Below are 144,179 nucleotides of genomic sequence, written 5' to 3' on the forward strand. Positions count from 1 at the left end.
ATTTCCAGACACACAACAGACAACAAAATCATCAGGAGTACTCAGAAGAGATTTCTCCTTCCACAAGGAGAAGTCATGTTTGACCAACTTGATTGATAAACTTCAACAATGAAAAGACTGGCCTTGTAGACAAGGGGAGAGCAGTGGATATTGTCTACCTGGGACTCCAGTAAGGCCTTTGACACTGTCACCAATAAGATCCTCATAGACAAGGTGTTCATGCGTACACAGGCTGGATGAGCAGACAGCATGGTGGACTGACAACTGTCTGAACAGCCAGGCCCAGAGGGTGGTGATCAGCAGTGCAACATCTAGTTGGAGGCCAGTGATTAGCAGTGTACCCCAGCGGTCAATACTGGATCCGATCCTGTTTAACACTTTCATTAATGATCTGGATGATGGGGCAGAGTGTACCAACAGCAAGTTTGCCGATGACACAAAACTGGGAGGAGTGTCTGATATGCCAGAGGGTTGTGCCGCCATCCAGAGGGACCTTGACAGGCTGGAGAAATGGGCTGATGGGAACCTCAGGCAGTTCAACAAGGGACAGTGCAGTGTCTTGCACCTGAGAAGGAACAATCCCAGGCACCAGTACCTGCTGGGGACCACCCACCTGGAAAGCAGCTTTGCAGAAAAGGGCCTAGGGGTCCTGGTGGACACCAACTTGACCATGAGCCAAAAATGCATCCTTACAGCAAAGAAGGTATATGGTATCCTAGACCGCCTCAGACAAAGTATTGCCAGCAAGTCAAGGGAGGTGATACTTCCACTCTACTCAGCATTGGTGAGGGGAGTTTTGTGTCCAGTTCTGGTCTCCTTAGTACAAGACAGACATGTACATACTGGAGACAGTCCAACAAAGGACCACTAAGTTGATTAAGGGACTGAAGCATCTCACATGAGGAAAGGCTGAGAGAGCTGGGACTGTTCAGCCTGGAGAAGAGAAAGATCAGGGGGGATCTCATCAATGTATATAAATACCTGAAGGGAAGGTCCTTTCAGTAGTGTGCAGTGACAGGACAAGAGGTGATGGGCACAAACTGAAACATAGGAGGTTCCTCTGAACATCAGGAAACATATTTTTACTGTGAGGGTAGCAGAGCACTCGCACAGGTTGCCCAGGAAGGTTGTGGAGTCTTCCTCTCTGGAGATATTCAAAAGCCGGCTGGACACAGCCCTGGACGACTGGCTCTAGGTGACCCTGCTCGAGCAGAGGACTTGGATCAGAGGACCTTAGCCACTCTGTGATTCTGTGCAGGGGGTGAGCAGCAGCCACCAGCACAGTGAGATGGAGCCCTTGATTTTCACCACAAGGCAGGAAGTTCAGGCTGCCTTTTTGTTGGAGGAAAGCACATCGTCCTGGAGCTCCAGCATGGCAGGCTTGCAGCGATCAGTGGCCATCTATTGAGAGCTCCCGCAGCCCCTGACCGCCTGAGCTGGGCTCAGACCCCGCCTCGGGCCTCATTTCAGGGATGCACGTCCTGAGGCACCCTGACCATGCGCTGAGGGAAACAAACAGGAGCGGGTGAGGCAAGAGCTGCTCCAGCATCTGGCGCTGCCTTCGGCCAGGCGGGATCAGCCCGAGCCCCTGCCCCGGGGCACCCTGTCGCGGGGGCTGAGCCCGCTCTCCCCAGAGCCCCTGGGAGCCCCCACAGGCCCTCTGCCGCGCTCCTGGCCGCCCTGCCGGGCCGCCCCACACCCGCCCACCAGCCCTCTGCAGGCAGGCACACGCCCCCGCATGGCCCGCACGGCGGCGTCACCCCACCCTCTGTGATGCCCCCTTGTGACGCCCCCGAGCGTGCGCGCCGCCGTTGTTGCGCAGGCACGGTGTGGCGCGCTCTCTGCTGGCGCAGGGAGCAGGCGCTCAGTGCTGTCGCCGCCGCTGGGGGAGCGGCAGCGCGTCCCTGTCCCCACCTCGGGGGCTCCAGGCCGCCGCCACTGCTTGGAGCGAGTTCGTCTCCCTTGTGCCTCTCCTCGTCCTCGCCCTTGACCTTGGCCTCGTCCTTGGCCTCGTCCTTGGCCTTGGTCTTATCCTTGCCCTCGTCCTTGGCCTCGTCCTTGGCCTTGGTCTTATCCTTGCCCTCGTCCTCATCCTTGCCCTTGCCCGGGGCCTGGCAGAGTCCGCTGGGTCCTTCCTGCTGCTGGTCACTCCCAGCAGGGCCGTGCCTGTGCCGCAGCATGCGCCGCAGCATGCAGAGGGTTGTGGGGCTCTTCAGCAAGAAGCGGCAGCAGTCACCCTCCGGCAGCACTTCTCAGCAGCCCTGCACTGCTGCCACTGCCACCGGTGCCTACGAGCTCCAAGAGAAGGACCTGGGCAGGCTGCACCGTGCAGCTGCCCACAGCAACCTGGCCTGGCTGAGGCGGTGGCGCTGGTGGCTGAAGAGAGTCGGCGTTGACAGGCTAGACAAGGAGAAGCGGTGAGGGGTTGTGGGCCACTGATGGAAACCTTGGTTGCTTCTGTCGGGTGTTGCTGCAGGAGGTTCTGAGCCAAGCTCCGCTAGTCCTCGGCAGCCCTCCCTCAAGCACAAGGAGCGTGTCATGATGTAGAGCCTACTGATCCAGCAGGAGCATCAGCATGGTGCAGCCAACCTGCCAGCAGCTTTTGGGTGCCATGCGGAAGCATCTGCTGTTAAGGCTTTGCGTGCGATCACATTCAAGCTAATTGTTTGAAAAGCAAGATTTGCCCTGTCAGCTGGGAGAGTGAACTCTAGAGCTTTTCATTGCTTGTAGCTGCGAGATCAGCTCAAGTGCTGTTGGAAGTGTGTGCTGCCAACCTGCCACTTTGCCGTGGTCTCCCTGCAGGGTTGTTTTGCAGCTTCTCAGGCAGCACCAGTTCTCTTCTGCCCTGTGGGTGATCAGTGGAGGATTGCAGCAGCAGCAAGCAGGAGGAGCAGAGTCTGGGCAGGGTCCCTAGGGCTGGGTGGTGACACAGCTTTTGATCTTTTGTGGTCTATGTTAAGCTCGTATGCTTAATTTTTAGGACACCTCTGCATCTCGCTTGTGCGAATGGCCACGCGGATGTTGTTAGATTTCTAGTACAAGAGAACTGCCAGCTGAACCTTGCCGACAATTTCAAGAGATCGCCACTGATGAAGGTATGTGGAACATGGTATGCTCTTGTAAGTGGGGCTTGTGTATTAAATGAGCGTCTGGCAGGATTCTTTATACAAACCTGTGTAGAAACATGCATGTTGTAATCAGTGTGGAATAGGCATATGTTAGCTAATCTTTGAAGACGCTCTTCTTTCCCAGCATTCAGAAGCTGGGCGAGTTGTGACAGAGCGAAACGTAAATGTTGGAAGTCTTTCCTTTTTTGTGTGTTGTTCCCAGGCAGTACAGTGCCAGCAAGAAGAATGTGTGGCTATTCTGCTAGAGCATGGTGCTGACCCGAATTTGGCAGACTCTGATGGCAACACTGCCCTTCACCTGGCTGTCCTATCTCCTAATACAACTGTAGTCGGGCTGTTACTTGAGCATAATGCCAATATTGATGCTCAGAACCAGGTAACCTTGGCATTTGGGTAAAGCTGCTCTTTCGAAAAGGTGCAGAACTTGTCTGTGTTGTTCTAACTGGGATTATTTATCCTTTCAGGAGGGATATACCCCCTTTAATCTTGCTGTCTCCAGACATCATGAGGAGATGGTAGAGTTTCTTCAAAAAAAAGGAGCTGACGGGCATGCTCAAGATCAGTGTGAAAGGTGAGGGGTTTGTCAAAACGGCACGTAGGTCTCCTTAGTCATCTGCAAGTGTGATTGATGAGAGGCATGGGAATGAGCTTTGAAAAAGAAGAAGGACCCACAGAGAAGGAGTTCTCTGTGTGAATTGTAAAAGCAGGTCTGCACTTGGCTGCTCTCACACCTCAACTGCTCTTATACTTTCCACACTGAGGACTGCAAGAAAGCATTGTCTGTGGTGCCCCCTCCCCACACAGACACAGACCCAGACCCAGACACAAACCCAGACCCGGCCCAAAACTTGCCATTAGCTCAGCAGCACTGCTGCTCTGCAGGAGAGGGTTTTTTAAGTGGAGGCATAGTTGGTGCATAAGCATTGTTGAGGGAAGCGTTGAGAGAAAGAGAGGCAATGTTGTCCGAGGAACAAGGGGCATAAAGTGAAACACGAGGGGTTCCAACTGCACATAAGGAGAAAACTTCTTAGCATGAAGACGGTCAAGCAGTCGAACAGCTTGCCCCGGGAGTTTGTGCATGGAGGCTTTGAAGAGCAGAGTGGAAGGGAGCCCTGAGCAGCGTGGTCTGACCTCATAGCTGAGTCTGCTTTGGGGAGGCAGTTGTCCTGGAGACCTCCCGAGGTCCTTTCCAACACAAATTCTCTAATGCTTCCATGTATTTGTCTTTGCTTTCACTGTGCTTCTAGGAAAGGGGTAAAGAATTGTTTGGGGAGCATTGGGAAAGAATTGTCAGGGATTAAAATGATGACAATGCAGTGCCTGCAGAAACGGATATATTTCATATCACCTTTTAGATGCTTTAGGACTGCTCTTATGGTTGCCACGTTTGCAGGGGATATGAATGCAGTCCAACTTCTCGGGCATGGTGCTGATATTCTTATAAAGATAACTCTGGCTTCATGGCTGTGGATTATGCTCGCATGTCTAGACATGTTGGGTAAATGGTTTACGTTGTCATGAGAGGGGCTGAGTTTCAGAGTGTCTGTGCTGGTTTATCAACCTTTTTTGGTAACGGCACCAAGGTTTAATGATGTGTTGAGACCTTTGTTGAAGCTGGGCTCAGCGATGTCTTCTGATGCTTCTCCTTCCCATGTCAAGAGTGGATGTGGAAATTGAGACCTTCCACCCACAACGCTCTCTTAAAATTCCCGCATGTGTTGCTAAGCTCTATGCAACCCTACTGCCCAGGAACTACCCACCTTTTGTTTCAGTGGGGATCTGACTGGTATCCCTTTAGTTAAACCCTTAAGCAGTTTTCTTCTGCTTGTGCGTAGCTTTGCACCCATGGGCATTCCTTCTTGAAGGCGGTTATGTATGCTTAAAAGCTAGGCTAAAGAAAATAGCTCTTTTTCCTCATGGTAGTAGCCAGCTGAAAGCACTACATTATCCCTAGGAGCACGACTTGTCTTGCCCATAAACATCTCCCCAAAACCACTTGTCACTGAACGCTGACTTCATTTCTTCTCCCCCTGCCCCATTCTGTTAGCCTGTATCGATGGGAAGCTGAAGAGAACAGCACTTGGGTAAACTGGCATCTAAACAGCTTAAGGAAAAAAGCATGTTTGATGGGCATTACTCTGGGGAAAAAAAGATCTTCACTCCTTACTCCAGTGTTCTGGCACAGCATAAATGTTGTGCTAGTGCATTGGTTTTCAAAGAAGCCTTGGTCTGAGCAAGTGCTTTTTTGTTGTTGCGGGGGGTGGGGGTGTTAAGCTGCAGTTAAAAAGCAAACCTGAAAGAGTCTCTCAGGAGCCGCAATTTACTCTCTCCCAAGGTTGTTAGAAGAGAACACCTGTTCAATGTAGTTAAGACATGCAGAGCTCAGAATGCAACCCCAGTCTTTTTTGGCCTCTTGAGCACACGTAGGACCTGTCTAAACTCTCAAGTCCTCAGACTAACCATAAAGATTTCTGAAGTCCTTCAAGTCAGGACTGTGTTTGAGGAGACCTGCCTTGACATGAACAGTTGCAGCATTAATGTAGCATCCTGCAGACATAGCACCCTTGCAGTTAGATGTGAATCTGCCAGAGGGCTTGTTAATTTTTGTAGTGCTCCCTGTGGAGAGATTGTTTATCACTTTAGATTGTAGCCAGCAGGGCTGAAGTGTTTCACAGATACCAGTTTGCATCTAGAGAATGAACATGCCTGCAGCAAATATTTAATCATGTAATAGTAGTGCAAGAGTAAGGTGTGTGCGGGGGGTGTGTTACTGTTTCTCAGTTGGCAAGGAAAATGGAGAGGCTGGGTAAGGAATGGCTGTTGCTGTCCTAGTCAAGTGTGTATGCAAAGATGTGGTTGTTTTTACCAATTCTATTTCCTCTCTTTCTGTATATATCCTTAGTAAGCTATTGGCGGAAAATGTGGATGGTGAAAACATGGAAGAATCTTCCGCGGGTGGTGCAGAAGACAAGGCAGTTCTCAGCAGCTCCTGCCCTGTGAGGACTGCTGACTTTACATGGGCTGCACTTGCTCAGGACAGAGGAGGTAGGATCCTTAATTGTGGAAGAGCTGATTAGGAAAACCGCTGTGGCCTGTAGTAGAACCATTCCTTGTCTTTTGGATGCTGAGCTTGGATGATGGGAAAAAGCAAAGTGAGATAAACACTCACAGTGTGTCACTTCTTACCTCCTTTGTAGGTGCCCTGCCAGCAGGAGGAGCACAGCAAGAGGAAGATGCTGAATCTCCCAGGGATTTTGAGGTGCTTTCTGTGAGGGATGCAGTGGGGTCCCCCTTTTGGGCTTATTTACTTCTGGGCTGATTGACCTTTTCTGCTGCTCCCACCACACATTTGTAACTGGAGGCCCTTGAAACACTTGTGCTCTAGGCCAGCTGTTCATTTAGGACTGGGACGAAGGCAGGTCAAGCTAATGACCTGGGTCTCATAGCAACTGGCCTTTGAGTTTCATTTCTAGTATAGTATAGAAGCAGTGAAGTTTCCTCCTGCTTCCCCTGGTAGCTTGGAGGTGCTCAGCTGAGAAAGGTGGAGAGAGGTCATCAGTTTTGCAGGTGCCTGCTGGTGGCGAGCAACATTTCTTATCTTTGAATTCACTCTGAAGACTGACCTAATTATGTAACCTAAGAAGTAAAAGCACACCTCATATTCTCCTGTTCTTATCAAATTCTTTGTGCTCATGTAACATTTCTTTAGGACTGGGTCACACAGCTGCAGCAGAAGCTTGCTGATGCTCTTAAGAAACAATCTATGTCAGAAGCTTCACTGGAAGTTACTATGTGCTACCACCGTGACCTGGAAGAAGACAAGCTGTGCTTGCAAAAGGAGTTGGACAGGGTTGAAGCTGAGGTATGGAAAGCCTGGCACTATAGGAATAAACCTGTGGGTGGCTATTTCTTCCTGTACATCATGAAAAAGGACAAAACAGTATTCTGGGAGCCAGTAGGAGAGAGACCTAAGGAAGTTAACAGTGGTCCCCAGTCATAATTCATGAAGCCAGTGAAACCTTCAGCCAGGTGGCCTCCTCTTCCTCTTCCAGAGTGCAAGACAGTGTTACTTGAATCATCAAAAAGCCAGCTGGTTTTTGTTGCAAGTAAGAGGCAATCTTGCTCCTCGACCCCACAGCAGAAGCTCTTGCTCTGGGGTAGTATTGCAGTATCCTTTCTCTTCCCTTCTTCCTCCCCTCCCTTGGTGATAAACACACTTGGCCCTTTAGAGAGCTCCTCACAAGCTGGAGGGGCAAGGCAGTGCATTAGGAGCAGCCTTCTGGTGGCTGGGTATGAACAGAGCAGTTTGTTCTCTCTCAAAACTCGCCTCTGCTCTGAGGCACTATTTCCCTGTTCAGGATATTGCACTCTTTCTTTATATTCTTCTGTTTGTGCACAACAGATGTTCCTTATTTGTAGCTTGCTAAATATGTGTGAAGGTCGTTGTCTTTGTTTTGGGTGCACGGTGTGTAAAACAATGTGAACCTTCTTCATGGTTGAAGGAACATTCTAAAAGTTGTTAGAGTTTGGGCTTTTTTTAATAGTACAGGTGTCAGAACCATGTGGATTGAACTCAGGAATAAGCAGAGCTTGTTTTTAGGTGGGGTGTTTGCACTGTATATGCAAAGCAGCATCTCAGCATCTTTTTTCCCCCCCTTCTTTGGCCCTGCTGTAACTTTCCACCCTTAAGCAGCCTTCTTGCAAGTGAATAGTAAGCTACTTTCTGAGGTGGGGACCACCTTTTGCAGTGTTCTTATGAAAACTGAAGTATAGAGGCCTTGGAAAAAAAATCATCTGAAATCTCCTTATGAGGGAGTTGTGAATTCATTTTAGGAGAAGGATGAACTTTTTAATTCATATTTTCAATGGAGGAGCAAACAAGTGGGGAACAAAGAGTGTCATGAGTCACTGAAAGGGTAGGAGGGGCAGTGTCGGTGCTTAGAACCGTGCTAAAGGAAATCAATGTAGGGATGGGAGAGGCCAGTAAAAGAGATGATGAAGTGACACAGTTTGTGTTCATTTGCTAGTAGAAGTGAAGGTTTGAATGTACTTGAAATGATTGCAGTTCTTTGAGTAGAGGATATGTGCAGATATATGCAGTACTTGAATTCTTCAGCAGCCGTTGCCTCCTCTGTATAAAGGCTCACCTGACTACTGTGGATTCTTACTGTGATTTTGCAGCTGCGGGAGTTGGAAGAACAGCATCTTCATTCTGAGCATTGTGTTCAGGACTTGAAGACTGCCTTGGATAATAAGGAAAGAGAAGTAATAGCTTCTTCCCAGAAACTGCAGGACCTCCTGTTGGCATCTTCTGGGACTAATACTACTATAAAACAACTGGAAGAACACGTGCAACGGTAAGAGAATAACACAGTGAAGCAAGGTGTCTGTCGCTTTGAGGGATTGCGTGGAAACAACGGGATAGCCTTGTTGCATCCCAGCAAGTTAATACACGATTTTGAAGGATGCTTTTGTTTTAGATTATGTTATTTCATGCTGTTCTTTCAGAACTGGTGCTCTGGTGGATTTCTGTAATAAGACCTGTATTTCTTTTTAAGCCTTGAAATTGAAAATGCCAGATTGGAAGCCACAGTCCAGCAACAAAGCAATAGGATTGAAGCCCTTCAGAGAGACCTGCAAGCCTCTGCCTCCGTAAGCTGGTCATAAACTTCCCTTTTTGTGAGCTCCCGAGCCTAGTTACCTATTTCTGTGGGAAAATGTTAACATGAGGTTTTCCTGGAGAGCCTAGGAGAACTGAGTTCCTGCATTCTGCTGAATAAAGGCTGCTCAGAAAGCAGTCTGGTCCATTCCCCAGTTTTCTGGTTTTGAGAGTTTTCCCATGCTACTATGGCAAGTCCTACTTAATGTTCTAAAAGGTAACAATTTGACACTAGTTCATTTTCTTCATAGTAGCTTGTCTGGTGCTGTTTTGAATTAGTGGTGAAAACAGTGTTAACAACACAGGGATGATTTAGTTATTGCTGAACAGTGCTTGCACAGTGTCAAAGCCTCTTCTGTTTCTCATACTGCGCCACCAGCAAGCAGGCTGGGAGTGCACAGGAAGCTGGGGCAGGCAGGCACAGCCAGGACAAGTGACTCCAAATGACCATCCTGTATGACATCATGCTCAGCAATAAAAGCTGCAGGGGAGAAGGAGGAAGGGAGGGATGTTTGGAGATATGGCATTTGTCTTTCCAAGTAACCATTACGCATGATGAAGCCCTGCTTTCCTGGAAGTGGCTGAAAAATTGCCTGCCGATGGGAAGTAGTGAATGAATTCCTTATTTTGCTTTGGTTGCACATGCAGGTTTAGCTTTACCTCTGAAACTGTCTTTATCTCAACCCACAAGTTTTCTCACTCTTACTCTGCCAATGCTATCCCCCATCCCACTGGGGGGGAGTGAGTGAGTGGCTGTGTCGTGCTTAGCTGCCTACTAGGGTTAAACCACGACAGATTGTGGCTAAGATGGATGTTGTGGGCAGGAGGGAGATCTGTGATTGAAAGCTGAGAGAGAAGACTGGACTTGGGAGATTCGTGTTACCTTTGCAGCTTTGTCACAGCTTGCCCTTGAGACCATGTTAGCTTCCTTTCCCACCTGTGAATAGGTGCTGGTTCTGTCCTGCCATGCAGGGGGCTGAGGTAAAGAATAATTAGGTGAGGTGATTCCGTAGAGTAGCAGGCAGAGCATTTTCTTGCTCTCAGATGTATGGTTTTTACAGAAGCAGTGAGGGTAAGGTATTTTCTGTGGTGGGCACTAGAGGAATTATTATATTACAAAGTATGTGTCATTATGAACTCCGGAGGACCTTTAGAAGAAAGTTGTAGGGTGATTTTTGTGCATGCCTCTGTGTGTGTCGTCTTATGCCCCAAAGCTGCAGCCTCATCTTGTCACTTCTAGAGTGTTCATTCTTTCCACCAGCTTCAATTGCTGTTCTTGGTTATGTTTCCTGAGGTGTGTTTTACACGCCGCATTAACCTTAACCGTAGATCTTGGATGGGGAGAGGAGAGCTTAGGCCTGTTTCCATTTAAGTTACTGCTTTCTATTGCAGTGTTGTCTTTCCGGTCACCTTAATTTTTAATTTTGCCACTTTTCACAGATGCAAAACCAGAATGTGCTGGCTCTGACATCAAAGGACTTGCACAGCATGTGGAAGGAGGAGCTGAAGTCAAGATCCCACCTTGAAGAGCATGCTCGTCAGAGTGACAGGAAAAAGGCTGAACTCTTGGAACAGGTGAGTCCAGAAAATTCTCCAGACACCTAGCCAATACCCAGGAGAACCATGTTCACCTTTTTGTCGAGTTTTTACATACTCTGCTTTTTCTGTTATCCCTGCCATTCAGGCACTGAGTATCTTGTCATTTGGGGGTCATGCAGGAAGCAATAGATAGAGATGTACTGCAGCTTCTCTGTGGAGAACGCTAGATGCACATACTGCACGTAGACATCGTTCCTATGCTGTGTGTGTCATGTATCTTTTCTGTTTTGAAAGCGTGACAATAAAGGACAGCAAGTGAAGAAGCTGGTAGAGGGAATATGCAGAGACGAAGTGCATCTGTGCGAAGAACTGAGAATAAACTTTGAACTGCAGAAAGACTGTGAGAGGTATGGCTTTTTAATATGGTGAAGAGGTATTCCTCAGTAGAAGTCAAGCTTTATTGAACTTTAACGTAAAAATAGGTGTACGTAACTGTTTGTGAGCAAATTCAAGCCTCGTGTTAGTTCTTGCAAGGCGCTTCTGTGCATGAGCCTATGGTTTTCAATAGCTGCCAAAAGAAGTGCAAATATGCAGGTTGCCCTGCAGTTCTCCTGGGGGAAGGAAGTCCTTTATTCCTCTTCTCAGGTGAAATTCGGACCCTCCAAGTGAGTTGTGGCACTGGAATGCTGGTTTTTTTCTCAGTAATTCTTGGTGTGTCAAGTACATTAAAAATGAAGCAAGCCATGTCTGCACTGTTTACGTGAGAGTATGTGAAAAAGGCTGGTTGTTCCTTTGCTTCATTGTTTTCTTGACTAATTTTGCTGTGCAGGTTGAAGAGGCTTCTGAGCAGAGCTATGAAGAAACTAAGGGTGTATGAGGAGAGAGAGAGAGAGTCCCAGCATAATTTGCAGGGAGAAATGAAGAACAGGTATTCGGAAATGGACAATGAACTTGGTAGATTAAGAACAAAGGTGAGCACTGGTTTGTTTGGGGTTTTCTTGGTGATTTTCTTTTGGGTTTGTTTTTTATTTTTCTTTTGAGACCTGTATTACCCTTTCCCTATACTTTTTTGGTATAGTCAATTATCTGTTTTCTTCTCGGTGCTCCTTCTGTTGTAGTAGTAGTAGATGATGATAAACACTGCTGTAGTTATCATCATGGGTAAAAATGAATGTGCAGAGCAGTATCTGCAAAGGCACACCAAGGGCGAGCTGAGAGTCACAGCAAGGCTGGCAGGGTCCATGGCCTCATAGGACAGCAAACAGTCCCACAGGCCCTCACGAAGAAGAGTGAAACAGGTCCGGTGACAGTAAGTGGGGTCAGCCAAGAATGTAGATCACCAGGCCAGTCCATAGGGACAGGCACGTCTGCAGTCCTACCAGGACGTCGCGTCCTACCAGACGTTGCGTCTATCTACTTCTCTGCTCGTGACTCAGATTTGTTGCTAAAGCAGCCATATTTCAGAGCTATGTTCATGTTTAGAAGGTATTATTGTAGAATGAGTCAACTGCCTTTACCTGTTTTCACAGCTGAAGAGACAACGTCGTTACCGATCAGAAGACACTGGAGTAGCGAAGTCCCAATTCCAGAAAACAAGGAGTGATTATACTGGAATGAAGCATTTGCCTTCCACCTACTAATTCAGGGACTGGAGTTGCCAGGCAGTGAGGAAGGGCAGCCATGGCCACCATGTTGGCAGGAAGATAACAGTTTTGTGCTGCTAACACCGTGCACTTAATTCCAAGTATTTTGTTCCTACTTGGTATTTAATGAACTGTGTGATCTAGTATGTGTCTTTGTTTTTTTCTGTTCCCCCTGCTGCCTTTGCTTCTCCCCTCCCCTGTTCACATGGCTGTACCCTCTTATTCCTTCTGCTTGCCTATGGTACAGACAAGGACCTGTCCAATTGATACAAAATGGTGATGGCTGCTAGAACTTGTGTGACATTTTAAGAGAACTGCTGCATTTTGTCACAGAATTTGAGTTCTTTGGACCTAGCTGCTATGGATGAGGAGAGTCATATTTTTGAAGGCTTACTCAGGCTTTCTTCCTAGCCAGGCAGTTACAACTTCTCTCTCTGCCGTCGGTCTGAGTGAAAATCAGCCATGCAGACATCTCCAAGGGTGAGAGAGAAGCAAGGCCGTAAGTCCGAGCGAGAGCTCTCCTCTGCTCACTTCAGCTCTGTTCACAGCTGCATCTTCAGCTTGTCCTGGAGGCCAGGCAAAAGGCCAGCATGTGTCTGTGTCCTTTTCCTCCAGGGAGGCCTGAAGCACAATTGTGTCAAGATCGTGGACCAGAGTTGAGGTGTTGCTAATAATAAGTTCCCAGACTCTTCCTGTATTTTAGCACAATCCTTCTTTTGGTCTGGGCAGAAGGTAGTGGGTGAGCTTCTGGTAGCCATAAGATGCTGGCAAATCCCACAGGTTTTAATCCCATGGGGAGCTGACCAATTTGTAGCCCACAAAGGGAGAAGGTGTTAAGAAATGTCTCCTGCCTGCACCAGAGTGGTCAAAGAGAAGTTCAGCTTTTGGTATTTTGTAGCGTCTCTCCACAGAGAAAGCTGGTGCAGAAAACCTTGGCCTTCACTTTGTGTTGTCATTGTGACAAACTCGGACATGACCTGTTTTCAAGTTTGTTCCTAACCTGCTCTGTGCTGCCGGTTGTCAGTGAGAGGGGAAAGTGAGAGGCTGATGGAGCAGCAGAACGTAAATTCAGTGTTGGCATCTGGCATAGCAGGAATTGATAGCAGTTACAATGCGGTGGGGGACGAGGGCGTAAAGAGAAGTCCAGTCAATCCCTTCACTTGCAAGTCCATCTCCAGTGTCACTGGGGGGCCACTCTTGGTGATCCTGGAGAGGCCATGGCAGCTGCAGGAGGCTCCTGAAGCCTGGAAGGCAGGAAAGAAAAATAAGTGAGACAGAGGCAATTAAACCATTCTTCTGTTGCTTCTTGGTATGAGAACAGGAGAGGCCGCATGGTAGTAAAGAGCTTTTTGTAATGAATTTAATTTAGGAAGGCTCAGGCAGGAATCTTATCAGTCAGAGGGGGGGAGGGGCAGTGAAGAAGAGTAGCAGCCTTTCGGCGTCCAGTGACAAGCTGAGAGGCAATGGCCACAAACTGAAATCTGAAATACAGGAAATTCCATTTAAACATAAGAAAAAACCATTTTTACTACCAGGTATACACTCGGGGCATGATTTTTAAAAAATCTTGAGAATAACCACATTAGTAGGAATGCTACTCTCTATTCCTTTGGGAATTGAAATCAATTCTCAATGCATTACAGTCCTACTTTTAGCAGACATTTCTCACTTTCTTATGGTTTTGTGAGAGACTGAAAGAGTTAATGTCTCAAACATTGTGGCGAGGCGAGGCGCTATTTGCATGGCGACGGCAGCTTGGCGAGCACAGGGTGGGAGAGAATGGGAGCGGGATGTGCAGGACATGGAAAGTGCACCGGGTTCTGCCGGACCTTACCATGTACGGCCAGAGATCACACAGAGTTGATGTGAGGAAGGGGCTTGCAACCGCCCGAGAGACCCCTCCCGACCACCTCCCTCCCCCAGACCCTGCGCAGAAGATTGAGAACTTTCTAGAACAAGAACCATGTAAGTCCTGAAGGGGCGTACCTGGAGGCAGGGATTAGCTTATAAAAGACACGCCCTCCAGGGAACCACACGCGCGCCCACCACTAGGGGATTGCCATGTCTGTCATTGTCATCGCGAGATCCAAATGTGGTGATACTTTTTCTTTCTCTTACCTCCTCTCTTCTCCTTTCCTTTTCTCGCTTCTCTCTTGCTCTACTCTTCCAATATATGCAAGTTTGGGATAAATTGTGACGGGTTGCCCAGAATGGAGATATTTCTCCATTGCCAAATTGCCTTTGTTCGTTCATTAAGCTCGCCAGTTTGTTAAGTTTGTCCGTTTGTGGAATTCGCCAGTTAATAAAGTTGCTGGCCAGCCTGTTCTTCTGAGTCATTGTCATGACTCTGCCGACCACGTGGTTCTGTCAAGCAGAGATCAGCTTTTGTCAGTACACAAACCGTTAGGGAATCGAAAAGATTCACCCATCTCGCAACCCACCGAGTGGGACGAGACAGGTTTATAATTTGTAAGTAGTTTAATTAAAAGAAGGAAGACAAAAGTTTTATTTTGCTTTGTTCTCAACTAAAATGTAACTAAACCTAGTAAATCCAATTATGATCTACCTGACTCCACAATAACACACCCAGAGTCCCTTTCAATGATAACTGTATATAGGTGCAGTATGCATGTGCTTGTCCAAAAAGTGTTAGGCAGTGAATCTATGTGGTTCTGAATATGCTAGTAAGTCTCTTCTGTTACCCAGTAACTCTTTTACTGTATTAAAAAGAAAATAACATTTCTTGTTTATCACTTAGAGGAAGCCAAAATAAATCTATTCCACATTATTAATAGAAAGCTAGCTGTTAATCCTACTGCATGCACATGTGTGCATGGGATATGGTGTGAGTGTCAGACTGGACTGGGAACAAGTAAAACTGCCACCAGTTGACGCAGCATACCCACTGGCTGTATAGGGCTCCAGAGGTGGCACACCAGGAGCACCACGACAGCTCCAGCTCTCCACCTAGACAGAGCAAAAGCTGTTAGAGTCACTGCCTACAGGATGCATGTAACAACCCAGTTCTCTTCAAACCCTCAGAGCAAGCAATGCGAAGAAATGCAGTCTTCCCAGGCAGCTTTTCTGAGTTGTACCAGCCCTCCTATAAATACAGCAATTGCAAAGCAGATGTACTAAACCAGATGATTAGCACATACGGTTAGCAGCCCAACAAGTCTTTACTGAAATTTTTTCTTCTTGGTAAACAAAATACACAGGGTGGTTTAATAGGGAGAAAATACAGATTGGAAAAAGGGCATTTTAGACTGCCATTTTGTACCTCAGCAGTACAAAGATTGTGATTATCCAGCTACAGTGAATCATGTTGAAGGAAAGGTGTACCTTTAGCAGACTAACTCAAACCAAGGCTTATGCAAGACTTAAGCCCCACTCAAGCCCTATTTGGAAATCTTCCTGTGGTACGCGGGTGTTGTGCAGGGTATCAGAACAGAATGAAACATTTCATGCAGACAGGAATACAAACAGCAGTTACTAGATGGTACTGAGAGAAAGCTGCAGATAAGCTACATAGAACACATTGAAAGGACAAAGCAACACATTAGGAAATACCAACATCTTAAAAAAAAAACAACAACAAACAAAAAAAAAACAAATAAAAAAGGAACTATCAAAAAAATTTAAAATAGGAATGGATTCAAACTAAAAACAAAAATTTGGGTATGTTCAACAGCCCCACGACCCAAAAATATTAAAGAAATAGTATGATCAAAGATCAAAAAGCTGGCAAAAATCAATAGAAACAGCTGATAATTGGTTTAGTAATAGTTTCTAGCTATTCATTTTGCATCTTTTTTGGCTAATAATGAAGGAACAGTTCCTGTTGTGCCCATATGACTATGTCCACAGGCCCCATCAGCACCCCCTTATCTTCAAAGCATGAAACTAAATTTCAGCCCAACCAGCTACCAATGTCCCTACCAACTAAAGCTGACTCCCTAATCACAGGGTTTTTTATTGATGCCATTCTGAAATGTTTGACATTTGACAGGGACTGCAGGGTCTCCTGGTCTTCGTTGGGGAGTTGGACCTGTAAAAACCAAAAGTTTTTGTGGCTGAACATCTGTCCACTTGAAGGACTTGAGAAGAAATAGTTCCTCCTGGAAAGAGTGTAGAGATGGATTGTGTTTACTCTACATTGCCATCTTGTAAATAAAATCCTACCTTTCTTCTAAGATGTCTGGAAAAAAACCAAATATACCCAATTAAGAAGTGCATTTTGCTCTCCACTTCTCCATTAAATGGTCAGACTGATTACAAAGATACTCTCAAAATGGCTACTCATAGCCATTTCCCAATACTCAGAGAATTTAGGTTTTGCAAACTGAATTTACTTAACTGTGGTTTCAGGAAAAGATTTTTTTCCGTCTTTTTCTAAATTATTATTTTAGCTCTTCCTTCTAGAGATGAGGTCTGAAACAACAGAACACTTCTAAGACACTGAGAATCAGCTAATGAAAGTGACTGTACATCAGCCACTTTGGTACAAGTGAACACTGCCAGAAGCAAACAGGCTTGATAAAGCTGTGAAGGCTCATTCTAGAAAGGAAAAGGAAGGTTTTAATAGCTGTACCATTATTAGTGATGAAGGAGAAGAAAATATTTCAAAAGGCTGAATCTCCTCCCTAAAAAGTGGCACTATATTCCTATTCTGTTGCAATAAATATTTTCACTGCTCATCATAACGAAATGCGTCCCTCTGCTTTAATTATGTTTTGTTTGCCATTTTTCAAAATTCATATGCAAGAAGTTCCTAAAGATAGGAAGAAGTGTTCTGGCAGGTGTTCCATTAGCCAAATAATCCAGGGTATACTGTAACTATGACACTACCCCAAAATCATATGGTATCTTATAGTAAGGTTTCACCGCTCTGAACTACCTAGTAGCATCACTGTAACAGGACAATATTGAGAATGACTCCCAACTTATCCATACCAAAGGCGTGACCTGTCTTTTGATTTCTCTGTACCATGTTTTCGTACAATCAGTGTGTGTGCATGTTTCTATTCTTTGGTGGTGGTGCCAAGTCAGCCACATTTACTGGAAAGTAACTTTCTGATTCTGTCATCGGTAAGGCATGTAACTACATGATGTCCAAAGTCCCCCTCCATCACATTTCCTATTATGCTAATCCTTGCTCTTTGTTCCTTCGGCATCCATTCACCCAAGCCTGATAACAGCACTCGAGCAGTACTGCTAAATAAACCGTGACATGAATTTCGTCGGAGAATTATTTTGTCCGTAACTCCTTTATGGGATTTTCTTCTTCTGCACTAAATGCGCTTTCTCAGTTTGTGCAATTTGCTTTTAAAGCAAACTAGGCCAAGCCACCCCGTGCGCTCACAGCACAGACCCCACCGTGGGACCGCTGGGAATTGGTACTGCCAGGTACATCAACGCCCCCGTGGACTTCACAGCAGCGATCCCCGAGTACTCCGTGGGGTGCACCATCGCCCCACTCACCCACCGGGGCACGCCAGGCCTGTCACTGCCCCCACCGCGCTCGACAGAGCTGTATCCAGACGCCTCCCTCTCCGGACCCAGCCTGATACCTGAGGGGGAGAAAACGACATCACTCACCGTTTGACACCCCTGATAAACAACTCACATGGGCAGAGCAGGAATTGACCTTAAAGACACGTATGCCGCTATCCCGTTTGATATCTAAGCGCCCCGCCAACGCCCCCAATCCTCCCGAGGCCGCGCATGCGCGGACCCGCCCGCGCTCCCCGCGCGGCGGGCGGAGCGGGCCTTTACCCTCCCGTCGCCGTCCAACTGCGCCTGCGCGGAGCTCGCCGTCGTGTGGGAGGGAGGCGGTGGCCCTGGGGGCTGCCGCTGTCAGCGGGCGGGTACGCCCCTGCCCTCGGGCCTCCGGCCCGCTGCCGGTTCGCTCTGCAGCAGCCGCACCGGGCCGAGGCTGCTGCTGGGGGCTCCACTCCTCTGCCCCTGTCCCTGCCCGGGGCCCGATACAGCCCGCCGGGTGCCTCCCGCCGTCGCTCCCCTGAGGCGGGACCGTGCCCGCGTCCCCGCCGCAGAATGAAGAAGCTCTTCGGGTTCGGGAGGAAGAGGAAGGGGCAGCCGCCGTCCGGCAGCGCCTCTCTGCCCTGCTCCGCCGGTGCCTACGAGCTCCGGCAGAAGGACCTGGGCAAGCTGCACCGCGCGGCCGCCAGCGGCGACCTGGTCCAGGTGCGGCAGGGACTGAAGAAGTACGGCGTCGACGGGCGGGACAAGGCGGAGCGGTAAGCCAAGGCGGGCAGCAGCGCCGGGCGGGCGCTGGGGCGCGGTGGGCAGTCCCGGCAGCGCCAGGAGCCTCGGGCCGCAGCTGCAGCCCCCGGCAGCTCAGGGGCGCTGGGGGCGAACGGCCGCGTCTCCGCGAGGAGCGGGAGAGCTGGCACGGCAGCCGAGCTCAGCCCTCGGCTGGGTGTGGGAATCAGGCTTGTGCTGCCAGAAACCCTTGAATTCGGCCTAGTACCCAGCTGTCGCCTTACCCTTTTTGCCCCGGCTTCCTCAGTGCCCACATTCCCGGAGTCGTATTTCCTTGCCTGGGGGCGGAGGAGTGGAGGGGAGCTGGCAGCAGCCTGACAAAGGTGGGTTGCAGAAGGAGCCTCACGGCCATTCTCCAGCTACGCTTTGAAGTCAAAGTGCAATCGCATTCATCTCTGTGCATCTTTGAGGGCTCAGCGTGCAGGTTTAGTAGTTAAGCCGAGAAAGCTGCGCTGCCTTAACAGGGAGTAACTTAAGGAGAGCTAGGCACTGCAGTTAGGAAAGAGTTATAGTGCAGAATAAACGTGTGGTATATTGATGCTACGCGCACAGTTGCCTGATGTGCCTTTTGTGACTGTGATGTGGCAGCCAAAGCAACAGCCTGATTTTAGGTGGCTGTTACTTAGTTGTTTGCTCTGAGGCTTTGGCACAGCTAATCAGTACCTTGGATTGGAAGATCTGGGTAGTGACTTGCAGGAGAAGCTGCTGCTTCTGGCAGGTGTTATTGTGTGGGGCTTTGAGTCAGGCAAAGCAAGTACTTGGCAATTATATCTTAAGGAGAAGCCCTGGCCTGCAGCATAGCTCCTAGTGATCCATCATAAGCGTAAGGGAATCAGCTGTAGTTTTTGGGTCTTGTATGTGTCAACGCTTTAATGCCTTTTCTGAAAAGACTCAGACTCAAAACCTTCATGATATCCTGAAGACACGCTGGTTTTATCAGAGTAGCTCAGCTTCCTAGGCTGTCTGTCCTGAAGACTGGACACTTGCTAGCTAGCTACCTTATTGCCCTGAAAATACCTAAAAACACCTAGGTTTGTAGGAGAATCAAGGAAGATCACGGTGAGTGTGCACTTCAGTAATGTGGGTTGTGTGCCTGAGTGTTGCCAGTCAGTATTTGTTTATGCAGCTGGAGATGGGGGATGCAGTTTAAGGTGGATTGAGTGCGTTTTGTGCATATTCCAGCTACCTGAGTCAAGGTGCCCAATGACATTTATGGAAATACCTGCTGAATATTTCTCTGTTTTCTTCTTACTACCTTCTCTTTCACTGTGGCTGATTCAGTCAGTCATCAGGTCTTAGCAGACCCTGGTATGAAATTTGGCTAGATTTTGCATTTTAAGTTCATCTTGTCTGGAAAGCTTTGTTTCCTCTGGAAAGGTTTCCTTCTGTGTGTCATGCTATTATCAGTGTTATAACTGGGCAAATAAAGTAACACACTGTAAAAAAAAAAAACAAAAACAAAACAACGAGAGATAAGGCAGTGTACATACGATAGAGCACTGCGATGGTTTTGGCATGACAATGCCCAGTGCTGAAAAGCTGCTGGAAAGCTTACCTGAGAGGAATTCAGTGGACAGAGTCTGCCTGCTTGCTGCAGCCCCTGTACACTATACCAGCCATGGGGTTGCAGGCCCACCTATGCCCTCATAGTGCTTGTGGGTGTGATATGTGTCATGAGTGACCACCACATGCAATTGTGTTTCAGAGCTTCATTGTGTCCTCCAGGGACTGGAAGAGTTGACATAATTGGAAGTAGATGTAAAGAATAGGAATTGTGGGTAGTAATGGCTAAAATGTATGCATTGTTCATATGAATATCTCAGTTCTGCTCCTCAGGATTTCCAAAAGCAAAATCCTACACCAGGGGCATGGCAAGTATCACACCTACAGGCTCCTTCCATAAAGTGGTCCTGTAGCCCACAGGACCTCCCAAAAAATGTGCTTGGAACAGCATCAGTGAGGAGCAGGCAGCTTTTCAGAGGTGGTCTAGCAAAGCCTTCAGCCTTGCTGAAAGAGATGGGCAAAACTCACCACAGAGTTGGAAGCACTGTAGGCACGATGCCAGCTAGTCATGAATCCTGGTCAAAGCTAATCGCTAAGAGAGATTTACTCTGTCAGCTGCCTGTCAGAGTGAACTCCCGAGCTTTTCATTGCTTAGCTTGTAGCTGCTGGGTTGTGCAGCTCAAATGCTGTTGGAAGTGTGTGCCGCCAACCTGCTGTTTCCCTGTGGTCTCCCACTGGGGTTGTTTTGCAGCTGCTCAGGCATCAGGATTTCTCTTCTACCCCGTGGGTGATCAGTGTAGGACTGCAGCAGCAGGAGAAGCAGAGTCTGGGCAGGGTCCCCAGGGATAGGTTGCAGAACAGCTTTGGTGTTACTGGAGGCCTCTTGCGGATACAGGCAGGTGTGAACACTCTGATGTTCTCTGCCAGCCTGTGCCCTGAAGTGGATCTTCTGTGGAGCTCAGCGGGCCTTGCTCCAAGCAGAGCCATCGCCTTTCCTGTTGGCAGACTGAGAGGCTTGGTTGAGGAGGGCAGTGAGTCCGCAGGTTTTCTGAAGGCTTTTCTGTTTGCAAAGCTGATAGTGACTTTTTCAGGTTTGTCATGTTTCCTAGTGCTTGGTAGTAGCAGCTTTTAGATGATCATGGACTCCTTCATAACCAGTTTTGGTTAGCTTTCAAATAATCTCAGTCAGTGATTTCTTCAGAGATGAAGCATCCTGCATACTTACATGGGAGTGTCTCAAAAAGTGGTGATAGCCGCTCTTGAGGGACTCTTGCGTTGATGCTTCAGTCTGTTCCCTGTCTGTAGCAAGACATTACAAGTTCTTTGAAGTTTTGTGTGTTTTTCTTGTCCTTAATCCTTGTTGCCATGGAGGAGGCTCATCAGCTGCCCTGTAACATGAAGTATCTGCATTTATGTACCACTGCATTTATGTACCTCTCCCTTTCCATTCCCACCTAGCCAGTGAGCCATTGCTCTCCTGTCTCTCAGCAAGGTACCAAAACAATTGCAAGGTTAGTTGAGCTTTCCTAAATACAGTGAAGGACCTACCCATAGCGATGCAGTTCAAAACTAGTGCTGGCATCCCGCTCAGTTCTTGAGGAACTGCAGGATTTTTATTGCATCACCTCCAAGGGAGGAAGGTGTTTTCTAGCTTGTCTCCTGCTCTCTTGGGAGAGGTGTCTTGCAGAGCAGCAGGCACGTTGTCTTCTGCACAGAGCAAATCTTGTGCTGCTTTGTGCCTGTGATTTAGGGGGAAACACATGCAGGGACTTTCTGGGTGATTGTATCTTTGGGTACAAGTAGGGTGATTAATTGACATCAGACCTAAGATGTTCCATGGTTCGAAGGAGACCTTTTCTTTCTGGCAAGGCTTTAACTTGAAGAAAAAAGTTTCTTATGCTTGTCATGTGTTGTGGAAACACAGTATTCCCTCCTTGGAGAGGACTTCCTCTGTAGTAGGCTTTTTATGACTATGATAGTTATACATGTCAGGAAGGTCAAATATTACTTTCCCGTAGTCAGGATTACAGTGTTATGCTGTCTGGTTTGCTACATGTTGTCAGAGGTGCTTTGGTACAAGTGTGTTCTTGTGTTTGCTGCAGTAGTAACCAAGCTAGAGAAAAAGCAGAAATTCTCAAAGTGCAGGGAAGCACTAATATTCTTGCTATAAAACCCATCTCCTACATCTCTGATACACTTCTGGCACGTGTATGATCATAGAAGAACTTAGAGGTTTACTTGCCATAGTCCTCAGATTCCCAAGCTTTGGTCTCTGTTGCTGTGGCATGTGTGTAGTCCGGCTGGAGGCCAATGCCTGGGCCCAGGAATCTTTTTGTGCAGATTCAGTTCTACAGTGAAGGAGATGTCACCTTACTAAGCAGACGCTGTGGAGGGTTTTTGCTACCCAGCCTCAAGCATTTGGTGTGCAACTGCTGTTACTGGTAATGGAATGAGAAATCTTTCCTTAAGCTTGCTTTTTGCAAAGTGAAACTTATGGCCATATCCATTTATCTCAGCCTGAAATGATTTCTTTAGTTGTCTGTCTGTGCTAATTTAATATATTTAATTTTTAGGACACCTCTGCATCTTGCTTGTGCAAATGGCCATGTGGATGTCGTTACATATCTAGTAGAAAACAAGTGTAAGCTAAATCTTTTTGACAATGATAACAGATCGCCACTGATGAAGGTATGTGGAACATGGTATGCTCTTGTAAGTGAGGCTTATTGATTATGCACTAAATGGCATGTATCGTGCAGGATTCTTTACAAAGACCTGTGTAGAAACATGCATATTGTAATCAGCATGGACTAGGTGTATGTTAGCTAATCTTTGAAGGTGCTCTTATTTTCCAGCATTGGGAAGTTGGGGGAATTGTAACGGAGTGAAATGTAAATGTTGGAAATTTTTCCTTTTTTTTGTGTTGTTCCCAGGCAGTACAGTGCCAGCAAGAAAAATGTGTGGCTATTCTGCTAGAGCATGGTGCTGATCCAAATCTGGCAGATGCTGACGGCAACACTGCCCTTCACTTTGCTGTCCTATCTCCTAATACATCTGTAGCAGGGCTGTTACTTGAGCATAATGCCAATATTGATGCCCAGAATAAGGTACATTTTTATATTTGTTGAGGAAGTTCTTTCCAAGAGTTGCATTAATATTTCTCTTGAAGGGTTTTTTTACTTTGATTTTTAACTTGATTTATTTATCTGTCCTTTCAGGAGGGATATACCCCACTTATTCTTGCTGTCTCCGAACATCATGAAGAGATGGTAGAGTTTCTCCTTAAAAAAGGAGCTGACGTGCATGCTCGAGATCAGTGTGAAAGGTGAGAGGTTTGTCAAAACTCTGCATGGGTGTCTCTAGTATTCTTTAGGTTGGATTGATGAGGAGCATGGGAATGAGCTCTGAAAGAAAACAGGGAGCCACACAGAAGGAGCTATTTCTGTGTGACTTGTGAAAGCAGGTCTGCGTTTGGCTGCTGTCTTACCTCAGTGGATGCTTTTCGCATTGAGGATTGCAAGAAGGTATTGTCTGTGGTGGCCCTTCTGGTAGGAAACGTGCCTTTAGCTAGGCAGCATTGCCTCAATTCGGAAAACTCCCTCCTGCATAGCAGCAGTTTGTATGTAAGTATTGTCTACGTGAAAGCTTTGTCTGAAGAGTGAACATTTAATTGTTTTGACTCCCTGTCCCGTTTTATTGCTGCTCTTAATACTTAATGAAAACTGCTTTTTCTTTTGTTCATTTTAAAGTAATGGGGGAAAATACCTTTTTGGAGAGCAAATAGGAATAAAAATAATTACAATGTGTGTGTAAAATGATCTATTTAATATCATATTTTGGATGTTTCAGAACCCCACTTATGACTGCTGCTTCTGGTGGGGAGCTTAATTTGATAAAAGTTCTTCTTCGGTATGGTGCTGATGTTTCCCATAAAGACACTAATGGATGGACAGCTGAGGATTATGCTGTTATTCATGGATATTCTAGGTACATTTTTAAGTTTATCATTAGAATAAGTTGTCAGTTATCAGTGTGGCTTTTGAACATTTTTGGCAACAGCACCAAGGTTTAATGGTGTGTTGAGGCCTGTCTTGAAGCTGTGCTTAGTGATGTCTTCTGATATGTATCATTCCTGTTTCTAGTGTTAATTTGGAAGTTGAGGAAAATTTCCACCCAGAATTCTCTGTTAGATTTCAAGTTTTGTTGCTAAGCTCCTACCTGCCCAATATAAACTCTAAAAAGTGTCTGTAGCCTACAGATATCCAGAGGTGGAACTTGGCAAACTGAAATGCATGTAAACCCTCTCCCCAGACCAGCACCATTGTCCTTAATGGCTTCCACTACAACAACCAGGAACTACCAGGCTCTTTTTTTCAGAGGGGATCTAACAGATACCCCTTTGGTTAAAATCTTAAGCAGTTTTACTCCTCTTATGCATAGCTTTGTACCTGTGGGTGTTCCTTCTCTAAGGTGGTTATGTGTGCTTAAAAGCTAGGCTGAAAAAAATGTACCAAGCAGGAGTTAATAACTTCATAGGTATGCATCTATAGAATGAACATGACTGTAGTGAATATTGAAGTATGTAATAGTCATGCAATAAGTGCTGTGTATATTACCCTTAGAGAATATATATGAGTATATGAATTCATACGGCTATGAATATGTGTAGGATGGATAATAAGTGGCTGTTAACTATTCCATGAAATGGTATATGCAAGTAAGTGGTTATTTTTACCAAACATATTTCTTCTCTTTCTCTATATAGTCTTAGTAAACAACTGGCAGAATACACAGACTGGGAAAACACAGGAGAAGCTTCTGCAGGTGGTGCACAAGGCATCATGGTACTTAGCACGCCTCACCGGACAGGAGCTGCTGGCTTTACGTTGGGTGCACCTGCTGTGGACAGAGGAGGTAGGTTCCTTAACCATGGAGGGGCTCATGAGGAAAATCACTATGGCCTTTTCTTTAGGTGGTTTGTATTGTTAAAGCTTATTGTGTTCACCATTGACTTTAGCGGAGGCATCAGATGGAGTAGCACAAGCAGTTTTGTGAATGTGCTTATTTGTTGCTAGTTGGAGGCGCTTCTTGTCAGGCTGCGAAGACGGTTGTGATTTGTGTGCTACATGTCCCCTTATAGGTTTGTTGCCTTCTGCCTGTCAGATTGCCCATCTATATAGGTTTTCCTATAGAGAGAGAGAGAGAAGGGGGACAGGGAAGGAACTAGACCAGAGTGTTTTTGTTTTTCAGATGTGTACTTTTACCTATAGATGGCCATTGAGATAGTGAAAATCAAATTGCAAAAGCAGTAGGTTCAGCCTGAGTAGTTGTTCATCTTTCTATAGCTGGGAAGCAACAGATGAGTTAGCAGGAACATACACGTCTTGTTGATTTCCGCTGAGTTTGTGTGTCTTTGTTTTAATATTAATAGTTTCACCTGCACCAAGCTCCTTTTAGTGAGTCATCTTATTTCTCAGCATCAGTTGCAATTGTTTCTGTGTAGGTGTTGCAGAGGTGTATTTAGGAAAAATTGTCTTGGAAGAGTAACTTTGTTAGCAACAACAATGCAGTGTCTGTCTATACTGTATCTTCTTGGACATGGTTTCATTTACAATAAAAATAATGCTTTTCTTCCACTTTCAGTAATTTTATGAAATAAACTTAAAAAATCCGTATTACCTTGTGATCCGGAGAAACAATTAAATTGCCTTGTGATCAAACAATAACTCCTTCAGTGAGTTTGTAAAATCCAGTCTATGCTTATGAGCTCACATAGCCATAGAGGAATCTTAGAAAATTAGTATTTTAAGATAAATGAAATTTTGTCTTGTACTTTACATCTTGGGCCCTACACTGCAAGGTTTTATTCTTTCTGGTTTTTTAAGGGTGTTGTATCAGAGCTATGTGGCAAAAGGGCAGCAGACAATGTTCAAACACAGTTCATTACTCCTTTCTTAAATATGTCAAGAAATATGAGCAAAACATGGGATATTTTTCCTCATTGGGTTTTCCCAGATATGAGAATTTAATTTAGAGCCAAACTTTGTTCCTTTGACTTGGGAACAGTTGCTTTGATCTAGTTGGAGATTTGTAAAGTTTATTGATAGATTGAAGGAAGGGGGGTTTTTTGTTTGGTGGGTTGTTTGTGTGGGGTTTTTTGTTTTTTTTTTTTTTTTTTTGGAAAGGGCTGGGCACAGGTAGTTTAATCAGCAAAATGTTGCTTTCACCCAAACAGCACTCTCTGTTACTGCCTCCTGTGCATGTAGATAACTTCTGTTGTACCACATGGTAATGGCTGACAGGCCTGGGTTATTTTAAAATATGTGGCTTGAAGAATAATACTGTTGTGTGATTCCAAAACTGACATACCCTCAGGGAAATATAGGTTCTTGAACCAAATAATTTTTGCACGTTCCTTGAAAATTATAATACTAGTAATATAAGTCCCCAATATTATGGGAAATCTTTACTTCTTATCCTCATTTGAAGAGGCATAGTAAGTGTGAAGAGAATGTTATGTGGGTTAAGGACTTGGGAGGAGAAAGAGTATGCTGTGTTCTCAGTCTGGTTTTAGTTGGGCTTGTTTTTCTTCTGAGTAGTGTGAATCCTTTTCTCCTTGTGCCCGAATTCTTAAAAAGTTGACCCCAGCATGTTGAGCAAGAGAGATTAGTAGCATGTAGGGAATATTTATTGGCATTAATTTGGCAGTCACTGGCTTGCACCCACAAAGCACAGGTCCTGCATCATGAGAGTCCCTTTGATATGCTGCAGTAACAGGCTTTGAAGCCTCAGTTAGAGGAGAAGCTGGGATGATTTTGAGAGACCAGAGAAGCACCCACTTCGGAATTCTTTTCTTTTGCTCTTCTGTATTATTTTTCTGGGATCTTCAGTGTTGTCCTTATTCCTTTGCTGCTTTTGCACTTGTTGAACATTCTTCAAAATATTCTCCTCTAATGAGCAAGTGAGCATATTTAAGAAGTTGGCTCATGCTTATTTTAATGTTTACTTTTTGTCAGAACATGAACCTTTTTATTAATCACAGACGAGTTTGCAAAAACCTCCAAAGGAATGGCTTCCAGCTCTAGCATATTGAGTGACAAACTTTTTAGATTTGAAGTTGGAATTTCTTTGGCAAAAAATAGTAATTATGCAATTTTTCTAGAAGCAGAGATTCAGATTTGTAGTATGTCTGCAGTGGCAGCTTTTTTTTAGCTGCTGCACTGCATATTAGTGTATAGTTCCTTGAGTGTTTCCCTGAGTCCCTACAGAAACTGTTGGTTTTTCATCATGGAGCTCTTGGAAAAGAAATGAGTGCTTCACTGTGATTTACATCTCCTGAGGTCAGGAAGAGTTGTCCTGTATCACCTTTTAAGAAAACTGAGAAATGGAGAAGGGATGAGAAACCATCTTGAGGTCCTTTCTTAACTCTTTAAGTGTATATTTTTGATAGGAGTCCTTTTGCCACATCCATTCCATGTATTTGTGGTAAAATCAATATAAGCAGGACTCCCTTCTGCTCTGAGACAAATGTTATGGCCTTGTCACGAAGAAATTTGGTGTCAGGTAGCTGCAGTAACAGAACCACACCATTCATTGACTTAAAATATAAAATTCTACTAAGTAGGATGAGTAGAGCAGGTGGATAGTGATTTATGTTCTAAAACTTCTGTTCCACAACACACAGACATGCATACGCACGCAAAACACACATGCATGACACTCACACCAGTCAGTGCACCCATTTTGGTCCAGTTGTGGCCTGCCCGATAGCACTGGGGGAACAGGGTATGCATTCTGACTGCTTGTCATGTCTGCATTCTGGCTGGTGGCATAGCTTCTGTACGTGAACAGTTCAGCATGGTCAAATCAATATAAGCAGGACTCTCATCTTCAAACTGAGGTGGGAGGGGCCTATGTTTGCATCAGGCACCAACTGACACAACTTTTAAGGTTAGCTGGTTTAAGACAAAAAGTTTCTGGGTTGCTCTTTTAGTGAGGGGTAACAAACATGCTAAAACTGTAACTTAAGTGAGTGTAAATAACATACTGTCTAGAAGTTGCGTGGTGGTGGAGCCAAGATTTTCAAAATTTCTGGATAGTGTATCTCCAAAGTTTAGTTGTTGGCACCTAAGGATTTTTGGGGTGCTTAGAGGGAGGGAAGTTAAGTGTGCTGTATGTATAAAGCACTCTACAAATATGAAGGAATTGCATTTGTAGTCTGTGCTAGATAAGCACTAGTCAAGTTGGCAATATAAAATTGGCAGTAGAGTAAATTTCTGATAATCTGTTGCAGTATTTCAAAATATTGGAATATGGGTATTTTACATGGAGCAAGTAAATTAAGTTACACTGTTTGACGCTCTCCCTTGAGAGTAGAGTTCTGTAGATTGTGATTGTTTTTGTTTCTAGCACTTACAACTGTAGAGTAGGCTGATAATCACAGTACAATTCTCCCATTGCTATAGCTTTGTTGATGTGCTGCTTATGTTTTCCAAACTTCTGGGAATTCCAGTTTATTCTGATGTCATTGTTTCGTCTGTCCTTTCCATGCCTTTTCCTAAATGGATATAGGAATGCAACAATCTCCTAACCAGACATCAAGAACAGGAAAATCAAGGAAAGGTATTCTGTACAGTAGCATTTCAAATATGAAAGATGTTGTATGATGTACAAATACTAACACACCTATGATGTTTTTTTTATCCTGGGGGACCCTATTTTGATGGGTTTGGTTTTATAAATTAGATTTGAGAGCAGGCTTTGGGCACTTTTTATTTGTTTGCATGTTTTGCATGAGTCCTTTATTATTGAATTGAGTGTTTGCTTTGTATTGCTGTGTGATAGTAAATAATTTTTTTAAAAAATGTTCTTCTGTTGCTCCAAAATGGAAATGGACTTCAATTAAAGTGGAAACAAGCAGTCTCCAGAGACTGCTTCTCTAGATCCCATTTCTATGGTAGGGCATCAAGGTCTGTCTGAAGGCCAGCTCATGAACTTCCTCTGTTGCCTTCTAAAGGACAATGATCATTGCTTAAAGTTACTATACATTGAAAGCAAAAGTTCAGATAACTTACTCAGCTGGTTTGATTAATTATAACTGTAGTAATTGAAAATATAACTGAAGTCACCTGTCAAGAGTTTATAACTGACTGCTCCACCCTATCCACCCAGTTCTAAGAGACAGGTTTTCATTTAGCTTGGGAGGTTAGCAGGTAGATTAGACTGTAGTATGTAAAACTAATTAATATTTTAAAATATTATGTGTTTGTAATAGGAAACATTAAAAATCAGAGACTGTTGGTATTTTAACAGTTTTAGTTTGTCCTCACACTGGAAGTTTCAGCCTCTAGGTTTTGTCTGCATGACGTGTCTACACTGAACATGTATACTGTATTTCATTGTCTGAAAGCCCTGTTCAGGTCAGGAGATGTACTCATTGAAGTTCCCACATAAACCCTGTATTTAGGACAGACAAGATTTCCATGCTTGTTTGTGGTTTACTGGTAGTAGAAGAGAAATGTCTTCAGGCATGGTATGCCATTGTTTTCTTTTTCCTTTAAGGATTTTGTCCAAGACCTCGGTTTCATTGTCATCATGTGACTTTATGGAAGGTCACCTATGTCCTGTTTATAAGCAGCTTAATTTTGTTATGATAGTTAACAAGACTTAGTTGTTGAGAACTTGAAGAATGCTGAAATAGCTACTACATGGAAGTTGTATTTGTTTGTTTTTTCCCTGCTGTCTTGGAAATTGAAGAGCACTTTTATTTAATCTTCGTTGTTGATAGCTGAGAGGTTTTAACACTCTTCAGGCTGGATTCCTAGAGTTCAGATTTGATTAGTACATGAGTGATGTGCTAGAGTGCACTCTCATCGAGTTTGCAAATGGCCCCAAACTAAGGGGATCAGTAGATATGCTTCAGGGCAGCACTGCTGTTCAGAGGAACCTTGACAAGCTGGGGAAATGGACTGTCAGGCCTGTTGTACAAAATTCAGGAAAGTCAAATGCCAAGTCCTGCATGTGGAAAGGAACAACTCCTTGATACAAAACATGCTGGGACTGCCTGTCTGGAGACCTGCTTTGCTGAGAAGGCCCAGAGGGTCTTGGCAGAGTGAGCTGAGCATGAGCCAGCAGAGTGCCCTGGTAACTGAGAAGATCAACAGTGTCCTGGGCTGTATGTATTAAGAGCAGTATAGCGAAGAGATTGAGGAAAGTGATTGTCCACCCCTACTTGGCACTCACTGGATTGTGTCCAGCTGCCTGGGTATAATTTTGAGCCCCCAGTGCAAGAGAGATTGGTCTTTCAACAGTGAGCAAGTTCAGTGGGGGGGCCGTCAAACTCATCAGGGAGTACTTGCCCTTTGAGGTGAGGCTGAGGAAACTGGGTTTGTTCAGCCTAGAGAAGAGGCTTCTTTGAAGGGGACCTAGCAACAGCTTGCAGTACATATGAGGAGAAGACAAAGCCAGGTGCTTCCCAGTGGTGCATGATAGGAGGCGGAGATACAAGAGGCATAAATGCAAACAAGAGAGTTTCTAACTGGATGTGAGAAGCTTCAGCACGATAAGGACAGTAAAACAGAGAGGTTGTACAGTCTTCCTCCTTGGAGGTGTTCAAGACCGGACTGGATAAAGCCCTAAGCAACCTTATCTGACCTCATAGCTGAGCCTGCTTTGAGGAGGCGGTTGGGTAAGAGACTTCCTGAGGTCCCTTCTGACGTGATTTATCCTATGATCCTACGTGCAAGTTGCCTTCATAACACTGATGAAAGCTTGGAGTATAGTATAGAATGCCCTGGTTATGCCCCTTTTGTCTGTTGAATACCATTTTTGGTGCAGTGTAGAGAACTGCTGGTGATTCTTCTATCTGAGGATAAGCCTTAGATCTTGATTATGTTTTTTTATTTTCTTTATATTTTCAAAATAATCTGTTACTGAGTAGAGCAGCAGATAGTGTAGTATATAGCATAATGTTATATGTAATGCTACATAAAATAGTCAAATCTTTGCATGTCGTGTACTCGTGTGTGTAATATGAGTACTTCAGAGGTTCATTTACTTACTGTATTGCTAAACCACCACCATTTTGTTAACTGTTTACTAACATAGCATATTAATGCTATGCTATTTTTTAATTTTTTTTTTAGTTTAGAGATGTTTCCTAAACGTCTAGGTATAAGAGTCCAAAGGAGATATAACTCTGGTCTTTTTTGTTTTATTTTTTTTTAATTCAGTTTGGCTTGAAAAAGCAGTTGTTTTGGAAACGCATTCATTCATGCTGTCTTGTGTTGAATTGACTACCCAAAGTTTCATTCTGTTATGACCTGTAGAGTTGTCCATGTTAAATGTTTATATGTACTGGTTAATTTTTAGCACGCTAAATCTAATTTCAACATGTCAATTAATGTTTGAACAGCAATAGATGACTTCTCCCAAGGAGACTCAATAAGGTGAGACTTTAAAAATACCTAACACTTACCTGAGGAATGATTTGAGAGACACAGTACTCATTTTGCTTTGCTTTTTAAGAAGCTCTGAGAAGGAGGGGAGTGATGACAGTTGGCATACTTCTGAGGAAGAAGAACTTGATTTTACCCCCAAGGTATGGTGCCTTTACAGGAGAAATGTCCTGTGAAAATAAGTGATTTGAAGGCAAGTTTTCTCTGGGATTGAAAGAAACTGCAGTTCCAGGCAATATTGTTTTCTCCTTAGAAGCAGTTTTTGGCCTGCCAGCCTTTCTTCTGCTGTGAGTTTTTCCTAAAAGACCTGTAGTTGCGGCAGAGCTTGCAGTAGTTTTGTGGTTTGGGGCAAAAGAGCAATAGGTGACGAGATAAACCACCACATTGTTTTCTTTGTTCTTGTTTATTTGAGTCAGATTTACAGACCCTAAAAGTTTATAAGTTACTATTATAACCTATTCTGTTCCTGTCCAAACATTGTTATTGTTTTCTGTAAATTTGGTGATAGAATCCTAACTGATAAAGAACAAGGGCACTTATTTATCAAGATCTACTGAAATCCTTCATCACCTAGTTATCCTTTCCTCTCTGTCAGGTTCCTCAAGAGCACTCAATGGATGAGTTACTCAAATGGGTCATCTTTTTTCTTCTATGAGATGGCATTCCATGCTTGCATGTAATCTCACACTGCATGTTTTCCCTCTTTTTTGAATGCTCGGGTAGTATTCTTTTTGTCAGCTACAAGCTCCCACGCCTACAGTGTTTACTAATATTCTGAAGGGTTATCAACTTCTGCAGTGATATCTGGAGCATCTATTCTGTTGCACTGGGATTCTGCAGTGATGAGGAATCTGAGTGTGGTAGTTAAACCCACTCTAATACTAGAGATACAAGCATGTTTAATTTTAACGTGATTTCATTTTATTGTACTGATTTAAATATGATGCATTTTTCTGGCATGATTTTTAAATTTAGGGATATTTTAGTAAGTGTACTAGCAGGGACTAATTTATGCATTAAGTCTAGGGATCTTAACAGTTACTTGCATTGTGCACATTTGCAAGTAAGCATCCTGAAACTGCAATCTTAAATATAGCTGAATTTTACTTAAGTATTACAAATATTAAAAACAGATTTTTAGAACTGTTACACATGTAAACATAGTTTTGGAAACAATTTGCAGAAGGGTGCCTGCACAGTGTTTTGGGGTGAAATACTCACTGAATTGCATATGTGAAGAGTGTTTGTGTAGTTAGAACTATAGGATGGAGCCAGCACCTGAGCACTATCAAAAGGACAGCCTGATGATATTTACTGTTCAAGATTTGATGTGAACAAAAGATTTGCTGTTGTTACTGTTTAAAAAGAAAATGTTCTTGCTTAAATAAATCTTTATTTGCAGAAGCTGCAGAAGCCAAACTTGACACTGTTAATGAATGCTTCCCAGCAGTTCAGGAAAAACAGTAAGCTATTTGAAAAAGATTGCACGATATACTGGTGTATAAAGGTAGACTTGCTAAGTAGTTTTTTCATAAATTTTTCTTTGCTACAGTAAATGAGAAAAGTAGCATTTTGAAAACACAGCACTTACTCATTTCGGAAAAAAATAAGTCATATTGTTAAAATGAAGATATTAATCCCCTTCTAAGCCTTTGTCCCTGGTCAAGTCCTTCCTCCATCCTGCCCATTCCTCACCTGGCTCCTTTTCCAGACATTCCCAGATGACTCCTCTCCTGTGCATTGATCTGGTAACATGCCTATTGCTATTTACATAACTCCTTTTGTTCACATGCATTTTTCCTTTTCTTGTGCTTTAAGATGATGGTGATGGTTCTAGAATTGGAAGTCCTAAGTCACCAAAGAAAAGCCTCAAACAAAGAACCCTGTCAGATGCAAACCTGAACAAAGGAGAATGTGGAGAATTGTTGAATCAAGATGTCTCGGATGCAAGCAACCTGGAGGAAGAAGAATTGGAGGAGGAGGATGATGATGAAAATAACAATGGAGATGATGATGAAGATTATGAGGAGGAAGAGGAAGAAGAAGAGGAGGACGAAGATCTTACTCAAGATGAAAAGGAGGAGGAAGATCTGGAAGATGAAGAAACTCAATCTAATGATATACTGGAGGAGGAACAGGGGGAGAAAACAGAATCTAAAGGGGAAATTAATCAGAAATTAGAGTATTTTAGTAACGCTAAGTATGAAGGGGAAGCTCAGTGTGGAACTGGAGATGTCTGTGGTGATGATCATAAAATAAGTAAAGAATTTCATGAAAAGGTGGAGGAATCTGTTGATACTCCCGTGTCTTTTATAGCTGGGTGTTATGAAAGATTGCAAGAAAATATAACTGCCATGTCTCCAAAGGTAATGAATAATGAAGTATCTTGCAAGTCGGTACCAAAACAAGCTGTCTTTCAAAATCTAAATAACTTGCAAGATACACAAGAAAGCTGGAACAGGAAAAGCATGATTCAGGAGAAGTTTCACAGAAATGCTGACTCCTGTTTTGCAGACTCTGAAAGAAAAAGAGAGATAACTCAGCCTCTGTCAGATAGTTGTCTTAAGGAGAAAAAGTCAAGCTTTGGTGATGGCTTTGAAAGTGGTAAAAATTCTTGGTCAGCAGCAAAAAACCTAAAGCTTGAAGGCCAAAGACTGAACTCTGTCATTCTTGAACGTGTGGATGATGAAGACACTGAAGAAGAGCAATATGAAGAAATAGGTGATAAAGTCTGCGAAGCGCTGAAACAAGAAAGTGAAAACTTGCGCTTAAATAGGTGCGAAGAAAATTTTAGAGCAGCATTTCACTCAAGCACCAAAGTAAGTATATGGGGATGCTTCAAATCACAAGGGTATTTTCTAAGGGTAATATAGGTAAGAAACAAATGGTAAACTGGATTTCTGTTAATACTTATTCTTCACATATACCCATCTTTTGATCATCCATTTTTTATATTAGAAAATGTCTTACTCCTAGCCAAAGCAGTTTCTTAGGTATAAGAATAATATCAGGCAGTATTTTCAATTTTTTTTTTTTTTTATTGGATACAGTGGTTTTGCAGGAAAAAGAGTAGGCAGTAGACCTTTTCTGGAATCAATTTTTTCTCATTTGTATGTACAGGTTTTATCTGTGAAGATTTACTGCCATTTAGTAAAATTCATAGTGTGATGGCTGAAAGTGAGGAAACAAAAAGAAGTTTGAATAAGATTGAGAACAGGAAGCTAGTGATTTTTCCTTGGAGCAAAGTAGGGGAAAAGAAGGAATGTGTTCCAGAATGATGTAACTTAAATGAAGCTAGAGTAAGACTGACATGAGGAAGTGCTTCTCATGGGCTTTGCAGAACCAGGGGTGAGACTTAAAATATTAGGTATTGCTGTCTACTCATATAGATTCCCATGGAAAAACTGAAGGTCTTGTAAAACAAAGCTCAACAAAGTTTCCCTTTTGTCTTACACAAGAAAAGTGTTTTTCCAATTGCCGATGGATGGTGAAGATGCTTGTTTCTGTTCTTTCCAGCTGTTTTGGTTGATCTCTTTTAGGAAGAATCACCTGAACAGGAAGAAGAGGAGGAGGAGCAGGAGAAGGAAGACACTGGTGAAGAGCTACAAACTGCAGTTGTTGAGGGTGTGAAAAATTCTATTTGTAATGATAGCCATCAAGTCCACAATGCTTCAAAAGACAATGCTGGTGAGAGAAATGAGTTAGTAAATACTGATCCCAATTCTTCCTCTATACATATTAGCGCACAGTAAATGAACTAGAATGGTGATTGACTTCTGAGATAGCAAATTTTTCCCTTGCCTGTGAATCTAGTGACCATTGGCAGAGAAGGAAAGCAGCTTTTGTTCCTTTTCATTCGTTCTTGAAGAACTGAAATTGTGGCATTGGATTCCAAACGATGCTATATGAAGCAAGTGCCATTGTTGCTTTTGTTGCTGTGTTCTCCCTGATGCGGTCTGATCAAAATGTGCAGATGAAAAAGAGAAGGAGGACTAGAGTGTCTTGGGTGTGACAGTAGTATTCCCCTTTCTGGTCCGTACTGTCGGATTGAAAAGCTGTGATTGCTCTTGGCTGAAGCCTGGGAAAGATTTGAGTCAAGCTGAGACAAAGCTGTTCTGTTCCAGTGCCTCACCTTGTCCAGTTTTAAAATGTAGAAGGTCTCTCCAGTGCCACACTTGTGTGTGCTTGAAAGCATTACCAGCTCGGTCAGAGTTGAGCACTTTGGTACTCACCTCAGATCTCAGAGCAGGAGGAGAAGGCACCGTTTCCATTGTCCGTCTCCAGAGAGTAGCTTGGTGTGGTAGATGTTACCAGAGCATGCGTAGCTGCTGATCAAATGCTACACAGGGGGCCTGGCAGAACCTGCTGTATTCAAGTGTTGTGCCTGTACATGCTCTTCTGTCTCTATGCATTTTACTGTAAGCATGAGTTTGGCATAGTGTAAGTAGTCAGAGTCCAGGCTGGAACCAGCAGTTACCCTCTTCTGGGGTGGGTGCCCTCACTGCTCTCTAGCTCCTTCCCCCTTCTTTGTGTTCATGTCTCCACATGAGTGAATCCTGAATCAGTTTTACGTAATGGAGTAGCTCCATTAGGTAAGCTCCATAAACAGATAAATGACAATAGTCTAATCTGGCCAGGAACCCGCTGAGACTGAGCCTTACGTTCATCTGGTAGAGAAGAGATTTGGATGTTAACCCCCTGAGATAGAAATGGTTTTTGCGGGTTTGGGGTGAGTGTTTGAGCTGTGACCCTCTACTCTGTTTTTTAAATGGCAATGCTTAGGTGTCTAGCTTCTGGGAAGGTGCAGGGTAACAGCTCTCTGTCAAGGAAGATCTTTCCTGGTAGCACTACAAAAGGAGCATTGTTTCTTGGTTATTTTAGTGATGTTAGTGTGAGGATGTTTTGCATAGTGTTTCTACGGTACTTCCTGTACAGTGGGAAGTGGTAGTAAATGCCAAATTCTGGAGCTGTAGGCTGGAGAGCAGGTGACCTAAATTCTGTATACCACAGGACTGGAACGTGCTGGAGTTTCTTCCTGAATGTTACCCAAACGTGCGTTGGGTGTTGCTTGTAGCTGTGTCTGCTGTTGTACATAGCCGTCTTCTGCTGGAAAGGAGGCATGAGGAGGTGGTGATGTAAAGGAAATACCATGATGTGGCTGGGCGTGAAGAAACCCTTGAATAACACTCACTTCTTCATTTGTCCTCAGCAATAGAATCACTGCACATCTTTTGGATGCAGGGCTTGACTGATGGGGAAAAGCAGAGTGAAATATAAACACAGTGTCTCACTTCTTACCTTGTTTGTAGGTGCCCTTCCAGCAGTGGGAGCAGAGGAAGAGGAAGATGCTGAATCTCCCTGGGATTCTGAGGTACTTTCTGTGAATGACACGGGGGTTCCCACTGGGGGGGGGGTTGGGGGAGGGAAGGAGTGAGATCCAGAACCACTTGAGAGCTTGCTTTTGACTTGGGCCCTACTGTTGATGAGGCTTATTTCCTCTTTTTCTGCTTCTGTGATATGTTTGTAACTGGGGGCCCTTGAAATACTTCTGCTTGAGGCCAGCTGTTCAGTTAGGATTGGAATGGAGTTAGGTCAAGCTAACAACTTGGGTCACATAGCAGCTGGCCTTTGAGTTTGGTTTCTAGTATAGTATTGAAGCAGTGAAGTTTCTTGCTGCTTAAAATACTCTGAGCTTTTCACAGGGGCTGGCAGGACTGTTGCTTTTTCACCATACAGCTCTATTCTGCTGACCTGGTCAGTGGTTGCCCTTAGGGTCTACAACCTAGATGATTAGCTGCTTCTGAATAGATCCTCTCTACCTTTTGTAGGTGTACTTCAGCCCTTTTTGAAAGTCATGTTCAACAGAGATACCACACATGCTGGCTGTGTTTGCACTTTTAGTTCTTTCTGTCTGTGGTAATGGGCTAGAAGAAAATGAGCAAGGTCTGTAGCTAACCCGCTCTAGCTTTTCTTGTGAGGAAAAACGAACTCTTCCCCACCCCCTTCTTAAAAATACCAGACTACTTTTTTTTTTTTTTTTAGGTAGCCTTAGTTTCTGTAAGCTTTGCCTTGCTAATCTTTGTTCAGCCTGAATCGCCCTTGCAACTGGGAATAGCGATGTGTTCGCTCATCACTGCAGGATACATGCCTAGGGAACATAAGCACAAACTTGAATGTCAGGTACAAGTTCAGTACAAACGTTGGATCACCACAGACCTGCAGTTGCTGGTTCACAACCCACATCTTGAGTTACCATGTTAATTCTCTTTTGTGGCTGTCCAGTTTGTCAAGGTTTATCAACATGACAGAATAGTTTAGATGAGCTGTGAGGTTATTGCCTAAGATCTGAAAACACATACAACTACTGTGATTTTCCAGTATACTATGTCTTGATGTGCCCTTTCCAAGGGTCTTATCAAAGGTTTTTGTATCTCTAATATACTTGATACCGTGCTACGCAAGCTGGCTTAGCAGGAGCTTTGTGCATAGAAATGACTTGAAAATGCATTTGTACCAATTCTCATGCATGCGTTTTAGATTATACAGACGGATTCTGAAAGTCTGAGAAAAGTATCCTCCGGTGTGTTGCTCCCAGCTGCAGACAGACACGGAGCATGCTCACAGCTTGTTTCAGGGGAACACGACAATGGTAACTTCATGGTGGACTAAATGTTTGTCTGTTAGCATTTATAGGCTAAAGTGAACTTTTATCAGTGTCTGTCTTAGGAATGCTGTTATGATGTGGGTGTGCGCTATAGCAATGAAGTGTTTAGTATTTGTTAATTAACACCAGTTATCTCAGCGCTTGCTGGCCAGTTTGTAAAGGAAGTTGTCTTGTTTGCATTATGTGTGTTCTTTGGACGTGTTTGTATTTTTTTGGATTCAGGTTCTTGCTGCATAGTGATGAAAATGTATGTGGTTTAGGACTGACGTGTCTGAACGTTTAAACATTCTTGGATGATAATGCAGCAGAAGAATGCTATGATCTAGCTAAGCAATTTTTTTCCCTAGTTTCATTTTTGATAGCTTTCTATTGTGCTTTGCCTAGGAGCTAAAATGTGACTAAAAGTTCAGGTTTTGTTGCTAAGAGTTTCTGCCTGTAGTTTATAACACTGTCTCTCAAGCACCTTGAGCGTAGGATGGCAGGGAAGTTTTGCTATTGGGGTAGAACTCTTTTCTGAAGGATTTCTCCTTTAAGAAATGGTTTGTCAATCCTGCTTGTAGTATAGGTACATTAGCTGAAGAAGCTAATCCAGTTTTAGTTTAGTAAGCTGGAAGCAAAACTTTACAAGCTCCTGGGAGCTTGTAAATCTGCTTGTTGAGTAGTTGTCATGGAAGTCTGCTTTGTATGATTCTACTAAGATAAGTTTAAAATCAGTGTGAAAACGGGGTAGAAGGTGATTATGGTAATCTTTCTAAGGTATGTCCATACTGCTAGACCACCAAGCTTACTGAAATTAAATACTGTTTGTTTTTTAATAATTATTTTTTTTTATATAGAAATTTTGCTGTGGAGCCATTCTTAGTAACATTTCATATACTTCTTTCATGAGAGGACTCAAATTATAAGATGACTAAAGCAGAGGAATTGAGAAATATAGGTGGGACAGTAGATTGTGTGGGTTTGGAAATGATTTAATGTTGGACAAAAATAAAAAAAAAAAAAAATTTGGAACTATGCTATAAATGGAAATTACAACCAAACAACATTTGTTTCTTTTGTTTCCTTGCAAGCTAACCCAGAACAATCTGTTGAGAATTAGCTTGATTTTACCTCACTGAAGGACACGTGTATGAGGTTTCTGTGTCTGCACCATGCTTTCTCTGTCCTATCAATGGAAAGGAAAATACTCCTCAACATGTAACACTTGTAGGATAATCACAGTCATAGTGCTGTTGGACTGTTTTACGATCATTCATTACAGCAGACCAGCTTTGACTTTTGAAATAATCCTTTTAGAAAGCAGGATTCAACTTCTCCAAAGGACTAAATATTTTGATCTCGTTCTGTTAATGAGCATGACCTTATTGCTTCACATGAATTGCCCTAGTTTTGTGATTATTATTTTTTTAAATCCAAGGTGCATGAATGGAAGTGTGCATTGGCCATTTCTTGTATACTAATACAAATGCTGTATGGTGAGGTAAATTGAATGTTAGGTATCGTGCTCTTGATGAAATAGTGCTTGCAACTAATACTTAGTTGTAGAAACTACTGATGTTGAATGGAGTAAAAGATACCTTCAATTAAATAAAATAACACTTCCCAAAACATTTTTCACCTCTAGGCTTTTCAGAGAAACCCAGCAATTCCCAGGTAAGTATTTGTTCATGTCAGACTGACTACCTGTCCTGCTTATTAAATAGTATGTAGTTACTTTTAATTTGTTTTTTTATCATTGGATTGTGTCTTTCATAGCTGAAGATTCCTGAATCTGTGTTGGAAATGAATGAAACCTCTCCTAAAAGAAGGCAGCAGAAATCAGGTAATGTTCACTTCATGTGGTTCTGGGTTTAGCTTCATAATCTTTCTGGATAGAAGTATTTAATAAAGCAGATGACTTATTTGTTTTGCAGATCTATTGGAGGAATTTGGTTTAGGAGATGCAGATGATATTGAAGGTATTCGTAACAGTCTTTTTGTAGTGTTCTTTTATGGACAGACACATTGTACTTGCAAATTTTTTCCTAATATTAAATGAATGGTTCTAGCAAGGTGTTCTGGGAGCAGAAGGTTTACTGAAATATGCTTCTATGCATGCCTGTGCTCCCTCCTCTAGTCTGCCGTTCAACGCTATAAATGCCCTTCCATGATGTAGGCTTCCTCTACCATACCTGCTGTCATCTCCCCTTTTCAGGTAGTCCTCAAGTTTGCTTTCCTTCCAATTTCTCAAAAAAACCCCTTCCTGATATTCCTGGTTCTCTGAGCATGTGCTGTGGCTGATTCCAGGCTAGGGATCTAGAAGCTAAGCTGTCCAGGAGCTGCAGGTGAGACAGGGTAATTCTTGGGCTCATGCTGTAGCTGCACTTAGCAGGAATTATTACTTGCCTGGGTTTTCTCTACCTGTCTGGAAGTTGTTTTGAAACGTGTAGCAAATACATTCTTCTGAGGCCTCCCCCTCTTGTTTCATGGAAACTGACAAGCAGGTTCAGAGGTAGGGGAAGGAAGTGGGGAAGAGAGACAAGGTGGGAGGAAATGACAGTGTCAGCATGTTGTCAGGAATTCTCTTTTCTTTGGAAACAAGGCTAAAAGCGAATCAGCTAGCTGGTCCACTATATATTGGAGAGAGGATATATGACCTTAATGGTTTTTTAGTTTCTTTGTTCTAACATTTATTGATTTGCATATTTGTTAATGAGATGAGAAGGAATTCCCCATTCAGGTTTTGGAGTTTCTACAATCAGCTATTGAAAATATAAACCAGAGAGAGGTGAACAGATAGGTAGGCAAGTAAGTGAAGTAGGTAATCAGAAATAATTTTTTTTAATTACTGTAACTTCTAAGTATGGAATACAAATAGTTCCAAGTTCTTTGGCATCCTTGTTTTAGGGGGAAAAAAAAGTAGCATTGTTCTTTTGTCAATAATAGAGATTAAACTTCTCTCTAGGAAAGATATCTTCCTCCTCTCGCCCTTCTCCTCTCTCTCCTATATTTGCAATAGGCAAGCAATAACAGGTCCTCTTTTTCTCTTTATTTTGCAGTGATAGTCTTTTTGGAAGATGCATAGAGGATTGTTAAAAGTTGTTCAGTTAAAACATGAGTTTTGGTTTTTTCTGTTTTACACAGTAATGTGAAATGTAGCCCCGTAGTGGACCAGTATGTTATAAAATTACAAACACAGAAAGGAAAGACTGCCTTTTCATAGTTCATTTCATGTCAGCTATTTTTCCTGTGTGTCTTTATTCATTTATGTCATTTTTTTTACCCATGTGTTATCTTGAAGAGCAGGTGTTAAGAAGTACACGTGAAAATTTCTTTCAAACTTTTATGTTTCAGTTTGGGTTTAAGCAATTTAGATTGCTTCAGCAAAGCATCGTGATTCCTGTGGCACAAATATTTCTAACTCTAAAAGGGTTGAATGCCACCCTTCACAAGTTTATTTCATAAATCTGGGAAACAGATACAGTATCTTGCACGATTAAATATTGAATGAGAGATGAAATTTCCCATTCTATTTACCTTGTAACTGACTCATAGTAATAACTTCTTAAAATCTATTTTTGGGTCAAAATTAAGTAGTGGTGTTCTCATGTTTTCTGTATAGAAGAGTAGCTGCTTTGCGCTGTAATCTGCAAAAAGTCATTATGTAAGACAATTTATGAGGAGGGAAGTCTTAGAAGAGAGAGGAGAGGTAAAGGCTAATTGGAAAACTAAAATTCATCTCTCAACGCTAGCTAGAGAACAGGCAGAGTAAAAGGTGGGGGATTTGCATCTTTTGTATGCACAGGGATTTCTGTGTATTTGTATGTTAAGCACGAAGCCAGATTCATCTAACTCCACTGCAGGTATCCATTAATAAAAATACATGCTAGTGATAAATGACTGGCAAAAATACTGGAATTTAATTTACTCTGTGAATTTTTGATATGCTTTTTTTAAAATGACAGGCTATTCAGAAGCTTCAGACTAGGGTTCTACCAGTGTTTTAACTAAAAATTTTTCCCTGTGCTAAAAGTGAAAAAGTCTTGACAATGAGGAGTCATCCCTCTTTTGCAATGTTGGCAGAAGCCAATAATACAGAAAATAGATTCATGAATTGCTGCTCCAAGAAGACAAGAAATTTTACTTGCAGCAGCTAATGGGAGAAGACCTTATCTTCTTTTTTTTTTTTAGTTTATGTTTTTTAATTATTTTTCCAGTGGCTTAGAGTTACTGACACCATAAGAACTGGAATTTTGCAGATGGAAGAACATTGTTGCCTTTCATCTTTCCTGCCTTTTTCCTTGTTCTGTGCCCATTGTACAGAAATTTCAAGATTGATTGAAACCTATGGAAAAGAAATCTTCTGGGCTCCGAAGATCCTAAAATCTTATCTAAAGACTGAGATTTCAGACTCAAATAGCTGCTGCTGAAAACTGTACTGTTGACCATGATGGGCAAGACTGAATAGGAGTTCGGGTTGCTTTTGATTATAGCAGTATGGCACCTAATTTTAAAGCGTCTGGACTCTAAAACAGAATCCAGAACATTAAGATACAGAGAATGCGAATTGCATGTTTAGAAGGCCAGTACAAAACTCTGGGTGCTGACAGGTCTGCTTTTATCCAGCTTTCAGGCAGATACAGTCAACCAGAAAAGCTTGTTTAGTCTGTGTTGTGCAGGTGTCACAGCTCTCCTGCATCCACAAAATACTTAGTCTATCTTTTAAGCAATATTGTGGCGTTCATGTTACATGGTGGGAGCGATCACACATACCAAGTTGTATGGTGGGAAGCTGCATGCACGTGGCAGTTTGTGACAGGAATGAACATTGATGAAGTGACAGAAGAAACCTGGTTAAGTGTACCTTTATGGAAACGGTGTAGGAGCAGTCCCATCTGTCTGAAAGACTGACCACCCCTTGCTGTGCTTGGGATGGAGAGGCTTCTAGAAGTAGTAGAAACTCTAAGCAGAATGGTGTGTCTAGACTCTTTTCTTTCTAGGAGATATTGTTACCACCCAAGAAGCTTATGTGTAAATTACCAACATACTGGGTGCCTGTCTGTGCCCAGTTCTGCTCTCTTGAGTTATTTTCCTTTTGTTTTCTGAAAGGATGTTACCAATCAGTGTGACATCTGTGCAGATACTTCTCTTGGATTTCATCAGGCTCCCATGCTTCTGGCTACCCCTTCTGGTTGGCACTCCCAGAACTGTATGCTCAGTGAGGGAGGGACTTGCTGGTTCAAATTATCCAGCCACATTGCAATTCTAGTAAGAGGGACAAGAACCCATCTACAAAAACTATGCATAACTGTTGGAGGAAAGGAAGATGTTGATCTCCAAATTATGGAGGTTATTTGTATAGGACCTAAGCATTTACTTATTCCAAGCATCTTGGTCTTGATAATTTATGACACTCTCTACAGTACCTTCTATGGTGCTATCTACAAATGTTCCTTGATCACCAGCAGATCTGTCCTCTATTTCTAATGCTGGTTGGAGCCTTCATCTGCACCAGCAAACAGCTTTGTATTGGGATATCTACAAGCATCAGTAAAGGCTAAATCTATTCTGTGATCTTGAAAAACAAGAAAAAGGGAAAAATACCTGTTTTCCTTATAGAACATTATCCTTAGATAATCGTTAATTATTGTTGTTGTTATTATCTTTAATACTCATCAGACTGTCTGAAATGCATCATAGTCATCAACAGATCATCATAAAAACCCTATGAAATAAGTGCTGTCAACCCACTGATGACTAATGTGTGTTGGGAAATGCCTTGTGCTAAAATACCCAAAAAAGAAATTGACGAAAAAACTAGGCAGTTGCACCCGCCAGTGATTGAGGTGGGAGGAGAAGGTTGTTATTTCACACTGCGTAACTTGAGGTTAAAATTGACCTCTGCAGACCTGTATGACTGACTGAGGAGCTTAGGTTTGCAATTCAGACGTATGAGTTGTAACTCTAAGCTTGTATCTAATGTAATCCCCTTCAAGAAAGGAAAGCTTGCAAAAGGAGTCACCTAAAGCAGAAAATGCCAGAAGTGAGGTTGGCCATGTGACTTGTTAATACTGGACCCTTTTGTATGTTTATGACGATACCTATTTTCTCCCTGTCTTGCTCACTTTTCTTGTAGGAAGGAGAGAATATTGTGTCCCTCTTTAGTAGTGAAGGTTTGTGTATAGAAAGGCTATTGTGTAGAAACCGTAAAATTATGGAGCAGGAAAGGAGGTGCAGAGTGATTAAGGTGAAAAGCCTCCATCTCTGTTTTTAGATGCCACACTTGAGCTGCTGAGACTTGTTTCTTTCTGAATAAATGATACTTCAAAGTCTTCTGTGTGCGTTCCACACAGTGACAATGAGTTGCTGCTTCTAAGTTGTATCTGGGACTATTTAGAGTCCAATTCTCAGATGAAACAGAGATTCAAGGTAGGGACCCCACAATGGGGAGCCCAGACTGAGTGACTGCTTCTGAGGAGTTTGTGACCTGTCCAATATTGCTTAGAAATTCTGAGAGAGGAAAGGGTGCAATCCAGTTTTCAATGGTACAAGTGAAACATCCGGATCACGGGTTGTTTCTCAACACTTCACAAACCTATTTCTCATCCAGTGTTCCATCCATGTCTTCTGCAACAGATGAGGCAGCAGTTTGAAATACTCAGTCCAGATCCATGTCTAGAGACAGATTTGGTTCATGCATTGAGTAAAGCTGGGGCCTTAAAGATTTCAAGCCTGTAATTTTGTTGTTCGTTATTTTCTGTGCACAACACACAGGGAAATTAAAATTGCTGGAGGAATGTAGCTAGTTACTGCATGGCACACAGTGTGTTCTCTCTGTCTCCCCGGCCCTGTTAAGAAACAGGAATGGTTTATTTGTGACCATTTATAGTTATTTTCAGCAAATTTCCTTTATACATTAAAAAGTAAAATGCCCTGGAAGAAGGGAATTCACACAGATGCATCTTAAATCTGTATTATGATAATTTTCTCTCTAGTTCACAAATGTGAGGGGATGTGTTATTTTTTAAGATTTTTCTCACAAATACGATGATTCAAGATGCACTCTAAGTAGTACGAAGTCATGCTGGTTATAAAAATATGTGTTTTTTCACTGTAGGTGAGTGCTCAGGATCTACCTTTCATATGTCGTCATCAGCTGAAAAAGAAGACATCAAGGATGCCATTGAAAACTATGGGGTGCGGGTACGTAAAACCAAATATTTTGAATTAGAGTCTGAACTGGTAAATTGTATCATACACTAAGGTAAAGAAAACTTACCAGTCAGTGAATAATACTAAAGGGAGAGTCCTGTAGATGAAGGTTGTATTATAGTCTGAAGTAAAGTTGGATGCAATCTTCTTATGGTGGGTAAAATCCTTGTCTTTATGTTGGATACTTGCTGGTATGCTGATTTGTTTCCAGCTGGTTTGCTTAAATTTTGACCAGTGTCTTTCCTTTTGTGCAGTTCTGAGAAATAGTGCAATCAAATGCAGAATGCACATTCAAGTGAAGAGGGAGATTTGTCTATAATCTGGTGATCTGTTTGATTAAACATGCCCAGTCTTCCCCTTTGTAAGAGAAAAGTCAAACAAAAAAACTTGAAATTTGGTGACCTTCCTGATGCTTTCCCTGCCTCTGCAAAATATACCCTTGTTTGGCCATGTTAATGTTTGAAAAGGGTTTTTGTCAGAGGGCATTCTAGGGGGGAATAAGGCAGGCATCCTGTTTGTGTTGGGCATACAGGACAGGGCTGGATAGAGGGATATGGAGTCTTCTGTAACACCTCAAGGCACAGTGGAGTGAATTATTTCCACCCCACACCCAGACACTATGAAACAGGGACATGCTTAATTTTAACAAGCAGAGCACAGAACTTAAGCCTATTGGAAGGTGGTAGTAGTTGGGCAATGAACTTGGGAATGGGGAGGCTGAGACAGATGGTGGCTGGGTGAGGAGCTCTGTTCCCTGTTCTGAAAGGAGGAATTTTTGCAGAGGGAGAAAAGGGCCTGGCTAACAAGAAAAGAGAGTGAGGAGTTGGATGGTCTTAGCCCACTGGAACACCAAGGCTGTAGGCCCTATTTGGAAGGGACCACAAGCTAAGGAGGCATGTTGGGAGGAGTGTGACACAGGACAGGAGAAGTTAGAACTGTTGAGGAACAAAGCATGGGGTCAGGGACGTGAGGAGACTGCTTGGGGTTGAGGCATGGTACAGTTTTCATACAACCTTGGGTTCCTGATTTTTGGGATAAGGGAAGGAATGGACAGGTTTCCCTAATAAATGCTTTTCTTTGGAGCTTGGAATGGAATTTAATATTTCTGAGTCTTGGGTGAAGAAATAGTCCTAACTTAGACAATTCTCTTTGTGGTGGACAGTGAAAGCTTGTCATGTTCATTCACATTGTATTAGCTCAGCTGGCAGGAGACTGTAAAATGCCAGACAGTAGAGAATGATGGAGGAAGGAGAGTAGGAAAATGTAGGCAGTTGTAATGAAAAATGGTATTAAAGCAATAAAACATGAAAAAATAAATTGCTTTGTGACAAATGCCACCAGTTACAGAAAGCAGGCAGGCTAAAAGGTAAAAGCAACCTTAATGTCGAGACAAATCTCAACTAAGAAAATTGTTGTCTCTCAAGTAAGTCCTTCTATTTTTAAGAAAATGATGATTCAGTGAACCTTTTTAGTACCCCTTGATTTTTATTAGAAACAATTGCTTTCAAAATGTCTTATTTCTATTATTTCTGTTATATAGGATGAGTTTGCAACAGAAATTACCTAGATTAACTGTAACTTCCTTTTTCTTGGTAATCTTTCTGTCTGTACCTGTTTACTTAAGGATAAATATATTTTAGAAACTACCAACTTGATAGAAAAAACAGCACATGAAAATCAGACTGACAAAGCAGAAATTTCACATCAGGAAGCCCTAGCAGAAAATGAGGAATCACACAGTGCTAACAAGCAGTTAAGTCCAAAACCTTGGGAAGAAAGATATGAAAGAATGTGGGTTGAAAATGAGAAAAGGGAACTGAAAACAAATTTTAAAAACATTACAGCAGAGCTGAAGCAGCTGTTTGGTGAAATTAATGAAACTGGGAAAACTACTTGTCTTGTGGAAGAAATGTCAGAAGATGGCTTCAGTGAAGAATTGAAGAGTTCTCGTGTTGTTTCATCTCATGCAACAGAATCAAGTAACAAGCTAAAAAGTAAAGGTGAATTTGGAGATATGAAAATTATGCTAGGTGGAAAAGAACCCAAAATGGAAATCGTAATTCCAAGTCTTGGTGTCCTTCCTGATCAAAGTAACTTAAATGCAAACATGGAAGATACCTGGAGTACAGATGAACAGGACAGCACAAACAATGCAGATAATACAAAGGTGCTTCTAGCAAAAGGAGAGGAAAATAAAATGCCTACTATGGAAATGGAAGAGAATGAAAATGCAAGTAGTAGAAACGTAGAGGGAAATCCTGAATACTCCCTGAGACATAGCTTAAAAACAAGTATTTTGGATGACGTTTCTAATATTCTTCCTAAAATAAGACCTGTTTCTACAAGTGATGAAAATGCACTTTTTGTAACAGAAGGGAAACTTGGAAAAGACTCTGGATTTAATGATGATGTTCCCAGGGACTGCCTTATCAACAATAATAAAATAGGAGAAACAGAAATTGACAGTCTTTTTGCAAATGCTCAGCAATCGTGTGGCATGCTGAAGAGGAATCTTGATGAAGAATTAATGCAAGATATGGAAAGATTTAAGAGTAAGGTAGGAATGCTGCAAATAGTATTCCTGGCTTTGGAGAAAGAGAAGGTACAGCTGCAAAGAGAGGTAGAACTTCACCTGCTACTCCTTAATCTTTAGTCTTTCTCCATATCAATGGTCCTGTTCACTTTAGCTATTCATCATTAAGGGAAGATGCTTTGTGCAAGTTGGTTTTTATTTTAATGGAAATACAGTACTTATGAATAAAGAGAGCAGTGGAGAGTTGTCCTTTTCCCCATTATGTAATTAGAAGGTTTTTGGAAAACACAGAATGCATTGTTGTTCCAGTTTAACAATAGGTGGCACTCAGTTCCAGTGTAAGTAGTTATCACTTCATTGCCATAAAAAGAAATGCACACAATTACATCAGTTCTGATTCTGAATCAAAGAATGAAAATAGCTTCTGAACAGGGTCTTGACTAATCTGTTCATTTGCTGTGATTTCTGCATGGTGTGTCTTCATTGCCCTTCACTAAAATTCCTGTTTGCTGTGAAACCATTCCTGCTTGTGGGTTTGTGATCTCTTCCCTTCCCCCCTGTCCCCAAATTAAGGAAGCCTAGCACACTTCCATTTGATCTTTTTTCTGTGTTTTTACAACTAACATTGTGCAGTCCTTCTAACTCTTTGTCCATCAGTAATGCTTTCACTTTTTTTTTTGTTCATGTTTTAAGATACACTATTGTTTTCTTTCTAAGGGCTATGTGTTTGTTATATCTTTAATCATGAGTGAATTCAAAGTATTTTCAATGACTTGATACACTTTGTAGTGTAAGTTTGTGAAAATGCTTCTCTATGTGAATTAAAATTTTTTTCATTTTACATTATTTCAGAGGTAAACCCTGAATTATTCAATCTTGGATATGGTGTTTCTCTCTTCTAGAAATACTGAGACGTATATGAAGCTTAACTTTCTTTTTGTAGGTTGAGAAGGAAAAAGGCAAACAAAGATGTCTCAAAACGGAGGCGGTGGCAAAACAGGAAGATCTTGCCAAATTAAATACACCAGCAGGTGACGTTACTAATCAGCAAATGAAACAAAAGCTTACTCTAAGGAAGAATGACTGTTTGAAAATGGAGAGTGAAAACACTATAGAAGAAAAAGACAAAAATAATTTTTCATCTCAGGAGAGATCAAAATTGATTAAAATGCCGATGAAAGGGTAAACTAAGGAAATAATCTCTAATTCTTATTTGTAGTACTACTTAAGTATCTCTTATGTTTTCCAGTGTTGTAGTAGTTGAAGTAGTTTCCTCAATGCTGAAAGTCATACTGAGTAGTCCGCTGCTTCTCAAACATTTAAGAAAAAAAAAATTTTTTTTGAAAAAACTAAGCTCATAATGGAGGTTCAAATTTATTGCCTGCTTTTTAAAAAGAAAAAGAAAAAAAAAAGAGAAACCAAATTCCTGTGGGTTTCCTTATTGATACTGAGGCAAAACAGGTCTTCAAAACCAGAATTGAAGACTAGAAAAAACAGTTATTTTTGTAGGAAATGGCCATGGGGGGGGAGGGGAGGGGAAGTAGGAACTTGCAGTTTGCTTTGCTTTCTTCCTTTTCTAGGTGATTTTAGTGATCTCCATGCAGTTGGTGTTTTCATTAAGTTCAGATGCTCATTGTCAGGAAAAGGGAAAAGTTGAGTTTGGTTTGGTAATATCGTAAGTTTGAAGAAGGCACAGATATTTTTATGTAACCCCAAGCAGGAGTTTTTTCCTGTTTGCCCTTCAAAGGAATCTCTGCTCTAGCTACTTTGTCTAATGGGGATATTAGATATGTTCCAGCTTACCTTGAATCTATCTCAGATTCCACATTTCCCCCTCATTCCTAGGGGAAGATTTTTTAAATACTTGCATATCTTCCATGATTTTTGGAGTAAAGTCTGTGTCTTATCACAGATATTTTTCATCTCGGTTGTTTCTGGACATCGTCTTAAATATGTCTGTTTCACAGAAATATTTTAAGTAAAGCTACTTAATTGGTGATTTTTTTTTTCTTTCTGTTTAATGTAGTAAATTTGCCCTGAATACCAAAGTTGCAAAGAAAAATAAAAGACAGACTTCAAAGCAGAAGGCTAATCAGCAGATGAGCTCTTCCAGTGGGAATAATTTTCAAGTACTGGATGATAGCACTTTCAGTGAAACATCTCAAGATGAAGGAAGGTACTGAATATAAGGAATGTTATAAATAAAACTTACTTAATGATAAAAATTGAACCTGAAAGCTAAAGGTAAGTTTTGTAAACCTGATGTGTACAATGATTCTTGTGTTCTTTCATGTGACAACACTACCTGATAGCCTTTGTGTTCAAAAACACTTCCTTTTTGCTTAGAGTGCTTTGAACATACTAGCCAAGTTAATGATAAGGTCAGATGTGCACGAATTCTGAATTACCTAGTGTGTGCGTAAATATATATATATTTCATATTTTTAAAAAGGGAGAGGAGAGACTTATAAAAGAACAAAATTACTCTTTCACTGCAGGCATCTCAGTTTTTTCTGCCCCCTCCCTTTTTTTTTTTTTCCCATCTGTGTCCCCTCCAACTTCTTGCCCACCCCGAACTTATTTGTGTGGGTGGCAAAGTGAGAAACAGAAGGTGTTGACACTGTACAACCATTGTTCAGCAATAGCTAAAACATTGGTGTGTTATCAACACTGTTTTGGTCAGAAATCTGACACACAGCACTGTGTGGGCACTGGTATGAAGAAAATTAAGTCCATCCCAGCCAGACCCAGTACATTAGAGAATTCAAAATTATGGTTCTTTGACCTGTAAGAGAAGGATTCTCTGAAGAGAGCTAAACCTCTGATATTAAACAGGGAATGCACATAACTCTATATGTGTATATCTACATATCTGTAGCTGTAAGATTCCTATCATTTTGAGTGAAGTGCAGAGAACAGTTATTTCAACTATTTGCTTAGTATCTTGCAGAAAAAATAGCCTTCCAATAGACATAATAGTACACAATCTTTTTTTAGTCTTCAACTACATCCAACAAAATACTTACATTAAATTTTAGTTTAATTCACTTCTGAAATTAAGTTTTCAGAGCAACTTTAGATATTGTTCATAATGCCATATAAGGATTCCAGTACTGAAATATATTTCTGTTTTCCAGACCTGCAGCAAAAACAGGGAGTGAAAAGAACAAGGTACTGTAAAATTAGTTTCTTGATAAATAGTTTGTATTAGCTTTTAATCACTTAGATGGGAACAGTGTTTATGTAGTGATCAACCAGATGCACAAATTGCTGCTGGTATGCAACTTTATCATATTTGAGCCAAATCTATAGGCTGTGAATGAGAGAATGAATCATTCATGCATTTGTAATGATGCATAATACTATATAGTTGTATACAGAAAATACTGTATTGTTTGTAGGTCGGCATACAAATGGATATAACTGATGATCTTGATTTAACTCACTCTGACACAACTTCAGAGGATGTTGAATTACCAACTTCAACCTACAAAGAGGCTATGTTGCTGTTAGAACAGCTTAGCGTGGATCATACGGGTATGTTTTCAAGTCACTTTGTCTTCAGCTGTTACAAGTTCCTCTTTTAATACATGATTTCTTTATATGCACTCCTAGGTATTTTAGTTTTATATTTTCATCTAATATTTCTTTATGATTAGAGATCCCCCTCAAAAGATGTGAAATTATCTCACCTAACCTTAGATGTCGGCCTGTATTGTCAGCAAATATGCCTGCCTTTATCATTGGTTCTCTGTCTAGTCAGAGCTGGAGAAGCAGGTTCTTGCCAAGTACAGTTCAGCTCCTTCTAATGCAGTCATCAAAAGCTGTCAAGATCTTCTTTTTCCTCTTTATATTATATCCTCCCCATAGCTAATGACAAATAGTACAGCAAAATAACAGCTTTGCTTTTATATATATATATATATAAAAATCAACTGTCATAAGATACTTGCATATATACACATAGCATTATATAAACATAAGCGTCACTTACTATGTCTATTAAACTATGCTAAAACTTTGTTAGGCAAGGGTTAACCTTGTCTAAAGGCCAAACTCCCACCCAGCTGCTCTCTCACTGCCCCTCCTCAACAGGACAAAATAGGATGAAAAAGCTTGAGGATCAATATAAAGGCAGGGCTATCACTTACCAGTTACTGTCACAGGCAAAACAGACTCCACTTCAGGAAATTTAACTTAATTTGTTACCAATTAAAATAGATTTGGACAGTGAGAAACAAAGACAAAAAAATTAAAGGAACACCTCCCCACCACCCCCTTCTCAAGCTCAACTTCACTCCTTCGTTCCCAACTCCCCTACCCCTCCCCAAGCAGCCCAGGGAGGCTGGGTCTGCAGTCAGGACATAGCAGTTTCACTCTGCTGCTCCTTCTTCCTCACACTTTTCCCCTGCTCCAGTGTGAGTCCTTCCATGGGCTGCAGTCCTTCAGGGAAAATCTGCTTCAGCCTGAGCTCTCCATGGGATGCAGGTCCTTCAGGAAATATCCACCTGCTCTGGCATGGGGTCCTCCACAGCGCTGTGTGTTGTGGATATCTGCTCCAGCATGGTCCTCTCCAGGGGTTGCAGGGAAACACCTTTCCACCATGGTGTCTCCATGGGCTGCAGGGGAATCTCTGCTCTGGCACCTGGAGCGCCTCCTCCCCCTCCTTCTTCACTGACCTGGATTTTTACAGGGCTGTTTTTCACACTTTTCCCCTTCTCCTCTGCCTGTGTGGCATTTTTACCATTTCCTAAATACGTTTCCCTGAGGTGCCACCAGCATGGCTGAGAGGCTCAGCTGTGCCCTGCAGTGGGTCTGTTGGAACTGGCTGTGTCTGGCACAGGGCAACCCCTGGCCTCTTCTCAGAGAGACCTCCCCATTACCTGCAGTCTTCCCACTACCAAAACTTTACCACCTACACCCAATACAACAAAGCATTAAATAATTTATACATTGGAAAGTATTTGTGCATATGTGCAGCTTTGTGTCTTTTCTATCTCAAAATAGGTTCTGCTATTTTGTTGAAAATTCAAAACATACTTCTTGAATATGAACAGATAATAGAACATGAAAAAAATCGGTATACAGCTGTCTGGAGAGAAGTAAGGAAATTGGAAAGTGAAAAGGAGGAGTCACAATTAATAGCGGAAGAGACTCGAGATTTGAAGTCCATATTGGCTCACCAAGAAGTGGAATGGAAGAGTGATATCCAAAGCCTTAAGTATGTAACCTTGTGTTCTGATAATGTGTTATCCTGTCAGTGTTCATGTTCCAGAAGGTGCTGATGGTACGGGCAATAGGATGAGAAGTTTCTAGTCTTTTGGGTTGGGGTTTTTTGAATCCCATGGGCAAGTTATGTTATAAAGGCATGTCAGGGGGAAAAAATGCCTGGATATTAGCTCCATGAAAAATCTTCTGGATGTTGTTTTAACTTTTTTTTAATAGCAAGAGAAGAGAACAAGAGAGTACATGTGGGAAAATGAAATGAGGTTTATAAGAGAGATTTATTTGAGAGAGGTTTTTTTTTTTTTTATTCTGTCTTTGCAGCTTCTGTTGGTGTATAATATTAGGAATTCTGGTAACTCCACAGAATGCAACTTAGAACAGAGCTTAGAGCATTTGTTTGCTTGCTTGTTTGTTTATCTGAAAGGTCAAATTTGAGATTGCCCCTTCCCCCATACTCCTGAACTAGACCTGGATGGTGTGAGGTTTTTAATCACTGTTGACATCGCTTCAGACAGCAGTGGCACCATATGAAATTCAGCAAAGACAAATGCAAAGCCCTGCACTTGGGAAGGACGATCCCCTTGTGATGATGTACCGTGGGATGGCCTGGCTGGGGAGCTTGCTGAGAAGGCCCTGGCAGTCTTGGCAGAGAGCAAGCTCAACATGAGCCAGCATGAGCTGGCAGCTGAGGTGGCCGACAGCATTCTGGGCTGTATTAAGAGCAGCAGAGCCAGGAGATGGAGGGGAGCAATTGTCTGCCCCTACTCATCACTTGCTGAACTGTGTCTAGAGCACTGGGTCCAATTTTTGGCCTCCCAGTACAAGAGAGATCTTAATTGATATGTGTGAGTTCAGCAGAGAGCTACCAAGCTGGTCAGGGAGCAGGAGCACCAGCCCTGTGAGGACAGGCTGAGGGAACTGAGCTTCGAGGATTTGTACCTCCCAGTACGTGGAAGAGGATTATGAGGAAGACAACTTGGCCTGGATTTAACTCCAACCATTTTTCAAAATTCTCAAATATCTATCAATTACAAAGAATTAATATTTTTGTTCTAAATAAATTCTCAAAGCAATATTAACTTTACATTTATAAAAGCTATACTTTTGTGAAATTACACTAAAAATTATATATAAAACTTTTTCCTTGCAATATAAACCATTCAAATACAAATATTACTGTCAATCTTTCAAATAATTTATTAGTGGTTGCTGATACTTGTTTTGCAGAATTCTAAAGCAGATTTTTAATTGGCAGCTCTCTCCTTATGTTAATACTTGATTTTTTTTCTTGTTGACCATTGTAAGGATATCAGAAAAAATATTCAAAATAATTATCAAAAATAAAACTACTTTCTTGTTTGGGTACTGTGGACACACCACAGACTGTTTTTTAGCATGTTTGTGCTTATTGTTGATTGTTTCAGATAGTAAATAAGTTGACATTCCCTAAGGCTTTCATTACAAATTAGCTTCAAAATTAAAGTGGTATTGTTTCTCCCAGATGTAGATCCATTGAGGTTTAAAACTATTTTTAATTGTATTAAGCTTAAACCTTATGCATTTCTAAATCTATTTTTGAACACTGACCTCATTCTTGAGTAAATAGAAACTGCTTGCTCTTCCTATGGTCATCAGCTGTTTTAGACTTACAGAAGGCTTGCTAAAAAATTGTTGGGTCTGTCATAGATAAGTGGTGTGCTGCTTCATCAGTATTACTTGCAATCACTGAATCTGTAATATGTAGGCAATGCTCAGCATATTAAGAAAATGTATATTAATCATAGTAAAAGCTTATGATGCTTTGATCTGATAAGACAACAAACTCCTTTCGAATGAACTGACTGTAATATGAAGATGATTTTTTTGAAGAATTATAGAAATGTGCATACTACTGTGTATTTACCTATGTAAACTTACTTACAAAGAAGTGATAAATCACTCAACAGTTTATTTGCATATCTTGTACAACTGGTACCATGGATAATAGAGTGAAGTTAGAATTCTTTAAAAAGTTAAAAATTACAGTAAAAGTATGAAATCTGAAAAGATTCAACATTTTTATGGTTTGTCTCTGCAAGTTCAGAATGTGAAATATCTACTTTTTATATCAGTGCTTTAGTTTCTCAAATATTCTGTTAAATCCCAGATTTACTTTGAAACAAGAGGAGGAAAAGAGGCTCAGAGTAGAAACGCTATATGAGAAAACAAGAGAAAAACTCAGAAGGAAAGAAGAGCAATATTGTAAAGAGATGGAGGAGAAACAGCAACTTGAGTTACACTCAAGGAATTTAGAAATGGAGTTAATAACACTGAGAAAGCTCTTGAAACAGGTATATTAAATAACGAGTTAAACACTTGTCATCTTATGTTTTGCTGCTTTTTAATTGGCATTGTATTCCGATATGCCTAAAGAAGGAGGTACTTTCTTCATGGAAGAGGCATTGGATAACTATTGCCAAATTTTGAGGACAGTTGAGAACAGTTGGTTCACAAATGGACTGTTCTTTTTTTTTTTTTCCCTTCTTCTTCTTTGCAAGTTCATGATTCATTTTCTCCTTTTTCAAAATTTAGGTTTCATTTGTATTTCAGGCAAAGCCTGACTTTGAGTTATTTTTCTAAATTACTACAAAACAGTCTGTATTATTTCTTAATTTTTCTGAAGAAAATTAAAATTTATTATTTGTAGGTGGGTTATCATAACTGTGGGGAAGCAAAAATATTTGAAATAATACAAAGGAGAATGGGAAGATACTGCTAGCTCTGATTTTTCTCAAGATGCAAGTAGTTTAATTGTATTACTGTAGGTTGAAGAAGAGCGTGATGAAACACAGAGACAGCTCTCTCAGGAAAAGAGTGCCAGAGCCCTGCAAGAAGGAATTTTGAACAACCACCTTTGGAGACAGAAGGAACTAGAAGAAGAGACAAGAACTACTATAGGAAAAAATTCAGAGGTAAGCAGATTTTTTTCTCTAATTAATTAAATTTTACCATGTTTGTTCTAAAGTCATAATATATCTTATATAATTTTTTCTGCTTCTTGACAGATTATTTACATTTTACCAATGTAACTTAACTGTGTAAATACCTTTTGTGTTTTCCCTTATGTCTTTAAAATTTCCAGAAAGCAGCATCAGTCCTATATGTACCCGAATTGCATGTGCAAGTAGGAAACTAACAGAAGACACTATTTACCCCATTTCTTAAGCTATCTCTTATTTTTCATTTCATAGACATTTTATCATTACTTTTTAAGGTTTCCAGCAGTGAGACACCTAGCCACCTACGTCAAGGCTGACCAGGAAGAAAGTTGTTTGACGCTCACTCTTTGTGTTCCCATTACTTGGTTGTTTTTTTTAATTACTTATACCCTTATCAAACTTACTTGCTTCAAGTATGCCTTCCTTTTCTACCTTCACATACTAAAATTTTATGAAGGAATATCACCAATGAATTGAACTCTCTGTAGGAGTTAGAATAATTGGAGGAGAAAAAGCAATCATAAACCCCGTATTAAAAAAAAATCTTGAAAAGAGTTTACTGAATTTACTAAGAATGTGCAGTGCTTGGAAGAATTATTTGTTCTTGGCTGTGCTGCCCAGTAAATGCAGGGTGAATATGTTTATGTGGAAAAAAGTTATATATATAATAAACAGAAAACATGAAGACTATTGCGTTCCAGGGATGATTGAGTTGTATAGCTAACTTTCAGTAATACAGAAGTTAAGTGTTAAGAAGACATTTGACAAATGATACAAGATGAAAGGTAGCATTTCTATTTGTTGCAATTTTGCTAAATATCCCAGAAGGAAAATACCCTTTTTAGCCTTGTTTTTACCAGATTTGTAACACAGCTAAATTAACCTTAAAGGGAATATTTTTAAAGGCTTGCACGTACAAGAAAGCACTGTCATTTTAAAAGCTTTATACTTGAGATATTTAAAATAATTTTATTATTTGGTTGCTAGTTTAAGAAAAAAAAAAAAGGCATTGTATATTTGGGATGTTCATTTAGGTTTTAAGGGTATGTTACACTTCAGTGTGTGCATACATTGTACATGTGCTGCATGGGTTCATAGAGCAGCTTATGTGTTACCTGAAATTTCAGTCTCATCTTTGAAGTCATGCTTCAGTATTAGAAATGTTAAAACACAGTTTGATACTGAAATGGTTTTGTAGATTCATTTCCCAACTGGCTATTTATTCATGTTCCTTGTCATTCAGGAATCCGACACTGAGAGAGAAAAGGATCTGTTGTTCAAAAATCAGTTACTACAGGATGAGATTGCTATGCTAAGACTAGAACTTGATCAAGTAAGACTTAGGCACCAGGAGGAAGAAGGAAAATATTTAGAGGAAAATGAGACCTTGAAAGAAAAAAATGAAGATCTCAAAAAGGAACTTAAACTGAACGAGGAAGCCTTAACACAAACAGTTTTTCAGTATAATGGACAGCTGAACTTATTAAAGACAGAATCTGCATTGCTAACTTCCAAACTTGAGCAGACAAAAGAAAGCAAAGACAGACTAGAGACAGAAATTGAATCATTTCGTTCCCGCCTGAACACTGCTGTTCAAGAACTTGAACGTCATCAGTCATCAAAAAGTGATGTCGAACGAACATTTCAGAGAGAACGTGATGAATGGCTTCGCTTGCAAGAAAAGCTCCATCATGACCTCTCTGATGTGCGAGAAACCAACAAGAGCTTGTCTCAGCAACTGAGTAAAGCTGAAAGCAAAGCTAATAGTCTAGAAAATGAGCTTCACCAGTTGAAACAAATGCTCAGAGAAAAAACATTGCTTTTAGAAATGACACAAAAAGAATTAAGTCAAGCCCAGTGTCAGGCAAAGGAATGCGATCATGCTCGACAACTTGAGAAAGATCAAGTAAGCAAACTTATAATAAAGCAGGAATCCATGCAGGAGCGATTGGCCCAGCTCCAGAGTGAAAACCTTTTACTTCGTCAGCAACTGGAAGATATGCAGAACAAGGGGATCATCAAAGAAAAAGTAGTGAATGATGTGCAGGACCGGTTTAATGATATTTTCAACAAACTCAGAGCTGATACTGAAAAGCAAGTTTACCTAGTGGAAGAGAGAAACAAGGAATTAAATGCCAAGTGTACTGATTTAAGAGAACAAGTCTTTAAATATGAGACTGACAAAGTAGAAAGAGAGGTAAAGTATACACTTAAAAAGAACAATTTAAAGTTTGTCAGTTTTTAAATAATTTTATGTTTCTAAAATATACCAGGTATAAGTTATATGCTTAGGACCAAATAATGCTGATTTGTTCTGATTTGTCGTGTTTCTCTTGGAATTGTGGAAGGTTTTGGCAAAAAGGATATTACTGCTCAGATCTGAGCAGAGAACAGAAAAAAGGTATCCAAGTCTAAGCTTCGATCAAGAAAGGTGATTCTTCTCTAGAACTCTTTTAATCTCTTTCCCTTTGTCCATCTTTATGCCCTATAGAATGGTTTTATGTATTTGATGGGTTTTATATATGTATTTCACTGATGACACAAATAAGAGTGGTATAAAAGGAAGAAACATCCAATATGCAAAGGTTGAGAAATGAAGATGTAGACAAGTGAAGTGATGGGGGATGAATTTATATTAAGCTCCTACAGAGGGAAAAAAAAAATTGCTTCTCCATAAGTTGCTATCAAAATTGAAGCGTATTAGTAGTGTCCAGGTGTTAATTTATGTATGTGTTTTGGGGGTTCTAAGGGGCCTGCTTGTTCCTCAGAGTTCGTTTCAGACACTGACCTAAGCTTTCTCTTCTCTATTTTCTGATGTGTAGCCATATTTAAATGTGTTCTTTTGTTGTGGCTCTGTGAAAGACTAATTAACTGGACAGAAGACTAATTAGGAAATCAGTTTAACTGTCTTTCTGCAAATTGACACAGTACATGAGTATGAAACATGCTCCCATGCAGAGCACTGGCATAATTTTATGTCACTCAAACATGCATGAACCAAGTTGTTGCTTCCATTTCTGCATGTAGATGGTTTTTGCCAAGAAAAAGGGTGGAAGAAAATAAAGGCAGGGGTGCGAGTGAGGAATAGGTAGACAGTTGAAAAAGCTATGGGTAATGGGAGAATGCATTATTATATATGTTCCTAGGAGTAGGTAGGGTCTTATCTATTGATAGAGTATTCTACCAGTTCCAGGTAGAGCAATGATTTAAAAGTCGCCTTACCCTTTTTGTTTAATCTTTCTTTACTTTCTGGAAAATAGGAACTATTCAATACACATTCAATCTTTAGACACTCTGGTGTAAGATTTGTGTCCCTTAATGATTTTAATAGTGATTTGAAATTACATTTCCTTCTTCACAACAAATCCAGAATCTTTGAGTGAGGTTGATATCTGCATGTGTCAGATAACCACTTTATTCTTCATTTCTCAGTTACTTTAAGACAGAGTGGGGAGAACTCCAGCAGTGCTGTCAATCATTTTAGTTTGTGAATTGCTTTGTATTCTTACTACCAAAATAACAGGTTACTTTTGAAGATACTAGATATATGTATGAACTATCCAGATTTTTGTAAACCTAATCTGTCAGTATAAAGGCAGTTGTTATTCTAAAATTAACTCAGTAAAAAGACTGTAAGAGGATGTGATTCAACATATACTTAATGTGTATCTCAAAAGAGCTTTCAGATATATGTATTCATTTATTATATTTATATAATGGAGGAATAGAACAAAGAATGATCTAATACGAAGTCCTGCCTTTGGTCATCAGAATAATATCTGCAGTCAAACTATAGCCTTACATCACAACAGATTTCTTGTGGTTTTGTTAGAAAAAAAAACATGATTGCAGTGTGTGCTTGTGTATTGTTCCACGAAGAATAACACTTGAGCCTTTTTTATGTATTAGGAAACAGAAATCCTCATGAACAGCTGCTGATAGTTTGGAGGTGCTCAGCTGAGAAAGATGAAGAGAGGTCATAATCTGTGCAGATGCCTGCTGGTGACAGGCAAAATTTCATACCTTTGAGTTCAATCTGAAGACATGTCTAATTATATAATTAAATAAGTTAAAGTAAAGGCATATGTCATTTTCTTACAATTTTCTTCATGCTCGTTTAACTGTTTCATTAGGGCATGGTCAGACAGCTGCAGCAGGAGCTTGCTGATGCTCTCAAAAAGCAATCTATGTCAGAAGCTTCACTTGAAGTTACTACGCGCTACCGTAGTGATCTAGAGGAAGACAAATTGCGCTTGCAAAAGGAATTAGAAAAGGTTAAAACCAAGGTACGTAATGTCTGTAACTATATGAATAAATCTTGAGGGTGACTGTTGAAAGTAGGAGCAAATGTTGTCCTAAAACCTAGAAGAAAACTTCATCAGGATAGATTCAATGATGTGTGAATGAATTATACTGTTTTATAAACTTACCATCCATGATTGGAAGGTCTTTGACGTGAGGACACTATGTCCTTACTTGGACAAAGGTTTGTATTTGCCAAGATGCTTTGTAAAATAAATTGATGTGTCTATAGCTTATTGCGTTTGACTTGGCCAAGCAGGTTGTCTGATTTCTGAAGAACAGTAGAAATAGTGAACTGCATTTGGGCTTTTTTATGCTGTCTATACTTCCCCCTGCCGCCACCAGGTAACCTGTTGTCAATTCTGAATGTTTTTGTAACTTATTCTGCATATATCGTCAGCGCCCCCCCCGCCGCCCCCTTTGGCCCTGCTGTAATTTGCCATCCTTAAGCCGCTTTCTTGCAAGTGAATAGTAAGTTACTTTCTGAGGTGGGGACCACCTTTTGCAGTGTTCTTATGAAAACTGAAGTATAGAGGCCTCGGAGTTTTGAAATAGAAATCATCTGAAATCTCCTTATGAGGGAGTTGTGAATTCATTTTAGGAGAAGGATGAACTTTTTAATTCATATTTTCAATGGAGGAGCAAACAAGTGGGGAACAAAGAGTGTCATGAGTCACTGAAAGGGTAGGAGGGGCAGTGTCGGTGCTTAGAACCGTGCTAAAGGAAATCAATGTAGGGATGGGAGAGGCCAGTAAAAGAGATGATGAAGTGACACAGTTTGTGTTCATTTGCTAGTAGAAGTGAAGGTTTGAATGTACTTGAAATGATTGCAGTTCTTTGAGTAGAGGATATGTGCAGATATATGCAGTACTTGAATTCTTCAGCAGCCGTTGCCTCCTCTGTATAAAGGCTCACCTGACTACTGTGGATTCTTACTGTGATTTTGCAGCTGCGGGAGTTGGAAGAACAGCATCTTCATTCTGAGCATTGTGTTCAGGACTTGAAGACTGCCTTGGATAATAAGGAAAGAGAAGTAATAGCTTCTTCCCAGAAACTGCAGGACCTCCTGTTGGCATCTTCTGGGACTAATACTACTATAAAACAACTGGAAGAACACGTGCAACGGTAAGAGAATAACACAGTGAAGCAAGGTGTCTGTCGCTTTGAGGGATTGCGTGGAAACAACGGGATAGCCTTGTTGCATCCCAGCAAGTTAATACACGATTTTGAAGGATGCTTTTGTTTTAGATTATGTTATTTCATGCTGTTCTTTCAGAACTGGTGCTCTGGTGGATTTCTGTAATAAGACCTGTATTTCTTTTTAAGCCTTGAAATTGAAAATGCCAGATTGGAAGCCACAGTCCAGCAACAAAGCAATAGGATTGAAGCCCTTCAGAGAGACCTGCAAGCCTCTGCCTCCGTAAGCTGGTCATAAACTTCCCTTTTTGTGAGCTCCCGAGCCTAGTTACCTATTTCTGTGGGAAAATGTTAACATGAGGTTTTCCTGGAGAGCCTAGGAGAACTGAGTTCCTGCATTCTGCTGAATAAAGGCTGCTCAGAAAGCAGTCTGGTCCATTCCCCAGTTTTCTGGTTTTGAGAGTTTTCCCATGCTACTATGGCAAGTCCTACTTAATGTTCTAAAAGGTAACGATTTGACACTAATACACTGGTGCAACTATTGTCTGCTTTAGACCCATCATAACATCAGATGCTGCTTCAGACCCTTGTTGCAATGTGTATCATTAAAGGTATTCATCAGGTTAACTCGTGGAAATTCTGCAGGGGATATTGATGCCAAGTGCTTCATGCCAGAGGCCTGACTGGCATCATCAGGCTGGAACAAAAATTATACTACCTAGAGCTTTTGCTGTGCAGAAGTGCTTTTCCTTTGGCCACTTGGTGTGTGTTTGTTTTCATGAAACAGTGAAGAGGAATGCCTGTGGTACTATTTGCAGAACTCAGTGTGAGCCTTGGAATTTCCTGGTGCCCCTACACAGTGGTTAATTTTAGCTCAGATAAGGTGCTTTCGTCTGTGGCCTGTATGAAACAAATTATTTTTGTATTGTAACCAGTGAACTAGGGTTCTTGTTACGACTGTAGTTGTTAATTAGTGCTGAAGAGATTTTTAAAATAACTACATATGAAAGTTGAACTTTGTGATGTACTGATACTGACAAGAGAAGAGGGAAGGCAGTCACGATGCTGTTCCTTCCCCCTTGGTTAACAGGGCATGGTTTTCAAATGTACTGTGGATGAGAAAAGCTATTCCTGCCTGTTTTCATTGAAGATTCTTTGTATCCCGCATGGTGTTCCCTCTCCCTGAAGCAAATGGCAGAGGCAATGATTGCTAACAGTTTTACAGTGGCATCAAACTAAGGCCATTTTGATCACTGGTGCTGGGTCTAAATACTGTAGGAATAAAGAGGTGAAGAGGTGTATGTAATATTTATTTTTGGTAATGAGGTATAAACTTCAGTCTCAAAGTCATAGTGTGTCGTCTTGCTTCTTTTAATGCTTCTGTAGGTTCATAACCGCCTGGAAGACTTGATAACTGGCTTACAGACAACACAGGCAGCTGCAGAGGACCACCACCATCAGCAGGTACATGACTGGCTTCTGTGAATGACTGTTTTAGTCTTTGAATTTATTGTGTGCAGGTAATTGATGAAAAGATCAGGTGGGCTGTGTAGGCACGGGTCAGCTGACAAATACCGTTCTGGTTTTAGGGCAAGGCACCCTCAAAGGAAAAGGCTGTAAACTTCCTCATTCCCCTGCTTCTGTGTTTTGTATCTGTGTGGTGGTGTGTGAGATACTTGTGTTCATCAGCATGATCTGTTTGATGAATTCTCTCCCCCATTCCACCCGGGGGGAGTAAGCAAGTGGCTGTGTGGTGCTTAGCTGCCTACTGGAGTTAAAGCATGGCAGATGATGGATAGGATGGATGTTGTGGGCAGGAGGGAGATCTGAGGTTGAAAGCTGAGAGAGAAGACTGGACTTGGGAGATCCATGTTATCTTTGCAGCTTTGTCACAGCTTGCCCTTGAGACCATGTTAGCTTCTGTCGTAAGACCCACCGTTTCACCTGCTCTGTAAGGACACTTGAGAAAGTTGTACACCCTGAGGATTTTTTTATCTAAGCCTTTGTGCTAAGGTTTTCATGACTTTCTATAGATCAGTAGGCATCTTTTTTTTTCTTTGCTTGTTTTTTTCTTACAGAATGCCATTAAAAGCATCTAGTCAACTTGCATTCTTTATACTTGAACTGAATCAGCAAGTTCTGTTCCACTCAAATGCATCTGTTAGGCAAATCTTTGTCCCTTTGGGTAGAAGCATAAATAGCATTGCCAATTTGAAAACATTTTCTTGCTCTCAGGAGATGTACAGTTTTTACAGAAGCAGTGAGGGTAGGGTATTTTCTGTGGTGGGCACTAGAGGAATTATTATATTACAAAGTATGTGTCGTCATGAACTCTGGAGGACCTTTAGAAGAAAGTTGTAGGGTGATTTTTGTGCATGCCTCTGTGTGTGTTGTCTTATCCCCCAAAGCTGCAGCCTCATCTTGTCACTTCTAGAGTGTTCATTCTTTCCACCAGCTTCAATTGCTGTTCTTGGTTATGTTTCCTGAGGTGTGTTTTACACGCCGCATTAACCTTAACCGTAGATCTTGGATGGGGAGAGGAAAGCTTAGGCCTGTTTCCATTTAAGTTACTGCTTTCTATTGCAGTGTTGTCTTTCCGGTCACCTTAATTTTTTCTTTTACCACTGTTGCTTTCACAGATGCAAAACCAGAATGTGCTGGCTCTGACATCAAAGGACTTGCACAGCATGTGGGAGGAGCAATTGAAGTCAAGATCCCACCTTGAAGAGCGTGTTGCTCAGCTTGACAGGGAAAAGGCTGAGCTCTTGGAACAGGTGAGTCCAGAAAATTCTCCAGACACCTAGCCAATACCCAGGAGAACCATGTTCACCTTTTTGTCGAGTTTTTACATACTCTGCTTTTTCTGTTATCCCTGCCATTCAGGCACTGAGTATTTTGTCATTTGGGGATCATCCAGGAAGCGAATAAAAAGTAGCTGGGTATCTTTGTGTAAATTCTGGAGTGGTTCTATTGGGAAGAGTTCCCAGTGTGGTTTGCTATCAGTGAGCACATGGAGCAAGGCTGAAGTTCCCCAGTTCTTTCCTTGGATTCCTTCTGGTCTTCTGCCCCTGTGGTTTCTGGGCAGGGTTAAAATGCTTCATGTTTTCAGTGCAATGTATGGAGGAGCTGCTGCATGTTTTCGGGGTAGCAGGAGCTTAAAAGCCTTGCAGAAAAACGTACTGAAGGAATTCTGGCCAAATGAACTAGTGCTTGGGAAACAAGAAATGGCTGCCAGTTTCCAAGAGGCAGTCTTTCCCTTTTCTCCTTTTCTGTAGAGGGAAAATGGAAATACAAAGTGAAAACAGCTCCTAGGTCTCCTCTTGTTTGGCTGAGAAAACACCAAGAGGAAGAACAACATGTAAATAAGTAAATACACACAAAGAAGAGATGGAGGAAGGGAATAAAACATTGAAGAATTCCAAAAGATCGAATTCCTCCACAAGCCCCTGCCTGCTGGTCATTGAAGATCCCATGAAAGCTTTAGATTGAACTATGCTGTCCCATGATGTGCATACCTACGTAATCCCTGCTATGAGCAGAGGAACTGCCGAAAGTGTTCTCTAGCATCTCTTCCCCCTCTTTGCCTTGAAGCATTAGAAGAGGGTGGCCTTTGCTTCAGTAGGGCATCTATTTCTGTTGTTAGGTATTGGCCTGTTTGATTGGCCTGATTGGCCTGTTAGGACTGGCCTGTGAAACCTGAAGTGATTAAATGTTCTCGGGAATTCTGTCTCTTGGCATTCTGTGGAACTTGGCTAACACATAGAGACATACTGCAGCTTCTCTGTGGAGAATGCACATACTGCATCTAGATACTGTTCCTATGCGCCATGTGTCATGTATCTTTTCTGTTTTGAAAGTGTGAGAGTGAAAGAAAGAAAGTGAAGAAGCTGGTAGAGTTGAAACGCCCAGTCGAACTGCGTCTGGACCAAGAAATGAAAAGAAACATTGAACTGCAGAAAGACTGTAAGAGGTATGGCTTTTTAGTATGGTGAAGAGGTATCCCTGAGTAGAAGTCAAGCTTTATTGAACTTTAACGTAAAAATAGGTGTACGTAACTGTTTGTGAGCAAATTCAAGCCTCGTGTTAGTTCTTGCAAGGCGCTTCTGTGCATGAGCCTATGGTTTTCAGTAGCTGCCGAAAGAAGTGCAAATATGCAGGTTGCCCTGCAGTTCTCCTGGGGGAAGGAAGTCCTTTATTCCTCTTCTCAGGTGAAATTCGGACCCTCCAAGTGAGTTGTGGCACTGGAATGCTGGTTTTTTTTCTCAGTAATCCCTGGTGTGTCAAGTACATTAAAAATGAAGCAAGCCATGTCTGCACTGTTTACGTGAGAGTATGTGAAAAAGGCTGGTTGTTCCTTTGCTTCATTGTTTTCTTGACTAATTTTGCTGTGCAGGTTGAAGAGGCTTCTGAGCAGAGCTATGAAGAAACTAAGGGTGTATGAGGAGAGAGTAAGTGAGTCCCAGCATAATTTGCAGGGAGAAATGAAGAACAGGTATTCGGAAATGGTCAATGAACTTGGTAGATTAAGAACAAAGGTGAGCACTGGTTTGTTTGGGGTTTTTTGGTGGTAGTGTTTTTTCTTTTGAAACCTGTGTTGTTCTTTCCCTACACTTCTTTTCATGTTGTTGATTTTTTTTCTTGGCTGTATTTTGGAATTGATTGACTTTTCCTGATGCTCCTTCTACTGTTACAGCAGTACATGACTATGACTATAATACTGATGTTGTTATTATGGGTAAAGATGAAAATGTTACATGCAAAGCAGTATCTGCAAGGGCACATCAAGGGCAAGCTGTCCTGTAGAGGAAGGGCGAGCTGAGAGTCACAGCAAGGCTGGCAGGGTCCATGACCTCATGGGCCGAGTCCGGTGACAGTAAGTGGGGTCAGCCAAGAATGCAGATCACCAGGCCAGTCCATAGGGACAGGCAGATCTGCAGTCCTACCAGGACATCACGTCCATGGGTGAGGGTCAGGGCTGAGAACAGTGAGGCCTGGCACGGGCCTGGCTGCAGCTTGAGGCCCGTGGCAGGATCTTCTAGGTCTGACAGATGAATTCCTTCTCAGGAGGAGAGGGAAGTAACACCACCATAACTCAGAACAACTGTATGAAGTTGGCTTTGCCCAAGATCACCCCTTGAACCCCATCTTAGGCATGAGTTGAGAGGATACAGTTCAGGTTTTGCTTTTCTAAATGGTGTCGTTGCTTCCCAGGGCACGATGCAGTGAGGTGATGCAGAAAAAGTTCTGTAACTTACTGCTCGCTAGTAGCTGTCTCAGCCCACCTTTCCCTTGTCATGGGGACCCAGAAGTGCTCTTGAGGTTGCTCTGGCTGTTCTTTTTAGCATGTAATCTATTATCTACTTCTCTGCTCATGACTCAGATTTGTTGCTAAAGCAGCCATGTTTCAGAGCTATGTTCATGTTTAGAAGGTATTATTGTAGAATGAGTCAACTGCCTTTGCAGTGGCTCATTTTCAGTCTGAAAGTTAGTAGCATTTTTGTGTTTCTGTTGGGAGAGTTATTTTGAATGATGGGAAAGAGCATTACATTTAGGTGGTTTTAAATAAGTCTAAAGTTTCTACTTTCTGTTAGAGACTCTTTCAAGTGTTTACTATGCTAGTTTCCTCCACTTTTTTTTTTTTTTTTTTTTAATAAAAGGCAGGACATCATGATTTATGTTCAATAGGTATAGAAAAGGTATGTTTCTGGAGAGGGGGAAGAGGAGGACAGAGCTATAATTGACCATTGGGACCTATTGAAATCTGATACTTCCTGCAAATTTTTGAAAATAAACAGCAGCTTTGACCTAGAGAGAATACGACTTCCTCCACCACTGCTGTAAAAGCTGTGTTCTGAACCACTATTTACAAATCTTTCAATGTAATGGAAAAAAAGAGTATCTGCTTCTTGTCTTGTCCATTCTGTAATGAAGCTTTCACTGTGTTGACAGCATGTAAAAATCCCTCTAAAAGAGGGGATTGTTTGTTTTGTTGTTTCTGATGAAACCAGAAGGTGGCTAGGTGTGGGTGTGTTTGATTTCCCATGAGCATATGAGCATCTCACGGAAGACTAGCCCTAGTGCTTTTCAACCTAGCCCTGTGAGTGAAATGCTGCTAGTTTGGTACCTCTTCGTCTGTGACCTACTGCAGAACTGAGAAAGGATGGGAACCTGAGGGATCCTATCAGAAATTATGTGAAAGCTGTTCTTGTTTCAAAAGAAGAGCCTGGTTTCACTTTTTTTTTTTTATTACTGACTCAGCAGATAACAAATACAGTCTTGATGGCCAACCCCTTTACGGATTTTCACAGAATTGACTAATTTTAGATCCCTCTGAGTTCTTTTTTCTTTTTTTTTTTTTTGGGGGGGGGGGGGCTCTCTACAGGTTGGTGAACTTTCCCAGCAGCTGGAGATAGAGTCTAAAAAATGCATGCAGCTAGAAGCACAAAATCAGGATTTGCGAGAAGAGTTGTCCGCCATGCGTGGGAACCATGAAAAACTGGAGAAGAGCAAATGCCAGCTGAAAGAAGAGGTGGCTAACCTCAAACATCGTTTGGAGACTAACATGGTGGATCACAGTCAACTAGAACAATATAAAAGAGAGATGGAAGAACGAGCCGGACAAGAAATAAGACAAAAACTACAAGAAGTCAATCTATTTTTGCAGGTAAGTGAATTTCTCACTTGTGTCTGTAGTCTCTGTTACATACTTTTGTTGTGGTCATCATTTTTAAGTTGTTTTTTTTTTTGGTGCCCGATTCTGTGTGGTAGTGCTGTACTTCTGTCTTTCCTGAAGGGCAGTGGGAGAAGGGAATATGGTTGGGCAAGAGTGCTTTCAAGTGCGTGTAATGTGCCTGCAGGTCCCTGAATCAAAAGCTTGCCCAAGGTAGGTTTCCATTTTGCAGTTCTTGGCGGGGGTGTCGCTGTCCGCTGGTCTTGTTCTTGCCGTTCATCCTTAAATGGGTATTGCAACTTACAGTTGTCATGGCCATACAGGTTCTGCTTTGTCATTGTACAGGGGAAAGTGCTCAGAAAAGAAGTCACCAAAGTTGGGGTGAGGGGGTGGAGGTGAGGGATCCTCATAATTTCTTTGAGGAATCCTTTTCTATATGCCCTGTCCTACAGAGACAGTGTTCCTTCAATAGTAGCTTTGATGAGCAATAGTGGCAAGAGGGGGGTTCTTTCTGACTGAAAAGAATTATTTATTGTGGTAGTGCCAGGGTTCTGCCTGGATTGCTGATGGTTGTGAGGAGGCACCGTTGCCTCACTGAGTAAAGCTGGGCCCTTGAAATTGCGTATGTGTAATTGACTGGTGGGGAGAGTTCTCTTTTTCTTTGCGGTGGTTGAAAGTGCATTATCTGCTTCAGACGCAGGCAGCCTCCCAGGACAGATTAGAACAAATCAGAGCCAGTCATCATGCTTCACTGAGAAACCAGCTAAAACACAGAATTAGAGATCTTGAATGTGAATTGGACAGGATAAAAAATACCCAACAAGACAGTATTTTTCAAAAAGAATCCACACAGGCAGAAGTGGAAAGGTACAAAGAGCTGTATCTGGAGGAAGTAAAAATTAGAAGATGCCTAGCAAATAAACTGGAAAGGTAAGTCCATGCTTTTTTGGAGTGGTAATAAGATACTACTTTTTCCTCATGCATTTTCCTCATGCATTTTCCTCCTAAAATCCCTCTTCTACAGCTGGTTAGCATTATGTATGTAAGCATAAGATGGCATATTTGTGAGAAAAGCACCTTAAGAGCCTTCCCCTTCATTAGAACTGTCTTCATTTCTCTTTAGTATTCCAGCAGTAACACCACTGATCATGGCATTAATAGTGTAGTTTTTAACCTGATTGTGTCTTAACAGGCAGCCTTCTTGCCAATCTCTAATAACATCGTCCTCTTATTCTGTGTATGGCAGAAAAGATAAATTTAATGTCCTTTACTGCTTGAATAAGGATAGGCCCTTCAGAGAACAGAATTTGATTCTGTGAAGCAAAAAAAAAAAAACAATCTTTTTTTGGCTTCCATTTTAGCAGTGTGTCTGAGGTTTGAGCTTTCCTTGGGAAAGGGAGGGTAGCCCAGAGTTCTTGTGCAGGTGACGTAACTTTCAGAAGAAGCTATGTAAAAAGATGGCGTTCACAGATTGCTTTGAAGCCCTAATGCTGAGAAGTTCTAAGTGTTGCTCATTCTCTTGCTGCTCCTTGCAGGTTGTGTGACTACTTAGAAATAGATTTTTCCAAAAAACCTCAGATCAAATGATGTTCTTGTTTTGGATGCTTTTAATCCCTTCCACTTTCAGAAGTCGAATAATAGTCAAAGACCTGGAGGGTAACTTTGTGAAAGTGTTACTACCAAAGATAATTCTTTGTATGCTTCTGAATGTTTCAGAGCTAATGAAAGACTAGCAGAAGCCAACGCTAAGCTCCTTCAGGAACGCCATAGAAGCAAATCTTTAATCGCAAGCAGCATTGTCAGTGGAGGTCTGGCTGCAAGTCCAGTTCTGTATTCAACTGAACTGGGACATCTTGGCAACAATTTGGCACTGAACAGAAGTCTAAGTCTAGGAGGAAGCTTCCTAAGCCCAACTGGGAATGCATTATCATCAAGAAACAGGGTTGAAGCCTATGTGGCTAAGGTAAGCATTTTGAAATACTGTTCTCAACTACTCCTAAAGAGTATCCATAAGCAAGGTTATGCTTTTTAGCCTGAAGTTAGAATCCATTTATAGTTCCAAACCATATGGTCTAATATGCCGAAACAACTGCTAATCATCAAAACAATACACAACTATGTGGTAGGGGTGAAGACTTTTGGTTGTCAGGGTTGTACAAATTTCCAAGAGTGCTCAAAGGCCAAAAAATACTGACATCTAAATAATGAACTGTGTAACTCCATTCTTTTACAAGAGAAACTGTGATAAAGAATACTGTGGCATAGGAAGTTCCCAGCTAAGCTCTTCATTAAATTTTAACATATAGTATGTAAGACCTATTTAAAATGGCTAACTTTTTATGATGAGTGCAAAATCCCATCAGATGTCTTTGAGTCACCTTTTCCTTCACTGGTCTTCATTCTAGCAGTTTCTTCGCTGGAACTTGTTTTGGTACATTAATACCAACAAAGGGTTGCTTCAAAAATAGGATTATATGAATGGGATCACGTAACTTCTCGCTGTATACTTCAGTGCGAGATGTATACTATGTGTAGGAGGCATTTTTTTTTTGTAGTTCTAAATAACTATGTGTTATTACATGAAAAGGTGAAGTTAACTACTCCTCAGGAGTCTTCACAGCTTTCTAATTTTGCAGCAATGCTGCAACCTCTGTAATACCTCTGGTCAAAGTATGCCCTGTAACTAGCAGTCAGTGTGATAGCACATCCCTCACAGAATGGTGAACATTATATCGTGAGATTTGGAAACCAGATGTCAATCAGTTTCCCACCTAGCATAGGACTGAGGCGTGGACAAGCTTCTCTATTCAGTCAGTGTTCTATCCCTCACATATTCTGTTGTTGAATTAATCTGAGAAGTATTCATTCACTTGTAAGTCCATCTCAGTTCAGTGGTCCCACCCACATTGGAAAGAACCCATTTAAACAGTATGTCTACATACTGCACCAGCTTTAAAAAAAGAAAGCAAACAAAAAAATGGACAAAGCAGTGTAGGTAATGTATAGCAGTGGCAGTTAGAGAGATTAACTTTTCTGTATCACTGTGAATGTGTTTTTCAGGTCAGAGGTGTGGACATACATCACAGAAAGAACTCGGGAGGCAATTAGTACTGTACCATCTGTAGGGCTGTTCTGCATGCAGGCAGTGGAAAGGAGGCAAAATTCAGGGACCCACTGCAAAAATGAAATAAGGAGAAGGCCAGGACAAGGGAACAAGAGGGGTAGGGAGCAGGGAACAAGCGAGGAGAAGAATGGACAGAGGGATGGGAGCAAGCTATTAAAAGAAGAAAAAGGCAAAGGAGGAAACCATCCCACTTCTAGGAAAAAAGCTGCCCTAGTTTTAAAGAAAAGGGTTAACAGTTGTGCGTTTTTTCAAGAAGAAGAAACAGGAAAAAAAAAAAAGACGGTGAAGGGAAAGAAAGTGGGAGTTCTCAGTGCTTCTTAACTGAATTACAGCAACATTCTTCAGGTAGTCCTTTCCATTTAAATTTTCCAGAAGAAATTGGAACTCTCTGGGCATCTCAAAGTTTTGTCAATATCAACATAGATACCTTTACTGGTTTACTAGCTTCCCTTCAGTGTATTACAGAAATTAAATATTTTTAAAGGCTATTTCATAGCTCGTTGTTTTTATCCAGTTGCTAACATATGCAGATATAGATTTCAAATAGTTACATAGGCTGCTTCAACGCTTTGTGAAAAAATGGTTCGCAAATCTAATCGTGAGAAACATTTTAGCTGATTCCAAGAAAAGTGTGCATTAGATCTGAGAATGGTGATACCGTTCTCGCTCAGTGTCCTGACTTCAACAGCAACTATAAAGTTTCTTTTCAGAGTATGTGTGTCTCGCATTTTGTGATGGATTGCCATGCTGGGGAATGCTTTTAGGTTTTGGTACTGTTTTTTGAGGCTTCACTTTCAAGGTTTAAAAAAGAGACCCAAAAAAAACCCATCAGCCTTGAGCAGACTCTCAAGGAAGCTGAACAATTATGTGTGACATTTCCGCAGTCTCCAATTAACTGATGGCAGGTGGGGTTTTCTGTTTGTTAGCTTGGGGGCTTTCTTATATACCTAAACTTCTCCTTCCTAGTGCAGTTTTGTTAGTAGGACTTAGTCCCCTGAAGTTCTCTCTGATCTTGTTTAGAACCTACAGAGACTTTTACTTTGCTGTCAGCAGAGGATCTGAGGGTAATTGGCTCTTACTATACAGAGTTTGTCTTCTCGGGATTAGCTTTTAATTCTAATACAGTATTAAATTCTAAAGTTTTCTTCCCTGAATGAAGGCAAGTAAAACTATTGCTAATCTTCAGAGACCTTACCCATTTCTTACCATTTCTGCCACGTTCTCTTAAGAAAAAGCTGGGAATCTCAGCCTGCCTGTTTTCCCTCAATCAAAGCAGAAGGCTGGTCTCTGGGACTCAGAATTACCGGTCTGAATTTATCCTCCCTGTTACTAAATCCAGCTGCACATCCTTTCGTGATATTTCTTCCTGTAATCACCAGTTAGGGAACAACTGAGACTCACTGTAATGGCACTGTCTGTAGACTCAAGCCACTCAATGTTCAATGTATTCAGGAAAGTCTTAAGACCTGATCTTCTCTTTCAGAGTCCTTCAGAAAAAGGAACAGGGTTCTCAGAGGTACAGTAGTTGCTAGAGGACATGCATCTAAGTAGGTACTTCACTTAGAACTGCTGGCTTAAGTTTCCTCAACTGGGTGCAGTATGTCATGAACAGTGTTTGAAGCCATACCGTATCTCTGAGGAACTGAAAGTACAGAATTCCTGACATGTGCGTCTAAAAAAAGAGGATTGAATTGGAAAATAAGGCTTTAAGTCAGGAAGCAACGAAAGGGAAAAACTGCATGTATCCCTCTGCATACAATAATGCATAGTGAATCTCGATCGGTTTCCAGATGCAACATTACAAGATGCACAGTCTGTGCTGTCATTTCTGCGGGAGTCCTGTGTCATTCAGTAGACAAGTTGCCACATGAGGAAGGAATTCAGAGATTACAGTTTTAGTCTATTTTGAAGTACTTTGCCAGTTATGCTGCTTAGTACTCTGCCTGTTCACCACATTATTTAAAGACAGAAGAGTTTCTCTGACTCTAAGCCTTTTCTTCACTTCACTGTTTGCTTCAGTTATGCCTCAGATTTTTTCCAGTAACCTGGTTCCCTTCTGCAGAATTTGTCTTGCCTTTAAATTCAAGCTGAGCAGTGCCTTCTTGGCTGGAGATTACAAGTGCTCCTGCCACTAAAGCTCATAATGACAGGGAGTTAAGGAGCTTAAATTGCAGTGTGCCTCAGGTAGTCGTCTTGCGCTTCTTTTTTTAGTCAAAGCTCTCTGTGCAGATTTGGTGTTTCTCACAGTAGCTTCCTCAAGGTGAGAAAGGCTATTTGAAGTAGAAGACATGCCGTTCTTAAGAGAAGGACGTTTATGTAAATTTGGTTTGTGCAAAAGCTTTTCAATAGCTTCAGGGGCAAGGAGGTGAAAAGACTTCACATTGCTATTATTCAAAATGCTGGTATTAATTCTTTGTCCATGCAACTGTTGGAAAAAACTTTGGTAAATGGTGCTGATTGCAAACAAGAGGAAGAAGTGCTTCTCTGGCAAGTGGACACAGTTACGTCTTTTAGACATAACTAAGAAATTTGGAGTTTAAAGGCTTGAAAGATTTCAGTTTTCCTAAACCACTACTTAACACGACAAGCAAATGTCTGTGATTATGCATATAGCCTTACATTTTGAAGATGGTCATGTTGCAAGCTCAGCAAAAAATGAACATTTTATTCTTAAAAAAACATAAAGAAATGTGTTCCATTACAGTATAGCCCCTTTCCCCTTATCAAATATATATGCTACAGAAATTAATAACCTTCAACTGAAAGTGCGAAAGTATCTTGAAAAATATAAAGAAGTTCATATTGACACAAGTAATTAACCAGTAAAATGCTAATCACATGCAAATATATTTGGGGTTTTTTGATTGTTTTTATTTTTATTAGAACTCCAGTAATGAGGAATAAATTACAAGTACTTGAAAAATTCTGTGCATGTAATTACAAACAGTGACTGTAGCAACTAGCAGTTCATTATGTTCTGGAAGGAGGTTGGCTGAAACTTGTTTCATAGTAGGACTTGTGTCATAAGAAGGATGTACATGTGTATTGCCTGTCCTTTACAGGAGTAGAGAGATCTTTGATGGGGTCTTTTTGTCTTTTTATGATCTGGTCTGCTGACTCCAAAACTGCTCATGAATTGGCATGTCACCATCCAGAACTAAACTGAATCAAGCAGATGAAACACAAATACGACATACTGCTAGTGGTCTATGTACCATAATTTGGGAACTGCTGCTTTAGTCCATAGACTAAGACAAGGAATGTCTGCTGCAAGGAGTTTTTGGGTCTGGAGTCCTGTTGTTAGGTTTAACAAATGTCAAGCTTAAATCCTAACAGCTGTGCGAAAGGCTGGTGAAAATTAATGTGGGTGTGTTGACATAGAAAATAATTGTGAACTCTGCTAGCTGCAACCAGTGTGAATTAGTGGATTTATGAAACCAGTTTTCCTACATAACATGAGAAAGGGAATGTCTGCTTCCTGCTCTCTCAATTTCTGTTTCTTTTCTGATTTTGTTTTCCGTCTGCACTCTTGTATTGTAGCAGTCTTTGTATTGTTAGCTTTTTTACTTGCTTCATTTACATGTAGGCCATGTTCTTATTTCTCACTGAAGACCTTTGAACTTAAGGCCGTTTTTCTTTCTTCTTCAGCTCCTTAATCAAAAATCTGTTCTTCTCTCTCTTCTCTGCAGCCAGATACATGACAAGGTTTGTAGCCAGTATTGTTTAATGTTGGGTGGTATTTTATACTGGAAATGTTTTGTCTATTTATGCTGTTAGGTTTTGATTAAAACTTACTGATGCATTCACATTTTCCTAATACTGCAAATATTTTGAACTTGTTAGTTTGTCCAAGTGAAAGAATGACTGCTGCAGAGTACTTTCATGCTTTATATATTTGTAATGTTATGGCTTCTGTAGTAGTTAACCACCTGTAAGATTACAGTGTATGGATTTCATCTGCTATAATGGAACTTCATTAAACTATAGGAGTAGGCTGGTTTACCCTCCTTACCAGTTCTGATGTTCAAAAAGTTCTTGCTAGTTTGTGTCTGGAGTACCAGTACTGTTCTGAAGTTGAGTTCCTAGACTCTGAGTATCAGCTCATGGAGTCTTACAGGATCCAACTTATTCTGTGCTCAAGCAACCTACGTGGGTAAGTAGTAAATATGGCTTTCTGAAAAAGAATTCTTGAGAAGGTGACTGTTGCAAGGGAACCCAGTATGTTACTTCCTGAAGAGATGTGCAGTGAGATGAGAAGTACCTCAGTGTAGAACTTAGTACAGAAGAGATAGTAATCACTGTTCTGCTTTCCAGTTCTGTGACTGTAGTCTGGCAGAAGCTTTTCTGGAATCTGAATTGTCATCCTTACTGTCTTACTGCTCAGGAGGTTTGGGATAGTCAGCTGTGATGCCTTTTCCAGGGGACTGGGGGGGAAGGAGAACAGTGGAGGCAAGTTATAGTCCTCAAGGGTGTATTCTGTCTGGCTCCTCATCCCCTTTTCAGAAACCAGTCTGTCCGGCTTTATTTCCACCTATTCCTCTTTCCTCAGGCATGGATGAGAATCACAAAGATGATAATGGAATGAATAAGAGGAAAACAAGATCTTTTTCTTATCTTGATCCATCCGCACATGTTGCGGAGGGTCCTGTGGGCCTTCTGGTCGTTGTGAAGGCTCCAGAAACGAGGGAAAGTGGTTTCTTCTAACACCTCAACTACTACTGCTTTTCTTAGGATTGGTCCTGGTTTTGTATCATCTTTTGGTCTAGGCATTAGTTTTCCTGCTTTTTTTCCGTTACTTATGTCTCACTTCATGTGTTAGGGGGTCCCTTCTCCCCAGGATTTTGCTGCTGCTTGTACCTGCTTGAAAACAATTAGAGGTTTGGGGATTTGAGGGGTCCTTTTCTGTTGTTCTTTCAGATCTGTGCTGCTCTCTTCTAGTTGTGAAGGCACAGACTATTCCAACAAAGTACTACTGCGTGGTTCTTCCCCTGGAGGAGCTAGTGAATTTGGTCGCAGCTATCCCTGTAGTCCCGGAGAGAGGGCCCTTCCCTTCACTTTGCTCATTTACGACTCCACTTCTTCGGCCCTTGCAGTTACTGCCTGTTACTGCTCCTCTTGTGAGGGTTTGCAGAGTGCTTCCCCTTACTGAGGCTTTTGGTCTCTATGGCCTGTTGAGTACCTTGTACAGTGTTTCAGTTCTTCTCTTTGTTGGTATGTTGCTAGGTGAGCCTGCTCATTTCATAGAATAAATACTTATTCCCTCAGGGATTTGGTACTGAAATCAGAGAATCACAGAATGAGTGAAGGTGGAAGGGGTCTATGAAGATCATCTAGTCCAACCCCACCCCTGCTCAAAGCAGGGTCAGCCATAGCAGGTTGCTCAGGTTTTTGTACATTTCCAAAGATGGACACTCCACAACCTTTTCTGGGCAACTTGTTCCAGTGTTTGACCATGCTTACAATTTTAAAAAAATTTAAAAATAAAAATCCTTATGTTAAAATGAAATTTCCTCTATTTCAATTTATGCCCATTCCTCTTGTTCTTTTACTTGGCATCACTGAGAAGAGTCTGGCTCCATCTTCTTTACTGGCCCCATTGGGTATTTATACACATAGATAAGGTCCCGCTGAGCTTTCTCTACTCCAGTAAAGAAACAGTCACAGCTTTCTCAGCCTCCACATAGATCACATGGTCCAAGACCTTCAGCATCTTCGTGGCCGTCATAGGCCTGGAAGCTGTATGGTATCTGTTTTGAAAATCACTTCTATGTGTCACAGACTTGATGGAAAAAATGTAGGAGTCACAAGTATCATCAAATGTAAACAGAATCTAGCACTTGGACTATGACTCTTCAAAAGATCTGTTCTCTTCTTGTGAAGACTTTGAAGTCAGAATCATAAGTAAGAATAACTTAATTGGTAAGCAATAACCACTTTCTAGGGGAGAAAGGGGTAAGTGCTCCTTTCTAGTGATCCAAGCCGATTTTGGTCACATGATAAAACCTACAGCACTTGTTGTGTAGAAGCTGTAGCTGTTGCTATCTTTTCTTAGTACAAAGTTTGCAAGAAAAAATTGTGTGTGTGTTTATATTTTTATATATGTGTCATGGTATTTGCAATAACAAAAAAATGTTGGCATGATCTGTAAGAGATCTTTCAATTTTCCATCTTAAGGTGGAGAAAAGAAGAATATTGGTGCATGCTTTTTTCTATACAATGGAATATGTCAGTCCTGCAGCAGCTGCTGTTGCACCTCTTCTCTTATGAAGTTGCAGAAGCCAGTCTTAACTGAATTTGTCCTTATGGATGGCATTTGTGCATATCTTGGCATTTAGCTGACATTCTGTTCATGAATTTGATGATAGAGTTTAGCCATGCTTTCACTGTGCTTTCTTCCTGTGTTTTTTTTAAATGCCCAGTTATAATCCATCTGGTGAGTTACAGATTGTTTTGTGCTACAGTTAATGTTGCTCAGCAATGAGAATGCTACAGCCTGGCTGACCAAGAGTTTCTGTTCATTAAAAATCAAACCCCAACAAGATGTCTGTATTTGGGATGATATTTTTAGTTTTTGTCACATTATGTGTGGGTTTTAAGAATGTTTTAGAAGTTTAATATTACAAAAATGTAACTGTTAAAATATTAACTGTATATTTTCTGCATAATTCTAGGTACGGCGGGAACTGGATGAAAAAATCACTAAAGAACTTGAACAAGGTAAGGTGTCATTATGTTAGGAGTGCTTTTAAGGAAGGTGATGACTGTTCCTAACTCTTGAAAATAACGGCTTGAAAGTTGTCAAGTTTCTGTGCTAAGCACAGGGGTTTTTTCTGCCAGCTTTCCAGTTTAGACTTGAATGTGAAAACTTCCTGCTTACCAAAATACTGTATAGAATGTTATGCAGTTGCCTGAAAAAAAAAAAAACTGCAAGGAAAACTAACCCATTTCCCCCACACAGATACACATAGATTAAGCTGAAGTCACCTTTCACTACAGTTAATCCTCAAGCACAAACATGAAACATAAAAGAAGCCCTGAGATAAGATTCTTATAGACTTCAGCCATCACTTCTCCTTCCATGTACATCAACTGCATTCAGCATTAAACCATACCAGACACATTCTCTGCCTTTAGTTCTTGATTTTTGGTGTCTCTTATTCATTGCTTGTATTTGTAGCTTATATGTTGCAGTCTTTTTTTGAATAAGCAAGAAGAATATAATCAGTGACAAAATATATCCTTTATTTAGGAAAAGATCATTCAGTAGTGTTTAGGCAAACATGAGTTGATTGCTTGTAATGCATAGCATAAAACATGCTCTATAATATGTGGCCAGGTGTCCAAAGAGGAATTCCACCTATTTCATAATTGTTCCTCCAGTCTCACTGCTTTGCAGTGATTGGTGCTATTTCAAAACAGGTAGCCCCTGAGAGCATTTCCTTCTATTCCTGTATGCTTTTAATCATATAAAGAGTTTTCAGCTGTTGCTTCATAGCTCTTTCCGTATGTCTGAATGGACATAAAGCCATTGCATTGCATCCATGTGCATTTTGAATATAATTGCGCATCTGCTAGGAGTCACAGAGTGTGTTTTGGTTTGGGGACCTTGTCTGGAAAAGGCAGCTGGAGAAAGATGGCAAAGTGGGTTTGCTTTCATTGAGTATGTGTTTTCATGGTGGAAGGAGGGTTTCTCCAGAGCGAGTTACAAAGACACCCCCTTAGAGAAGGTGCCAGGCTGGGAGACATCCTGGCCTGACTGCAGTGCAAAGGTGTTTGCGTTTTCACAGGCAGATTCTTTTAAAGTTTGTCGCAGTGAATGCAGAAGCTGGTTTTTAGGAGTAGTGTTCCAATAAATCACTGGTTTGAACATTTAAGGAAAACAGACCCTTGAGGTTGAAGAGGTCTGCAGGGAGCTAAACTTAGCACTGGTGTAAGCAGGAGTCATTTGTGGATTCCCTGAAGATGTTCAGTGTGTAGCCTCTGGAATTTCTTCCACTAGCTTTAGAAATACCATTGACTGATAAGCAAATGTGGAAAAAAAAAATGTGTGTTTTCGTTTGTGCCTAGCCCTTTCATTGTTATGTTCCTTTGGAAGTTTTTCAGTCTTTCTGGATTGTAGTCTCTCCGGTTACCCATAACGTTTTTACAGTGACTTATTTGGTCGTGTCTACTGTAAAAGTAACACCAGGAGTCTTGTCTCTTTTCTCCCTAGCCACTGCTGAACTTGAAACTGGATCTGCTGGAGCTTCTCCCATGGTATCCACTGATGGTTCTTCAAAAAATTTCCATGTTGACCAGGATCCACTTTGCAGGGCAATACAGGAGTACCGTGATGTTTTAACCAAAAATTACCTGATTTGAACAAAATGCTAGGGAAAGGCTCTGGAAATCATTTTGTTTACATAATGCATCTATGGTTTCCCATTCCACAGTTCACATGTGATAAACATGTTTACTGCAGTCAGACTTAGAATTTATATTCAATTAAATGGATGTCAAGCACATTGCACTTACCTGTTGGTTTGTTGATACATAGTTGTTTTATTTTGCACTCAGAATAAGAACCACAACTATTTTTTCTGACTAGCAGATTGACTAATCTTGATTCTTGAGCTTGACAGAACTGTCAAAATGTTTATTAAGGTAGATGCATTATTTTGCTCCACTCACGTTCTGTGTTTTAACAAAAGCATTCCCTTTGTTCTGTTTAGTCCTTTCATTCTATGTGTTTTTAATGTTTCCAGTGTTTATTTTAATGCTTAGGACATTATTTGATGTGCTTTGAGCCTGCTGCTTCAGTCCTGATGCAGTGAATATATCTGCTGATACAGTGAAAGTTTTACCAGTGTTCAAGCTGGAGAATAGGGCACTTTACATTGCTGTCACTTTATGCGCCTTAGGCTTAAAAATACTGTGAGTGTATAGTAGTGCCAAGACAGCTGTTATGTGGTCTTTTTGGTATGTTTGTTTTGTGTCAGAGAACCTCGGAATGGGTGAGGTTGGAAGGGACCTCTGGAGGTCATCTGGTCCACCCCCCCTGCTCAAGGAGGACCACCTAGAGCCAGTTGCCCAGGACCGTGTTGGCTTTTGAGTATCTCCAAGGATGGAGACTCCACAGCTTCCATGGGCAACCTGTGCTAGTGCTCAGTCACCCTCACAGTAAAGTGTTTCCTGATGTTCAGACTGAACCTTCTGTCTTTCAGTTTGTGCCCATTGCCTCTCATGGTATTCATGTTGATTTTTGTATTAAAAATTGCTGCAGCTTTAGACATTTGCAGTTCCTACATCAACACCTGTGGTGCACCTGAAACACTTCATCTGGGCGGGGAAAAAGGAATGTTAATATATCAACCTTCAGTCTCCTCGGTACTTTCCAAAACTTGTGTGACAGCAGCAACAAAAAGATTGCCTATCCTAGCAGCTGATGATATGGTGGCTGTAGCCCAGATGTTGGCCAGTGTTGTGGGACATTTGTGTCAAAGCAATCAGTTTTACTTATTTCAGGGAGTTGCCTGTTGTTACTGAAGATCTGAAGTTGTCATTTTGTGTCTGCAAAAGTCACTAGCAATCAGAGGATTATAGAACAAAGTCCCAATTCTGGAAAAGTAAGAATGGTTGTACTGAGATTAATTAAGACTGGAAAAATTTGGGGGTTTTACCCACTAATTCAAGGACTTGAGTTAACAGGGAGTGAGGAAAGCAATGAATGCTGCTGTGACACTCTGATCCTTTTTATATTAATACATTTTTGTGAAGCTAATACACTGTATTTAATTCCAGGCATTCCGTTCCAACTTGATATTTAATAAACTTTGTAATCTAGTACATGTCTTTGTTTTATTGTTGCCCTTCTTGACTTTGATTTCCACCCCCTTCCCTGCCCATAGAACTCTCCAGAGCTCTCCTCTGCTCACTTCAGCTCTGTTCACAGCTGCATCTTCAGCTTGTCCTGGAGGCCAGGCAAAAGGCCAGCATGTGTCTGTGTCCTTTTCCTCCAGGGAGGCCTGAAGCACAATTGTGTCAAGATCGTGGACCAGAGTTGAGGTGTTGCTAATAATAAGTTCCCAGACTCTTCCTGTATTTTAGCGCAATCCTTCTTTTGGTCTGGGCAGAAGGTAGTGGGTGAGCTTCTGGTAGCCATAAGATGCTGGCAAATCCCACAGGTTTTAATCCCATGGGGAGCTGACCAATTTGTAGCCCACAAAGGGAGAAGGTGTTAAGAAATGTCTCCTGCCTGCACCAGAGTGGTCAAAGAGAAGTTCAGCTTTTGGTATTTTGTAGCGTCTCTCCACAGAGAAAGCTGGTGCAGAAAACCTTGGCCTTCACTTTGTGTTGTCATTGTGACAAACTCGGACATGACCTGTTTTCAAGTTTGTTCCTAACCTGCTCTGTGCTGCCGGTTGTCAGTGAGAGGGGAAAGTGAGAGGCTGATGGAGCAGCAGAATGTAAATTCAGTGTTGGCATCTGGCATAGCAGGAATTGATAGCAGTTACAATGCGGTGGGGGACGAGGGCATAAAGAGAAGTCCAGTCAATTCCTTCACTTGCAAGTCCATCTCCAGTGTCACTGGGGGGCCACTCTTGGTGATCCTGGAGAGGCCATGGCAGCTGCGGGAGGCTCCTGAGGCCTGGAAGGCAGGAAATATGCATCCCATCTTCAAGAAGGGTGAGACAGAGGAGCTGGGGAACTACAGGCCAGTCAGCCTCCTCTCACTGCATGGGAAGGTGATAGAGCACATCCTCCTGGAAGCCATTTCCAAAGATGTTAGGGACAAGAAGGTGACGGGCAGGAGTCAGCATGGGTTTGCAAGGGGGGAAATCATGCCATGCCGATCTGGTAACCTTCTGCAATGGTGGACAGAGGGAGAGCAGTGCTTACCTTGACTTTAGCAAGGCTTTCTCTGGCTTGCACCATAAGTCAAGTTTCAGCTTTTGGAACTTCCTGGTCTCTTTCCAGAGAGAAAGCAAGTGTGTTTCTTAATTTCTTTGCTAAGGTATGTGAGAAACCCTTTCAGGTCAGTAGCTGTAAGAGGACTGCTAGATTTTAAAATCAGTTGTACAGAATATACAATTCTGTTTCAGAAACATCTCATTATGCCAGTTGCTTTTTCCTCAGGAGAAACAGTGTAAGAATTTGTCCAGGTTTTGCTCTCTTCAAAATGTTGCATTGAATTGTGGCCACAAAACATGAGTTTTTCATTGTTATTCATTGGCAGAGTAGTGGCTTGAAAGATAGATTAAAGGCTGTGTTTGAGTAGTGCTGCCATGGCATCGATGTGTCCACGCAGTGAATCTTGACTTCTGAGATATTCAGGCATCTGCTTATAATTCATTGCTGACCTCTGCAACTCTAACTGCTTCACTGATGCTTTGCAGAGGGAATATAAATTTAACCTCCTATAAGCATACTGACCAACTTTGTCCTGTTTTCACCTTCCCTTTACCTTAGAGGCACCTCTCACCACCCTTACCCTGGATATAGAGATAAACCACCTGTAGTTTTAAAAACAAAACTACACGTTCTATTTGCCTATAAAAGCCAATGGTAAATGCTTTTTTACTGCTGTCTCTTGCTGAGAAGTGAAGATTATTGGCTGCTGGACAAACCGAACTGAATGCCAGTGTTAACATCTAGCATAACAGTTGTTCATAACCGTTACCATGAGGGTAAAGGAAATTAATTAACATCAAAGTTGATGCGTTTGTTTTCTTGTTCACTAGTGAAAAACCTATTCTCAAAAGTGGGTACCTGGTTCTTGCTGCTTGTTGGAAACAGCCCCAGCTACCCTGAAAGTGGTGCTGCTACCACATTACATGATGATACACAAGGTCACTATTTACTCTGTTCTGTTCTCTGTTCTATAAAATAGGTACTCTGTTCTATAAAATAGGGAATCTATCTTCTCTGCAGGTGTCTATCTTTCATAATTTCTGTCTAAGCTTCTGGTCTGGTTCCCTGGTGTCTTAGTGCTTGCTCACATACTACTGGCACATAGTGCACATTGAGGGGGGTTTTTTTGTTTTGTTTGTACGATGCAAGCAATACAGGCAAATTGCATGTGAACAAGGGAATTTCAGCTTGTTCCTGCACCCCACTGCCATTGTTCTTTGCAATCCAGAACAAACGGGTTTTAGCTCTGCATCAGACAAAGAATGTCTTTCATACATTTCAGCCTTGCTTAAGAGACTTTGAACAAGCAAACGCATCACGTGAAGAGATATTTCCCACTACCAAACTACAACTCTTCCACTATGCCTATTTAGGGAGCTCTTTCTCTAACATAAGCTTTGGTTTCTTCCATATCCATCACACCTTCAGCTTCAGAGCATAGTGTCAGGCAGTCCTCTTCCAGACAAGGTGCAGCTTCATTTTCCATACTTCAGGAAATAACATGCAGCTACTTGTTTATGGTATGCCAGTCCACCTGTGCATTGACAGTGTCTTTTCCTTTCAGCGTTCTCCTTTGTAATGCACCACGCAGTCTCCAGTCTCTTCTCTCCAACCCTTTCAGCTCTAGCCATTGTCTGCTTTTCAGTATATTATATAATTTTATTCATATTATAGTTCCTGTGTTCCCATCCTTTCAAATTAAGCAATTTCTTTCACATGCCTGATGTCTTACATGGTATTAGTAAGAAGAAAGATGAATGGTCTTGATTCAGTCCTGAAAGGTCAAATTAAGATTGTTGGAGAAATTGGAGTCTGAGGCCATTCCAGATACACAGGGAAAAAAAACTTTCCTTTCTGAGCCTCCCATCACCAGAGAAAGTTTCAATGCTGGACAGTTATGGCTTATATACTGGAATTGCAGCATGAAGTTTCATAACAGGAGTGAATCCTGGTTCTATAGTTTATAACACTCCAGCTGCTCTGGAGCATCATAGCTACAAAAAAGGGAAAGATCATGTGAGAAGTGCATTCTATAAAGCCCTGAATGCACCAATACATATCTATGTGTAGCCTTTGGTGCCCTCCAATAATATTAAAACTATAGATCTTGTTTCAGTAACAGATAATACAGTTTAAATTTTTTTTATAGCAAGCTATTTTTCATGCCATGTTCTTCAGTTTATACAGAGGCAGAATGGTATTTGCATGAGTTGTGGTTTAGCCCCAGTTGGCAATTAAGTACCACACAGCTGCTTGCTCACCCTCCCATCCCTGGTGGGATGGGGGAGAGAATCAGAAGAGCAAAAGTAAGAAAACTCATGGGTTCAGATAAGAACAGTTTAATAATTGGAACAACAACAACAACAAATAATAATAATAATAATAATAATAATAATAATAATAATAATAATAATAAATTGTAATGAGAAGGAAAACAACCACAGCGAGAGAGAGAGAGGAACAAAACCCAAGTGGAAAAAAAAAAAACCAGTGATACAACCGCTCACCACCCGCCGACCAATGCCCATCCAGTCCCTGAGCAGCGATCGCTGCCCCCCAGCCAACTCCCCCCAGTTTATATACTGGGCATGACATCATATGGTATGGAATAGCCCCTTGGCCAGTTTGGGTCAGCTGTCCTGGCTGTGCCCCCTCCCATTTCTTGTGCACCTGGGAGAGCAAGGGAAGCTGAAAAGTCCTTGACCAGTGTAAACACCACTTAGCAACAGCCAAAACATCAGTGTGTTGTCAATATTATTCTCATACTAAAATCCAAAACACAGCACTATACCAGCTACTAGGAGGAAAATTAACTCTATCCCAGCCGAAATGAGGACAGCATGTCTTGTAGCCAGCCAGCCACTAGTATGGTCTCAACAGCTTTGGTGTCCATGATGCTTGAAATCAGAGTGGAGAGGTGCAATTTTAATGGGCATGCTGAACTGCTCGCTGGTCTTCAGCAGTGATACACTATCAGTAGGAAGCCAAGGGCAAGGTCTCCATCGAAAATCTAGCCACACATGGGGATCTTTGGGGTACTTTCCTACAGAAGGCTGGCCATCCCTCCATGAGGCAACCTCTATCTGCTGAAAGGGCCTGTGCAGACATTATCTGTTTTGGACACAAAGCCGAAACACAGGTCTGCATATCTGTCTCCTTGGCATAGATGCCAATTCATTTGAACATGCAGTTGTGCACCTGGTGTCAATCTTGCGAAGCAAAAGAAACCCCACTGAGACCATAGCTTTAGCTCCTGAGGCCTGGAAGAGGTTGTACCTGACGGTCGCTGCTGGGACTGGGACCACACAGGTCTGGCCTGGAGGTACCTCCCAGCACTGAGCTGCAGCTCCAGCTGTGAGCAGTGATGGAGCTGTGGGAGCAGGGGCATTGCCAGATGGAGCCCAGTCCCACTGCTCTGGAGCAAGGCAAGCAGGGTGGACCTGAAGATTGTGGTCACGTCCAACCAGGAGTGCAGATTACCAGGCAAGTTCCTGGTAACGAGTCAACTGGGAAGTCTGTCCCCAGGTCAGGGTCAGCATCAGGATGAGGCCTGCTGAGGGTGACCAGGGTCAGACACAGCCCCAGGATGGCTGGGCAGGGCCATGGGGATGAGCCAGGCCAGGACATGAGCCCACAGGTCTTCAGCATTCATGTGGCACAGGCTTGATACAATGCCAGACCAACAGTGAGTCAATCAGCTTTTCCCCTCAGCAGCACCAACTCATCCAGTTGCCCAGGACTCCTGTCACAAACCTCATTTCTTATTGCCTTGAACTCTCTGATTTAGGTACACTATCCTACAGGGGGATCAAGCACATCTTCAGCCCCGTTAGGGGCTCTTCTTTTGCCTGGAAGATCATTTACTTGTTTACAGTTCATCCTAACAGGGCAATCGAGCTACTCAGTACTTACAGTGAGCAAGCTGGCAAATCCAGTAGCCTGATGGGGAAGGTACAAAGATATGTATATTTATAGATACAAAGATACATATATGCATATGTCTGTACACATAAGGTATCTAGATATAGGTATGTACAATGTGGATCCCTCCAGCAGCCAAGCACAGACACTCAGTCTTCCCCGTAGCTGAGCTGTTGTCTCATCTTGATGGTTTCACACCTGGACCATGGGGCTGAGGTTCTCCTGGGAGCGGCCCAGACAGCAAGTGCCTTCCTCTGAGTCCCTAAATTTGGGTTCCTACCCACCCTTGGGCTTCTCTGCTCCCCTGGGCTGGTGTAGATGGGGCTTTGATGGGCTGATGGCTCCTGTGATGGGCCTGGGCAAAGCTGGGGCTGGGTTTTATTCCAGTGTCCCTTCCTCCCCACCATCACCATCCTCAAGCAGAGGAGCTTTTATCACATAACCCAACACTTAACTCCTCAGTGCCTCAACGTCTCCCAGCCTGCACAGGGGTTAGGTTTCTCACTGCTGTGTCACTTGTACCCATTATTTACCCATAAAACCCCAAATAATTGGCAAGAAGACCTTTGGCCAGTGTCCATTTACACTCTTTGTGGCTGTCCCAATCTTTCCTCATCCCAGTCTCTGTTAACCTAATGTTGCTGTTTGCTCACTTCTTTCTTTTAACTTCTGAAACGGATTAACAATGCAGAATGCTTAAAGAAATAGCAGTGTGAAAGATTGCTTCTTAATGTGCTTATAATTATAATGTCTTTGCATGCCTTTTCCTAGTACAGCTAGTTTGAGAAGACTATGAAAATCATCATCGCAATAGACCTCTTCTAAATGACAGCCAGAAGCACACCAGCACAATCTGCAGGTGCTGGGAGGTAATGCGTGATACCTAGAAAAGGCCCCTAGGACAAGGGGTTGACAACCAGTTATTCAGCCTTTACTGTACCATCAGTTTGACTTATGCCTCCTCTCGCCCCTTGGTTACATATTGCCAGTAGCAGATGGTGTTCACTGTCTGCACTTGCAAATCAAGTTGATAACTATATTTCTTGACACTGTCAACCTTCAATACGCAAATTGCTTTTAATTGATAGCACCACCTTTCCCTAAGCTTAAGCACTACTTTAGCTGAGGTTACTACAACAGCTGACCAGTCTACTACCTATTAACTATGATGAATTATTAATCATTAATTATTGCTATTAATTTAATCACTGCTATAAGCACAACAAGGACAGTGACTGTTACACAGGCAAGCAGCCCAGTCCATCTTTTATTCAGGATAATTTGGGCCACAGACTAGTCAGGCCTTATGAGCACAGCTGTATATCGCAAATGACAAGGACAATTTTCACTTTTTATCTTCTCTTGCCATTTCTGTTTTAACTGTAGAAACGGAGAACAAATTCTGCTCCCACCTCATAAGCCCATCCCCAGACATCTATAGCAATGCCTCTATGTCAAATGGAGCTCAAGGCATCTTTGTAAACAAAAAAAAAATGCCTCCTTCACATTTATAAACACTCATGGCATCTACATGGACACTACTGCCAGTCACCTTCTTGCTGATGAACTGCCAATTGCCACAGCCTTAGAGAAAAGTCATTTTTTGTCTCCAGTGGTATTATCAGAATCCCGTGCAACCAACCACATTCTCTGCAAGAATGAACAGACAGTTATTATCCAACTCAAATGCTCCTCCTCAATGGCTTTTCATGAAACAGTATCATGCTTACGTATTCCTAGAGCATCAAGGGAAAAATAACCCAGTACAAAGCTAACAGTCCTTTCACAGCAGCTAGGTAGCCCCAGCAGAAATTATTTATCAAGGAATTCTGAATCACACAGGCCCATTCCAGCTCCCTTTTCTACACAATTCTTCAGACCAACCTGATCACCAATGTGTCTTTGTATTTACTGTTAATAAAGTTGAATTATGCTGTCCTCTAATTTTCAAGAGTTGCAGGGCTGTACCCTGGAAATGCACCAATATTTCAGAGAAGCTGGGCTTTGAAACCTGGTTTGTTTCTTGGCATCCACAATGGAGCTGAGCCTTCTTCAATCAAGAAAAGGACATATTTGGGATTTTTTTTTTTAACCCATCTATTTTGGGGCAAGGAAGAAGTTACTTTGAACATGGTCTAAATTTAATCTCCTCTCTATAAATGGTTGGCTATATCACTTTTCAACTTTATTCCTGAAACAAAATCCTGCACCTGCATATTGCCACCTGTCACATGAGGGGCCCAAGTCACTGTGAGAAAAATCAGCTTTCATTTTGAACATAGAAGACAAGATGTGTAGATGTTCTGGGCATGCAGACAGGAGCAAACAGAGAAAAATATGTACCAGAAGTGCAGGGAAAATGATGGATCACTGGCTTTTGCAACTTATCGGTACTTCTTTACGTCCAGATTATCTTCACTGATTAAGCCTTTCTTGGTGCTGTAGTAGAGCCTTTGTCAGCTTAGAAGTTTCTCACTTCATTAAGTTCTTAAAGCTCAGGTGGCCCACGGCAGAGTGCATGGAAATGTCAGCGATTTCATAAATAATGCTCAGCTGCTTAAAGGCCCAAGATGATGAAGGCCCAGCCAGGAAGGACTGAGGCTCTCACCATTTCTCTGGGTACACCTGTGTGTTGAAGTGTGGCATTAGGAGTAGGGTAGCCTGGCAATTCCCTTTCAGCTAAGGGCAATTCTGCTAGCATCTGCACTCTGCTGTTGATACTCAGAAAAAGCATAATGAGAACCAAACCACAAACTACTGACATACACAATGTGGTTGTAGAGCATCATACATGTCTTATCCAGAAGTAAAATGGTATGACTTCCAGATTGAAGTTTGTCTTTCTTATTGCTTTCTGCACTGGCTGGACTTCGGAAAAATAGTGGAATCATAAGTTAGAGCATAAAACTCAAAATTACTTGAGGGATGTCATAAACTATGCAAGATGTTAAACTAGTCTCTAGATAAAACAGGAAGGTGTCCCCTTCACCCACATAACAATCATCGCTTAAATTATAATAATAGCTAACTCTACCAAATATTTGAATTCTGTTCCATTTTTCATCAGAGACTGCGTCCACTCGATCCTGACAATTTTAACTGAATGTGAGCTGATGACTTTTCAGGGAAGCAGTCTTGAAAATCAGAAGTGCAATTCCAGAGAACAATCCTACCCCATTATAGTTACACAAAAGAATATTAAGCCTGCCTTTTCAAAGACGTTGAGCATTTGTATTTCCTAGATTTAAACTGCACTTACGCCTGACTCTTGTATCCAGGATGAGTTAGGACAAGCAGTAGAAGAAACACGGCAAAAAGCAAGAGGGCTGTTTCCATTCAGCGTTGATGACCACGCACTTTCATGCATTTTGCACTCGCAGTTTAATAATGGAAACCATTCTGCACGCTCCTACTGCTAATGATCTGATTGTTAGGAGAAAGGCGGGCCCCAGTCTTATTGACTGTTTACATCATAATGTGCCCTGTTTTTGAAATCTATTTCCAAACTAACTGAGGTTCTATTGTGTGATATTTCCTCTACAGCATCACACATTTTCAATCAGCATCAGCTCCTTAGCCATAATCACTTCCTGCCTTGGCTTCTGTTCAGCACTGCAACTTGCTGCAAAACAGAACTCCCGTAAATCTGGTCTGTATAAATGAAATGGTATAAATGAAGTGGTACTTAGGTGGCAGTTGGCAAGAACTGGTTTTATTCGTTGGCAATGCTATAAACTGAGTTTGAAATGGTTGTAAAGAGCTAGGGGTTTTATTGCTGCATGTTTTTTCCTGGTCTTTTGCACGCATATTGCCTTGAATACAATTTTAGCAATCTATCCCCTGTATCTGAGGACACTACGTCACCTGCATGTCCCATCAGTGCAAAATACTGCAGATCCTTGCCATATACCACCAGCAACTCTGGTCAGACAGTTTGCAGAAACATCACAGTGTTCATCTGCATACAGGTGTCCATCTGCATCATAAGCAGAGTTGAAGTCTGAAATTATACAAGTGAGAATTCCCAAAGATTTAAGCACGAAAATCCAAAGCAAGAACCATAATTAAAAACTAACATTTTAGGATATGAAGCTTCCATATGAAATTCTGATGCCTTAAAATATTCCTGAGTAGAGAATGTTTTCTCACAATTTATCAGTATTTCTCATAATATGAATAACATGCACAATAATTGTATCTATCTGTGTTAAAGAGAACTTCACTATAACGAGCACTGCTGTAAAACCTAACTTTGCCCACATTCAACAGGTTTCTATCGTTACTTCTATTTTTTATGGATTTCGCTACTTCAAATCCAGCTTCTTCAATTTCTCCATCTGTACAATTTCCACTCCAGTTTCTATGCAGAGCACTGTCATCATCACTGCTAGAAAAATCAACACTGAATCAAAGATAAGATAAATTTAGACTATAAAACAAAAAGAAGATGGTGGGACAACCATTAAAGATGTTTTAGTGGACGAGAGCGGTACATGCACATGCCCTCGTGCTCCCTCCAGTAAGAAACACCTTTCATCTAGAAGTGCAAGTAGCAGGCAAGAAGTTCAGTGTGGAGTGCAATTTCTTGGCATTCAGTGGCACTGTTACTGATGTAAGGCTGAACGGCAGCAGCACGTTGTTCAACGTAAGTTCCAGAGTTCCTGGAACGTGCTGCAAGGCTCCAGGAAGGAAGATATTACCGCCTAGATAAGGTCAGGTTTCTAGTCCTAGCAAGTAGTTCTTGGCAAAAGTCTGAAGGCTATTTTGTTTTCAGCTTGGATTCCTACCTTCGTCATCGGAGCTTTTATTTTCTTCAGGGAAAATGCTGCTACTGGAAGAAATGTCAGCATTTCTGCCATTACTGTAAAAATTACTGTAAAAAAAAGGGCCCTGAAAAGGACCCTGAGATAGAATATAGCACACTGGAAGAGGCTATTGGAAACAGGATTTCCAAGATAAATGCCTGGCTCTTTACTATCTTCTGTCCTATGTTTTCAACCTAAGCCTGGTACCAGTTTTCCCTCCCTCACCTCAAGGCTTGGTTTGTACAGATAGCACCTTCTGGCACGTCTGAGTTTTGTGGTTTTTTTGTCTGCGAATATGTCACAGAGGTACACTAAAACTACCTCAAACGAGGGACAAGCTCAAATAACTTTATTTCACAAAACAGCCAAAAACCACACAACAGGAACTGATGAGAAACAGGGGTAAACCAAAACCAGTCAACACTCTGATAACATTTAATATATAACAGGTTCGAGGTGTCAGTCAAGGTATTGTTACTACACGGCAAGAATTCCACACAAGAACGATGACCCGAAGTGTGCACGCACACTCACTCACAAAGGGGGAACTCTCCCTCGTGGGTACCCAGAAGATACAATCGCTCACCCGGGGCGGGGGGAGGGCTCACTCAAGGACATATCCAGAAGAAATCCCTCACCACAGGAGGGGAGGGCACTCAGTCCCGGGAAGTCTCCTCAGGTCGCGTTCCAGCCCGAGGGGAGAGGTCCCGAACACCGGCCCGCTGCTCCGAGAAGACCGCACTCAAAGGGGGTCTCCGGCGGCGCCCCGTTTGTACCCTGGGTCGGATCTGAGCTGTGGTCATAACTGGTCACGATCTAGAAGCTTCTCCGCGCCCAGGCGCCTCACCGGCTGTGGACCCCGTCCGGTGACCAAGGGGTCCTGCCTGTCCTGCCGAGCTGTGTACGTGCCTGGCTGAGCATAAAAGGCATGGAAATGAGGCACAAAAAGCCAGGGATCGCCATGTTAAAAGCCCTGATCTTTATCGGAGGCGGGGGCACAGCGTACCTGTCACAGAATACCTGATACATGAAGTATGCCTTATTATTTAAGCAACAGGGAAGCTGAGACTGGTTGATGTGACACAGCTTTTCCGGATCTTCACTGTGACTGAAGAACTCTCTTCCACTTAAAAAAAAAATCCACAGACTTATTTTCATGGTTCTAATCACTAAACTGCAGTTTCCCCAACTGGAAAGCAGAGGTAAGAACACAATTAGTAAAAATCAGTAGAGTCGCATACACAGGTACCAAAAATTGAGACAGAGTTAGTATTGCCTGTCTCCTTGCCTTGTGCTTTCTTCGGTTGGCACCACAACTCCTTAAAACCTGCAGCTTGAAGATGCAAAAGAGACACACATTTGCAGAAGTACCATAGACCAAATATAACTAGCAATCACAAACCATCTCGATGCTTCACTGACATGAATCACATTCATAGTTTCTGAGTGTCTCCAACTGGGGCTTCTACCTTCTTGAGAAGTTCCTTCATGGTCATTGTCATTTAATTCCTAAAGGAACAACAGCCCATATCTTGGTATTTGTCATGTTAACTGTGGAATAAATTAAATCCTCTTACCAATGCACTGAGAACACAACCCTGGTATTTAGGATCATTTCTGTGGGAATCTGCAGAATAAAATTCTCAGCGGAGTACAGCTTCACGCAGCAGAAGCGAAAAGGTGGAATTTTGTTACCACAGGTACAAGGCACTTACTCAAGCATACAGATCTGGTACATTTCCTGTGAAAGTAGTATGGCGATGGCCATGACATAAATCTGTCAAACAAACCACTCATGTTTTATTTTCAGCTCTAGCACAGTGTGTTTGATACGTCTCTCCGTTGCTTTACTTATAAAATGGGTTGGAGGATAAACACTAACTCCAGGGACTAAGGATAACAGGCTACAGTTGATAGTGAAGGTTGAGTCATACAGAAATTCTCCACTGTTGGAATAAGTCCTCAAAACAGAATCCATGTTCTTTCAATCCAGTAACCTGCCGGTAGGTCATGTAATATTTGAAGAACTTTGACTGCAAATATGTGAAGTGGACATGGAGGCACTTGAGGTGGACTGCAATTAGGGAAATTGCCCTTGGACCACAGAAGATGGCTTCTGCATTACTTCATGCACACCAAATGAATTTAATGAATCTCTTTATAAGCCAGCTCAGTCATTTCACTGGAGGCATCCTTTTCCAGTACTAGTCAAGACTTGTCCTTTCACTCCAAGATCTCTATTAAACAAACAAAAGGAGGAAGTGACCAACCTAGGGCAATGCAGGAAACTTAATGGAATATGACAATTACCTTCAATTCAGCGTTACTTCCTTTTGTCCTCAGCATCACCTTTCGCTGCCCTGCCCATTTTTGTAAAATTGGTTTATTATTCTGCAAGGACACATTGGATTTTACTGAACATCACCTGTTATTTATTGAATCTTTAATCTAGGCTCTTTGCAGGAAAAAACAGTTTCCAAGAACACTATGGACTACAACCCTTTTTTCCTGCCTCAGCAGGGCTCTTCATGTACCCTGAGGAGCCAGCTGACAATCATATGGCCACAGTGGTCAGAAATCACTGGGAGTGCCTTCAAGTCTGAAAAGGGAGTTACCCCTTTTTTTGTTGAGAGTACTTTTCCATCCAGCAAGAATAAAGCAAAGGCTTTTTGCAGACAATATTACTTCTTGTCTTCTAGGAGACATTTGCTTTGTTGCATCTGTATGGTTAGTGGGAAACGGCAAGGAGAACCTTTGCCCCGGCCAGCTGGCACACACTGATTGGCTTAACACAATGACCTACAGTGCTTTTCCCATTCCAAGTCTTCTTTCATACCTCCTCAGCATCTGAGGAGATAACTTTTCCTCTCAAAAACTCAGCTCTACTGCTTCATTTCCTCTATGTTTTACCTCTTTACTACTTTCAACACTTTTCCTACACTAGCTGCAGTGTGCGTTCACCTAGAGTCAAGACACAGACGCAGCCTTCACACTTGCTGAGCTTCCACCTTAGACTCCTCCTCTGGGGACTAATATTCTCTAGCTTTCTTTTTTAGAATGACTAATACAAAGCCATCACTCTATGTCCACTTTCTGGTTTCAGTCCCATTTATTTTTCCTACTTTGATTCATTTTATGAAAGTAAACTAATGATACAAAAAATTATTAACTTTCACTGGTGACCTATTTTTTAGCTGGCCTGCACAACAGCTTTGATTCAGTAAAAATACTGTTTCAGACTGGTTATAATTCAACTTCCTGCATCAAATACCATTTTCCTGAGTGCTTTCTCTCCACCATATACTTACAGGGACCTAGTTATCTGCTATAGATTACAGCTCCTATAAGTTCACAAGGCTGTAATTTAATCTTATTTTTAAAAGCATATTGGGCCCTAGATTCGATTTCAAGAAACCCCTTCTGAGTGGGTCTCCTGGCTTTGATCCCTTCACCAGTACACCTAGAAGAGGCTTTGGTCAAATCCAGACCAAAACCAATGGCATCAAATTGAAGCAAAATTTGGTGCAGAAATTGCAACAAAATTTGAGTGTAAGCCAAAAATCACAAGTCTGAAAAGCTTTACATTGCTGCTGTCTAAGCATGAAGGTAAGCAAACTCCAAAGCTGCCAGTTTTAAGGTTTTAGACAGAACTTTGCTTCTGAGCAGGCTCCGTCTTGGCAGGGCTGAGTTACTGTCCACAGTCCCAATCAGACCCGTGAGCTGGCCATCCTTTGCCTGTCTCACTGCAGAAGAATCAGTTTGACAATGCACTGCCTATCAACCCATTTGGGCTACGTGCAGCCAGTTTTTGTTAGGATCTTCTTCTGAAAGGGAGTTTAAACTTATCTTTCTCAACCCCTTTGAGAATGCCCTAAGTTCACGTTGGCCTGTGAGTGATGACACATTTTAACTTCTTTAAGCTGTAAGCCCTCCCACCCTGCACACACAATTTCACAGGTCCAGAAAGAGTGCATGCAAGAGTTGAGGTCACTCACCTGAAGGGAAGAAGACAAGGTTTGCAATCTGTGTTTTAAACACCTAACTGTGTGAACCTATTATTTTACAGACCATGTTTTTCCTGCTTCAGCAATTCCTAAACTACTCAGAATTCTCATCTGGTCACTCCCTGGATTTTACTGATCAGCTTCACCACCTTGGTTCCACAGCTTTGCATCTGAAATCATCACTTTAAGGATAGAGAAAATAAGTTTCAACTAACATCAGCAGCTCATCATATTTTAAGTCCTCAGCCAAACACAGGACCAAGGAGTTGCATTGCAAATGATGTACTCGAGGCAGATGGTCTCCATATGCAGACATTCCATAACTCAGCTTCAAACATAATTCCTCACCAAGGTTAAGTAGTGCATTTAAAATCAGCTCATCCTGATTCTACTATCTTTGCCTCTGCATTTTTTTTCTGCTGAGCCCTAAAGTAGCTAATTTACATAATCTGCTTTATTTGTCCTTTATCAATACGTTCTATACTTTTCTCTTGTGCCAGTATCAGTGTTTCAGTAGCAAAAGGGCTTTTCATTATACACAATTTCATTGACTGCTTAATGAAACCGGTCAATTCTTTTGACATAATGAATTACAGCCAGAATTTACTGACTTTCAGTAATCACTGAAAAACCCCAGTTTGCCTTACTCGATGTCTGCTCAGCAATTCCCTGCAGAAACGTGGACAGAAAACTACAAGACATTACTTTACTAGGTCACAAGATGGCTAAAGGAGTTTGCTGGGCTTCACATGCTCTACCAAAAACAATCTCAGAAAACAAGCTGGAAGCTACAAGAATTGAGAGCCAGATTGCACAGAGAAAAATATATTCAGTTCAATGTATTTGGTTTCCAAACAGTGAACTCGCAATGAAAAGTACCAAATCCCACTTAATATTACAATCAATATAAAAAACCAAATATGTACATTAAAATAACACTTTTTTTCCAACAGCACATTTATATATGGGGGAAAAAAAATATTGGACCTATTGGCACACTAGAGGATAAGGAAAGCAACTTTGTCCAATAGTACCAATGTCTTCTTGCTGCCACCATACCAGTATTTCTGCTGGGTAGTGAATAGGATGTGGCCTAAAACACAATATACTGCACAGAGCTTGTCCCACTCAACTTGGCTGTTGCTGATGTAGAAGAGGTCTATTAGGGTTACATGTGATCCTTATATTCAGTATTATGGCAAGTTTCATTCAAAATAAATAATTTCTCTAGGGTACTCCTGCGTCTTCTAAACTATACTCTAGAACGACAATGGTTACACATTAGGAAACACACAATTCTCTTTCTACAGATCTTACCCAAATTTTGAGCAACACAACAGCTGCTGAGAGGAGAAGACAGAGAATGAGTTGGTCTGGAATTTTAATGGGCTTCAAATACATGTGGTTTAGGTTCTATGTTCCTGATCAAAAGTCTTTCTTTCTCCAATTTAATTTGCCTGCAAGCATTAAGGCACTAAGAACTCCTGCACCTCTAGTATAGTCTTGGGGACTAGAGAATAATGTTTGATAAACAACAAAAACCCTATTACATCCATAAGTCATTAATTTGACTATGAGAGCTTTTAACATTCTTGATTTCTACACTCCATACACAAACCCAAAAAAAAAAAAATCACAAAACCCAGCTTTCAATTTACAGCCAGAACTACATTTTAGAGATGGTCAAATTGACTGTTACACAATGTACCTCCAAATAATCCTGAGTTAACACAAAAAGCCTTGGTTTACCTTTAGGAATGAGATCTCATTTTAATAACACAGTATATATACACAATATCAGGACTATCACTGATATTGCTTGCATTTCCCCGTATGTATTTTACAGTGAAATTATGCAGCATGAAGTCCCAAAGGAAAGTCAATGAAAGCATCTTTAGTAAAATGTAGAAACTTTATTTACATGCAAAACTACAACATATTCCTAATAAAAAACTGGTGACGAAACATATTAAACACAATTTGTAAAAATCATCCATGTTGTTAAATAGGTCTGTACAACCAAAGATTTACAGAGTCCCTGTGCACTTTCATCTTTTCAATGCACAACTGAGTTTAAAGGTTCTGCTCGAATATTCCCCAAGTCAAGAGCTGAATCTGTCTCTTCATCAATTTCACCAATGACAGCACTGCAATAAAAAACAGGTTATCATTTGTTGAAATCCCCTGGTGCAAATCTGGAAAGCCACAAAATTAATATGCTAGGGAAGACACACCTCCCCCCTCTTTTTTTTTTTTCTTTTTAAATTGTAGAGCTCTGTCCTTTGAACTTCAAATTTTGATGGCTATAAGTAGAGCCTAAAGGAAGGTTTTTTGGTGGTGTTTTTTTTTTTAAAGATTTAGGTTATACGAACCAAATACTACTGGTCTGTTTTAGGCAGTAGGTTAGCCTCTGAAACAAGAACTGGAAACCTTTTAGAGAGAGAATAACTTTTCAAGAGTAATGTCTAACTATAGCAATTTATAAGTGCATACAGCATCAGATAAGCAAGGCAATTTCCTTCAACACAACCCAGTGAAATATTATTTTATCCAAGGGAGAATATATATTTCACCTATGCTATGTTAAGACTTACCTGGACTAAAACACTAGTGGACTCAGTAAAACTGCCTTAAAGACAAAAGGTGGTGAAGGTAATAGAAGTCATACTAGCTCAGGATGAGAACTAACCCAGAAGGAAAATAAGAACAAAAAGTCTAATCTTTCTGGCGTATCCTCCTACTCACCACTTCAGAGACTTAGGAGCTAGTGGCTGTATCTACAAAATGACTTAACAGCCACCAGAAACTATGTTACATTAATCCATCCAATAGCTTTCTGAACAAATTTATATTTTTGGTTTTTGCTACATCCTGCAGCAATGAGTTCCACAATGAAGTTTTACAGTGTACAATGAAATACCTTTATACATAACTTGTGTCAGATTATGTTCCTTTTTCAAGAACAGAAAAAGCTAGATGAAATTAAATGAAGCAATTATCTCCCCATCTCCTTATACCAATCCTGATTTCACAGCAACCAATTACCTCTATAGCTGTGCTCAAAACATTCTTTTATAGAAAGTATTATATTTTTTGTAAACTTGACAAACTCAGGAACATATTCATTAGAAGGAATAATTCTGTATTCATGCAACTTTTAAACTTTTAACATACTGAAATTCAGCATCCTTATAGGAAGAAGAGTATTAAAGAATTATTTGGCTTTTTATACACATTGGTATGATTTGAATGAAAAGTTACTGTTAGAGTAGCATGCTTAGCCCTACCTTTGTACATTTGTCAATTTATTTATTTTTGCTGAAAAGCTTAAGTCAAGTGATGAAAGCCTTCCAAAACGATCCGCTTTCTCAATGATGTTAGATAAACACACCTAGATATAAATCTAAGTCTTGACATTTCTTTGTACAGAAATATCCATGAGAATTAGAACATTAAAATTCCTATCCAGGCTCACATGTTGGTCACTGTGACATGCTGTTTTTCTAGTTGTGATAAAAAATAATCTAATTTTTTTCCATCAGTTTCAGAATGCTGCTGCAAAAATCATCTTCCTAGCAGGCCCACTTACCAGGCTTTCTTCCCACTTCTCTTGTAACCCTCCCATCTGTTTGGCACATCAGCTACTTTTCTCCGCATTTAATGAGCTTTTACTGTAATTTTGTCACGACATTTTACATCAAATATCAACTCACGCCTTTGACCTGTCACTACATTGGCTTTGTCTGTCCAGTTGTTACACTGTCAAGCCAGAACCTTCATGCATTTTCCAGATTATAAAGTGTTCTCTGTGAAAATCTCATCTAAAAAAATCCTGTTAAAAGGTAACTTTGATTAGATTGCTGACTTGTTTGCACATAAGCTCTATCTCATCTTTTGTTCATTCTTCTATCCTTCCCTCCATCGATGGATCCTGCCATTCACAGATTGAAATAAAGAACATCTACACAATGCCTAGACTCAAGAAAGGAAAATGCTGAGCTTTATACTGACCCTTCCTAGATTGCTATCAGTACACAAGCTGGTTAATTTACAGCTCAGTAAATCTAGACCAGCAATATCTTAACATTACAATGCAATCACTTCTGTTAACAGAAGCATAGATATTTGCTATTTAATATGCCTCAGCTTTTATAGTACAATCAGTACTACCCACAGATACAAATATGCAAGATGTCTGGGGATAAAGATGTATACAGATACATATGAGAGAGAGAGAGAGAGAGAGGGAGGGAGAGAGATATACACACACACTAAATTTTTATTAATTGGTTTAAATAAGAATATGCTATACTTACACATTATCACCTCTTACGATGTATAATCCCAGCACTACTTGCTCAACTCCTTGTGAAGAACTGAACACTCGTTCATGGCTTTCATCCAAAATCAAGTTAATGGTCTGATCAAAACCTTTGAGGGTTCCCTGAAAAAACACACAAAGATAAAAGCACTCCAATTACCTTTTAAATTTATCATCTTTGCTCTCAAGGATATTTTAAACAAGGTGGTAATACTAAGGCACTAGAGAACAGATGCTCTATTTATGTTTTATTGTTAGGCTTAAACACAAACAGCTGGAGAATGAAACTTTAAAAGCAATTGATTTTTAAAAAGTATCTCTATTTACTACCAAGTGTTCATGCTAACAGCTACAGTAATCTTTAGCATTAAAAGAAGTAAAGTTTCCCTTGTACCAATGATGGCTCTCTAGACAACTAATTTTACTATTTCTACACTATTTTAGTCTTCCTTGTATGGAAGTTTCCAGAAATCAAATAATTAAATAAATCAAAGAACAGAAAAATTAGATTCTTTTGGTCAACAGTATTGAAACCATTCTTAACATGTGATTTTAAGTGGTGTCTCTTTGAAGGAGATTAACTTGGTTCCACAAAATGACTCAAAAACACCTCCAAAACACACAAAAGGAAGAATTTCTGTGACACTTCAATATGTATTGGGAAAAATTATAACATAGTTAATTTGTTTAATTTACCATCAGTAATTGGTTAAGAAATTTAAACTCATGTAAGACACCATCATTCAAACAGTAATAATACCCATTTATACCATCTAACCATGTAACGATGAGTCACATATACCAATTCCATTCAAATCCTTTTGGTAGAAAGTATCTTGTATCACAACACAAAGTTTACCAGACTGACTCCAACCAGACAGAAGATTTGGTGAAGCTACTATCTTTCTGCTAAAAGTACCATTTTCTCTTTCCAGAGGCTGCACAAAGCTAAGTACAGACAGACAGGAAGATATAATCCTCACGCAAAGATCATACCATTAAGTTAAACTCAAAACACAAGAGAATAAAAGATAGAGGGAAAAAAAAAAAAAAGGAATACAAGAAAAAAAAAAACAAAGAAGCAATAAACCCAAAACATTATACAGTCTAATATATAATAGTTTGCCAGTCCTCAGCTTTTCAGGCTTAAAGAGAATCCCATAAAAATTCTTCAGCAATTATCAGCTGATGTTTTTCTATAATCACACAGAAGAAATGGTTTTAGCATGAAAGTTGAAGAGCTTACTGAAGAAAGAGGACATTTTAGATGGAAACCAAATTGCTGAACAGAAAAACAAATACATTTTCTTGTGCATTGCTATAGAAAAGGACATTTGACAAAAAGTCAAAGCATTTGCACACACAAGTTTATTAAAGGACAAAGCTGACAGGTAACAACCAGTAACTGTTTAAATCGTACAATATAAAATAATGGTCATAAAGCTTTAAAAAAAAACAATTGTAAATGTGTGAACATATAAGTGATAATATCCTAGCACAGTTTGTTTATTGCCATGATGGAAGTTCTTTATGGGGGCAAAATAAGATGTGAAAAAATACAAGTCTCACCACAATCATTCTTCCATCAGAAGTAATTACTGCAACAGTACCTAATAGTTCATTAAGGAAATGTTTAGAGAGATCTGAAATAGAACCATTAGCATTTTCTGAAACTTTCATACATAATGTAAGTTTTAGGAGCCATTAGCATTTTTAGGAGCCATAAGAGCCTATAGCATTTCAATTTTTGTTTAAAAAAAGCAGCATGGTTGATAGTAACATTTGACAACACAGTATTTTTTATGACAATCTGTTTTAAATCATGGAGAGCCATACACAAACACCATTAAAAGCAGACTAAGATTTGAGTTCACCTCTCTTCCCATTACTAACTGCACTACCCCAAAATTGCAACAACAGTTTTATAAACACTTCAAGCTAAGTCCTTAAAAACAGCTTAGCAATGGGAATCTCAAGTCTGGCACTGTACATCCACTCACTCTGAAGATCAGACTATATCAATTTGATGATCACATATCCATCATCCTGAATGATTTTGGGTTAGTACCTTACTGTTTGTGAATAAAACTGAAAATGCCCATAGGTTAAGGAGTAAAAAAAATAGTAAGAAAAGGATTCCAAGAACACCAACTCAAAGCTTTTGAGCAAACGATGTAAAGCTGATAACTAAACACATGTTAAGAACCCTTTAAGGGGCGAGGCCCATTGTGAATCTCGTTCCTCATCACGGTTCAGGTTTGCAGCACTAGAGGCTATAGGGGACCCTATTCTCTGGGGCTCCTGTAACCTCCATTCTACCTGCTAAGCCAGTCTCACGTAAAGAGAAACCGAGAGAGCCAACCAGGAAGGACCAAAGCAACGCAGGGGCCCGCGGGAGCAGGACGCAGGAGGCCAGAGACGCCGGCCGATATGCTTTTCACAGGCCCTTCAGCAACCTGCCTAGGGCTGGGGATGTCCTCGCAGCTCACACCTTGCCGGGCCGGGAGGTACCGGATGCCCGCAGTAGCTCTGGCACGCAACCCCGCGCCATGCTGCAGCCACCAGCCCCCGGGCCCGAGCGCCGCCCGCCCCTCAGTGGCACAGAGCCGCTGGGCCCCCCGCACCCGGCCTTCCCTCATCCCCACGGGCGCGAAGGAGAGAGAAGGCCCATTCCCGCCGCCCCTAGGGCTGCCCCGGGACACTTCCACCCGCTGGAAGGATACGGTTAATGTAATTCTCCAAGGCAGAGGTCATGGCGGCAGCTCCCGCGCTTCGCTTCACACCGGCGCCGGCAACCACCTCCCGCGAGACGGCGACGGCGGCGGCGGCGACGAGACTCCCGACGCCACCTCCGGCGCGCACCGCTGACGCGCGCCCGGCGCGCAGGCGCACAACCCCGCGGGGAGGCGGGGAAGCGCCGCTCCGACCGCTGCGCACGCGCGGCACCGCGGCGGAACCAGGTTTCAAACGGCGCGAAATCAGCAGCGCGAAGAAGGGTCCTTGTGGGTGCGCATGCGCGGAGAGGCAGGAGGCGGCAAGGAGATGCGAGTGGGCTGTACCAAGTAGCGATCGCCGAGGGCCGCGCGGGGGGGGGTTACACTGCCCCCTTCGCGGCACGTGGCACCAGCCGTGGGGACGCCTGTTGGGTGGGCGGGGCAGGAGGCGCAGGCGCAGTGTGACCCGTCGTCTTGTCTCATATGGTCCCGTCGGCCACCGTGGCTGTGGAGGGAGCGTTTTTCGGGGAGTGGGAGGGCTGTTTCTGTGTCCAGCCTCAGGCTTGACCTTCAGGGCCTCGCTACCTGGGTGTAGCGTTTCTCTTGCTAACATGGGAGCCACATAGTTCTCCCTTGCTTTCCTGTGGGCTGCCGGTGTGAGGTGGGCAGGAAGGGGGCCTGGCTGCTGCCCCGCCGCGCTGACTCAGAGAGCCTCGCACCAGGGCTGTGGGATGGGTGCCCGGGGCCGGCCTTGCAGTGCTGTTTATTGAAGTCCCGTGCAGAGGTGCTTTCTGTAGGAAATGGTGGATGGCTGGGTGTGGGGAAGAGAAGGCTTGGGGAAGGTGGTTTTGTTGTGCCCACATCCCATGCTGTAATGGGCATTGCGGTCTACAAGTGGAGAGTTGTGCCGCTGCTTTAAAGAGAAGTGCAGTGGTCAAGCTTTGCAATCCAAGCAAAATTATGCATCTTTTTAAAAAGAAGCGCAGTGCCAAGTAAGTGGTGATTCTTATGCAGAAGTTTGAATTTTATGTGTACAGAAATCTGCTTTCACCATAATCTTTAAATGTGGGAATGGCAAATAAGGATGTCCTGAAGGACTTGTGCTTTTTCATTTTTGTATAACTTCACCTGTCACTAGCATTCTTCCCTTTTCCTTCTGGTGGCCTGTTATTTCTTCTGATGCGTCCCTGATTATTACTGTCTTCCATACTTTCTGGTCAGCCTACATGATGCACACAGTGTTTCCTCAGTCTCCTTAGAGTCCTGTGAGATAGAGGAGTGTGTGAAATCTGCTGGATTCAGTGATGGCACTGGCAGACAGTTTTCAGGAATGTAGGAAGCTGGACTGGTACTTCACACAAGAAGAAATATCTCAACGAAATTAAGGTCAGCCATTCAGTAATAGAACCAAGTTAAGCTACAGGACTAATCTGGCTGCTTTAGCCATCTTTGCCTGTGGGAGATAATGTAATCGTTAGTTTGCAACCAGCTTTCAGAAACATACTGCAGTATGTTGCACATACAGACATCCTCTGCATTGCAATATATTCAAAGTCATGAATGCATCCCTCTAATGGTATTTAGTAATATAGCGGTCTATTGGTGATACCTAAATACATAGGTATGGCCTCTTGTAAAACAGTCTGTCTACCATGTTTCTCAAAGCATGAGGTCAATGCTGTTGTTTCTGCTCAAATAGTCTTCATGGAGTCACATTAAAATAAATATTCTTCCACGTGCTTCTTTGACAGTATCAGCTCTTTATTGCACTGCATGCCAACCTTTTCAGGTGTAACACTGCGTGGGAAATACTCTTTCAAAGTATAAAAATAAACAGTAGGCCATTTCCAGTCCAGCATATTGTGAAATGAAATGTTTACATAAGTTCTGGATTTAAAAAATATTTATTGTAAGTTCATGACCTTCAGTAGACAGAAAACTAGCTTGGGACTTAGAATATGGAATTCCCCTTTTTGTCAGTTTTTGGATGGCACTGAGAAAAATTAAAGTTTTCCAATCTGTCCGTGAAGATAGTGATTGTGATGTGCTTCATAAAATGGTCTAAAATAACGTTAGATCTGTGTATAATCAGATTAGATTTGCTGAAGCACTGAGTAGACATTCACAGGAGAAAGCTCTCGCAAATAATACTTTGAAAAGAAGGGAGGAAATTAACTCTCAGAATTTTTTTTTATTATCTTGATTTCCAGGGTTTTCTCCTGTAAATTTCATAAATCTTCATATATTGAAATACTGAGAATGTACCTTCCAGTTATTAAAAAAATGCAATCAGGTGTTTAGGACAAACTGAAAATTCAAAGTTGTCTAATCCCAGTTTTGTAGAAGAAGCACTGAATAACTCGACACAGATGAGGTACCAGCCTTTGTTCTCTTTAACTGATGGAATCCTATAAAAAGAAGCCTCAGATCATGTAGCAAAAGATGCAGACACAAATGAGGCCAAACTGATGTTGCTTAAAACATCTCAGTTCTGCATTCCCTGACTTCCATGTGTCTGCCTTTCAACTGTAAAAATATTTTGTAGTCTTTTTTTAAATTTTATTTTACTATACAGATGCTACTTAGAGTTTAGATCATCCCTGTCAGTACTAGTCCAACTTCCTTTTATTTCAGTAAAGACTCCAGGGACAAATTGGCAAGAGGTGCGAGCTGGAACTCGGTGTCCAGCTCATGGTTTAATTCCTGCAGGGAGTACCATTTCTGAACAGCAGAATGCTATTGTTTCATCCCCTTCTAGTGTGCCAATTGTTTCCTTTTGCATTGTAGCCATCACAACTACAGAGAAAGCAAAATGAGGTTTTTTAAGGCGAATTAACCAGAACAAATGGATAGACATTTACTGGCACCTCTGAAGGTAACTACACCACAGTAGTCTCTCAGGAATTTGCCTAATGGCTCAACCTTTATCAAAAACATGACAGGAGATGTCAGAGAACATAAAATACTTTTGGAATTGGGCATTACATAATGCCCATCCTCTTAAGCGCTCATTATAAAAAGCTCAACAACTGCCACCAGCCCTTATACCAGGATTGGAAGTAATTACTGTATATTCCATGTAAGAGGCTAAAGATTTTTGTGTGTGTGTGGTTTGACATTTTCCTTTTCATACTCTTCCTTCTCCCTATAAAGATAGACATTTTCAAAGGCCAAGAACATGAGATCATAAGGATACAAGGATGTAGCGTAAAATCTTAAAATACTCACACCGTGACATTACCTCAATATCTGATCCCCTGAGAATCTCTGATCTATCTGGTTGTTTTAACAGTGTCCCTGAAAAGCAGAGAAGGACTTTTTTCTTATTTTATAAAGGAGGACTAAAACCCAAAGAGTAAGGCTTAGGTCTGGGCTCCTGAAGTCAGGTGCCCAGGCTTTGCCAAACTAGGTGTTTAACAGCAGTTAGCACTCTCAGTATAAGGGAACTCTGAAAAGAGAATTCCTGGCTTCGTCTACTTAGGCTCTCTTTGCCTTTTTCTGAACGCAAGCAGCTGTGCCCTTTTTCTCACAGTCCTAACTGAGGTTCTGTCTTCTGTTTGAAGCCGCCACTACTATTATTCTCTTAGAAAATAAACCTCCACGTAGGAAGTGGAAAACTCGAATTTAATCCCCGCATCTTTTTGGAAAAAAAAAAAATTGCCTGCCTCTCCTCCTCAGTAGCAAGGTTTGGTAGACTAGGTTACAACCTGGGGCCATACTTTACCCTTTTGTTGAAGCTGTGCCACATGCAGAGAAAAGGTGGATTCATTAGGCTAGAGAGTCACAAACAAACTGTGCTTAAACTACTTGTCCAGTAGAGGGAAATCTTAGCTGCTGGTTGCTATTACAAAGTCAGTACAGAAATCCAGTGGCATTTTAGATGAAATGAATAGGCAGCCTTGAGCATCGGTTCTCTGTAGCTGGTCAAGATCACTTGAGTCCTAACTTTAGATGTAGAAATTCAGTATCTTAAGTCTGAACATGTCACCCTGGTCTTCTTTACAGAGAAAAATAATTAGTTTTCTACCATAGGATGAAATGCATTTCCCACTAAAGATGTCCATGCTTCTCCGATACTTACAAAGTTAGCCTAGGGTAACAAACTCAGACACAGACATTTCACAGGTTCACACTTACAGTAGGCCAGACTAATTTTATTCCTCGTGACTATAGTTGCCAATGTAACATTGGTTTTAGGATCAGAAACGTGCAGCTAGTGACCCTTTGCCTGTTTCTTCCCTTCAGTTGCTGCAGAGCTGCCCATGAAGACACACTAAATAATTGAATATGAGTATACACTAAATAACTGAATATGAGCATAATGCCCATTAAGCTCTCAGTTTATTGAAGAAACAAAACACCTTTGTAAAAAGGCTTTCCCTTTCTCTTACATTGTCTAGATACAGCTTACTTGCTAATTACATTTACTCCTGTAATTAAAATCAGTTTATTTCTGCAATTGATTCTCCATACATTAAGGTTGCTGTGGCAAATGATTGCTGTATGTTATGCTTTCTGCAGAATATATAACCATCTAATCATGCCCAGGAGTGTCTCTGCACACTTTCCTGCTTCCTTATAGTCTGCCAGGGCAGGAAGGAAACCCGGCAATGGTAGTTGCAGGGTGTATGTGCAAGCAGTTGTTGTGTGTAAACTTGTTACCTAGCCTAGGGCTGGTGGAATGGATGAGTGAGTGTTTTGTTGCTGCTGTCACTGTACATTGCTTATCAGCTTTACATCTCCCAAAACATGCTAGCTTCTGGTGGCTTTCCTTTCCTTGGTTATTAAGAAGTAGCTAGGTTTTATAGACCCAGCCATGCTGAAGGGTGAAATGGCTTTGTGGAGTTCTCGCGAGAGGAGAGGCCTGACCAGTACTGCTGTGCCATGGCATGTCAAGCCACGTCCCTGTCAGATCAGGTGGAGAAAGGTGCAAGACGTACTCCTCAGGCTTCCTTGAAAGCTGAAACTCTTAATAAAATCACCTGACTGTTAGAACAGGAGCTTTAAGAAATTTATTGTAACAAACCCCCCCAAATTGGTAACATCTGTCAGCCTGCTCAACAAGAATTGCATCCCCTGGTTGCTGGTCATGAAAAAATAGCACCTGAGGTAGGGAATAATGGAGTGGTACATACTGAAGAAGAATAATCAGTACATACTCCAGAAGAGAACTAAGCACCCCCAAATCCCACACATTTCATTTACTTAATCCTTCTGACATCCTTTCTCGTACTTTCTGGGACTCAAAGATTTAAATCTCTCTGATTTTCACCTACATTCCCAGAATGTCACTCCATAAAAAGAGCCTAGCCCTTTAGCTTGTCTTTGGTTTATACACACCCAAACTGGCTAAACATCATTGGTTTCTCTTTATGTGTTCAGGAAAAACAGAAACATTCCTTCACCTCTGCTTTGTTCCTCTGAGTCTGTAGAGACTCTAGGGTCCATTATCAGCAATGCAAGGACACAGATTTTATCTGGTAGCTGGAGAAAAGTAGAAAGATCTTGCTCACCTCATGCATGACTAGCTGCAATCTAAGTTGAGATGTGTTTCATGTATATTATTATATCAAATGACAGGGGTTTTCAATGAAACAACTGGAAAATATTATAAAAGGTTAACAGTCTGAAAATTGCTGGTAGACTCTGAATATAAGTTACAATGCATTAGAAACAAATCTGTAGCATGAGTAGTCCCAAAGTGCTTTTTATTTATCTTTAGAAACTCAAGTGTTAACAAACACCTGATCTAAATTTTGTTTGTTATGATAGCAACTGCTGCTATCATGGGAAACATTACAAAAAACCTAATTATATGCAAAGAGCTCCTTTATATGAGAAAATGTATATTTTTTCCAGCAATTTTTACTAAAATGTGCAAAATACAATAGCAATCTTAATGACTACATCCCTACGTAATGTGTTAGCATAAAAAATAACTTTGCATGTTTCTGTTTGCAGGAAAAACAAACTGTTTTCCATTTTCCTCTTTTTTTTTAACAGAAAAAACTGAAAACGGCTGTAGAAGTTCAGTACCATTATCCTTTTAGAAAATAATTTTAGCGGATGTTATGAACTATTGGTAGGAAAAATGCCATTGCTAATGGGTCATATACCTACAACTACAGAATTACAAAGCAAATGGATTTTTGTTTTCAGCTGCTCTAAGCAGAGTATTAAGACAATTCTGTTGTACATAAAATGAATAATAAGCTTCAAGTAACTGACATTTACTAGCATGTCAGGTTAATCATTTTTTACAGTCATAGCTGAAATTGCATTTGCTAAATTGCTCTCATGAAGCAGGCTTTTCGTTCTGATAGATTCCTTACTTCTCAAAGTATAATTCATCTTCCTGTAAAAGCACTGATCCTAATCTTTAGCCTGTGTTAAGATGACTAGATCTTCCAGTTTTAAATATAAGGTCCTTTATCTTAATACTCTGCAGGGGTGCCCATTTGACCCCATTCCACTTCTTGTTTCATTTGCTCTGTGGCACATGATCACTGTGTAAAAGGAATCACACATGGCCAAAGGGCTCTGTTCAGAGGTGATTTACAGACTGCCTGCTGCCAGCTATAATGTAAATTGCACTAAAAAATCAATATAATTCTGCTTTGTAACTTATATGGCATCATTATTTTGTGAAGTCGGTTATTCATTGTACCACAGAGCAGTCTTTTGGCACCAGGACCTGTAAACCAATTACAGAAGTGGAGAAAGAATATACTGTGGATTTGGTCCTGCCCAGAGAGGTGCCAAAATCCTTCTTGTTGGAAACATGTCAATGAAAAATGATCAACAGGAGAGGAAGATAACTAGGACAACCTGCCTTTCCTTTAACAGGCACTGAACTGTGTTTTGTCTATTAAAAGGCATAAGACCAAAGGGTAGGGAGGAGGCCATTTTTTTTTATCAGTAGGCTATGCTGTGAAAGGCAAAACTTGAAGCACAAGCAAATAGAATTGTACCAACAGCAATGAAGAGAGGTGGCACATGAGGATGGCAGATGCTATGCTTTCTTCACAGCCTTGAAGAGGGATGTGTGTTTTGTCATCATTTCTAGCCTAGGATTTTGCAAGCTACTGCTCCAACTAGATATTTTCTCTTACAGCCCCCAGAATCTCCTTGGTAATCACAACTGGCATCCTTGTGCGCTGCCAGAGTACGTGCTAGCTCTTTCACTTGGTACTTTCAGGTATTCTTCACATCCTCTGGTTAGTGTTTCTGCTGGCACTTGAGATTTCTTCTAGTGATGAATCTTTTTAGCTGTTAGTGTTCAGATACTGAGGTCGGTTAACGTATGGGGAAAAGAAATAGCTTCAGGGAGCTTGCTTGTCCCAGCTGTGGTAGCTCATGATTCACACAGGCAGGCATCTGGCACCAATGCTGGGCTCAGTGTTGAGGCCTTTGGTGTGAAGAAGATAACTGTATGTGCTGCACCCTGGAATCCGGGCTGCAGCCAGCACAAGGGTATCTGAAGGGGAAGGAGGGATCACGATTACAGAGATTAATAGGGGTAAGAACGATTGGCAGCAGCAGAAATTCCTTCTGTTGACTTACTGTTTGCACTGTTTGTCTAAATTGGGGAACACCTTTGTAAACAAAAAGCCCCAGGGCTTTGGGTCATGACAAGACGTAGTCCTCGTTTGAGGAGGTATCCCCATGGGTAAAGCTTTTTGTTTGAGGCAGATCTACTTCACAGGAAGAAGTTGCACTGTGCTCAGGCTTTTTTTCCTTTTAATCTCAGACAAAATTTGTTCTTCTCAGATTAACATGATCATGTGTGCAAGGCTTAATTGCCACTCTGGAGTGATGAATGGCACAGATAAACTCATGCCCTGAAATTTCTGGGCTATTTGAATGGGTACATCTAATGCCTGAAAGTGCAAGTTAGTTTTGCAGCTCTATAGTGCTCTAGTAGTTGGGTGGAAAATCATAAAAGGCCTTGAGAAATGTCCTTCTATTGGAGTGCATGCTTACCTGGCTATGGTGTAGAAGGGTTACCATCGCTCCACAGTATCTCACATGAGAGAAGAACAGTGTCTCAGAGAGCACAGTGCTAAACATTAGTAACTGCTGCCTTTTCATTATCAACCACTGTGCTATTGCATTATTGATTAATGCTGTTGAAAGCCATTCCTGCTGGTCCAATATGTTCTTACTGAAAACCACTTAACGTATCAGCCACATCTCATTCAATAGCAAGAGGAATGAGTGAAATGTCATTCATAAGCACTTCCTCCCTTTATAGTCATTGGCAAAAGTATGTATGTCACTGAATATTGAAACCATCCTGAAGGCATCACATTTCGAAATATAATGCAATTTTTTTTATATTTTACTCAACTTCTGCTAGACATGCTGCTGCTACTAATGTTCTGGAGACTTGCGTGCTTCACTTATTGTAGGGACTAAAAGTATTCTGTACATCTTAGTTAAGCATTACCATATCTCAGAATGATTGGTAAATATTGCTCTAATTACTAAATCTGTAAGTTGAATTGCATAGACATTCACTGAAATAACAGAATTCCTTTTGAAGTCAGTGGTGGAACTGTAAATAGAAGTTAGCTAATTTTTAAATACTGGTATTACAATGACACCAGAAGGCATCAGTCAATATTAGGGCCTCATTATGCACTCTCTACATAAGCATGTGAAGATAGACAAGAAGTCTTGGCTACAAGGAATTTGCACAGTGAATAGCCAAGAGAAAGTACAGAAGGAAGAAGGTATTAATGTCTCCATTTTAATGCCCTTAATAATGTGCTTTAACTTTTGGCAGCCCTGAAGTGGTCAGGCAGTTGGACTAGATGATCTTTGTAGGTCCCTTCCAAGTGAAAATATTCTATTCTATCCTATTCTACAGACAGAACGCTAAATCCCCAATTTAGACAAAGAAAAGTGATTTGCCTAAGGCTGCTGTGTGCCACCAGTAGAAACCAAATTTGGATTTCTGAACAATATTCTAGGCAATTTCTCATGGTTTATTTTACAACACCCTTTTGGTTCTTGAGGAAGGTTCCCCTGCTTCACCCTCAGCATGTAATTTGATAAAGAGCATGTATGAGCATTCTCCATCCTGCCCCTTCTCTTTCTTTTTCCAGAGACTCCAGTACTTTGCTAATCACCTTCACTCTCTTTCAGCCTCAGGAGAAGTTCCATAGTGAGATATGGACCGCAGTACACCACACGTGAGGTGAAGCACTATTATCATCTGCCTCACCTGCTTGTCTGTCTGTTAATTTAAAAAAAAAGAGAGAAAAAGAGAAATGCATCTGAAAGAAGATCATTAGAATGGAAATAATATTCATTGCCATTCCTGATGACACTGACATGACGTATTAAGGTGATTATATATCTTTCAAAAAATGGTCTGTCTTCTTTTAAGTCAGATAAATGATGAGGCAGGTGCATCTCCTAGGCAAAGCAGGCCACTGCAAATTGAAGCACAATATCAAGATAAGACTGTCATTGTGCAAGTCTTTGCTGTCCCACAGCTAATGTGCACAATCTGTTTTCGCAAGTGCTTTAGTATTTTTGTTCTTTATTATGAACATATACAGCACATAAGTGTTTTTAGTATTGGCTGACTCTGGTATTTTGTAGTCACGATTGTGGTATTTAAACAGGAGGTGATCTGTTCTGCACATGGAAAAGGGGCTGTGTTATAGAGGAAGTAATTTTAAAAAGTGTTGCTGTTTTTTGGCAAGAGGGTATTATGATTATTTTTCAAAGAATATACCCAGTGTTCATTATGTTCGTGTACAAACCCATGGTGATTTGAATCTGATTTCTAGTCTGTACCTAGGGAGCATTATCATTGTGTTAGAAATGCAGGTATGATATTAAATTGGAAAGCTTTTACATATATATAGTCTCATCTATTTCTTTTTTAGCTGCTGTATAATATTGCTTCTCAATTTCAGCCGAAGAGCTGTGATTACTTAGCTGAAATGAGCAATGTCACTTGAATAGCAACTATTGTAAATAATGGAGATCTTTTATAAAACTTCATCATATTGTTAATATCCAAAATGCACTTGGTATGATAAAGGAGCACATTGCCCTTGGTTAAGAAAATTCCTTTCAAAGAGTTTGCCTGGCAGTGATTTTTAAAACGCATTTCAAGACTTTCTAAAAATCTTGAAATACAAGCGTGACATGATTGTATTATGAAAATGTGTTTGGTGAGGGGCACACAATTATCTTCAGTTTCCAGATGAAGCAGAGCTGGTAACTTATCTCCAGTCACTGCTAGCAAATTTGTTTAGACACTTATTGAATGCAGGCTTTTTTTTTTCTTTTCTGTTGCACCACTCTTGTACAGAGAGAAGTTATTTTTACCAGAGGCATTGTGTCCAGGATATACATATCTAGCTGAAAGTTGTCTCAAGGTAGGAGAAGCTCCTGAAACATGCATCCCTCACATCTCAGGGATACAATATTTCCAGGAAAATGCTCAGCTTTAGAAACTGTACATCACGGCACCATGTGTGTATATATTGGAACACACAATGCCAAGTATAATGCCAGGTTTTCTGAAGCAGCTATATTTTTTAGTTTAAGGCATTGTTGTGCTGAATTGGTGATTAAACAGTAATGTTCCAGCTGAACAAAGCCTCACTTCAGAAGGGTACAATTGCTGCTCCGGGTTTAGACATTGTCCAGCAAGGGGCCTCTATGCAGTGTGAGGATTCCAAAGGCAAATGTTTGAACATAGAAATAAAAAGAGTGTGGAGGAAGCTGGCAACAAGATCATGCCAGCTAATGCTCTTATAAACAGATTTTGAACAATGCTAGTGCATTGGATTTAGGGGATGGGTGGGTTACAACCCCGGTGTATTGTTTCATGTTGGGTTTTTTTTCTCGTGCAGGTCTTTACACTTTTTTCCCTCCACATGGTTACCAAAGAATGCAAAGCAAGCTATCGCTGTGTGTCAGATGCAAGCAAGATCTAAGAGCTCTGGAGCAGCTGAGAACATGGATGCAGCACCTGGGGTGCCAGGATGATGCTGTACTGGAGAGGAGTTTGTAAGGGGCAGAGGCTTCCATTTCCTGCTGAGTTTTGTCAGGATCCAGGTCTGCTGTGTTGTACAGAGAGAAAGTGTTGTCTGCAAGATGGGAGTGTGTCTCTGTAGCACCTCACAGACTGAGGGGGGTCACTACCTGGGAGTACAGGACACATTATGGGTTGCAGGGGAAGAGCATTTTGGAATTGTGCAAAACTTATTATAGGATGTTTAGGGGAGGAACCACAAGCAGGGAAAGGGGGGGATAGAGGTGGTTTGGGGAGGAAAAATCTTGTGAAAACAGAGGGATAAGGGGCTAAAAGGGAGCAGTCACATGTAAACAGGTGGCTGGTCAGTAGGCTTGTCTGGCCATGCCTGGCAGTTGATCAGCACAGTCTGTCCTGTCTTCTCATTAAACTCCATTTCTATTTTCCTGGGTGCAGGGCTCTCTTCTGTGTGTATGGAGGTCTGAGAGGCCACCAACTGGAGTGGAACCACAGGATCACAGGGGCCCCTGTCTGTGGTGTTAGCAACTGGAGTGGTGAGGGTATGTAAGTCAGTGTGTGATCGCTCCTGAATATCAGCCTGGGCTTGCAAAGTATCTGAAGTGACCTGGGAGCCAGGTGTGCGTGTGTGTCTCTGAGAGTGAGACAAGTGGAGGAGCTGGCTCGGGAGGAAGTGGGGGTCCCAGCCATGTGGCAGAGAGACTGTAGGGTCTGGGGTTGACTGAGAGATCAGACGTGTGTGCATGTCTCTCTCTCTATGCATGAGGCAACTGAGGACCCAGGGCCAGTTGGAGTGACTGAGTGTCTAAGCCCAGGTACTGGAGGCAGCTAAAGCCAATTCTTCGCGTTTTTCTTGGCAGTTTGCATCTATGCAGGGTAGGCCTCATTCTGATGATCTAATCAGAGTATTTCAATTTACCCCTCCTTTCTTCTCTGCCTCCATAGAGACATATTTCTGTGCTCTATATTTGTAATGATGGTGTGGAGAGCAAGATGCAGAGATGGCACATGCTGTGCAAATAGATAGCGAATTTTGAGCTTCCTGCTTTTTACAGCCATTTGTTCTCACTCTATGCAGGTACAAAGTAGTAGAAAACCAGACCCTTTGTTTCTGGAATGCTTAGCACCCCTTTTCTATATTTTTTCTATAAAATAGACCTCCGTTCTGCGTCCAGTTCACTTGCTGTAGTTGTTTACCCAGGAGATCTCCGGACTGAGAGTGTGTGTCATGCACTGGGTTAGGCAGACAGGTGTGTAAATTGTAATGAAGCAGTCCAGATGAGGAGAGGAAGTACTGACTGGTTTCTTCCCCATGCTCCTGAGGAAAACTCCCTTCATAAAGAGTTGTATGAAATATGCGCTACCTATTGACATGTCTTACAAATAATAAGTCTGTCACAGTGTCCCTCAAAGATTGCTTCAGGGTTCTGTCACACCTCACCACTTCCACATGATTAATTACTGCTAATCCCAGTCTCAAGCAAGACCCAGTAATGCATGGATGTATTTGTGTAAGGTGTGGCAAAGCATATAGGCAGATGTATATGCTTGTATGTAATACAAATTTCAATATATGGTAAGGCTTCATGATGAGATTTGAACAGTCCCTTACCAAGTGAGAGAGAACATTTTGCCTTACTGTGGGCTAATGATTCTTTTAACATTTAGTGAAGTCTGGGGAGTGGCCCTCACTTGCAGGTGCTGCTTGCAGGAAGGAGAGGGATGCCTGCACCTGGCCTCAACGGGTGTACTGGCTGTTTGAGGAGGTGAAAGCAGTGAAGATTTTGGGGGACTGAGTATTGACATTGTCTTCTGAATAAATTAAGAATCAATAAGTCTCTTGATGGGGAGCAGGAGACAGGGTGGAGGTGAGAAGGACAAAACAAAAGAGTCTGTAGAGGTGAGAATTAATCCAAACAGATGCTAATGGAGGGAGGAAGCACGTGTTCCCTGGCGGAGGTCTTTGGTTTGTTTCCACAGGATATGATGGACTTGCATAAAGACCGCATTCTGAGCTCCATGGTCAAGGCACTGGTTTGACAGAGTATAGGAAGCTTTCTGCATGTGATCTAAAGATAGGTAAATACAAATATAGTAATCTTTTATTTCTGTTCAGCCATTTTGGTAACTACTGTCTCTAGTCGGGAACTTTAAGTGAGAAATATAGTGCCCTAGGCACCATTTCCTACAAGCAGATGGGTCCTACTAGGGGGTGGCATGGATCTTAGGAGCTGTGAAAAATTAGGTGGGATGATTGGACCCTGAAGGAATCTAACACTCCCTCTCACTCCCCCCTCCCCACCGAGTTCAATAAATCAGTGCACAAAAGCTGTTTGGAAAACAACCAATTCAAAACAAAACTTCATTTTTGTTGTTGTAATTACATGAATGCTAAGCAACACCTACAAAGAAGGAAACTGTGTGGTAGTGGAGCTGTTGTGTCCTTTCAGAAACATTTAATAGAGTTCCATTTAAAAAAGAGGAAAAAAAGTTCTCGATAACAAATCTAGTCTAGAAACTTTCCACAGCAGCTTTCCGTAATGGTTGCAGAGTAATTTATGATGCCAAATTCTTCATTATTACCAGAAACTGTTCCTGCCATAGATATAAAGTTACTTAGTGTTACATCATGGTGAAAAACCACACAGGAACCTCTGTTACACTCCTGTGAGTAGGTGTGCAGAACCAAAAAACCACTGAACTTCAAAGACATGATTCTGTCATAGGTATTAACACATTTGGCCTGAGATGATGACATAAAATTGTGTAGTGTCTTTTGATTTAGTATGTCTTTGACAGTTTATGCTTTCTGAAGCTGTGTGCCAACCAGAATATCACCATCTTTCAGTTCATTTAAGTGGGAGATGGGTAAGATCCATCTCCCTTCCCATGTATTCTGGCCCAAAAGCCTGTCCTGGAGAAGACAGTGAAATGTGTGCACATTGGCTAGCGTGTCGCCCCAGTCAGCACAGCTCCAGTGCTAGACTGTAATCCTTATTACGTGTACATCAGTAATTCCTTTCTCTCCAGTGGAGTTTCACTGCTGTGGTGAGGAACATCGGCTACAATTCCCAAGTATTGGAAAGCAACCAGAAATTTGGTTTCTATAGGTAAAACAATACTTTAAAACAGCAGTGGTCTATCTCAGATTCACTAAGTCTTTGAATATCAACAGGAAGCTTGATATATAAACCTAAGTTTTATTGCTTTAGCATTTATACTTTTAATATAGCATTATTTATAAAATGAATTTCATTCATGTAACCACTGTGTAGGAATGTTTTACAGGCACCATTAATTCCTTATCCAGGATTACAAATATGCCTAAGAATAAAATGGAAGTACATGTTATGGTATTAATTTATGCATTTTTGGAAGACATCAAAGTCACATAACCTTATGTCTAATGATTTCATTTAATTATACAGTTCTACATTTTCATCTTCAAAGAAAGCTACAAACAATGACTAATTAATCGTTGCAGCAGCCCTTTGAAATAGGTAGATAGACATAATTAATCCCATCTAACCAATTCTTTGCCCAAGGCAATACATGGAATCAATGTTTAAGCCAAGATTAGAGCTCAGTCTTACTCTGTGGCCATTTCACTAAACTAGCAGTTCCCAAATTTCCTTAGATTGGGCTCGCTCCTACCTTGCTGTGATAGTTTAGACGGACATATACCTTGGCCTGCACCAAGCCTTCATTCTCTATCTTCCACCTCTCTGCCAAAATGCTTCCTCTCCCTCTTCCCCTCAAAAATTACTTCCACTCCAGTCAATCCAGGTGTGGAAGGTCTGACTTTTCCCCTCCAAAATCCTGTACCCAGCTTTCACTTGTTTATGCCTGTCACTGCCTGACTGACTCTTTGCACCTGCAGTCCTCCTCCCAGAGGTTCCCTGTCCTTCAAGTGCCATTGCCACCCCCCGTGTAGACCTGCTTCTGTGCTTGGTGTGTGCATTGGCATCCCCCAGCAGAATTGCCTCTCTCTTCCCCTGCTCCTGGCTCCCCCCAGCAGCCGGGAGGAAGCTCTGCTGGTGGGGCTGGTGTGAGCTGCTTTGTATCTTCTAGTTGGCTCACTCTTGTACAGTGAGCAAGGAGAAAATTGAAGGTAAGCTTTGCACCATTAAACAGCAGGCACTGTTCTCATAGACCATGGCCCATACCAAGATGCAGCCTATGGTCCACGTTATTGTAGGTGTTATTGTAGGTGGAGATTCATGAAAGGTTTTACAGCACGTTGTGTGTTACAAAAGCACTTTATAGGATCAAGGGCAGGCATTGTTGTTCAGGTAATATTGAAGGCTAAGGAAGTGCGTGAGTGTGGAACCAAAGAGAAGCCGATGTTGTAACAAAGAATATTACTTGCCTTGAAAATGGTCTAGTGATAATATAGACCGGAGAGAGGCAGTTCTGAACACCATAGTGAGCAGCAGGGATTGCAAAGCAACAACAGTTGTCTGTGGCAGACTGTGATAAAGTCCTGATTTTATAGAATAAACTAATTCTGTACAGCATGTAGTGATGGATGGGGTATAAGAAAAGAGAGAAAAAAACAATGGAAAAGGAGGTTCCTACCTCATGTCATCGAAGAACGGCACCAGAACCTGAGAAACGGTGGCGGAACCTGGACTTCCCACCATGGTGGTGTTTAAGATCTGGTCAAATCATGGCTATAGCTTTTCTTATCTGGTAGGAAATAGAGTTAATGTGATGTATCCTGTAGTTGTTGATAACAAAGTCACATTTGTATTTGTGCTTTGATGTAATATGTCAAACCAGAAAAGGTATTCGCCCTGAGTGTAGGGATTCTGCTCCCCAACAAATTAGTGAATGGACCAGAAATATTCCTTCAGGCAGCTAATCTGACTGCCCTTGGTTGATGTGCCGCTCTAGTTGACATGCTACCCTTTTCCTTGTACTCATCATTTCCTTTACTTTGTAGAAAATGTTATGTCTTCATGTGACTGCAGGAGAGAGAAAAGACGAGGATACACAGAGGACTAGAAATTCTCCACCAGTGTTGCACAGTATCTAAGGATATATTCCAAACCCGGTGCACCACTGCAAAAACTCTGATTTATCTCAGCATTCCCAAAAGTGTAATTTTCTATGGGTGAGATTGCATAGCTATGTCTGCTGCTTGATTCGGTTTTCTTTAGAAAAATGTTTGATGCTCTGCCCCATACTTTCAGGCTTTCTGCAGCTGACTAAAACAGTGGATGTCTTCCTAAAATAGATAGCCTGCTTCAACCACAAATTGATTGGGCTTTGACTAGATAGAATTATACGTGGTGCAGAAGGTCAGATGGATGATCGTAATTGTCCTGCTTGGCTTTAGATCATTGGATTTACCTGGGTACTAAGTCTCTCCATTCAGCATGATTCAAGTGAGTAAAATCCAGAGCTCTATAAAATAGGAATTGTGCATTCAACCAAATGGAGAATAGCTGAGTATAGACATATGGCAGATTCATTTTTCAGGCTGTTGATAATCTCAAAGGACATGTAGTAACAGAACAAATCAGAATGTTGGTGGAGGTTCCCCCGCCACCCACAGTGAATGATATTTTGGGGCATATAAATAGGAGTCAATTACAATAACACATCCCTTTCAATCTGAGTAATTTCTACTGAAATCCAGGATGACTACTGTCAAAAGGAGGCATAGCATTCTTTGTGCTTTAAAATAATTATATACTGCAAATACATGCAAGAGAAGGCAAATCACTTAAAGACTCTCTTGAAAGAAGTAACTTAGTGGAAATATGAATGTCTGTCAGTTTCCTGACATAGTTTAAATGTTAAATGACAGGTAACCTAGGATCACCCAAACTAGATGGCAAAGCTTTATTGTATGATACTGTCTGACAATGAAATCCTGCATCTTGACAATTGAATTAAAACATTTCTTTCACAGCTATGTTGAAGGTCTCTGTTCTGATATTTTCTCTTGCACTTACATGACTCTACAAATGTTTAACTTATGTAGAGCCAATGTAGCAGTGAAGATTTGCTGCATAAAATCTTGAAGGAAATTTTCTTCTAGTTTAGGAATATATTTTTTTGATCTCTGGAATTAAGAGCCTGAGGGCAGCTGATGAGCACAAGGCAAAAGCCTAGCCCCACTGGAGTGTTACCAGGTACCTCCCCTGTAGTGAACAGAATCTTCTTATGATGATGACTGCTGAGGTATATTCAGTGGTCTTTGTCTCTCTCAAACAGAGAGGGAAAAATGAAATGCCCTCTTTCCACTATGCAGATTTTGCAGGCAGTTTACTGCGTTTAATGAACTATTATAGCATATGCAGATGAACACTTCCCACCCGCTCTCCACAGATCTGGCACACAGTAATGGCTTGTCCTATATTTCTGTGCTATATAGTGGCTTCCTCTGCTCATAGAAACACAGCCCACAAAATTGAAACAAAGGTCCCTAAAGGCTTCAGTTTGCCAGAGGTTAAATCTGTTTCCTCCTCTCAGGCCAGGACATGAGAGACTGACTGGTGGTGTCTTCTCAGCTTTAAATAAAGCCAAAGGCTAGGCGGTAAGCAAGAAAGTCTGCTGCCCTTTCTGTCCTACAGCTCAGACCAAGCAAGACCATTACTTCCTTTTTGTGTAGGGTTTCACCTTTAGAACCACAGAACTCACCATGGAGCTTTGAGCTCCGTCTGACTGCAGTGACTTTGCCAGGGTCATACTGGAATTGAGGTAGTCCTGCAGAACCAGTGCAGGTAAAAGGAAACATGTTAAGCGCTTTCAGTCAAATTCAGCTCACTGCAGAGCTTTTAGAAGACATGTCCATAAGGTGCATATTGAGGTCAGTTACGCATAACCACAGCCTTTTGGAGATCTCCTTTTTGCCTCTCCTATGTTAGGCATAGCACTCCCATTCCTTTATTTTCTCTCTTTGTTAATATAAAATTATTTCCACACTTGTTTGTCCAAGAATATTTATTATCCAGAGCCTGTGGATAACTGCATGATAGCTTCCCGTCTATTAGCATAATTAGTACTAGTGCTGCAGAGATTATATCAGTATGAGCAAGAAACTTTGTGATCAGGTCAATGGCTAGAGTGCTAGGGGTCAAATGCTTATGCTGGGGACTATTACTATTTTTCTCCATTTATACCACTAGTCCCAACTTCACTGCAGGAGTGATATTTAACAGGTCTTTGAAAATGTTCTGACTATCCTACCATTACTTGGAAACAAAAGGTGGACCTGAACTTTCTCACAATTCATTTGTCTTGCACCTGGAGAAATTGTTCATTTATATATAAAAAAGATCATATATAATATGTACATATATAAAATAAGTATATATACACATACACATATATAAGCTGCATACAGCGGCATTGCCTCCAACAAAAATGTACTTCAATTGCAGTCCAGGCAGAATTTAAAAAATATTTTAAGGAGTGGTTCATGATTTAAGTTGCCAGCCTTGAGACATGTTATGAATGCATGCTTAGTACACTGTAAAGAGCAGACTGTTACGCTATCTTGAGTTCAGTCTGTAAAAATGTAAGTATCCTAGATCAGTAGACATGTTTGCAAGTTTTGGTCTCATAGATTTTAATTCTGAAAGCATAAGCTATTTAAACTTGTATTCTGAAGTGAACATCTGTTAAGTTAGGAAGGACATAGAAAGTTCATTGGAAATTTTACGAATATTATCTGTGTGATCAAATATTATATCAAAGCTTTTATTTCCCGTGTCAGGGACAGAAATACAGTGATTAAGTTTCACATTCAATAAATCAACTACCAGTTTAGTAGCTTGACTGATTGCCGTCTTCTGAAGTAAACTGCTTTTATTAATCTTTGAACAACTTAACTAACAAAATAACTTATTTCTCACTTAAAGGAAAGTTTTTCTCTCCAATCTGCACTGCATGTAAATGTCCAGCATTGGTGGGAATTTTTTTAGTAGGGTCAGGGCAGAATAGCTATTCCAATACCAGAATTGTCCAAATGCATCTGTCTAGATTCATACACTATCTTTACGATAATAGTCACAGTAAAGATTCAGGCTGAAAATGCAGTCACCAATTTATTTCACCTATTTCACTGATTTATTTCACCTTTTTATTTTCAGGTAAATTATGATCTCACAGTGAAGAACTCGAGGGGAGCCTGAACCCAAACCTCTGTGTAGAGATCAGTATACTTTAAAGTTGCTTTGCATTTCTTCAGGTTATGAATTCTTAACCAGACCATCTTCATAGCAGAATGAGCCAAAATATGTATTTAAAACAATTTTACTTACAGATCAAGATTTTGTGGCTCATGATCATCTCTAGTAAAGTTTTTTGCTTTGTTTTGAATCATCAAAGAAAGCATGGCACAGCAAAATTCCTAGTGAACTGGTAAGTGTCCTTACTGGTATGAAACTTTAGGATTAGGCCCAGAGGAAAATTTAGAAAGATATTTATCATTATCTGGTAACTTCTCCAAAGTGAAGTAGAAACTCTTTTGCAACAATACAAAGGAAAGCTTTCTTGAAAAGGTACTTCATTTTATTGCTTTTAGAAATATTTGCAAACAGGCTTTTCTGGTGGCTGTGATCCTTAAGATGAGAGCCAATGTAACTTCCTCCCAGGACATAATAGTGATAGCATGAATTGTCTTTATGAATTTTCCTAAGTATGAATATTGCAGTCCCAATTGTGCTATTTAGAAGTGAAAAGCTTTGGGATAAATATAGCCCCAAGTCTGATATCTTTTAATTTGCTAGCGTCTGTTCCCCGTCATATGGTTTCAATGAGGTACCTCTGACAGAGTCTTCTTCCATGGACTACTTAAAAATGCTGAAACATAAAAGTCAGAGCCTCAGATTTCCTCTCCTGCAGAAATACAAATGGGTGGGAAACTGGTGGAGGTTACATCTTGAATTGTCTCCTGAACAGAATTGTCCAAAAATGATTCCATGGAGAAAGCTGGTTTTGACTCTGAGAGATTAGGCAATTCTTCTCCATGAATCTCTAGGATACGTGAAAGGTTTGGATGACCCACACAGAGGTATTGTACAGCAGTGCTCTTGTACCCTATCCTTGTTTCTGCCCCAAATCTCTGCCATATTTCTCAGTCATCACCTTTGCAGATGTCCAGGTTTCCTGGGGAAGCTCTTCCCTCTCGTGATTCAGTCTTAGGATTTACCTGGTGAACTGGATAGGAGAGCTGATCTAGCTGAAAAGAAATCACCTCCTCTTGTGCTAGGTTGGGTTTCAGCTAGATCAGCTCCCCAAACCTCTGCCTGATGGTGCTAGTTCAGTATAAAATCAGGTAGAAACACGTGACAAGGCTTAAGAAAGAGATTTAAGTCCTAGGTTGCTATAGGATTTTACCCTTAGTTTTCAGTGTCTTTTCTGCCTAAGAAGAACAATGTGTCTTTCTCTTGACTTGCCCCCACCCTCTTTTGTTTTTACCCACAGAACAGTGCAAGTAGATACCAAAATATTCTGCAAGATAAGAAGCATGTAACATACTGCAGAAGTGTCATACAAAATAGATGACATCAATGAAGCATCCCTTTACTCTGCTATGAACCAGCTTCAGCACAGCCTGCCTAGAAGTGCTTTGACAGTATCTGGCCTTCTTTCCCCTATGAGCACAAGAAGACCTCTGTCTTCTTCACTCTACTGGAAGTTTTGAATCTCACCATTGTCTGTCTGCATCCTATAAACAAGCCAGAGAGACACCTGCAGAAAATCACAGGCAGCAATTCCTGCAGTCATGATGGTTTTTTAACTTTTGCTCCCAGTCCTTGCAAAACTGGGTGATATTTAGTGATCCAGCAAGTCTGACATCATAGCCCCTTTACGGGAAATAAAATGTCAAAACATTAGTATATTCTTATCAAGGATGAAGGATGCCGAAATGCTGGAGAAGTAGCTGAAAAAAAATGAGGGTATTGTTTACCAACAAAATAAATCAAGCTACCTGAGTTGCCTGACCTTCAATTGCAAACCTTCCTGTGAAGTTTTCAGAGCTTTTGTAATAGCCTTATCTTGCCTACTGTGCTAGGGGAAATTAGAATAGTTAGGCATTTTTTTATACCTATTTTCTTCTCCAGCTGCAACATAAGTCCATTTATATTTTTCATAAATTTAAAATACTCTAGTCCATCTGTTTTTTATTCAGTAGTGGCTTTAAAGAAATACCACTAGAGGGCAAGATGACAGCTGTAAGCCATTTGAACTTTGGGACTTCAGTCCTGCAGGTGTTGAGGTTGATGAGAAATTATTGACTCCAGTGGTGCTGAAACAAGCCTTAAAAGTCCATTCTCTTCCACAAATACTTAAAAATTCCCCCAAAATCCTTAAATATGAAAAAGAAGCTATTTAATTTAAGCTAACATGCTATGAATAACTATTAAATGTAATTAAAAAAATTATATATATTGTCAATCAGTTTTATAAAACAAGAAGATACAAGTATCACATCACATGTCCTTCTGAAATTGTCTGGAGTTCCCCAATATAAACAGCAGATATTACCAATTCTGTGATAGTTAAATAAAATACTTCTATATATATATACAGACACACACATATGTCCATGCCTACTCATACACACAAATTTACCTCTACATTAACAATATAGATGGAGTGCTGAGCAAATGTGGAAGAACTGAATTTGATTCCTAATACTGTTCTATTGTTCCCTAGAGCTTCAAAAAACGCTTTAAAAAATACCTAATGCAATCCTACAGCCAGAGGCTTTGAGCTTGTCAGATGCCATAAACAAAGCCATAGTGGTCCTGGTCAGTACTTGAATGAGAGGCCTCAGAGGCAAGAAAGGAGTCTGTGGGATGCATATGCTTTCTGCTTTTAATCCTGCTGCTATTTCAGTCTCCCACAGAAGTTCTTGTATTTCAGTTTGTTCTCATTGTGAAACCTTTGTTTCCTTTTCTCCTTATATTTTGAAAAGAAAATTGTATACAAACAGTGGGAAAAATCCTAAATTACCAGCTCATTTTTTATTCTAAACATTACTTGCATAAGGCTTCAAAGGAAATAATAAGCAGTGTTTGAAATAAGGTCTTTAGCATTTGGCTTATTGTTTAAAGGATGCTGTGGATAACATTTCAGTTACCAAGTTACTGTGGCCTCAACCTGGAACCATTTCCCTTTAATTTTGTCCCACAAGTGCACATAGCTGTGATAGCACTTTTTGTTACATTTATACAGTATTCTTTGCTTTACAAATCCCTAAACACACTTCATTAGGCATACAGCATGTTGATATATTAAAGGGGTTTCCTCCTTCAAGAAGTGGGCATTAAGCCTTGGAAAAATAAGACTCTGTTAACAGAGTGAAGGGGAAAGGCCCCAGTGTGTTGGCTGTTGAAATAAATCTGAACTTCTCCAGCCTGTTGAGAGTCCAAATTTGCCATGTCTTCACATGATTGTGCCTCAGGGTTGACCCGGAAACCAGAACGAGGGTGAGCCAACTCTTGGGCTTGGGAAAACCTCAGCTCCACTTGAACCTCAGAGCAAGTTCAAGCATGTACTTTCTGAGAGTGACTAGATCCTGGCATAGTCTTCCAGATCAGATCAATCTTACACATCTTACTAAAGATGTTCATGGAGAGGAAATCTGATTTTCAACACAAGTTTTGGAGGCTTCGTCCTGATGGAACATCCTAAAGCTTTGAGCTCTTCTTGTATGGCAGGGCAGGCCTGTAAGTCATGCCTGTCCCTACACCAACACCCTTTAAATCCCCAGCCTGGTATGTCAGGCCCAAAAGCTGTAGAGTTTTGTGTCTGATAGGTCCCTGGGGACAGATCCTGTTGGTCACAAACCCAGCTGAGAGGGGGGTGTGGTTTAGCCCCAGTCAGCAATTAAGTACCACACAGCCACTCGCTCACCCTCCCATCCCTGGTGGGATGGGGGAGAGAATCCGAAGAGCAAAAGTAAGAAAACTCGTGGGTTGAGATAAGAACAGTTTAATAATTGGAACAAAATAATAATAATAACAATAATAAATTGTAATGAGAAGGAAAACAACCAGAGAGAGAGAGAGAGGAACAAAACCCAAGGGAAAAAAAAAACAACAGTGATACAACCGCTCACCACCTGCCGACCAACACCCATCCAGTCCCCGAGCAGCGATCGCTACCCTCCAGCCAACTCCCCCCAGTTTCTATACTGAGCATGACATCATATGGTATGGAATAGCCCTTTGGCCAGTTTAGATCAACTATCCTGGCTCTGCCCCCTCCCAGCTTCTTGTGCACCTGGGAGAGCATGGGAAGCTGAAAAGTCCTTGACCAGTGTAAACACCACTTAGCAACAGCCAAAACATCAGTGTGTTGTCAATATTATTCTCATACTAAAATCCAAAACACAGCACTATACCAGCTACTAGGAAGAAAATTAACTCTATCCCAGCTGAAACCAGGACAGAGGGCTGTCCCTTCTCTGCACAACTCAGGTCTCAGAGGAGCTCCAGGACCGAGCCTTCAGGGCCAGACAGCTCCTGCTCAGCACAGACATAGTAACACCACCTCCCATGGAGGTTGTGTGAGGCCCCATTCATATCGAAGTGACATCCCTGGGGCTTGGGAAAATGTAATGATGGGCTGCGTAAGTGGGGGTGAAAAGTCAGACACTTTCTTTTAGGACAAGGTGGGCTGTGGAGATGTTATTTGTCCCATTTGTCTTTTCTCCTTCTGTTGGTCCCTGAGCTAATCTGGCTGCTGGTAACAGTGGAGCCATCAGAGGCACAGGCAAGGGATGCAGAGGGGAGCATTGTGCTTGTGATCCAAGAGGGGGAAGGGGCATCCCACTCAAGAGCCTCCTGTTTGTGAAACCCTGCGAGACCCTCAGTTACTGATGAAATCCTGCATGTGGTGACTGCAGTGCCCTGTGGGGTAATACTGGCATTCGAGACCAGACAGCTCTTATAAGCTAGCACAAACCACAGATGAGCCCATTGTTTTTTGTAGGCTTCTGCAGGACTGAGTCATTTATTTGATGGATAGTTGCACAGCTAATATTTTTCTAAGGAGTTAGATCTGTAATGGCCAGGGTATGGCACAGTTATATGGCTTGACTCTGTAGCAGATGAAATTTCCCAAGTGATTTGGGGAAAAGTCTCTTCAGTTTCTGTGATTTTGAAGTATTCTGTATAAAAGTTTCCATCACCACTGTTAATCATGCATATTTTAATAGCTATGTGCCCAGTAAATTAGGTGGCTACATAGGATAGTAGTAACTAATGATGATCATTATAGCTAGTTGGGTAAAGTATAGCTAGTTGCATTTTTCAAAAAAAATTGAAGACCAATACCTATTCACAAACACATAGACATACATATTCTGTGAAAGTTTTTCACTGACTATTTTATTATTTTATTTTGCAAGTAATAGTTAGTTCTCTTTTTGGTCCATTTTCTCCATTTGTCCTGTATCTGATGATCTAGCTGTTGCTAAATAGGAGCATCACTGGAGTTCCTGACAACAGTGCACCAGGGGAGATGTGCTAAGGAGAGCAGCCCTAGAAGATGATGGAGATGGGGAGATAATGAAACTCACAGGACACCTGCTTGCATTTCCAAACATAAAATTTTGAGATTCAGAGAAAATGTTCTGTCTTTCAGATTTTCATATTTCATAGAAAAATCTAATGGAGCATGAAAAGCAGACCTTGGAAAATTAACCAAAGCCCTAATTTTCTGCAAAAAGACTGTTTCGGTAGGAATATTTTCATCAAGCTGTTAAAAGCATAAAACCCCCTGCCGATTGAATATAGTGCTCTGCTCTGAATTGTAAAAACGAGTATGGATTCTTAGACATTTGCATATATGCTAAAGATACAAGTCAGGTTCCAGCAGAAGTTTGTCTTTATGCAAGATGTTAGTCCCTTGAACTCCACTGAAAGCTATTCCTCCCAGGCAATGCCTGGGAGATCTGCTTTCAGCTCTTCATTTTACTTTTGGCTAATCTCTCTATAAGTTAAGAAGAAGCTATTTACACTTCATTACCAAGATACCGCTGTCAATATTAAAATATAATTCATCCTCAAATTCACCATTTACATCTGCTACAAAGTAAAGTGTACATTATCTTTTTGTAACACTTGCTTCAATTGAGAAGTGTTTTGCATGATGTTCTTTACATTTTCATATGCTAATGATATTCTTGCAATTCCCTTCATAATATAAAATAGGTAATTATCAATCATGACAATCCTTCTATGGGTTTGGATAGAGTATTTCATGCATCCATTTATTAGCCCTGTTGTCAAACAGCAAACAAAACCCATGACTGGCTTCTCTTAGTTACTGTTGCTTTGGAAACTAGTTACATGTCTTGATTTGTAAATGACTCTTCTTTCAAAAAAGAGAGTTAAAAGAATCTGTTTTTTTTTTCTTTCTTTGTTTCTTTCTTTCTCTATTACGATTAATATGCTATGTCTAAGAGGTCTATTTCAAATTGGTGGGCTACAGCTTCTGAGCCTTCTGAGTCAGCCTTCTGAAAGCTAATTAACTCATAATTCAATTTAGAGCAGGCATTTATCAGTAGAAACTTATAATCAGAGAGGAAGGATGTTGTAATGACTAATGAAGTCTTGTTCCAAGGTCTTTACCAGCCTTCCTCAGTGACCTTAGCAAATCTCTGTGTAAATACTGTTATTTGCTTTTCCTGTGTCTGGTTTATCTAGAGAAGTATTTTGAGCAGGGACTATCGCTGTACATGAGAATGACTTCAAAGTGCTGCTGTCCTGACAGTATTCTTCAAAGATGCTTCTTGTTGCCTTTGAGTCAGTAACGGGTCTCCGGAGTTTTCCCCAACATAACCAGGCTGGAAGGGTCCACTGTTACTTAAGCTCTTGCAAGTAAGAAAGCATGGAAAAATCTTTCAGATTCCATGATAATACATTCCCCACTATAAAATCTTCATGCAATATATTTGTGATTTTTAATTGTAGATTTTAAATGGTGTTTTTGTTTGTTTTAAGATGTATCTGTCTAATTCATGAGAGTGAGAAGGAACTTAACCTGGCTATCAATTAAGTCCATGTAATTTTTAAAAATAGTTGTTGAGAAACAGAAAATGTAGAACAGGTACACATCCATCCCATGACTTATCATTTAAATACACTGTTAGAAACACATCTTTATCTAGCATCTAGTAACTGCCTCATTAATTCTAAAAAACTGTTAGGGTGCTTTGTCTTCTGTAGCATATTCAGAAGTACTGAGTTATTTTTACATTGGAAAGCAGCAGGGATCTGATTTTGGTACTACCTGTTCACCATGGTGCAAGATTTCTGGCATTAACATGTAGAATGCTGTTTGATTGGAATTTTTGTCAGGGATTGAAATGCTTTTGAAAGTTACCAAGCTCACAACTCTGGAGACTGTCATCCTGTTGGACAGGTGCAATGCTGGCAGTGACTGCTCAAGTTGCCCTGTATTGTTCCTTTGCCATCTACTGCAGGCAGATGTAGAAGGTCCACCCTTAAAAAGGAGAGAGGCAGCCTTAATGACTTCATACTGAAAAGCAGTAACAATTCTGCAGTGCTGGCAGCTCATCCCACCAGTCTCCCTACAAGCCCTGGAGGTGCATTACTTTTTGACGTTCTCCTAAACTACCTGAAAGAAGGTTGTAGCAAGGTGGATGTCGGTCTGTTTTCCCAAGTAACAAGTGACAGGATGAGAGGAAATGGCCTCAAGTTGTGCCAGGGGAGGTTTAGATTGGATATGAGGAAAAATTTCTTCACTGAAAGGGTTATTAAGCACTGGAACAGGCTGCCCAGGGAAGTGGTTGAGTCACCATCCCTGGAAGTATTTAGAAGATGTGTAGATGTGACGCTTCAGGACATGGTTTAATGGTGGACTTGGCAGTGTTAAGTTTATGGTTGGACTCGATGATCTTAAAGGTCTTTTCCAACCTAAATGATTCTATGATTCTATGATTCTAAACCCACAAGGCTCCAGTCCTCTCCCCAGGAAACATTTGTACAGGAGAAAAGTTATATGGATAATGCTGGTCTTGAGAACACACTTTCCCATTTCCATCTCCCAAAACAGGTCAGTAGAGGAGTGCCTTGGTACTTTTTTAATATTCTGGAACAACGTATTTGCATTTCTCTGAGTATTGCCCAGGACACTGATACTTGAGTAGTACATTCTTATCGGATTGGAATATTTTAATTTTACCCAGCTATTCTGAATCTGTAATACAAGAGACATTAAATTTAAAGCAAACGAAAGTACTAATTTAAAAAATGCCCAATAAACACTATTGTAAATATTTAATAACAGCCTGCTGACAAAAGCTAAAGGAAATGATCAATTGATCCTAAGCTTATATCTGAAAGTCATTTAGCTGTAGACACTAGCAGTTACCTAGTCCATATGATCAGGGACGCAGAATTTGCACACAATATCTGCGAACAGGTTGCATTTATGGGAGATGGGATATTAACGATGGACTGGGGAAGAGTGAATGCATTTCTGTTTAAACTCTTCCTTGAGGCCCCCCAGAAGGGAGCAGGAAGGGACTGGGACTGGGATTTCCATTGAGATTTCTATCTCCTTTGTGACTACTGATCCCAAATTTATTCAAGACGGACATTGATCCTCATAGGCTGCTTTTCCTGTGTATGGAAATGTTAATGCTCCTTTTACAGTCATCTCCTCTCTCAGTGGTAAACATGGCTTGTTTATCATAGCTTGTCTAAATTATTAGCAAATCTTTACTGTAGTGAGAGGTAAAATGCTCTTTCTACCCTGGCAATTTGTAGAATTCATCTTGAAGCCTTTCTATACAGGGCGCCTTATATTTACTGCAAATGTGTACAAACATGGGATTAGAGCTGCATCTCATTACTTGCTCTCTCTTGGGACTAGAGGTTTTGATAATCAGTTTGGGATGGCTAATTCCCAAACCTTGTCCTTAAACAGTACAGTAATACTACTATATTTGCATACACATGCTCATTGCCTCCCCAGCAAATAGCCCATTCACTGCCTGCCACACTTTGATAATTAGCCTCAACTTTCTTAAGAACCCCTTTCAATTTACAAAATACATGCAACCAAGATTATGAATCAAGCTTTCAGAAGTCTGGCTATTAGATTGCAGCATGTGACATATACACGTCAGACACTGAAGACAACAGCTTACAGTTGTAACAGTCATAATTACTGTTCCTTTCTCAAATAATAATTCTTAATTGCTGTTTAGGATCTATATACCCACATATTTCACAGAAAATATTTTGTTAGTCTTTGAACTGCAAAATCCTCAGGTCTCCAGAGGAGATACATACATTAAAGGATGAAACTAGGTGTTCTTGTGAAAGCTTAAATCTGCAGTTTTTAAAATATTTTGTTTCCTAAAAACATGCCTCTTGATCTATTGTGAATCAGATACCTCAGTCTATCCAGTCCCCACTTACTGCACTAAAAAAAAAAAAAAAAAAAAAAGTACCTTCCAAATGTATTAGAGACTTCTTCAACAGCACAACAGAGTAGACAGTATTAAGTTATTCTTTTATAAGCATTAGCTACAGAAACTTTGAAATTAAGAAAAAAAGTGACCTTCAGCTTAATATTCCCAACAAAGGTAATGAACAGCATCCTGGGGATAAGAATATATTGACCTCATCCACATTTAAGGCCCCTTTTTACCTCAGTCAGCTTGGCAGAATAGTCAATGTTTTTTTGTATAAATTATCTCTTTTTGTTCCTCTTCCAAGGACTAGCACTTACTCTTCTGGGCCCAAATTCTGACTTCCTTGGAAGAAAGGTAATTATAAAGTGTTTGGAAAGTATTTAGCACATTATGCTTGTTGCTACAAATGCAAAACGTGCCTGGATACACCTAATCAGGTGAAACATGCAGTTATACACAAAACGGTTTTGCATGCTCATGTTGAGGGAGCTGTAACATGTTGAATGTCAGACAAAAGAAAAAAAAAAAGTGTTGCCCCAGAATAATTTTCATCAAATGACAGGGAGCGAAGTATGTGTCTCAGATTTTCTCTTTTGGCCTGTGTTTGACCAGAAGTCACTGGGTAGCAAAAGATGCTGAGTGATACAGAATCTTAAGGGAAAACCCAAATGCTGAGAAGAGGAGGCAGAGAAGCCTTCACTTACAGCATGTTCTGCAGCTTGTAAAAAATGCAGTCAGAGCCTTTTTTTGCTGTAGATAAAAAGATCTTTGAGAAATGTCTACTCTGGTTATATTTTGCCTCTTAACGATGCACCAGGGCTACTTAATTTCACCAGCTGCCTAAAAACGTTCTGCCTCCCCAGCACAACATAAATATCACAGTGCTCTCCCTAAAACAAAAGGCCTAACAGTTTTAGAAAATATTAAATTTTCACATGTCTTTTGATTATTTCTAGCTAGAGGTGAAAAAAAACAAAGCCACATCTGTGGAAACAGCTGTGATCTCTGTTAAGATCCCTATCAAGAAGTTGTGTACTTATTTAATGCCTAAAATCAGTTGCTATCTCACAAGATCATTACCAGAGCCATAGAAAAGACATCATATATTGCTTTCTTGGAAAGCTTTCTGAAACAGTATCATACTTTTCAAATTGTAAATAAATATATAAACAAACAATGTGCAAATAAAAAAGATTATTAATTTACATAACTGATGGAACACATTTTTTCATTTCTGAGTAGTAGGTAGTGAGGTTCAACTCCCAGTGAGCAGAGACCAAGACAACACAAAGGACTGAGACCAGAACCTTAGAAATCTCCAGAGTTTCTCACACTGGTGTTTTTTAATGACAACAATATACTTTTGTGACATTAAATGGCTTGCTTTTGTAGCTGTAACTCCGACTTCCAGCTTTACCTCCTGGAACATATTTTGTGTCTACTAGGTTGCAACAATATTGCTTCAAATTAAAAGGGGCTTCTTTAACCTAAAATCTGCCTTAGCAGAGTTTTGTTAGTGGTGATGTTTTCCTCAGGTTTAATTGTACCAGATTTAGTTTGGTGTTTTGAAATCTGATTCACATCACCTTTGTACAGTGAACCTAAGACAGTTTGATAGTTCATCAGCAATTAGAAAACAGAAGGCCATAGGCCTATATTAAACAAGTGAGTGATGCAAGTATGAAGCAATGTAACCATAGCAACTCGGCTTGCACACAGGATGCTGTATTTAACCTTGGGGAGCTCTTAAAACTCTTCATTCCTGAAATAGCTAAACACTATGTGGTAATGGGGATGTGCTTTCAGTGCTATAGCAGTAGATTTGTCTTAGAAATGTGCAAACGCTTTGGCCCAGTATAACTTCTAACTAAGAAACCAATAGTGTATGAGCATTCAAACTGACGTGCCTCATAGAAATCATGACTCGCTGTTATAAATGTGCAAGATTGCTTGCTCTTTTTGGAAGTGGGAGGGAGCTATCTGTAGAGCTTATCGCAGTAAGACAGAAGCATCTTAGCAGGAAAATATTTCCAGGAATTACTGTTAGAGTTTTATTCAATTTTCCTCTTGCTAGTCCACACACACCCTTCTATCTGCACAGTTACTGTGAGCTTTGTCAGGAAAAGGAGGAAAAACACATATGCTTTTGTGTTTGTCTTGCAGGTTTGAATTTTCCATCTCCTAGTAAACTAGCCATGTGGATGATATTAATTAGAAATGTGAATCTATATGCCCTCAAGTCAGAGAGAAGTCATGTGAATTAGCCTCACTAGAGAGTCATGCTGCTAGTAAAAAAAGCTCTAGGCAGTCAATTTTTGCTAAAGCCAACATTTCAATAACCTTTGGTAAGGAAACATAAGAGTTTTAGATGTGTAAGATCATAAGATCAAAATGAATTCTTAGAAGAAACAAGCAGCAGTAGGTTTGAATACTGTGTGGTTACTACCTCTCCTCAGTGGTCAGGCTAATGCTTCACCATTTCCCCATTTAGCTTCAGATTGACTGGTATGATAAAATACCTAGGACAAGAGGCCAGATTCACTGGAGGACTTGTTACCTAACAACCTTTCAGCGTGCCTGAATCACATATCATTAAGGGTTTCACAAAACCCTCCTGAGCTACTCTAGGTGTCTGCAACCCCTTGGCACCTCAGTTTCCAGTGGTGACGTGCCCCAGGTTCTTACTTTTCTGCAGAAACAGTTGATACTCAACTGTCCAGTGTCCACCTCATACCTACGCTCTGGCAAGATTTGCAAATGAGGCCTTCCCATCTGTATCTCACCTGTAGGATAGAAGTGCTGATGTCTTTATATAAAATGATCTTCTGGGGAGAATCACTCATTTGGGAGAAGGAAATGTGAAGGTCTGTCAATAGAAGAGACACAGTTATGGATACGTAAATTCCAAGGGAAGATTTAACAGAAAAGCCCCATTTAGCTTTTTAAGGAAATTATTAGGCAGGTTTACCAATAAGTGAGAAAACAGTGGTGTTCATAACATATGAGAGAAAAAGAAGAGGCACTATTACAGAATTATATCATACCTGACACGGTGTGGATTTCAACTATATAACTCAGAGAAATGTATAGATGAGTTGTGTTAAATGCTGTTTTTTCCACACCCTGCTATTGCACTGCTGTTCAGGAACATGTGCTTGTATTACATTTTAGTAACCTGTCTGAACAGGTAATTTTAAACTCTCCATTATAGTTAAGTGGGTTGTACAGAATTTCACAACCAGAAACTCTGGTGTGAAAGCAGAAGAATGCTGAAAAACAGTCCGGTAAATAGGAGAGGAAAAAGAAGCATGAATACTTTAAAAATTTCTGCCAAGTATCAAAATCAGGTTACAAGACTAGCTGAAAGTATTTTGGCCAGCCCATCAGTTTCCAAGTCAGTAATCTGTAAAAGCTGTGGGTTCATTTAAGAGTCAAGTCCTGTGCCTAGTGAAGTCAGAAGCCAGAGGCTCCCCACTGACTTCAGCAGGGAAGAAAGGTAAACCTCTTTTAGGAGGGATAAATGTTGAAAATTTCCAGCTTCAAGACAAATACATTTTGGCCCAGCTCTTCAGTAAGGTACAATCCTGTTATTTGCCGTGCTGCTCCAGTGACAAACTTCTCAGTGGATGGCTGTGATTAGAGACTCTCTTGTAATGAGGCCAGAGACGCCCATCTGCCAGTCTGACCGCCCTGCTGGGACATGGGCTTCTTGACTAATCCAAAACCTTAGGCACAGTGGAAAGACTGTTGAGGCATAGCCAGTCCCTGACTGTGACTCATGCTATTCATGTTACTCATCCATGTGGGCACTAACGAAGTGACTGTGAGGTTCTGGGAACACAGGGGATGGAGTCCAGGTCACAAGTGATGCTTGCCAACAGTCCCATTTGACTGCAGAGGCCTGCCCTGGGTCATATGAGTCAGGAATTTGAATGTAGACCTTTACTAATAGTGTTGGCATTGGGCTTCAGCTTCCTTAAAAATAACATGCTGCTTTTTAAAGGTGGAATGGTGGGAAGAGGGAGGCTGTAACAGGGAAACTCAACAGTGCTCAAACTTTGGGAGAACGATTTTGATCTAGGGTTAAAAAGATGTGCATTCAGTCTCCAGAGGAGTCAATTACAGAGTTTCAAATGCTGTTTGAAATGTTATGTGTCATTCATAGTATTGCAGAGACTGGAAAACTGTCTAATCTAATCCACAGACTGACCTTCAGGCTTTTTCAATAGAACCACTGCAGATCAGACCATGACTTCAGGCTATTTAGAATTATTATTCTAAAAAGTTAAAACTGCTTCGAAAACACTGTCTGAATTCAAGTAAGTATGTCTAAAATAAATAACATCATTGTCTCATAAATTCATAGAATCACAGAATGGTTGAGGCTGGAAGAGACCTCAGGAGGTCTCTAGTCCAAGCCCCCTGCTCAAGCAGGGTCAGCTACAGCAGGTTGCTCAGGGCCATGTCCATTCAGGTTTTGAGTGCCACCAAGATGGAGACTCCACAATCTTTCTGGGAAACTTGTTATATTGTTTGGCCACCCTCACAGGAAAAAAAAAGTTTTCTCTTGTGTTTAAATGTAATTTCCTGTATTTCAGCTTGTGACCATTGCCTCTCAGCCTGTCACTGGACACCACTGAGAAGAGTCTAGCTCCATCTTCTTTACTCCTTTCCATTGCATAACCTTTCTGGAAAGGTGGCTGTTGCGAAAAGGGGTCATAGAGTATAATGCTAAGAAAAATCTCATTTCCCTGGAAAAAAGATAGGAACTACCACAGCCACTGGGGTGGTTTACCCACACTCAGGTAAAGTAAGTGCTGAACCCCCTCCTCTGCATGTCACTGTTATTGAGTGACTGTCAAGGATAACTTTCAGTGATTCACGTTAAGCTGAAGGGGCACCTCACGTGGAATCCCATTTTTCTAAGTACTTTTATTAATGATTGAACAATGAAATTCAATTAATACATGTAGAAAATCTACAGACAATATGAAGGGAGAAGTTGCTCCTACTTTGGTGACAGGATCAGAACTGGAAATCAAATGAGTCTGAAAAATCAGACATCATCTGAAATTAAAAGCAGATTAAATTCAACAAAGACAAATGCAAATAGACAAATGTAACAGGAGTGACTTTACACGGAAAAGGATCTGGGGGTTGTAGTGAATCACAAACTGGCTATGAGTAACAACATGATATTTTAAAAAAAAAAGTCTTGGTCAAAGATACATTCATAGGAATATTGTACACAACCCTTGGGAAGTAATTATTCTGCTCTACTTGGGAGCCAGCTGGATCTCAGACCACTGTGTCCACTTTTAGATACGACATTTTAGAAAAGATGATGACTTGGAGAAAATCCAGAGGAGGGTGCAAAGAATGCTAAAGGGTTTAGAAAACACAGTCCATAAGGAAAGGTAACTCCATTCCTTTAGACTACAAAAGGGAAGATTAAAAGTGGACAGGATAAGTCTTCTAGTATGTAAAAAAGATCATTATAAAAAGAATAATGATCAGTTGTTTTTTAAGACCAGCAAGGAAGGACAAGAAGAAATTATTGCAACTAAATATTGTCTGCTCTAAATTGCACTATTAGTGCAATGTTTAAAGACGGAATATTTTGGCTGTTGAAGTACTGGAGTAGCTCTCAAGTATACGTCTGAATGTCTTTTATTGGATGTGTTTAAGGACAGTTCATACCAACACCTGTTGGGGACAGTGCAGGGGAGGGACAGGGCAGCCTCCTGTTGTCCTCCCCAGATCTGTGTCTCTGTGCTTTTAGGACAATAAGTCTCAAAGTGAATTAAGTGCATTCTTTTTCATAGCATAGACAAATGTAAATTCAAGTTCTTATACACAACATGTGGGTGTCCTTGGAGAGGGAAAGGTTCACATTTACCAGTCTCTAGATGGGATAAGGATCTATAAGCAGGAACAAAAGAAATATTTCCTAGTGTATAATTGTGGTTTATAAAACCTACTTATGCTGTGCTGAAGGCAGTCCTAGAGGGCTCCTGAGATAGAATAGATTTCTGCCAGCAAACCAAAAGCTTGGGATGATCTCCCTCCTCTGATGTAATCCTCTCTCTGCCTCTTCTTAAATAATTTTTGCTAGAGATGTTTTCTCCCTGGGCACTCAAAAATCTTTCTTTTGGAATATGAGAGCATGCCAAGCCCCAGATATTTTTTCTCAAGTGTCTGAAAAAATATAACCTAAATTCTTCCTACACAGTTCCCAGATCATCAGCTAGTGTAAATCAGCATGTCGCAATCGGCTAGAAGGTGCACTTTGTGGGAGATGAAGGGCATAAAAGTTCTGTAGGTAAATTTATGTATCAAAGCAGTGGTCTGAATCTAGCAACATTTCTTAGAGAGACAGAAACCCAACTCTAATTTACCAGTCTGCAATGTAAAGAAGAGGTTATTAATCTGGTGCATCCAGTCTTTATTAGTAAAAATTATACAGCAAAGCTCATGTGAAGGCAGTGGCTGCTGCTGCTCTTCCACATAAAATGAAGTTGCAGTGCCAAACCAGCTACATACATGCAAACAGAAGCGAACCTGCTGGTTTTTGGCAGCCAGAAGATCTGAAATGAACTTTGACTAAACTGAAAAGGCACAGGCACCCCTGGCGTTCCTTAGTTAAAACCTCGCTCTCTTTCCAATTGAATGGGTCGCACTCAGAGTGGGCAGATACTTCCCCTTAGTGGATCTGTCACTGATCTCAGTCAGTGTGAACTGGCCACTCATTCTTGTGGATGCTGTGTGGTTCCCCACTAGAACTAAAATCATCTAGGAATATAATGTTTTCTTTATTTTTTAAAATATAATTCCAAATGGTCTAATAGATAATGCATAGAGATCCCGTAAAGTGTTTTTGTTGCTAAATCTTAAAACAGTGTTGTCCCCTCTTGTTAAATTCTATAGATTTTGTCCATAAAAGAAGCCATGCCCAATACCCTTCTCCATAGCAAGGTCTTTCAGAGCAATATACAGAAATTTATTTCTTTACCTGTACAGTCTAACTGTCAACATCTCTCTAAATAATTTCACAATAAACTTTGTGGGACAGATTAATTCCTGAGGAAAGCCAGCAGAAGTCAGTATAAACAGACTTAAATGAACACCTTTTCACCAGAGATGAATTTATCACCCACTTCACAATTGAAAAGTTTGATCCAATAGTAAGGCATCAGAGAGTGAAATTTAAAAGTTACAATAAGACAAAAGATACTGTCACTGACTGATAAAACCTATGTTAAAAATGCTAGCGTTCCTTCAAACCCAATTCATTCCAATAATTACACAGTCATTAAAGCAACAGTCTAAAGGGAAAAATACCTTAATGGAAGAGTTCATGTGAACAGTTATTTAATCTGCTTTTTAGTATACCTAGATGAAGGGCTTTTTGCTGAATTTAGGACAATCTATTATCAGACCTTTGCAGTCATTCTACTTAATTACTTTTCTGCCAGGATCATTTTTACTCCTAGATCTATATATAAGGGTAGTTTAAAGGGAGAAATTTTATTCTTGCAGCTGTAGGAGAGTCATTCTCATCATTCTGGGAGTGGTTTCACACTGTATTTTCCTCACATTATCCAGCACTAAATAGACAACTATTAATTTCCAGGTAGCCTCTTCAGTACTGTGTTTGAGAGCTGGTGCCACGATCAGATTTAAGCATTCAAATTCGGTCTTATCACCAGTGTGAGGACTTCAATCCCAAACACAGATCATCAACACACTTGCCCTGCTACTGCTTAGCCAGGTACACTCTCATATTCCAACAGAATATGTTCCTCTCACCCACCTTCCCCGCTGAGCACCCTAACAACCCAGTTATAGACACATTTTTGCACTTTCATTCTCTCAGGAGCCCAATGAATATTCATTCCATGCAAAGTGGAACACTTTGAATAGAAATAATGGGACACCTCACCCTTGTGCCTTAAAATAGCTGACCTTTTCTGATCAGCATATTTACCTGGAGGTGGGAGATGTCAGGTCAGATTCCCTCAGGCAGCAAAAGGAATTTAACCCAAGCCTCCCACAGTCTTGCTGGGATAGGCAGGTTTTATGATACAAGCTTGTTCCTTGCTGTATCTTTCTGGTTAGCTTAGCTTGTATCTACATGTAACTGTTGATCCCTTAAATAATATTGGTCATTTATGAAAAATTAGTATGATTGCCTCTGTGATGCTCAGCTGGGCTTTCTTTCAGTGGAAACCGTGGTGCACAGAGCTGAGCCACCAGCCTTGCCCGAGTAGGATACAGATATGTACTCAGACTGAGAAACATGAAAGCGGTCACTCTTTGCATGGTCTGGATGCTGGCGTGCGGTAACCCGACATGCTGGATACTCTAGGAGATGCCTCTCTTTCCTCATGTTGTGTGGAAGGCAGAGCTTCACAAGTTTTTTAAACTGGAGAAACACCTAACTTTTTGGAAAGAGGTCTGTCTTGCAGTGTTGCCACAACTATTTTAATTTACAAATACCTACAGGTAGTTTAGCCTGGGATGTTTGTTTATTCCTCTTGCTTTCCTCAACTCTCCTTGTTTGTTTGCTTGTGTGTATAACACTATATATACGTGTGGTGGGAGAAGGGGTTCAGTCTTTGCAACTGGTTTTATGCAAAACCTTTTGATGGCTTGCAGACTACTAATTCAGAGTTGTGGATCCTATAGTATGATAGAGCACCTGAAAGCTATCCGTTTCACTACCACAATCTCTGCAGATTTGCTGATTCACAAATGTTAGTGAACTTGTCTTCACTGCATTCCTGTAGAAATGGTTTGTGCTAATATCCCATTGTCAGAAACATCCGCTGCTTTTAGATAGCCGTATTAGAATTGATGTTTTAGAGCACTTAACCTTTTTATAAAGTTTTATGGAGTGGGAACCAGCTCCATCTGGAGTTGTGAGTACTCACTATGCCTGCAAATTCATCCCCAGCTGTTTCATATTAGATACCCAGAAAATGAGGAATGCAGAACTTGTGGCCACTTTTTGAAAACTGTGGTTTGTGTGACCTTCTCAGCATCATGCAGGACTTGAGGAGAGATGCAGGGACACAATCCCAGCTATCCACGGCAGCACTCAGATTTGGAATGAAAGAGGCAGGCATTCGGGGGGCAATATTTTCCTCTGGTGCACAACCTTCATTTGACATAGGACAACACTGGCCGCATGCACTGAATGTGTCAGGATTCCTGTGGAATAAATAGTGTTTGATCATCAAAATAAAGACTCCATTGTAACACCTTTTTATAAAATCAAAATACTCTTTAAAAGCAGCAGTAGTCCAGGAGCAGCCCATCTTGTTCCTTCTGAGTTCTGGGATTTCTGGTCAGAGTGGGTGAAAGGAGCTGTGGTCACACAACCAAATGTCAGCTTATCAACTGATCTGGTAATCTAGTTTGGTTTATAGCAGTTCAGGGGATGTGAGAGATGAGCCTGGCCTGAGGCTAGTTTATGTAGCCTAAACCTTAGGAAGTGAAGCAATTATATAATGAATGAATTTGAACTTTTTTTTTCTTTACTAGGAAGTGTTATAGGTTAACTTACAGGAGATTTTAATAGAAAAATAATGCCAAGACTCACTCTAAAGCTTACTTCAGGCTCAACAAAAAGAGCAAGTAGATGTTGTTAGACAGTAGGGACAGATAAGAACTGTGACTGTTACCACCTGCAGTAGTGGTCTCATGGTAACCTGGGGCTAAACTTAATGATGCCAGGGTGGCTTGTCCAGGAGCAGGCTCTGTGTGTGCATACACATACATACATGTGCATGTGAGTTGAAGGCTGTATCTGGAAAGCACCCATAAACATGACCCAGAAAAGCAAAGTGTGAGACCTTCTGAGGCACAGAGGCAGGAAAACTTCCATGTTTGTTAAAATCATAGAATCATTAAGGTTGGAAAAGACCTCTAAGACCATCTAGTCCAACCATCAACCCAGCACCTCCATGCCACATCTACACCTTTTTTGATCTCCTCCGGGGATGGTGACTCCACCACCTCTCTGGGCAGCCTGTTCCAATGCTTGACCACCCTTTCTGTAAAGAAATTTTTCCTAATATCCAATCTAAACCTCTCCTGATGTAACTTGAGGCCATTTCCTCTCATCCTATCGCTTGTTACTTGGGAGCAGAGACTGACACCCACCTCACTACAACCTCCTTTCAGGTAGTTGTAGAGAGCAATAAGGTCTCCCCTGAGCCTCCGCTTCTCCAGACTAAACAACCCCAGTTCCCTCAGCCGCTTCTCATAAGACTTGTTCTCCAGACCCTTCACCAGCTTCGTTGCCCTTCTCTGGACACGCTCCAGCAACTCAATGTGCTTCTTGTAGTGAGGGGCCCAAAACTGAACACAGTATTTGAGGTGCGGCCTCACCAGTGCTGAGTACAGGGGGACGATCACTCCCCTGGTCCTGCTGGCCACACTATTTCTGATACAAGCCAGGATGCTATTGGCTTTCTTGGCTACCTGGGCACACTGCTGGCTCATACTCAGGCGGCTGTCAACCAACACGCCCAGGTCCTTTTCCACTGGGCAGCTTTCCAGCCTCTCTTCCCCAAGCCTGTAGTGTTGCATGGGGTTGTTGTGACCCAAGTGCAGGACCTTGCACTTGGCCTTGTTAAACCTCATACAATTGACCTCGGCCCATCAATCCAGCCTGTCCAGGTCCCTCTGCAGAGCCTTCGTACCCTCAAGCAGATCAACACTCCCGCACAACTTGGTGTCATCTGCAAACTTACTGAGGGTGCACTCGATCCCCTCATCCAGATCATTGATAAAGGTATTAAACAGAACTGGCCCCAGTACTGAGCCCTGGGGAACACCGCTTGTGACCGGCCACCAACTGGATTTAACTCCGTTCACCACAACTCTCTGGGCTTGGCCATCCAGCCAGTTTTTACCCAGTGAAGAGTACACCCTCCTTTGTTTATTCTGTGCCTAGCAAAGCAAAATTCCCTTTTTCCCCCCCTCTTTTTTTCTTTTGTTAAATAAAATTGCAAAGCAAATTTCCCTTTTTTTTCCTTCTTTTTTCCTTTTGTTAAATAAGATTGACTTACATTTGAATACTGTATAGTTATTCTGACCAAAGAGGCAGCAATGGTAAAACAGACTTCAGGCCTGGGACAGTATTGTGAAGAATAACTCCTTGGAAAGACCTCACACTGAAGCAGCAGGGGAAGCAGAGGTCACATCAGATAAGCCTCTGAATTAAGGTCATATGTTTTTTTTCTGTGATTCTGATTGTTTCTGTTAATTTCTGTTTCTATTTGTGGTCTTTTTTCTCCCCTCTTTTGGGAAGTGCACAACAATATTCATCTAAATTTGTTATCAAAATATACAAATTTGATTTGATTTGATTTTACATTCTTCTTTACCTTCATAACTTTTAAGAGATGGTGCAAAGTATGTACATTTCAATAAAGTAGTGCAGTTGATAGAAGATTTAGAAGATAATCAATTTGTTGGAGCTGTTGAGATTATTAGATATGCCTAGACTTAATAAAACCTGATTTTAGGTCTTTGTGAGACAATATGGTTTGACTGGTAACTTGACTAAGTCAAACCTTGACCAAGGAGAATTAATGTTGGAAAAAAACACCCTTACAGATACTACTCGATAAATAGGGGAATCCCATGGTGATTTTATAGCACAGGCTGGTCCTCAGTCTACCAGAATAGAAGTGGCAGAAAATAGTTTCAGTGGAGGTGCTGAAAACAGCTTTTGAGACTTGGTTCTGCTGGTTGTTCTACTTCAGTGACATCCCTTGAAAACAGTGATCCCTGCAACACAAACTGAAGTCCAGAGAAGCCTCATGTCCTTGTTTCTAGTGCAAGTAACCCAGCAATACAGAGTAAGAAGATGCTGCTGGTACAGCAGCTAAATGAAAATGCACAGATACTGTTCCAAAAGTGATGACTTCTGATGACTGTGCTAGATTATGCAGAGAGAAGTCATGATACAATGCTGTATGCATAAAAACGGTAACTCATTTGCCACTTCCATGTCTTTTTATAGAAAAGAAGTGCACAGCAAACATGATTAGGAGTAGTGCTTCTTATAATTTGTGGCCCACAAAAATGCTGTAGTAATTTATTGTGGATATTTGTATAGCATTCATAAACAGTTTTGTGTTGCTTCTCTTGACATACAGATGAACGGGATACTTCATGTTTGAGGACTATCTAGTTGGCACCTTTCACAATACGGTTTTAAAGAAAGGAGGCTAGGCTTCTCCTGCAGCAGTATCAGCTACCAATGGGGTCCAGCAAAGAATGAGGGTCAAATCTCTTTAGAAGAGGCAGTGTGTTCTTCATACTGATTCGACTCACTTCAGCCAAATAAAACAAGAAATGTCGTTAAAACTATAATAATAAATCAATAGCAAAAATCAGATATACAGTACTTGATGTTATTATAGACTGGCTAAAACACAGCCAGTACACTACACTACAACCAGTACATTTCGTGAGAATTCCTACTCAAAGCATGATCTTTAATGCTATTAAGATGAAGGCTTGAGAAATCAGGAAGTAAGAATTACAGTTGGGAAATCTGAAAAAAAAAAGAGCAAATAAGTCATTTATGCAAACAATGAAAAGGTCACTACTGCAAATAATTATAAAGATAAGACTCTAAAACATGAAAAAGGGATGTGGTGTTCACCATCAGACCATGTGCATTGCCTTGTTTTGCCATAAGGCATTACATACAGACTACAAAGAGACAGGGCAGCACTTTCAGTAGCAAAATGTATCCTTTAGATCCTGTATGCAGCACAGAGAGCATCCTTGCACTGACAACACTAGTAAAAGGTACATAAGATGACTTGTGATCCTTCTTCAAGAGCAGCTTTTATTTACCCACACAGAAGAGATGACTTGCTTCTATTTTTTTCAGTGTTGATTTCTATTGGCGAAGAAGAAGCTGACAATGAATCCACTACAAAAGCTAAAATGAGCAGGAGAAGGTCTAGGACACTTTTTGGGTTTTGTTTGCTCCATATAGAAACAGACTTGCGTGGAACTCCATAGAAGATGGGGGATGAGTATTTTATTAAAAGAAAGATGTCTAATGCTAAGTTAGCACAAATATTAATGAGGTAGAAGATAAATCTTATTTTTACTTTGCCTTTTATGTAGTAAATAAATTGTTTTCTTAGATTATTTTCCATGGATAATCCCCAGCAGACACTGGTGAAGTGATTTGAAGAAAAACAGAGCAGGACTGAGCTTTCATCTTCCTTCTGGGAGGTCCCAAGCAGTACTCATGAGAGATATGGACAAACGGGCAGGGCAAGAGATACTGGGAAACCTAAGTATAAAAGGATATGAAAGGTATGGCAGGAGAGAGAGAATTTTTAAGTGGAATGCAAAATTATGCAGAAATCGTGTGGGTTAAATTCTCTCAAAGCTGAAAATTACTCATCCCTTTCAAATGCAAATGATGTAAAGATGTCTTGTATCTAAAAAGGTAAGAGTGCTCACTTACTAATGACACATAATATCAAACATATTTTAATTTAGGCTATCTGGAGTGTGCTAGTCAGGAAATTGATCTAGGCAGCAGCAAAAGTCATTAGAGATATTTACAGAGGTTTCAAAAATAGGCTATACATTTTTTACCAGAAGTCTGTATCTGAGAAGGTGGTAGCTAGAATTAATTTCAATTTCCTTGGTGACAGTAATGGCTGAATGAAAGTTTTCCTGTAATGTGGTGAAGCTGGTGCTATGGAGTCATCCCTCCAAAAAGTTATTCATTTTAACCCAGTGCTCAAGAGACCTTAGATTTTAAGCAAAGCAAAGTTCCAGTATGAGGCATTGAAATTTCTTATGCTGAAATGTTAAGTGAGGGGTTTGGGGGTTTTTTTTGCATGTAAAATGATTGACTTGCACGTGAAGAGGAGAGGGGCAATTGGGGTAACAGTCTAATTAAAAGATCATTTATAAAAAGTGAAAGTTTAAAAATTCAGTGGCTGACTTGTTTTTGCACATTATCCAGTGAATCACAAGTTCAATTCTCTCTGGCTAG

At 41.1% G+C, this 144,179-nt stretch overlaps 2 protein-coding genes and 1 long non-coding RNA gene across 9 annotated transcripts; 2 read left to right on the forward strand and 1 right to left on the reverse strand.

Moving 5' to 3' along the window:
* Positions 1-17,769: 17,769 nt before the first annotated feature.
* On the forward strand, positions 17,770-80,842 carry ANKRD26 (ankyrin repeat domain containing 26). Of its 5 annotated transcripts, XM_072861243.1 has the most exons (39): positions 17,770-18,226; positions 22,328-22,442; positions 22,688-22,861; positions 22,973-23,079; positions 23,604-23,741; positions 24,520-24,668; positions 28,326-28,376; positions 31,168-31,201; positions 31,281-31,353; positions 32,613-32,673; positions 33,029-34,029; positions 34,750-34,897; positions 36,520-36,581; positions 37,748-37,859; positions 39,499-39,527; positions 39,630-39,696; positions 39,788-39,832; positions 44,971-45,056; positions 46,690-47,685; positions 48,542-48,780; positions 49,625-49,774; positions 50,736-50,769; positions 51,000-51,135; positions 52,606-52,819; positions 54,971-55,154; positions 55,629-55,775; positions 57,046-57,999; positions 59,936-60,088; positions 61,054-61,229; positions 61,431-61,524; positions 62,628-62,705; positions 63,881-64,015; positions 65,099-65,211; positions 65,635-65,776; positions 67,624-67,905; positions 68,606-68,841; positions 69,628-69,874; positions 77,707-77,752; positions 79,248-80,842. In XM_072861243.1, the coding sequence occupies exons 1-39, from the start codon at positions 18,024-18,026 to the stop codon at positions 79,394-79,396; spliced, it is 7,560 nt and encodes a 2,519-aa protein (XP_072717344.1). In that variant the 5' UTR covers positions 17,770-18,023; the 3' UTR covers positions 79,397-80,842. The 5 variants fall into 5 exon arrangements, with proteins under 5 accessions (XP_072717344.1, XP_072717371.1, XP_072717353.1 ...); XM_072861270.1 differs by lacking the exon at positions 46,690-47,685; XM_072861252.1 differs by lacking the exon at positions 28,326-28,376.
* A 15,707-nt stretch (positions 80,843-96,549) lies between these two features.
* Positions 96,550-101,868, reverse strand: LSM8 (LSM8 homolog, U6 small nuclear RNA associated). Its single transcript, XM_072861290.1, has 4 exons — positions 101,700-101,868; positions 100,546-100,586; positions 98,972-99,099; positions 96,550-96,802 (listed from the first exon to the last, which is right to left on the reverse strand). Exons 1-4 carry the CDS (start codon positions 101,728-101,730, stop codon positions 96,712-96,714), a joined length of 291 nt encoding a protein of 96 aa, XP_072717391.1. The 5' UTR covers positions 101,731-101,868; the 3' UTR covers positions 96,550-96,711.
* An 8,924-nt stretch (positions 101,869-110,792) lies between these two features.
* Positions 110,793-122,736, forward strand: LOC140651626 (uncharacterized). Of its 3 annotated transcripts, none has more exons than XR_012042458.1 (6): positions 110,793-111,042; positions 112,571-112,775; positions 113,149-113,252; positions 114,691-114,789; positions 120,816-121,086; positions 122,152-122,736. It is a non-coding gene; the product is annotated as an uncharacterized lncRNA (long non-coding RNA). The 3 variants fall into 3 exon arrangements; XR_012042459.1 differs by having other exon boundaries at positions 112,571-112,727; XR_012042460.1 differs by lacking the exons at positions 120,816-121,086; positions 122,152-122,736 and adding an exon at positions 117,906-118,073.
* The last annotated feature ends 21,443 nt before the right edge of the window (positions 122,737-144,179 follow it).

The sequence above is a fragment of the Ciconia boyciana genome, chromosome 1 (assembly GCF_034638445.1).
Source record: "Ciconia boyciana chromosome 1, ASM3463844v1, whole genome shotgun sequence".
In the NCBI taxonomy this organism is placed as follows: Eukaryota; Metazoa; Chordata; class Aves; order Ciconiiformes; family Ciconiidae; genus Ciconia; species Ciconia boyciana.

What these genes read in the sequence shown, in the direction of transcription:
- ANKRD26 (XM_072861243.1), top strand. Translation starts at nt 18,024, where the DNA reads ATGAAGAAGCTCTTCGGGTTCGGGAGGAAGAGGAAGGGGCAGCCGCCG. An exon ending in ATATTGATGCCCAGAATAAG is followed by an intron (nt 22,862 to 22,972) that starts GTACATTTTTAT and finishes CTGTCCTTTCAG; the next exon opens with GAGGGATATACCCCACTTAT. An exon ending in TGCTTCAAAAGACAATGCTG is followed by an intron (nt 34,898 to 36,519) that starts GTGAGAGAAATG and finishes CCTTGTTTGTAG; the next exon opens with GTGCCCTTCCAGCAGTGGGA.
- LSM8 (XM_072861290.1), bottom strand. Translation starts at nt 101,730, where the DNA reads ATGACCTCTGCCTTGGAGAATTACATTAACC. An exon ending in CTGATGGAAGAATGATTGTG is followed by an intron (nt 99,100 to 100,545) that starts GTGAGACTTGTA and finishes GTGTTTTTTCAG; the next exon opens with GGAACCCTCAAAGGTTTTGA. An exon ending in ATCGTAAGAGGTGATAATGT is followed by an intron (nt 96,803 to 98,971) that starts GTAAGTATAGCA and finishes TTTTTATTGCAG; the next exon opens with TGCTGTCATTGGTGAAATTG.